The sequence below is a fragment of the Manacus candei genome, unplaced genomic scaffold (genome assembly GCF_025592945.1).
Source record: "Manacus candei isolate 608988 ecotype Guabito, Panama unplaced genomic scaffold, ASM2559294v1 h1tg000018l, whole genome shotgun sequence".
NCBI classification, from domain to species: Eukaryota; Metazoa; Chordata; class Aves; order Passeriformes; family Pipridae; genus Manacus; species Manacus candei.
This window is the reverse complement of record NW_026138066.1, coordinates 2,112,344-2,256,522: the sequence shown is the minus strand read 5'-3', so window position 1 is coordinate 2,256,522 and position 144,179 is coordinate 2,112,344. Positions and strand designations below refer to the sequence as shown.

At 36.5% G+C, this 144,179-nt stretch overlaps 3 long non-coding RNA genes across 3 annotated transcripts; all 3 read right to left on the bottom strand.

The window, feature by feature from the left end:
- Positions 1–40,240: 40,240 nt before the first annotated feature.
- LOC127469924 (uncharacterized) lies at positions 40,241–65,531 on the bottom strand. Its single transcript, XR_007904125.1, has 3 exons — positions 65,431–65,531; positions 41,955–42,096; positions 40,241–40,260 (listed from the first exon to the last, which is right to left on the bottom strand). It is a non-coding gene; the product is annotated as an uncharacterized LOC127469924 (long non-coding RNA).
- Positions 65,532–78,930: 13,399 nt separating this feature from the next.
- Positions 78,931–82,028, bottom strand: LOC127469925 (uncharacterized). The gene is made up of 3 exons (XR_007904126.1): positions 81,942–82,028; positions 79,692–80,059; positions 78,931–78,987 (listed from the first exon to the last, which is right to left on the bottom strand). It is a non-coding gene; the product is annotated as an uncharacterized LOC127469925 (long non-coding RNA).
- A 10,344-nt stretch (positions 82,029–92,372) lies between these two features.
- LOC127469923 (uncharacterized) lies at positions 92,373–143,840 on the bottom strand. Its single transcript, XR_007904124.1, has 3 exons — positions 143,782–143,840; positions 97,116–97,198; positions 92,373–92,568 (listed from the first exon to the last, which is right to left on the bottom strand). It is a non-coding gene; the product is annotated as an uncharacterized LOC127469923 (long non-coding RNA).
- Positions 143,841–144,179: the final 339 nt, after the last annotated feature.

Genomic DNA, 144,179 nt, shown 5'->3' with positions numbered 1-144,179 from the left:
AGTTCACACAAAAGAATTAGATAACTATTTTACAGACAAAGAGGAAAGGTTTGAGAGATGGATATGAGTATCATTACTAAGATTAACTCCAATATGCAAAGTTAAGTGGCAGCTACCAGTTTTACTACTTCCAAGTACTCCAACAGGTCTTCTCCTTTATGAATGGAAAAGGTTGGTGAGCTTGTTTGTTTGTTTGGGTTCTTTTGGTTTTGCTTTTTTTTTTTTGTTCTTCATTCTTTGGAATATGTCCAAATGTGGATGGTATTAAAGGTCTTTTCCAAACTAAGTGATTCTAGGATTCTCTGTCAGTTAAACATTTAGTAACCATTTTCTTGGTCTTAAAACCACTCTGTGATGTGTGTAATTTGAATTTTTTGTTATGCAGAAGAATTACAGTACTCTCAAAAAAGGTTGCAGTACACCTATTAGATGTAATGTTTATGTCTTGAATACCCACTCATTCTTAAAATAAATTAGACCTTCTTAAAGACAAAAAGAAAATAAAAGGGACTTGTGGATTTATGATGCATAATAGTCCATCTTGCCAAATTCTTTCATCTGAACACTGATTCAGTTCCCAGCTCTAATATCGTTAAACTTAACTTCCAACAAATTAGGTTCGGGAACAATACAATGCAATTAAAATACTGTATGCACTGCAGCAGAAAGAGATAACACTTTATGTATGTTTAGTGGGAAGAAAGAAAGAGAAAATCCTTCCTTGTTATTAAAGTCTTAATTAAAGGATCTCAAAAGTATACATAGGTATAGAAGAAATTTATAACCAAATTTTTTCTCTCACCATTTCAATAAGAAATTCAATGTTGGTTGATCACAGGGAGAATGCAAACCTGAACATTTGCATAATCAACAGTTGCTATCACTTGAATTCTTCTGTCTTTCTAAGATAAAAAGTGAATATATCTTTCCAGTCAGTGCTTGTTTTAAAAGAATTCTCTAAAATGCAGTCCTTAATGATTTGGGCATTACACTTTGTCTTTTAAGCCTTTTACTTATTTTTCAAGATTAAAATTTCAATCAAAAGTCAAAAAGCATCTCTAATCAGTGTATAATTGAATCCTCTCCAAGCTGTAGTCAGTATAAATAATTATTTGACAAAACTGAATCTTGATTTTTGTACATTTGTTTTTAGTTATTAGAACTGATTTTGGGACCTAGAACATATGGGAGAGTAAACTGCTTGGCTGTCCTACAAAAATATAATGAAGATGCAGCCAAGGTTCTCCACATGCTGTTCATCATCAAATGGAGTTGATATAATGCAATACAGACACCACAGGTTTCTTTTTCAAATTTTATATTCGTAAAAGATTAGTGTCTTTTTTTAGGCCTCAGACTTCACTTAGAGTGAAGTTCACTCTCTGCAGATTCTACTCCAAAAATTTAACTCTAAAATCATTTAAAACTAATAGTTCTGGTAAGAAAAAATTTTAAGGCCAGGTTTTCTTTAACATCTACGATTAGTTTAGGGGGTTGATAATTTATTTAACACAGTTTTGGAGGACTGCTTTTGGCTTTCTGTGCTGACAGAGCACTGACCCCTCTCCAGCCCCATGAAAACTAGACAGCAGTAATATGCACTTTCTTTTTGCCGAATTCCCTTTTCTGCCAAGTGAAACCAACCTTTCCATTTTATTATATATATATACACACATATATAAACATGTATACATGTATACATGTATACCTGCCCAAGAGTCTTCCATCGAGTTAAAAACTATGGTGTTTTGATTATTTTGTAGCTGTCCATGAGAGCCTTGCAACATTTCAATATTTGTTCACTTACAGTATATTTGGCTTTGACAAACAAGCACAACAGTTAAAATTATACTGTTCATATTTATGCCTCCCCTCTATGTCATGCTATTTATGTGAATGTATTCTTTTTTCTTTATTTGTATCAAAGTAGTACCTGGAGCCCCCAGCTCATTGCAGCCTGGACTACAATCCACCACATTCTTCACTTTCCTCCCTCAGAGGCCTTATAGTCAATCCAGATGAAAAAGAAGATAGAAATGAAAGAGAAACAGTGACTTGCCTAAAAACTTCCTTTTATCCCTCCTCTACACGTGCATGGACATATAGTTTCTTTAAAGAGATTAAAGACAGCTTACAGAGAAATAAACTGTAAAAGTAAAGAAATCAAAGTTCATACTATAATGAGAAAATGGGGAAAGAGTTAAGATTGTCGCTAAGATTTTGTGTACCATTTAGAGCATGCTCACATGGTTGAAGGCAGACTCAAGTTGTGCAGGTACAAATTGAAAATGACAATCAAAGCAAAAGCATTTTAAAGTTATATGATCTAACTGGAAAAAAAAAAAAAAAAGAAAAAAAAGGCTAGGTAATGATAATACCAAGATTTGATTTTACACATCTGAGAGCTCATGTGCTTGGAAGGAAATATTTGGTTCCACTGCAAATTTGTTAGTCTTCTTCCTTCCTTCCAAAAATACAATTTCTATTCTCATACCCAGAGAGAAAATTAACATAAAAATAGTCTCTGATTTAAACATGGTCTGATACTACTCTGGAGACTAATAAGCATACAGATAATTTGCATCTAAGAGAAAGCGAACTTTTTTTTAGGCTATTTGCAAAAGGACACTGGTAGTTGTTAGAATATGCTCCAAATGCCCCAACAATGGTCAACCAAAGTGGAATTGTCAAGAAAAAGAAGAAAGAGATTGTGAGAGTTTTGATAAATTTCCTGTGTGATATTTGCAGCCATTTTGATGGGCTATGTTTTTGTACATGCATAGACATGAGTATGCCAAATATAGATAGAAACACACTTGCTATACTATGCAAACCACAACATTCAGAGAGGCCTTTTCACTAGTTTAAATGTACTTAGGCATATTTTATGTGGTCATGCAATTTTCCTCCTGAGAATCTGTAGGCTTGGAAAAGCTATTATTCAAAAATCATGTCTCTTATAGTAGATATTCACCCAAATGAAATGTTCTATGTTTATGGCAACATAAAAATGCCACATACAGATTGGTTCGTAGCTACCACAAAGGCACAAAATATGTATATCATAGGTTCACACATGTGTACACTCACACAAACACACATACACAATATCTACTAGAAGAGAGAGTTGGAGCATCACTACCATCAACGGCCAGTGTAGATGGAGGAAATAAATGAGGGGCTATGGGAGGACATGTAGTAAGAATGAAGCTATGCAAGGACTAACAGAAGACAAGAACTCTCCATATAATTTGATTGACAAAGGAGCTAATACAGTAATCTAAGAAAAGAATTTATCTACATAGCTTGAGTCTTCCTTTCTGGGCATTTTTCTGCACGGATATGGACAACTACACAAAAAGCAGAGTACTTCTGATGTGACAGAGAAGATGGTACTGGCCTCCTCTATTTTTCCTTCTCTTACTATCTTATGTAGTTTTATATAGTTGAAAATAATTTTAGACTAAAAGCAGATTGTTTGTAATTTGTGTACAGAAATACAACAGGAACAATTTAGTCTGTCTTGAAGAACAGGGAAAAATTTAAGAAATTTAATTTAAAAGTAGAATTAGCAAAGACCAGTGATGAGAAAAAGAAGAAATTTTTGTTATCAGTCTTGATTTGATGAAAATTTGCAGAAAACACACAGTTATTGCTCTTGCCTTTTTGACATACCTACTGGTGGCTTGTAATATAGACATGAAGTAAATTAATGAATGAAAAACTGCAGGTTGAAGCTGCATCTGAGCAGAAGAGAGATGACAGTATCTAGCAGAGAAAAGCATATGGAAAACTTCACATACACAGTGAGTATGATTCTGTGACAGCACAGAAATAGCTGATCCAGTAGGAGTTTGCAAGTCTTTTTGAAATCCATGCTGACACAAGACAGAAAAATATTCACCATTGGTGATAGTACTTCTAGATGTCTAGAGTAGCCTACTAGATTAAAACATTTTGGGTTTGCCTTTAAAAGGTAAAAGAACTTTCTTTTTAGGTGCATAGCCTTACTCATACTCTATTAGAAAGAAACAACAACTGTAACATAATAAAGACCAGAGAAAACCTCATGGTCAGCCTAAAGATCTTTAAGTAGAAGGGACATATGATCAATAAGAAAAATCAAAATTACCCAAATCGTGTACCAAGCATAAGGAAAAAGGGACAGAGATAAAAGAGGATCAGGGTAAATGGTGATGTAAGATACAGTCACAGTACAGAAACAGAAGTCAGAGTGAAAGTAAAAATAGCAACTGGACTATAAGAGAAAATGAGCCTGGAGAAGGGGGACACACAGAGCCTGGAAGAGAGAGAGGATTTCACTTCTGGCAGGGTCCTGAAGGACCCTTCACACCAATGGATACTTTGAGCTGGAACGTGAAAGAGAATGAACATGTTACATATCTTCCATTTTTGGGAGGAATGTTAATTGCATAAAGTTATACAATTAACTTCAAAAATAGAAAACATTCAATTTTGCAATAGATTTCAACTGACTTTAAAAAAGTTCAGGTGAGTAACTGAGCTGTAAGTTCTTTTCTGTAAGTAAACTCTAAGGTGTTCCTGAAAATTTATAACAAAAAGACTAGCTCAGAACACATTAGATCTTGAAAATTTAACATTGCAAATTGGAATAGATATGGAAAACGTAAAAAATTATCTATAAAAGCAGAAGATGCTTTTTCGCTTGTACTCTATAAAAGATTTCCCAATACAGCAATAGCATTCTCCTTGTTTTGAGAAGTACATTGACAAGTCAAAGAGGTAGCCCACAGAGCCAATGCTGACACATTAATTGCTTGGAAGACCAAAAACATTGCACTGATTTTGCAAGACAAAAGAGCTGGAATCAAGTGGAAATATCAGAACAGAGGGGATGACTATATACAGTCACTGAATTTATTTTCCACAGGAATTTGTTGACCATCCACTTTTATTGACATGGATTCTCTTTGAGGCATAATAACAAAACAGGCAATTAGTCATGACACTACTCTACTTTTTCCTGCATGATTTTTTGTGTCTTTCTTATCTGAGGGTTGACTGCACACCTCATAAGTATTAATTTATGGTTAGTTGGTTAATTGGTTAATTTATGGTTAAACTGGCTAATTTTGGAATCAGAGGCAAAGCCTAAAGAAAGATATAATCTTATTAATGTTATTGTATCTCTTTACTAAGCAGCTTTGTACATATATGATAGAATGCATAGTTTTGACATAGCAGGTGACAGCTGTTCCATGTCAGAAGACACCAAACACACGTTTAGTTTGTTGGATGGAAACAAAAACCTGTTGTAATGCTAAGTTAATTTTTGCAGCTGTATCTTGTAGACTCCCTGAGTAGCAGTTGATCAATCAATTGAATTAAAGGTTACAGAGAGGTAGAAATATCATTTAGGTTCTGTATGTTCTCACAAATAATTCACCTGCTATTGCTGTCACAGATTCTGGCCTGAACTCCTATTCTGAAGGCCAAAAGCAAATACTGCAGACTCCTTTCTCACTGATTTTGCTCTCAAATGATGATTGAGTAAAGGTCAAAGTTTGGAGAGATTTTCTGCATCAGGTGCTGGCTTTCTTAAAACCTTTATGTGGAAGTTGGTACCTCATTTTCTTTGAAAAAAAGGCCTTGACAGATTATTTTGAACTATGGGTTAATCTGTCCTTTCTTTCATCTACCAGTCTAGAAGAGCTTGTTTCTGAAACATTTATTTCAGAAATTTGCTAGTCAGAAAAATCATTGGATGCAATTTTTCATTATTTTTTAAAACTCCATCTTAAAACTGGTTTGGATTTGTGTGTCTGCCTCTTGCCCTTTCTGTGCTCTGTCTGGAAGGCAATGCTTCTCTCTCTTTCAGCTACACCTCGCATAAGGAAGCCAAGCTCTATTGACGGTGGTGAAGTACTTGACATTAAATGGTCTAGTATAACATTTTATGACTCAGAGCACCTGATAAATGTGATTTATTAGGGATAAAAGCTCTTTACTAGGTCAGATGTCTGAACTGAAGAGACATTTCATTATAGAGGATCACTCATATTTAGCAATTGTAATAGGAATGAAGCGATTCTTTCATCATAGTGGTCCAAATCTGACTTGCACCACTACTGTTCTCCTCTTCAGCCTGAGCTAATTGTCAGCTGAACAATGAAGGTACCTGGGACTAATTTATTTAGGAATATGTTCCATCTGTAAAGCCTACACTAATGGAATACAAGAGAGCATGACTAAAGGATTCAGGTATAAAGTTTAGGAGCTTAGATAATTACTTGCAGAAAATATTATCAGCTCAATATGTCAACTTACACAAAAACAGAACTATTGAACCTTTTGAAAAAGGAGTATTGTGTTCACAAAACTAAAGTAACCAGGCCAAATTCTGTTCACCATAACTGTGGAATAAGAGTCAAAGGAGTTCTCTCTCCCATTGCAATGCACAGAAGAAAATAGATTCTTACCAATTTAGATCAAAAATCTGACACTTTTTATAACTATAACCATAGCTATCTACATTGAACCAGGTCCATTACAGATACCTTGAGAACATCTATGCAAAAACTGGCCAAACAAGAAAATGACATCACAATTCTAATTATTATTTTGGTTCAAATAGTTAGGCACAGTACTTACAACCCGTGCTTTTCATTTTGACAAGACATTGTGAGAAAAGCTTCTGATGGAATTACTGAGTTTCACATGGGAGCTGACCTCTGAATATTTAAGCTCTGAAGAAAAAGAATAAATGGTTTGGAGACTGGGCATATGCTGTATGGCTGCTGATCTATATTAAGAACACTTACGCTCTAGATATTCTTTTGTACTACTTTAAAACTTACTTACAGTTTTGCATCCAATTGAACTATTAGGAGGTATTAATTGCATTAATAGAATACCTAAATCTGTGCTGTTCTAAATCAAAATTAAGAAAATACATTGTGTTTGTATTTCACTCCACAGATTAATGTAATTAAAATCCTTTCCATGACAACTTGAAACATGTAGCCCAATTGTCCTCTCATATAAAAAACACTGATATATTTTTGTTATTGTTGCAAAAGGAGAAATCTCTGCTGTGGTAATAGATCTGTTACTGAGATCTACTTAACCTTTCCGTTATTTGGCTTTATTGCATTTACAGTTTAGCTTTATTAAATTTGCAAAATAGTTTATTTATCTTCATTCTGGGAAACAAGGTGCCTACAATTTGCAAATATGTCGATCCAAAATAGACCAGCTAGCTGTTCTTGGCTGATACATTGTCAGAGCACACAATGAATTCCTCCCTCCTCTCTCTCTCTCGCACACACGCACATGCACACATACACTTCTTTCTCTCTCACATACACATACTCAGAAATGTATCCAGTAGAGTAAAATATTCACATTAATACTGAAAGCGATGGAGAAGAACTGCGGTCGACATCCCATCTGTTCGCTTGAATTAAATTTAGAATTCATATGTAATATAGACATTTCTGTCTGAATATCATAAAGCCCTGACACATTCAGGCTTTCATTAAAAAGCTCTGAGATGTGACTTGAATAACAATCTGTCTTAGCTAATTAGTATTTTCAGTTTAGCATATTCACTTTCAGACATATTGCTGTTTGCACATGGTAATTTAGGTAAACAGAGCCCATCCACAGCTGCATCAATTAACACTGCTAATCAAAACTGAATTCAGGTAATTAGGCACATTTATGCAAAAAGTGTGTAATTTGTGGGGAAAGCTAGATTCTTCAGTAATATTTCAATAAGTAGGAGTCTCTTTTTGCAAATAAGGCAAGGAAATAATGGTAAATCAGCTCTAACATATATGTGATGCATACTCAGTGACAAATATCTAAATTAAATCTCACTAATTGGTCTGTATTTTCAGCAATTGGACAATAACTTTTTCATATAAATGTTTTCCTCAGTGTTTCTACATGGAAGAGTGGATTAATTTCCGATGAAAGTTTTAAAGTATTTAAAAGTTAATGTTTCCTCAAGCAGTCTTTGAACTGTGAACATGATGGTCCAACTTGTTCTCATTTTCAGTCAGACAAATTTTCATGAAAATGCCCTCAATTTACAATTTAATTTCTTCAAAGAAGACATATTTTCATTTACTTTAAAGAAAAGCTTCTAGACATTTCTACCACCATGCATTTCAAGAATGAAAAGTAGGAAATATTTAAAAAATATTCTGCCTTGACCTACAAAGTTTCATACCCTTTCCTTCTCTTTCCCTCACACAAACCAAATTTTGAAACCCTCAAAACACTGCTAAAAAAACCCCAACATTTAAGCAGCATAAGAAACTGTATATTCATAAGAGAATTTTCATTTCTATTGAAACGGAAATAAGGAATGTTCATTGTATCATTATGTTCCAAGAGTTTTCATATGCAGCTATTCAAGTTACTCAAATTCAATTCTCTGTAGTTTCTTTCAGAAAACTACACAAGTCTGATGGACAAAAAATGCAATTATCAACTTGCAGCTAATTTTTCATGATAAAAAGAAATACCTAGGCAATTATTGATTTTTAGCAGAGGTCTAAAATCAATCTACTATTTTTGTATCTTCTCCCTGATTTGAGGCTAACTTTGTGTGAGGGATATATAATAAATTTTCATTATGTGCAGATTTGCAATATGGAATATGTAGCTTTTGCTAAAAACATCATTGTAAAGGAAAAAATCCTTTACCCTATACAGCTATTGAAATTGCAGTGTGGTTTGCAATCATATATAATACAGTGCATATATCACTATTCAGAAAGTTTTCTCTATATAGAAAACTGTTTTGTTCCATTATAAAAATGCTTGACATATGCTGCAGTTAAAATGGTCTTAAACCTTCAATTTTCATTTAGTTATTGGTAGAGTAGCATATTGGAAGAATATTGACAAAACAGTTCAGAAGGAAAATAAAGCTGCTGAAGGAGTAAAATTTTGAAGTATTTCCTATTCAAATACTCACAATGACTACTGCTAATGTTAGAATGCTGAACAAGATAATTTCTAAACAATTATCAGACCAACTTAAAAATATATGCAGTTCCCTATGCCATTGTCACTAGGGGCACTGGTGAAGGGAAACAACATTATAACTTCACCTCTTTTCCATTCTTCCCTTGTAAGAGAGAAACACCTATATGTATATCACACGCTAAGCAGCTGTCCAATCTCTCATGAGATACAGTGGAAATCATTGAAACAGTCTTATGTGACCTGTCTCTGAAAGAACTTGCCCTGCTTGATAAATGCTTTTTCAAAAGAGCAAAACAGAAGGTGTAATGACTAACACTGTTTATTTTAAATGTTATAGTCTGTAGGAAGAGAGTATAGTCACAACATCCTAGCCTCCCCCCTCCTCCACCTCCCACATTGCTGGTACCTTTTTTTGCCTGAACTAGTCAGATATAGTAAGTATTCCAACAGACTTTCCAGAAATATTTTACTATGCTGCCCTGTCTGTTCTGCCTGACCACACTGGTAAATACAAGCAGACACAGTTAGGGGCATCTCTTCACTGAACCCATGTATGTATATAGCATACATCATACTTCATCATGAATTTTCCTGATGCATCACCCATTTGAAAATTTTATATCATGCTAGAGTATCATTATTTCACACAATTTGAAAGGGATTTTTGATGCTGAGGTTTAATAAACGTATGGTAGTATTAGCTGATAACAGACAAGGGCATAATGGCTATCTCAAAAAAGAAAATGCTATATACAAAAGTTGGCTGGTAAAATATATAAAAGGATGGAGACACCTTGCTACTAAAAAAAGAAAAAACATTGGATGCTATATACCTACTATTGTTAACTAAATAAGATGGATATTTATGACTACAAAGAACCTATAAATATTGTTTTCCTCAATTTAAAGAAAAGTTTCATCCTACTCCAAGCACTCAAAAGCATTCCAGAATTATAAGCAAAGCAATACATATTTAAAGTTCACATTTATTTTCTCCACAGAGCATGCAACTCATTATTCATAACAGAAAAATTGTTGAAATGTTTCATGTCCCTGGTATTCATAGGGTTAATTCAGGGACAGGCAAAAATGTTTAGTTTGAGAAAAAACAAGAGCCAAAAGCCAACAATTAGTACTCTACAACTTTACATGAGGAAAAAAAAGTCAATAATTTACAAATGTTGAAGGAGGTGCTAGTTCCATAATTAAAAATCAGGCAGAGATCCTTTTGGCAAATGGATCTCTTTGTTAAACATCCCACTAACCCAAGCCTGAAGGTATAATTCAGTACCCTGGAGTATCCCCTCTATACTTTTGCCAGCTGTTCCATCTAGGTCATTCCACCACAAGTTTAGCTTTTATCTATTCCTCACTTTCTTCACTGGGTCCCAGAAGCAGCAACCCATCTCTCTGAAGGCTGTTTAAAGTGTAAATGAAAAGACGAGACAGAAGTGAGCTGCTACCTCAGGGTCCTTAATTTCTGAACTGCAATTCCTTGGACTTCCCAACCTTGACAGATGCAATACAAAATCTTCCATGATGAAAAGTGAGGAGAAAAACTGAATACAGAATACACACAGCACGTTCATTATCATTTTAATGCCTTACAGCTGCATGAAAGGATAGGAAATTTTCCTAGGCAGGAAGTCCACTCGAGACCAAACAGTTGCAGTAGCCCTTCTGCCCTTCAGCCCAATTCCCAGTACTACTGCTGCTGGCATGCAAGGAAAAGCCTTCAAAGAGCCATTTTATCTCTTCTCAGGTGGGTAGGAAGAGGTAGACTCAGGGAGAGGAAGGAAAAAGAAAGAAAAAAAAAAAGTAAAATGAAAAAAAATCTATGGTAGATCCAGTAAAGTGTGTGCCAAGGACCATGAAGAGTTCTGGGTGCAGACCTGACCCACTTGTCTCCCTCCCCTGGACCAGCAGGTGGAGGAAGGAGACAGTAATGATTCAAGGGCTTGTTAATGCAAACTAAACCAACCTCAAGTAACTAAACTGCTTCTTCTAAACTATTTCTGTGCTTTTAGCAAACACACAAATTTCTTTTAAAAAGTAACAAAAATATATGAACTGGATCCATTTAAAATGGTTCTAGTCAGCGTAAATTTAAACCCTCAGAGAGTCGTTATAGTCCTCCGGAACCACTTTTAAACAGTATGCTGTTTTGTAGCAACACACTGAACTCTTACTCTGGGAAAATTAAGAGTAATTCATTATAAAACAAATCACTGCCCCAACATTCATTTGTCTGCTAAAAAAAAACCCAAACGAGCAAGGTAGATACTCTGGGAGGAATTTTTAAGTGTTCAACTTTAAATGAAAGATCTATAAAAAAATGCAACAAGTGTATTGCTGGGGTCTTTCCAATTTAATATTAAGTAATAAAGTTTGCACACAAACATACCAACTGTGAATCGGAATTATAAAATCTATTGGAAATTTACTTTCTAGATGTTTAAATGTTGTTCAGTAGCACAGCCACTGTGACTCTGATGACCATCTGCGTGACTTTACACATGCAAGTAATCCCACAGGCTTTAGAGAGCTGCTAAGATAGTGTCCTGATCCTACACATCCAGCACGATTTACTGGTTCCAATCTAAAAAAACCACTTGTTCATATTTGTGGGAAGGATGGGAATCACAACCCTGTACAGCACAGCAATTCGCACACTTGCACTCAGTCTGCACTTGTGGAATTGCTCTGTCAGTCAAAAAGTGCATTTTGCAAGCTCGTCCATCTGACTTTTAAGGATTAGGGAAAAGGAAAAAAAACCTCAAACAACATACATGTAGCTTTATTTCTAATTCTGCGATGGATCGCATCTAAGCAGCCCACCTCCGACAAGCTGCCTTGCGAGGCCGGGCAGGGACCCTCACCTGTGTTACGCTGCCTGCCTGTGTGTGCATCAGCTGGTTCGAGGTCTACACGAGCAGATAAAACATATCTACAGTGATTTGTACTGCTTACCTTGTTGATGTGCTTCCACGCGCTCCTGCCAACATTCCTGCATGTGAAGGTTCATTGCAGGCAGCTGCTCCGAAGTTCAGCGTCCCCGTGGCACAGCTGCTCCGGCGGGAACGAGCAGAGCAAAGGCAAGGTGCCACTGGTCAGCTCTACCACAGCCCAGTGTGCTGTCTGCAATCACATCTCACTGAGTGCAAAAGGAAAATTAAAACATTTTTTTCTCTTACACTTAGAACAGTATGCTGTGTCATTCGTGTTTGCATTTAAATTGGACAGAATAATTTACTGCTGGCTTTTAATTTCAGAAGGGTTAATCACCTCAGCAAAGGTCAATCAAACTTTAATCCCCAATAAAATTGCAGTAGCTTCAGTCACCTGCAGGACATTTATTATATTCTTATTTCCATGCAAAAGAATGCATTGCTAATCCTCTAATTCTTTACATTAGCACATTTGCCATTAATATTTTACTAAAATTATTAATTCCTATGAAACTATTACAAGAGCTCATTTCTACACATCTCAGAAGATAATCCTGTTAAAAACCAGCCACATCTACTGTGACATTGCTTTAGTTGTCTGCTCTAATCCTCACAACCGTTTGATATTCCAACCGAGTTCTAACAATGCACAAAGTCTCAATTACACAAAATATTACAGGGTTTAGTTTAGAACAACAATATACTGTTTTAGTAACTTAATCTTCCCTATTGTCTGCAATCATAATACTAATCTATTTTGCCACTGTTTACAGCATTTTCTATTCAAAACGAAATATAGATTTTTAATTTTGCTTAGCAAATCTTTGAAAAGCAGTAGATTGACAAGGATAAGTTAAAATAATCCATTACCAAGGGTAGGAATAATAATGATGATAGGAATATGTTTCTGGCCTGCAAAGAAGTATTTCCTCACAAAATAGAAGTCTCTTTTGGGGAATAACCCATTAACAAATAAAGAAATTTAAAAAAAAAAATATATATTTGATCCTTTCAGTTTTGGTCTAATAATTAAAAACAATTTATCTGCTATTAAATTGACTGAGAACTGAAAAATCTCTCTGAAAAATTCAAGTCAGAATTAGTTTTAAATTATCATTGCAATAATATCAGCTCAAAACTTGAAAATTGTTTAACTTGAAACAGAAAGTTATCAAATGGAAATGAGCACATCTCAACAAAAAGTTGGTTTTAGGTAAACATCAGCTATTTCAGCTATAAAACAATACATTCCTTCAAAATTCTACTGTAACAATTCCATCTGAATGCTCAGAACTAGTTTACCTGTAAAGATACAGAGAAAAGCAACAGAAAACTCAGGAAGAGCTCATTACAGTACTGAAATACAATGCAAACAATTCATTTCCCAAATTTTAGATACTGGTATCAAAAAGTCAAAATTACTTGGCAGAAAAATACTAATACCACCAAAATAAATGGGTCTCCCTTATCCTCCTACCATGGCCATATCAGCTTCTGTGAGGAAGAAATCTCACGTCTATTTAAAATGGATTTTTTAGCCATAATAACATTTTGACATACCGTAATGTAAATAAACTGTTCTTTCCCATCCCAATATTTCCTTCTGTGTCTCTCTGTGTCTCTCTGTCTCCGTCTCTCTCCTCTTTTTGTTTTAATATATGGCACACAGACAGACACACGCCCCCGTCACTGTCAATATGCACACTCATTAGCAATATGTCAGGCTGGCATTTTCAACACACTCCAGAGCATAACTGAACTACCACAGAGAGCACACACACACATGTAAAAATACAATTGCACAGAAAAAGAGCTCAATGGCATAATTTTTAACTTGGAAAACCAAGTAAATATAAAAAAGGAGTGAGATTCTCAGCCAATATTTTACAAAGGTGCTGTGTGTGAAGTGAATCTCCAGCTATCAGCACCGATGCTGCTCTCCTTTTACACGCACAAACACACAGACAAATACACATATACAGAAGAGAGCATTTTACCGAGACATTCTAACACTGAATTATGGACGCAGGAATATGGGATTTTCCCTGTTGTTGGGGTTTTTTTATACCTTTTAAATTACATTCTAACTTGAAGTAATGATTGAAAATAAATATTGCAAAACGTAACCCCAAACAACTACAAGTTCCTAGAACACAGACTGTCAACAGCATTTGTAGTCCTTCCAACTGAGAAAATTAGCTATGAAAACAACTCCATCCATATTTTTTGCAAAAAGCATCTGGCAAGACACTGAAGACCACTTAGAAAGGGTGAGTAGCACTGAACTACAGTTTTGACTATTCACCTTTTGACGCATTGATAAAACATATTCTAGATTGCCATTGCAACTGCTTTAAAATACAACAGAATAGCTTCACATGGCACCTTGAAATGAAAGGTATCATCAAAGGACCATGTATTTCATTTTTCAAGAGAACTAACAGTGAAGAAATGTATAGGGAAAGAAACATACCTTTAGTTATCCTAGCGAAAGACTTTTCAGCACATCTACATAGTCCTGCGGCTCCACCAGTACAAAAGTCAACACTGCAGCGCTTCTGATCTCTGCGACAATGGCATCATACTGCCGGCAATTTTTTCGATTAAACTTCTCAGACATGGTAGCAACTTTGTTAATTATGATATTAGCCAGCTGGCGGGTACAATCAATCATCCACTGTAAGAAAGCCAGACAAAGAGACATCTAATCATTGCAACCAGAGGAGATAAATTTTGTTCCTTTCTTATACGTGTCACAGATTCTATCCCTCCTGACCCTCTACACAGCCATCGACTGTCAAATTTAGATTCAGCAAGCTCCCAGCTTTTCTTTATCCCTGCCTTAGATCTGAAACTCCCGGTTATCAGGAAGACAAGCGTCACCAGCTGTCTCAGAACAGGAAGGCAATCAGGTGAATAGTACTTATTATCTCTCATTGCCTTCTGAGGAGCAACAAGATTGATTTTGGACCAACAACGCATCCAGATCTCAGGCACAGCTACTACAGTATCAAGTCTACAATGCAGTGCATACGTAAAGCTGACCTCGACCTTTGTTAATACTGCATACCAAAAGTTTCAGGGCTGCTCTTTTGTTTGTTTTGTTTTGGGTTGGGTTTGTTGGACTTTTCACTTCTGTTTTGGTTTTTTTTGCAGTTTTTTGTTTGTTTTGTTTTGGTTTTTTTCTCTAAGAAAACTCTTAAAATATTTTTTTTCTTCACAGCTGCACTGGATATTCTCTTATTCTAGGCCTCCTTCCCCCCACCTCAGAAAATCCAGGCAAGCAGACCACACTGTTTCTCAGGGGACTCTGTATCACAGTTGGATAGTCTTAATTGGGCCCACAGAAGCAGTTAGCTCCCATTAAAGGCTTCTCTGTATACATCTTCCTCTCAACTAGTCTGATCGTACATAAAACCCCACTAGTGAAGACTACACTTTGAGAAGGTTAAACACACAAATATATTATAAGCCCAAAACATAAAAGAATCCTAACAGAATTTGAGCTGATAGTGAATTTCAGCATTGCTCTAGAAAATAGGAATATATTTGGGCTTTTCATTTACACCATTGGCCAATCATGCTCTTACTCTAAGACCTTTTTACAACCCAAATATGTTGCAAAGTACAGTAGTTCATATGAAGTAGAAACAAGGGTTACAATAAAATAAAAGCTATCAAAGTAATACATTCTGGTACAAAAGCCCCCATCAACTAACTTGATGCATTTCAAAATGCCTGCTGACCCTTCCATTTAACTAAATAGGATGAGTACATTTATCAATTAATAAAAATATATAAGGACATGCAAAAATTTTTATGACCAGTTTTGGATTCATGGTATATTGGCTGCCCTGGCACTTCAACCAAAGACTGCTTTTCCAAAACAATATATTTTCAGAAAATGTGATCTTATTTTTATTTCACCTTAACTGAAAGCTAGTTTAATATTTAAGGTGGTATCCAGCAATACTATCTCAATTGTGAAGAAGGTGTTCTGGACTTAACAGCATAAAATTATCTTTGTTCTCAGTAAATCCATTGAAAACGATATTTTTTTCTTTAAAGTTTTCACATGTAATTCAGCTAAAATTCGCACATTTTCTTGAAATCCAAACAGAAAATATTGACAATTAGAAAATAGTAGCTTGAGGGAGTAACAATTACACCCTGACCTCGCTACCTTGAAATTACAGTGTGGCCTTTGCCTGCTTTGTCTTTCAGAAGTCAAATTTTCTTTTATATATCTTTCTCATTTGGAAAGTTTGTGATTTTATATAGGAATGGTTATGGCACTCATAATTCATTATTAAACACAACTAATTGCTTTCTGATATTTACCGGAAAGGATGAGGACAAGAAAATAAATCACATCCTCAAATGCAATGTCATAATTTCATTCATTCTGGATGACTGATGAAATATTCACCAAGCTTCTCAGGCAGATATTGAAGACTACACCACTCTGCAAACTATATCCAAATCATTAACAAATTGAGATCTAGCTCAAGTGCCTCCACAACACATTGTCACCAACGCATTGTCAGACGCACTGTCAAAAACCTCAGTCCTAGCCCAACTCAAATGATCAATTCACTTTATTAAAATATCTACCACCAAGAGGATTTTAGTCAGAAGTTAAGGAAGCCCTTTGGGAACTATTCGGTCTCAATTCTATTGCTGTACTCAAATCAGATCTTGCTTTGGTTAAACAGCTTTTAAATATGAAGAAGTAGTCTTGATCCTAGCACAGAGCTTTAAGGTAAGAGGAAATAACTAAGCACAGCAGACAAGTGAGGGACTTGGGAAAGACACAAAAATAGGAGGCTGCCATAGCTACTGATTCATTTTTCTGGAAGGTGAACCAAAATCATCAGATACATAAGGCTATCCACAGAGGTATCTCCAGTCAGCCACCAGCATACACCTGACTAGGTTTCTAATCTCTCAGAAGAGATCTGAGCTGGTCAAACTGGAAAACAAGAAGAATGGTCTCTGACAGGTACAGACTGACCTGACTGATTATTTAAGAGAAGCATGAAAGGAGGATTAAACTTGGCACCTCAGCAGCGCTTACTTTTGTCCATTTTCAATAATTACATCAGGTTTTTCTCTTATTTACACTTTTTTCTTCTTCATTACTTCGGAGTTCACTGTGTACAGATATAGAATTAACTTCATCTACCCTTGCCAAACAAGGCAACTGGGCTGATGACTATGTTCTCCTCTGTCATGACTAGGATGAAGGGCAGCATGACAGGAATCTGCTAAGCATGAATTATTATACCTATTTCCATACTTGGATGCTGGTGGAATGACTCGTATGCTGGATGTACTGTCTCTCCACTAGCTGATCTGAATTCAGTTTTAATCCTGCTTGGAGCAGGAGGCTGGACTAGTCGACCTCTGGAGGTCTCTTCCAAGCTGAATTATTCTATTCATCCACGAACCGTCTAAGACAAAAGCAGCATAAATAGTAACATTTATGAGATGATCCATATTACAGGAATTAGATATGTAATTTTTTCAGCAGGGCAGGGCGCCTCCTCTGAGTATTTTGGCCTCCACCTTCCTCAAACCTTTTGAAAAAGCAGCCTTTTTCAGTAGTCTTTTTTCTCCTGTCCATTGAGACAAAAATATTAGAATTACCAAATCCTCTACACAACAAGAGGTTCAGAGAAAAGAAAACATATCAAGGAGAATACACAAAGAAAGTGTACAAAGACCTCCATGGAAGCAACTAGACAACATACCTGATATAGGATGAGAAAAGGAAAGTGAGTGGTAAAGGAAGAGTAAACTTGGGGTCAGGTAAAAGAAAAATTTCCTTAGAAAGGAGAAAGATGAAACAAAGGATAGTCCCTGCTTAACTAAGAGTATAACCAGTTTAAAAAAAAACAAACCACAAGCCATGACCCTAATAATGGTGGTACAGACTCAAAGCAGAGATTTATTCTAGTAAAGACAAGATTACTTCAGGATTTCTGCATTATTTGCTACACTCCTAGAACACAAAAAATTGCAAAGAAAAGCAAAAAACAAAAATCACACACACAAAAAAAAGCAAGTATAGAAAAAGACTAGGATCCATTATCTAAGAAAAAAAAAAGAAAAAAGAAAAATATTTTTAAACATTTTGATCAATAGTCAGAATAGTATTTCACAATCCCAGATGGACATAAACACATTTAGTTTCAGTAATGTATACCTATTCATAAGCTTAACCTTAAAAATGCCCATCTAATAAATCTTCCATTTCTAGTCTCATAAATCCTGTAAATCTTCCATTCAGTACCATGTTACTAAAAATTAGGTGAAATTAAACAATAATATATGTAAATTATACATTTAAAATAATGAACAATGTAATGAAAGGAACACTTCACATTGCAATCCAGTGCGTTTTAAATTAACTTTTAATGCTCAGCAGCTGCTAATTAATAAGGAGCCTATATGGTCAACTGTACTACAACACACAAACTAGGAGAAGGAAAGATGCAACACAAGGGCAAAAAGCCAGTGCTAGATGGTGCACAGCTGCCAGTCCTTGGGGGGACTGTTAGGGGAACACATAGCAGAGCCCAGGTCCAAGGAGCGACATCTGTCTGCAGTGAATCTCTTCCTGAAATCAGGAGCTTTGAAGGTTTGGTGACACACTGACCCTCTCACTCACTAATTCCTCCCTCGCTCCAAGAAAGAGCATATGTAACTACAGACAGAGAGCTTATGGTATAGTTTCTCATTTTGGCACATCGTATGCATCTAAAATAGTCATGGATATTTTTTCTTTTTATTTTTAGCAGTGCAAATCGAGACAGTCTGCATAATAAACTGCATGTGTATTCCACTGAAAAGAATGAAATAATAAAATTTCACAGTGCAGAACAATGTCTGCAAAGGTCACACATAGCTTCTCGAGGGGGAAGCACCATGAGGCAGATGTGAAGAGGCCACATGTTGTGTCAATCCTTAGCACAGAATGAACAGAGGTGAAATATTAATGCATTGCAAGAAAAAAAATTCTTGCCTATATTCTAGGAACCAACAAAGAAAGAAGGGGAAACATGATATTTCTCCACCCAGATCATGGTAAACAGGTCCAGTTTTATCCCACTTTAATATTGTCAGTAGACATGAACTAAAGGACTGCTATGACCAGACGCAGATGAGCCTGAAAGCTGTGAATTGTTTTTCCTTGCTACTCCTTTTTTCTTGCACCAAAGCTCTGCTATTCTGCTACCTACACTAGCAGTCAGACATACCTCTTCTTAAACTGACCAGTAAGAATATATACACTGGCTCAGACACCAGTATCCTGCCTTTGACAATGGCCAGTAGCAGGTGTCCAGGAAGAATTTAAGTGCAAGCAAGGAGCAATTTCTTTCCTGATGTACACTCCCAGCTTCTGCCCACACATGGCACATAAGTTAACAAACATGACAAGAATTTCAATACAGTTATCCTGTGTAACAGAATGACAAAAATCAGTACCAAGGGTGCACAGTTAAATAACTGACAATATATCAGTAAAACAGGAAGGCTCATGTGAATAAGAAACTAAGACTGAGATGAAATCTACAAAAAATAATTCTATCTTAATTTTTTGTTTTGTTTACCTATTTTTTAAAGAGGCAAGTAATTCATTAACATTTAGACTAACAATTCTGGACTGGGGGGGGCAGGGCCCGCAGGATTTGTATCATTCCGTAAACATAAGACAATAAAAAAACTTGCATTGTCTTAATGGAAAGATTTTTGATATATAAAGCACCTTCCTAAAGAGCCTCTCACTAGGTCAAGTGAGACATCTGAGCATCATGGCTCCAGGAGCTAGCAATAGTTCTTCTCTGAAGACAAGCTTTGCACTATTTTACAGTAAACTTCTTCCCAATTTTGTGATTAAAAAGCCTTTTCTGCAGCCTGAAGGCATCTCCTATGCAAAAGTTCTCACCTGCAGTAAACTGAAACTGAGATGGCAGACACACATACACATAGAACACAAATAACAACTGAATTAAACAAATGCTTGTTCTGGAGACAACAGACACAAAATACATTGGAGAAAACATACTGCCATGTTACAGCAAAACAATCTCTTTAGATTATATGGTACTTATGTTTAATGTGTCATTTTATATTTTCCCCCAAAATAAAAATTGCACTTACACCTGAAGTAGTCTCATAAAATTATCCATTTTGTCTGAATAAAATTGAAACATGTAAAACACCAATAATGTGGCAGAAACAAACTCTGGTACGTGATCAATTAGAAAAGTTGTAACTTCAGTGATCCAATCAAAGTGACATAAGCCAAAACACCCAACTGACAGGAAAAAAAATCCAGCAACATCAAACACTAAAATTGTCTGTTTATAATTCATTTGAAAAGAAAAAAAAAAATAGTGTTAATGTAGTTACATTTTGGGTCTGGATTCTATGAAGATAGGTCTCAAATTGTGAAACTGCCCAATACAGGCATCCAGGATTTTAATAATTTTATAAATTCACTTAATGAACTTCTTTCAATACAATTAGTTAATTTCCTGGCAGATAATATTTTACACCTGATTCATTTCAGAGCAGTAAAAAGGCAATAGCTCCAAAGGCAAATTAAAAAACAAAAAAAGGATAACAAGGAGGCCAGAGAAACCAGGTCAGAAATAATTTTTTTTCAAACTCTAAATTTATTTGTTATATATTTTAAAACTGGTCCCCACATCAATGGCTGTTATCTATTATTTTCAGTATCGGAGGACATGGATCTCTTACAAAGTCTTATATCAAGCAGTACCTAAAAGAAGAAATCTAACAGTAAGTAAACCATAGCTTGGGGGTTGGGGTGTTTTTTTGTTTGTTTGTTTGGGGGGAGATATTTATTATCCCATGTAAAAATTATCAAATGATTTTTTTTTGCAGCAGTAGAAGTAACTTTATTATATCAGTTTGAGGTCCTTTTTCTTTTTCATCACAGAAATTATGAATAGGAACAGTGTTATCTACCTATGCCACAGTGAAATCAAGCCTAACATAAGTAATTTTGTGAGGCAATGGTGCTGTGTTCCTTTGAAATCAAGCCTAACAAGTTCAAAAGTAAAAATGTTGCTGTTTCCCAAAAATTAGTTGTTTATACTTTTTTTTCAGTTATAAAGATGGTATTTGCAAAAAGCTGTTAAAAGATTCCCCTGTAATGTGACTGGATGGGTCATATGTAGTTGACCAGTGAAGCACCACGGGAGGATGTGCCTCCATTTTTAAGTGGAGGTTTCCCCATTACATAACAATCAACTACCTCAGGCTTTACCACACCAAACAGGGAGGTGGAAGTTCTGCATTAGGAGCGCTATCCAGAGAAAGAATTTTTTTTTAAATGCTCTATGTCCAAATGCTGCGTACCCCCAAAGGGTTTCTAAGACAAAATATGACTGGTATGTGCAGCAAAATAGTGTATAGCTCTGAGTATGCCACACGTGTAAGGTGCCAGACTGCACTGAAATCTATCAAACCTCTTATGAGCAAAGACTCAAGACTTTAGCTGTTGCAGACCTCTTTGCTCCCTTGAAAATGGTCTTGCCACTCCAGCATTATTGATCATGAGAAAAATTAAATTGCTACTCTCACTTAAAACTGAACACTGACTTAAATCTTTCTAAGGACAAAATTTAAACTCTATTGTATAGGTACAGGAATCAATCATACCACCAGAAAATGCTGTTTTGATAGTTTCAACTAAAAAGTATAGCCAAAAGTGTTCACTTGCTGGTTTTGTTTGAAAAGGAGTAATCCCTTGCTAGTTGTCATACTAAAACCTAGGGGTGGTAAAACAAAAAAAAACCCCAAACCAAACCAACAAACAAAAAACCCAAACAAAACACAAAACAAACAAAATAAAAACACAAAACAAACAAACAAACAAAAGATAACCCAAAATGTAACAGTAACTCAGCATTTAACTGAGTTAGAACATGGAATTTTGAACATTTTTAAATCAAAACTGCCTAGAGCAGAATAAACTCACAGTTAAGGAAAAGCATTACTGCTTAAGAGTTCCTAAGGAGCTGCTTAATTTTTAACAAGAATTTAGAAGAGATGAACTTAAATATATGCTCATGTGTCAGGTTGTCAAGGTGATATACCTCAAGAAAATTCTGCATTATACCAGCTCTGCAAACTACTGCTCAATGCCACTGTAGTTCAGGTGTCAATACCCAGTAGCAGACTACTCCAAATCTATGTGCTGTCATATCCTATGATTCTTCGGCATTTCTACTATTTATCACAAATACTAAGTGCAGTAATCCATAAGTTTGCAAGAAATCACATGAATTGCTTTTATGGATTCTGATCAAGGCCCTAAAACTCAAAGTGTCAACCCAAAAAAACAACATGGCTCCCTGAGTCTTTGCCTGTGTTTACCCATATCAACTTAATTATCATAATGTTAAAGCTGTGTGATCAAGTTCATTGAAAATAAAAAGGCATGCCAAAAAGAACAAAATAAAATTGATGGACTCAAGTGGAAAACAGTAAAATAAACAAAATAAAGTGCTAGCTAGGAGTTAGGAAGATCACGCATTAAGATGAAAGATGAAACAGATGCAATACACAGCAAAGATCAAAGAGCTCCATCAATTCGTTCTGAGAGTCAAAATCCAGCTGAGCATGGGAGCCCTGTCCGCATAATAAGAAAGGTTGACTAAAACATAAGGATTAAACAGATGAGCTGTCTCCAGTGAATGTATGGCACAGGAAGCCCTGCTGAGCCACTTGTAAAGACACTTTGGAATTGTACACCTGCTACTCCACAGTGAAATCTACAGGAAGCCAGCCTGGAAGGGGAAAGAAACCCACTAATGGACTAAATAGCTATCTTTAAGAGGAAAAAAAAAGTCAATACAAGAAAACAGCAGCTAACAGATTTGCTCTTTTCCCTCTATTTCTTTTATTTACCAAATATTTCCATCACAAATGACTATAAATAAATTGTTATCACCATCCTTTCCCTTGAAATAAAAGAAGAAGCTTAGCATTTAGACTATGAACACAATCATCCACATATAGTGGTGTCAGTCTAGTATTCTCAGTGAAATTATTTGTCACACTATTACTGGTTTGGAAGCTCTTTTGGTATTCCAGCATTTACGTTAAATGGCCAAATCCCTAATAACTTCAGTGCTGTGGGAATAAGTGAAATGGTCACTAAAAGTTGTATTATTCCTAATACTGATGGCATTTAAACTAATGTTATATAAAAATCTTCATTTTTCTCATCTACTTAATAGATACTGATGGAGATATTTCAATCAAAATTTCTAGGTAATGATTAGTTTCTTTTCTCTTATCATCGGTAACAAGAAACAAAACTAGAAAAAAAAGTTGTTAATAACAGTATTATATTTAATTAATTCATTAATTCTTATATTAAAGAAAAATCCCTGTGACATGCATTTAGCCATAAACACAACCCTTTCAAAAGAAATAAAAATATAGGGCTAGCAGTCACTTCATTACTCAAAGAAGCCAAACTGCAAAGATTTTCAACACCACTGAAAGGAAGGATCAGATGGAGGAAGCCCTCACAATTAGGAAGCAAAGCCCATTGACCATATACATACCCACAAGTTTCTTAAGGCTTTGCTTTCTGCAAGATGTACACCTAATGTCAACTGCCTGCTACAGGTGGTTCTTTATTTATTTTTCAAATTAATGTTACTAACCTGCTTGTCCCACAAATGTTGTTTACAATCACATCTTTTATTCTTGTTTTACTTGACAGGACAATCTCCTCAAGGATCTGGGCAGAGCTGATCTATTTGATTTTCAGGTTATCTACTGCCTGCAGATACAAGCACTTTGATTGTTTACAATGCAGGAGTAATTGGTAACCGTTAAATAACTCCAGAGACTGATTTAAGAGTCCTTCGCTGACTGCATGAAAGTAGGTATTCATCCCACAGTCCCTAATCTGGCTAAATACTTAAAGATTTCACTACAAAAACAGGATATTAAAAAAATTAGCAAATGCAATGATAATTTAATCATCAATCACATTCAAGCGTTATATTCAGTTTTAATGATTTCAGATCAATTTATATTTCAAAGTGGAAATTAAAATAAGAAACATGCATGTTCTCTCATTACATTTCCAAAATTAGTTACAAATATGAATTTGCGTAGCAGAGTCTTAAGCAGAAATTCTACAGTGCTGCTTTCAGAATACCAAGCCAAAACGAGAACACTACAACAAAATTCAGCCAGTATTCCTATGAGGAATTTCATGAGTTGTTTCATTGGTAATACATTACTTCTGATTGCATATGTTCAAGCTGTGGATAATATTTAAAACAACTTTTCTAAGCATTTGCCTAGCGTTGTGCAGTCAAATAGAATTACTTTGCTATAAACAGATCGGGCTAATTTTCTGTTCCAGCAAAAAGTCACAGAGCGTATTTTAACTATTTTCTGATGCCATTTTACGGCTACTGAACTTTACTGCTTCACAAAATGGTGTGGAAGCACAACACTGTTATGAGCACACCGTTTATTGCCAGAACTCCTCTGAACTCAGTATTTTGTACCAGAAAACAGCAGTGAAGATATTATACAGTAATATCATCACTGAAGATATTATACAGTACCAGACAGCACCATTGTGGATGTAGTCTAAATCAGATGCTAAAGCACACTGCGAGAGGCCAGCCAGGTAGTACCACAGCGAGCTCACCATGCCCATGTCTACCACAGAGCCCACATTCACCATGCTTGAAGGAGCAAGGTTGAAGTATGCAGCAGGAAATGGGAGTATCCCTGATCATTCTCTGCTCCAAGGCTACTCTGGGGGGCTGCTACACCAAGACTTCTCCACTGCTTCCATATAAAAGTAATGTGGGTGCTTAAGGGCTGAACAGCAGCAGCTTCCCACAAATGCAGTTCCACCTGTTTAGAACCACAGGAGATGCTAGTGACAGAGCATCCACACCTGTGCAGCACTGTGGCTGCTCTAAGGAATCATAGGATCCTCATCAGCTCCACATAAGTCTAACTGCAACCCCTCAATCCCACTTGGACAGAGCTTTCTTTCCAAGAAGAAGGCCTAGGGGAAAGTGAGACTGCTCCTAAATCACTAACAATGTCAACTGCCTGAATTCTCGGGGCACAAATTTGCTTGTTAGCACACTGTAAAAAAGCCAAGAGGAAGCCTAATGTTTTACAATTTACAGCCAACAGTGAACGATACCAGGACTCCTGTAAATCTCAGGTGCATATCCTGAAAAAATAGCGTAAGATGTGTAAGCAGAGACTGAGCCAACTGCTCTTCTGAGTAACCTGGTGGACATACTATCACTGAAATTTTACCACCTGTGGGCAAACCACAGTACCTTCAGACCAAATCACAACTGTTTTCATAGAGACATTTCAAAGACTTGTCTCCTGAGAGAGAACTGCCACCTTGAAAAATTTCAACCTCTTTATCCAGATGTTTTGGTCCTACAGCTGTCATTTAAAAGGTCATAGACATTCTTTTTTATAATGAGGGCATCATTCTACTTTCTCCTGCTGGGACAGTTTTACATACACTCTTAAAATAAGTTTTACACTGAAAGTTTACAGTTGAAAATTTTAGAGAAGTATATGAACAGTTCGGAAGCTCATGATAAGTCAAATACAGAAACTGTCTCTATTGTTACTTTAACCACTAAGCTCCCATGCAAGTTTCACAGTGGGATGTAGGTACTCATTTATTTGTTTTGCTTTTTTATTTGAATACTATAACCCGAGCTCTATTGCTCTGCATTTTTTCCAACATATGTGTACACAGAATTAGCAGAAGGCAAACAATACATCGTTTCACTCTTTCAAGTAAACAAAAAAAAAAAAAACACACAAGAAAAATTCATTTTCAGCTTTATAGTTAACCTGGAATTTTAAGAAACAAAAAAACAACTGAAGTTTTTGTAAGTATGCTAAACAAGGCAAAAAGAATGCCCTCATACCTAATTCTGAAACACTTCATTGTGTCTGACCTCAAACCAGGCTTATGTTTGGCTCAACACTAAATAAGAACTGTGATTATTTATAACTTTTTTTATGGAGGAAGGTCTAAAATTTTCCAAGTCATACTGACATGTTACATGTACAGGAGCCACAGAATTAGTTTTGCATACTACTCTGGTTTATCTCTGTAAGCTAACTTTGCTGAATATCTCTTCCTAGACTAAAAATTTAGTTCTTCATATTTCTTGATGAGAAAATCATAAACTAAATGCAAAATCGAGTGTCATTTCAGGGACTATAATTATCAGTGTGATGGGTTTTTTTCTCTGTCCTACCTTCCAGTTTGCTTGAAAGTCTAACATCCATCATACTCTAACCTTAGTTTTTCAATTATACATCAATCAGGAAAATATATATTCTGAAGTAAAAAAAAAGTATTAAAATTGATATATGGTTGTTGAATGTGAGTTTTACAGTCATATCACACATAGAAAACCCTGTCTATAAGAAAGTGTCCATTAAGAGGTTTTGTTTTGTTTAATTATAAACAATATATAAAAGAAAATGAAAATTGTGTATGTTGTTTTACCCTGCATAAATTCCATTGTTATAATTTCTTTTGACACAATGTCATGAATAAACAAATTCTGTGGCAAATTCAAATATTCGAGTCTTATCTTGAAACCTCACTGTCTCTCCATCCAGCTTCATTTAAAGAGTGGATAAGGTGCAAGAGCAAGAGTAAAGGAGCTTGACCTGCAGTTTATATCTCCAGCAAGAGATAATGTGAGATGCAAATGAAAATGAACCAAAAAAGAACCTAAAGAAATAACTATACGAACCCCTACAATATTTCCTCAGTCTTCAGGTTCAGCTTCCACTGATCGAGATAGCACAGCATGATCACGCATATGTGATCATGCATACCTAAATGCATTGAAAAAATTATTGAAATCTTCTAGATTTCATAGTCAAAGCTCTTCAAATTGGATTACTAGTATTTCTGCAAGTAATTTCAGGCACCAGATGTTATAAATGCATTTAAATTTGCCTCACTGCAGCAATGATCATGCATTTACTGTAGTTTGCATCATATAAAAAATGCTTCAGCTTTATCAGCAACAGATAAAATAATTAATTTCTTTATTAATTCAATGATTTTTTTCCCCAATTTTTTATAAGCCCCAGGGTTCTCTCAGCAATATCAGCTCCTTCTCTGTTCCATAAAATTGTAATCAATCTCTATTATTGTCATGAAAATGGTATTTGTCACTTTGCTAAGAAAAAAATAATCAATACGTCTTGCAGGATAGAATAGGAATTTAATGCAGCGAATTGATGTCTGTTAGAGAAATTTAGCTTGCCAGCAGTTTGGGACAAGCTAATAGAAAACCAGAAAATTCACTGAAGGTTGACAGATGAATATACAGACATGTCACAAAAATTAATATTTGGGCACTTTGTATAGCCTGTCATTTCATATGCTGGAGAGAAAAGAGATTTAGACAAGCAAACCCCTAAGGAAATCCTTTTGGTTTTTAAAAGGTAAAAGCCAAAAGCATGTAAAAAATAAATCCTTCACTGTAATATTTTTATGTTTATATAACTTTCTGAAAAATAAGTATTTTGAAACAATCTATTTAGATATTTTGCTTCAGAGATGATACTGAATATGAAAACACTGCTGAGTGATAAAATAGTGCAAAGTCTCTGAGGCAATACTGAATTCCTGATCCTTCTGGAGACCACTGCATTGCAAAAACAAATCAGAGCATTGCTTCAAAAATTACCACATAAACTGCACAATAGTACTGCTCAGAAAACATGCTGTATTATGAATAAAAAAAAAAACAAACACCCAAGTAAGACTTTCATAATCAATGCCTAGAAAGAAATCCAGTCATACTTTTCAGGACGAATACAATACCCTCAAAAGAGCTGCTAGAATTATTTGAGTCTTATTAATAAAAAGTTACACTTTAGGAACGCAATCCTCCCTTCTGTCTACTGCCATCTGCAGAAGCTGTCAAAACACTCCACCTTCCAATTACACGCTTTCTGTCTTTTACTTGCTCTACGATAAGCCTATAATCTGTTTAATTCCCTTGTTTGGTTGGTTTAATAAACAATGCTTTTAAGTAGCAGGGCTTGATAAACCCAGCATCCAAAACAAACAAGCTGTAGTTATCCATCCCTCCAGGAGAGCATCAGCACCACTGACTGCAGAGACAACACGCTGGTCACAGCAGGAAGCAGCACAGGGCACCCAGCTTTGGACTTCTGTTGCAGCACTTTCCAAATTCCATTCTTCCCAAGAAATCCTCATAATTCTGGGTTGGACATAAATGGGACACCCTCTTCAGCAACCTGCCTGCAGTTCCCAGCAAGCTCTAAGAGCATGAATTTTAAAACCTCAGGTACCCACCAGACGAAGGAGAAGCAAACGTGCATAAATGCCTAAGAAGGCAACCAGCTGATTGCTTGTGGTGATATGTTCATGCTCTAATTTCAGAGACTGCAAGCAAGCCTGGCATATGAGCCTCGGTAAGAGGAACAGTTTTTTATCATGTACAAAATAGCATTCTTGGGCAAAAGAATGAGATGCTAAAGATGTCAGTAATTTTACATAGACAGACTCTCATTCAAACATAGGAGAACAGAAGTGCAAAATTTAACACCTTCTTGCCCATAAAACTGAAATAAGACCAGGCAATAGAGGTCTACAATAAGGAGGACATTGGGGAAAATCTGTGTCTCCTACTGTCTTCATCATTCTGTTATGGATTTAAAAGCACTCTTGTGAATTAAAAGTCTCCTGTGTGACTATTGCACTCCTTTCTGATGGCATCAGAAATTTAAGATAGGAAAGGAATAATTGTTAACACTATTGAGGTTCTCCAAAAATAGGGAACTTAATCTAATTTTGTCCTCATTTGTAAAAGAATTTGACCTTCAACCTGAAAATCAGGTCAAGTTTCCGCCACAGAAAAAATTAAGTTAAACCAGAAAAGGAAAATAAACTTCTATTGAGACATTATTACTCACAATTTTGCAAGTCTAGTGGAAGGTAAACAGCAACACTGAAAGAAGGTTTTGGATTCTTAAAAAAAAAAATAATAAAAAAGGGATATAATACTCCATAGGAATTCTGCAACACTAACATAGGATATCCCAAAAGCCAACTGTATGGGTTCCAGCTGCTATTGTACATTATAGGATCATGCAGCTGGTGGGAATGACAAGAAATCAGTGTTGCATGAAACTGTCGACATTTATACTTATGCTCTGCATGACTGCAAACATTTGTGATTCACCCTAGGAAAGGTAAAGGGTTATCACAGAAGATGACAGAGTGTTAGTAGAGCTAGTTCAAAATGGGAGATGTTCTGTTATACACCATCAAGTCTGATACGTCAGATTTGCACATGCGGTGAAAAAATAAATGCACATGTTATGCCCTGGAAGTTATATATGTATTTTTGTCAGAAGTGCAAAGCACAGTTTGATGTAAATGCAAGCCATTACAAAATTTATCAGCACTGTAAGCACTTGCAATATCATTGGCTCTACATTAATGTATACAGTGAATCTGTTTCATGATCAGTTGTGAAGATATAAGCATAAACTCAGTATTAAGCATGGATATTTTTGTAATCAGTATGGTGGACCCTGAGGGAAATAATCCCATTGATTTCTCCTTGGGCTTTCTAAGATAACTTGTACAAGACTGATGATAAATTCGAATAGGTTTGAAAGCTCAGTCCCACTGAGGAAAAGGGTAATAGGTATTTCCCAATTAAACTCTTTCAGATTAGCTTACTGACAAAGGGACATAAATTTGAACCCACAGCATACATTAAAATTAGATGAGTTTTTATTGAACATGGTAAATTTTCAGATTTTTTTCCTAATTTCACAGACATTTTTCAATCATTTCCATATGACCAGCCACAAATTCTGCTGTACTCATAGAATGGACTAACAAGTAACAGTGATGGTTAGGAAACACTTTCCATCTTTACTATTCTCCCCAGTCATCAAGAGAGAATTATGTTATGTAAACATTTCTAGCACTTGTTATTAATGCAAATACCATCTGTAGGAATTATGATCCACTTTAAAACCTTCTTCCTTATTCTCTAAACACAATCTTAATGTAATGTGTTTCCTCTGACATATGAAATATTTTCAGAGTCTATTGTCTTTTTCCAATAAGACTCAATAAAATTAAGATGCAAGGTCATGATCCTACATCCACTGAAGTTATAAAAAGAGTACACTGGCATAAACAATACAGGAAGAAAGGTTAAAAATAAAAATTAAATGCAGCCTGAACAGGGGACTTTCCATCTAGCATCTGGCCTCACTTACCACAAGTGCCAGTCATGACCATTAAATAGAAACAAATCAAATGCCTTACAAAATGCCTTCAGCTTCACTTCCTTTGCAACTCCAACGTTCATTAGCAACAGCAAATACATTTTGCTTCAGGTGGAAAAGAGTTTTTCAAAAATACCAAATAGGTATCATCTCGATTTTTCATTTTGCTATTGACCAAAAAAAGTGTTAACTACTGAATCATTACTAGTTGAGTTTGGATCTGGTTTCTAGTATGAAATAGAAGGCTTTATACCATACAACTTTTCTTCTGAATCACCTTGTTCCCCTACCTTCATATTTGCAAATGAACCAAACTGGTCAGCAAACAAGGGTTCATACAGTATTGAAGAAAAACTCATCACCAATATAAACAATCTTCTAATTTCTTCTCAAAATCTTACCTTCATTTCTAAAAATAACTATGATAGCCACTTTGCATAACATGCCCTTTAAAAACTAGATGATTTAGTTTTGAGAGAAATCTTTGGATGGATCCTCATTCAGGATTTATTTCTATTCTGGTTTTTGTGAGGGACATTACCTTAAACCTGCTTACATAATAACAGCAAAGAAAAGGTGATCACAAGTACCCACAGCTATGAGTGATTAAAGGCAGCAGTGATGACCTCTAGCAAAGAATAAGTTGTCCTAGTTCTGTTTTCCTTCCTGCTATGAAGTGTGCTAGCACTTCTCATTTGGTTAAGAGATATGAAGTCAAAAGGTCATGAAAGTTGTCTGTCTGCTGCATATTCTATGATGTACACCAGAATGTTACCCATTTTGATTTTTAAGGAAACTACCTGCACTGATTAGCTAGAAATGCAGGAAGGCATTTGTCAGCAGACAAAATGGGCTAGGCAACACTCCCATCTCCTCCCTAAGCTTCTCTTTTTGACTTCACATAAAACCTTCAAACGATCATTGCTGCCAAGTCCAGGCCTGCTTTTCACTGTGCTCTGTCCTGCTCTGCTCCCACCAGCCTCCACAGAGGTGAGCTGGAGACAACCACCACGACTGAACAAGAGGGACAAACTTCATAGGGCTCATCTGCTGCTGCCTTGTGTCCGTCCAGAGGGATCTGACAGTACGACCTCAGCTCCTCCTAGAGAACAGAGAGGTGGAGGAAGTGGCCACTGGTGGTTGGAGATAATACTTTGCACTTTGTCACCTCTCTCAGTTTCTGAAGAAAGTGATTTCAGATCTTAACTTAAACAACTCTAAACACAGGGATGCTAAATAAACCCACAACTTAGTAAACTTTGACAAAATATTATTGAGAGAATTATGAAGGTTCTTTTGGTGTTGTAAGCTGCTACAAGCCATTTAGTCAACTGAAATACGTGAAAAATACACCATATCCTTTAATTGCAGATTCACATTAATTAAAAAAGTAGTTCTGTAGAGGTACAATTAGTAATTAAAATATTTTAAAATAGCTACAAAATTTAGCACCTGTAGACTTAGTCCTTAGAGGCCATAATTAAAATTCAATTGTGCACACTTTCCAAATTTTTCAACCTAAATCTTTTGCAAAGTTAAATTTGAAAAAGCTGCAATTAAACCAGGTTATCAATGAACTTTAATCTACGTACCTTGGGATTTTTTTTTTTTATCTATATGTAACATACACATGCAAGCTACCTGAAGTCAGGTCAAAAAGGATTAAATGAAACCTCTATTGATGACTTCCATTGATTTTTATAAGTCTGTAGGATAAGGGAGAATGGATTCAAGAGTCAAAAATTAAAGTTAACTGAGTATTTAGCCTGAAGGCCAACAACTTTGGTGGCCATCTACCACAGTGGCTGGTGGTGTCTGACACACTGTGCAGCTGCAGCGGCTGGACTACCTACTGTGTACATAAAAGAAGCTGATATATGAGGAAAAACCTTAATATCTAGGGATGCTGACACAGATTTTACTAAGCAAATCCTCCAACAAGTCAGTTGCAGAACCTGTAGTAGCTCAAGGTTGGTTTATTCTACACTTGGACAACTGTACCACTCTAACAGAGGTGTTTGGGATACTATGAATGTTACCCTGGTGTAAACTGAAGTTTGAGTTAACCTAGGATGGAAAGTTATAGTTCATACAAGATTTAATTTTTAATGATAGTACTCGCCTTCAGATCATCAGGAATGCACAGTAGCAAAGAGCAATCTAATCCTAAAATGACCAAAATACTTTGCCATGGAATTAAGGCTGACTTTATATCAGAAATAAAAATATATACATAGGTTTTAATTGACTACTATTTAGTCCAGAACCATAGACCTAAGATGTTCAGAAAAAAAGCAAGACAAACAAAGATCTGTGAGCAGGTTAAATGGGGAAATATGCAATTAAGATGCCCCCAAAACTTTAACATTTTATCTATTTTAAAGAAAAAGAAAATATATGGAAAAGGAGAAATGAATTCGCTATTCATTTCTTCACATCACGAATACTGAATTTTTTTAAACAAAATCATATTACAGGGCATTTTGATTTGACAGAATCATGACAGTTTAGATGCTGTAATTGTAAACTCCTGTATTCTGCTTAGTACACTTTTTGAAAGTAGAACTTTAAACATATGAATGTTCATATGTTTAAATTCCCAACTTGAATTTCACATTAAAAAGTTGCCTGTTCTACTCTATGATGGCATCAGTTTACTAGAAAATATTAAAATGATGTCATGAAACACCATGAATAGAAATCTTCTCTATAACTTTCAAACTGAATTAAAATTCTAGTGAAGCAGATAAATATAATATTCAATCACAGCATTAACTTCCTTCATCATTCTGAACACTGGTAAAGCTATCCATTTCTGTATGGACTTATTCAATTTGAAGAGCAGAAGGATGCTCAAAGCTTATATATAGTGTGTTAGAATGGAGTTCTGTACTTACACTATACTTACCTTGTGATTCAGTTCTTAAATCTATTACCCTACTAAATGTGACATGATATGATTGCTTCTTCTTCTGAGAGGAATAAACATGAACACAGTATCAAAAACCTGCAGTCTCTTAGGTATTCTGAAAAAGCCTACCAATCTGTGCCTCAAACATCACTCCTATGTTTCTTTCCTAGCTGCAAAGTAGGCAAAATAGGTTTAATTCACAGTTTGATTCCTCGCTACTTGCAAGAAGCCCACATTAGGACTTTTGCTTTTGTTTTGCTAGTAACAGCATGAGGTAACAGATGAGGTGGTTGTCAGAAGCTCATGGGCTGTTCTCAGTGAGGCTCTGTTCTAACTGGGTAAAGGGGAGAAAAAGATAGAGAAAATAGTAGAGACCAATTAGGCAACACAGCCTGTCACAGTAACCCAGCAATGGGAATCAAGAAGCTGCCTTGTCGCACACCAAGTCACAGAAAGAGCAGGTGAAAAAAATGTATATTTGTGCAAAGTAAAGTAAAACCTAAGTGGCATTTCTCACATAAAGAAAATAGAGGTAAGGAAACTTTTTTTGTATGTTGTTAAAAAAACAAACCAACAAACAAACATATAAAAAGAGAAGTGCTAACTACGAAGTTGGGATCTGATTAAGACCCTGAAACTGTGATACTGACACTGTGGGGAATATGAAAAAGACAACTAAGAAAACAGGGTATTTGGAAAAGTATCAGTGCCGAGGACAGCACTGATGTATTTGTCTAAATTTTCTACGCAGTGATCTTATCACCTTTCTCAATCTGCCAAAATAAGCTGAAAAAGGAGTACTCTCAATGTGAAAAGTGGCAGCAAAATACTGCACATAAGGCCTTCTCACAAACAACTACAGTAGCAAAGAAAGACATTTTAAGATTGGGAAAATTATGACAGGAGGTAGTGGTTGGGAAACAATCAGAAAAAAACCCCAAAACATAACAGTTTGTGTGAGTCTACCAGAGAAACAGTTTTGAAAAGGAAGAGGGAAAAATCCAAATTCCCCTTTGAACCAATGCTCCAGGTCCAGCAACCTAGTGAATCTAGGCTGAAGACATACTCAGGTATTTAAGAACTTTTCAAGGGGAGACTTTACTTCTGTATGTAACATTCACTCAGGCAAATAATAAAATGAGGCAAATACGCTTGATTTCTTTTTTTATTTCACCGGTAGTAAATACTTTCATTTAAAGAACTAACTTCCATGAAACAGTTCTTGGAGCAGGAGTAATTAATTTCAAAGAGAAAAAACATACACTTCTTTTCCATGCCAAATCAGATCAAATGTTGCCTTTCTCTGAAAAGTTATTAGAACTTACTGGACTTAAAACATTCTACCTTGATCACTTTACAAAGCCAGTCATAATCCTGCTTTGACTGCATGAAACAACAGTTTATTGTTGTTACAGTGCATATAGCAATGGCACATGACTGAAAAGGCACAATGCTGTTCTTCTGCTATTTGTCTGGTTTTGATCTGCAAATTAACACTGTGGAAGGGCGATAAAAGCTGAACTTAAGCTCATTTCTGAAGAAGCTATAAAAATAGAATATAAATGTAGAACACACAAATATCAGTTATAAATAAAACCCTCCTTAAAATGCTCCCTCTATATATTCCCCTGCCTACATATTCCCTATTCCCCACAGTGACATTCTCCATTTCCAATTCCACTCAATAGAAATAATTTGCATAGAGACTGACTTTGAGGTCTTCCAGATTTAGCATACGATAGTAAAACAGATTCCAAGTATTTTGACTCATTCAAGCATCAATAACAGTTGCAGGTGATGGGTGAAGGAAAATTATAACAAAGATGGGGGAAAAAAAATCAACTCCAGACACTTGAAGTTGTTGTTCAAGTATGCTAAATACATAATGATACTAATTGGTTTTGTACGGTTTCAAAGGCTTTGCTTTATTTGGTACTTTGGTGATTAAAAATGAGCCTTTTAGGGCCCTAAATGGTTTGAAAAATATGCTATACTATTTCACAAAATACAGACTGCAGCAGTAAAAAGAAAAAGAGCATCTTATATCATGGTTGTCTCTAAAATGAATTTAAACATCAAATAGATGCAAAAAACCATACACATACATATTTAAACTAGTCTTTCAAAATATCAGGACATCTGTCTTGTAGGAGTTATTGCTCTTGGTGAAAATACTCACAGCAGAACAGGGACTTCTGATAATTAGTTGAGTCAAAACAGGCCTACTTATTACAAACAACAGAAACTAAGATTATTTCTTACTTCTGCCTTCTATATTCTGCTTATTTTTTTATTTTTTTTTTGTTCTCAAACAACAAGGCATTCCCATGGTGGTACCCTGAAAAGCTGAAATCTCTCCTGTGACTTTCAATCATATTATCCCAAGCACATTAATAATAATATTTCTGACTCAAAGATTTACCTTAGTTAAGTATAGAAATGCAGAAGTGGTATCTCTCATGATTATTATAAAACTAAAAGACAAAAGCAGGCTACAAGTATGCAACAGAAGTGCTACTACCCATGATTAACCTAGTAGAAATTAGTATTCTCACATGGTGCTTCATTGCGCACTTGCAAGAAATAATACCAAATAATTCAATAAAGCGGTAATTAAAAACCTGTCTCAATTCTCCTGATACTGTGGCAATCATGCTCCCACAACCTCAACAGCTGAGCACGGGAGCACTCAGCTGCCTGCACTGCACTGCAAAGAAACAATCCACCCACCACTGACTCCTGTTGTTTCATAGGGGATCCAATTACTGATATCGTTCTGACACTAGAGATTAGCTGATTGCCAGTTCAGTGTGCTTACAAAATCTTATGTGTCACAGGAGGCCCTTTACTTGTTTCTGTAAGACAAACAGTGGGTTTTTTTAAATCTATTAAAAACCCACTAGAATATATTCTCTCTCATGTGTAGCACTTCAGCCCCATCCTGTTGGACTCAAAGCAAATTCCCCCTTTAAAATTGTCGTAGAACTACAGTGTTGTGACAGTAGCAGCAAAAATACAGTTTTAATTGTTCTTTTCAAAGAAGAGACTGAAGAGAAGCAGAAGCCATATATGCCACTATTTTAGCTCTCAGTAAGATCATGGATCTTTTTGAAGTCCAAGATCACAATTAAAATTTTTCCTAATTAAAAAATGTTGATAGAACTTTGCACTGGTCTTTTTCCAAATCTAACACATTGGAACAAGTACTTGAGAAAAACAATAATTTGATTTTTGTTAGAAAGTGCTTTTCTAATCTCCAATACTGTAAATAAAATTCATTAGGACTGTATAATATCAGTCAGTTAAATTCTATTATTATTCAGTGAAAATACATCCCTGGGGCTCCAATACTATTTGTCCGTTCCTGCTGTTGAACTGAAACAAAAAGAAGAAATGGAAAGGCAAACTACAAGTCAAGCAAATTAGTATTTAACCATGAAAGGTCAGATACTAAGAAAAATAGGGAAGAAAGACAATGATGAGCAAGAAATACTTCTATTTTCTCACCACCAAGACTAGTATTCTTACAGGCAGACATTCTAATGACTCTGCTGATTATTCAAGCGCCTAGACTGTACCTACATGTGAGATACCAAGAATACCCTCTTTAATGCTTCAATGGACTTTACCATCCATTCTAGAAAACAATGTCTTCATTAGCTGCGACCAGACACATTATATTACTTTGAATATCATAGGATTTTACTGTAAATAACACCTTCCCTAGAGATCAGAAGTTTATATTGATGTGGCAAATTACGTAATGCTGCGTAGACTCAGAATAAAAGAGACTTTATTTGTTTATGCTCCTATATTCAAAAAACCCAGAAGGGCATTTTGCAAACCCCTGTTCAATTAATTTCCAAAAATCTTCCTTAAATAAAAATGGAAGTTAAGCCATAAATTTCTGGCATACGATTTTACTCAACGACAATATGCAAACTTTATTTCAAAGTATTAGAAAAATACCTCATTCACAACATATGAACAAAGAACACTGCCAAATAACACAAAACCAGAGTTTAGATAGTATTAAATAGACATGCTGCATTTTCTTTTAACACTCTCCTCAGGAAAAGAAAGTTGTGGAAACTTGTTGATCAAAAGTATATTTAAGTTTTATCTTATACTCGGACAAGAGTAAAATAAGACATACAATCATAAAACAGATTAGGGTAAAGAAGCCACTGCAGTTCAAAATTTTTAACCTTACTGCATCCCAAGCACAGTATAAAAATGGAGCTGGCCTAGGCAGGGTGGGTGGGCATGCCACAAACTGTCTTCAGCACCCCGCTGCTCCCAACAAGGATCATTAACCTGCCTCTGACAGAATTTTGCCTAACTCATTCCCAGAGTCACCAACAGGGATGCTGCAGCATCTCTAATCAATCAGCTGCTGTCCTTCACTAACCTTACATTTATAATGGTTTCCCTAATGTCTAATTTAAATCTCCCTCACTAGCATTAAAAAGCATTATTATTCTTTTCCTGTACCCCACAGACAAAGAGGACAGTTTATTACTTTCCTCTTCACATCAACCTCTCATGTATTTGAATCTCAAATCTTTTTTTCAACAGACTAATTCTTTAAAATTGTGGGTTTGAGTAAAGTTTTCTAGGATGATGGTCCTCCTGGCTGATCTTACTTCAGTCTTGCATGAAAGTCATGGATCATCTAAAGTATAATAAGGAACTACAAACACACTGTGAACTTCCACAGAGCTATCCTCTCCACTGCCAACATACACAAATGGTACTTGCTTACTGCACTTAACACTTGCTGAGTGCTGCTGTTCTTCAACTAAAAACGTCCCTCGGCACTTTTTTCTAATAAAACTACTGAATGGGCAATAAAGACAAACATCTGTCTAATTTAAAATCATTTGAACCAAAAAAAGCCCAAACCTCAAATCTCATTAATTTAAATTTTGCACTCTATTTTGCGGTATGACTTACCCTTGCACCATTACATCACCTATCCAAGGCATAATGTTCCTAAAAGGTATTATTTCATTAACTAAGTACTTAGTAGGTTGACAGACATTTCACATACACCCATTCTGAGTTGCTATGCAAAATCAGGGGCACAAAACTAAACATTATGTGTTCATAGACCCAAAAAAAAAGGTAAATCCACTAAACAAGAAATAAATGCAATATATTATGAAGATAACTAGTTCCTTTTCAAAGAGGTGACTATAAGTGAGCTATAAACAACAGGGGTGTTCTAGATTGGAGGGATTCTCTTGCTTCTCTTATCTCACACAGGTTAGGTGTCATTGTTCCCCTGGCTCTTGCTAAACATTACCAGGTAAACTTGATAGCCAGTGTTCCTAAGGCAGGGCTGCTGGAGCATTGAATCTAAATCACCAAAATAAAAGTGATTACACATTAATCATAGGTGAGTCCTTAGTGTTAATTTTGAACTACATTTTTTAATTATGTCATCCATCATTAAATGAAACACTGAGACTCTGACTGCGTACCCTTCACCTGTGTGATTAGCAACAGTGGGTTTTTTTCCTCACTGAAGCAATACTACTCTATTTTGATACTTCTCCCAAGTATTTTACCATACCATATTGCCATCACTGTGACATTAGCAGAGCACAAGTACTCTTACTAGTCAAAGGTACCCAGGAAGCCTTAGCAGATGTACCACAAAATAGAAATGTACGTATGAGACAACACATTCCAAGTAGGTTTGCCATTCTGTGGCACTAAACATTTCCAACCACTTATCAACTGTAGAGTTGCTATTTGCATTTTGTACTCTATACATGAAAGCCTTACAGCTGCCTGTGGCAACAAAGGAAATGCAAAACTTGTTGGAAGAAAATAAATAAAATAAAACCATTTCCTACGGGACAATTCAAAGTCTCACCTCATCATCCTGAGACATCAGGGATTCTGTATTGCCTCTGTTTTTTATTAATAATGCAGCAACAGTCTTTCAACCACTCTTTCAGAAGACGAGCTTTTCCTTCTGAGGCAATATGAGTCATGTGATTACCTCTCTCATCTGGAGTCAAAGGCTAAAAACTGATGGAGGTTCTCACTATCAACTATCCTATAATTTGGCACCCAGAGAAGCAGTAATAAATGAGTGTTTATCTACTCAATGGGGAATTTAATTTCACTCTCTGCCCCCAAAGTCATTACCTGCACAAGAGGAATGAGCAATGGAAATTTACAACATAATAAACTATTACAGGCTTACTGCTTAAACGGCACCTCAAAATCATTTTCTGCACCGGAAGCCATAAACAAACTATACTTCGCAACATGAGAAATTTGTTGATATGATGAAACAAAAGGCATTTACATCTCATAAGAGCAGAGAAGCATTTTATACTCCAGATAAACAATTTCTGCTGTTCTCAGTATCGTTTTCCTTGGTGGAAAAAAAAAACCCAAACATTAAATAGTCCTCATTTTTTTTTCTTAGAAACCATTTTAATGAAAGAGTATCACTAAACAAAATTTGTATGAGGTTTACTGTCTAGATGAAAGTTGAAAGACATTTTCTATCTTGTTGAACAAAGCTTATGTACTCAAAAGGGTAAGTAATATGAAAATATTGTTTAATTAACTTGGTATACCATATATTGCCAGTAAGCAAAGAAATAATACTTTTGGCATAATATCCAGTTAAAAGCATGCACAGAAAATTACTCTGAATAATAATTTATTTTTTTCTAGAATTGGTAGCTTACTAAGGAAGAAATGAAAATATTTGTAAATCAAATAGCACTGAAAATGTTATCCAGTCAAAAGTCATATTTTTATTAATCTTTTTTGTTAAGTGTATTGTGGTACCATTTTAAAACTAAGACATGAAAAGCTATCATGGTTCCAAGCAATACTTCTCCACTGCCTTAATCTTAACAACTAGTTTCTCATCAGTGTTATGCTTGCTGAAGCATGAAAAGCATAATATTTTTTTCCCCTTTTTCACATTCGGTGGAGATATTTCAGTACAGAAATCTAGCATTATCTACTCCATTACTGATATCACTGAAGTAACTGTGTAGTCATCCTGTGATCCTATGCAAGAAAACACAGCAAGAACATTAGGTAGTCATTAAGGGAGCAACAGAAGCCACTCACATAAATTACGGTACAGTAATTCAAAAGACTATAAGAACAAGAGATGTTTGAAGCTTAAGCTTCTTTATTCTTTAAGCCTTGAAAGTATTACCTGCCCAAAACTTGGGAAAAAGACCACAAGGTAACTCCTTTTTAAGCTTAAGTGAACGAGTCAGTGTTTCTGTGTTTTCTAAAAAAAATTAATTTTTTTAAGCAGCTAAAATGGTATCTACTGTTTCTTACTACTTTATAGTGACTGGACTAAGTAACTCCTTTAATGTTAAAACTGGTAAACATTATCAACATGCTTTTTTGTTCATTTGGTTTTTTTAAGGTACAGAGGAAACTTAAAGTGAGAAGTACACAATCCTTTCTCCAACCAAAGGAAAGGAATTTCTTCTGAGAAAGTTTGGTTTAATGAAAATACTGTGTTTCCTTTCCTAAAACCTACCAACATGATAGTTGACACGTTTTAATTTTTCTCCAACTATAAGAAGTTAAAGTCCACTGAAAGAAACAGGCAGCTCCAAAAAATTTACAGTGGGAATCAAGTCCTCATCCCAGAGTTAGATGCAAGAGTCCCATAGGTTCCACCAATATGGCTGCTTTCAGTTACTGTGGAAGACTCACACCCTGGACTTTTACAGTCTTGTCTTCAGTTCAGAATAGCGACAATCAAATTATTTGACATTATTGAAATTATTTCTCAGGCAATAAAATAAGTTAATTAGATGTTTCTCTCCATGTTTTCTCCACTGTGATGTTTACAGCTGGCATTCTCAGCAGAGGACTGAAAAAAATGAACAACCTTTCCGTGCAAAGCTCAGGGTGTTCCCACAATATCAGCCTTTGTTTTCTGACTGTATAATGTGGAAATCTTTTTTTTTTTTCATTTTTTGTGCACATTTGTTTGACTAAAAGACTAGCGGATTTCAGTCTCTAGCTCTAAAGTATGCACCTTTCACTGACAATAAAATTTTAAAAGCTTCAGTTTGCACCTGAGCATAATTGTAATAGCATAGAAACTATAAAAGAGCATAGTCAAGAAAAATATCAGAAGTGCTTATGAAGCCTGGCTTATATTTTATCAGAACTTGACTAATTGTTTACTAAAGTTTTATTTTTACCAATCACTGATGTTTGATTTATCAGAATATATTTATGCTTAACATCAGCATTCTCTCTCCGTGCTCTGCAGTATTGACTATCTGAAATGGGACATTTATTAAGAAGTCATCAGAAAGGCTGATCCTGGGAGATACATGAAGATGCAGTAGAAAGCAGGATAGATCAGACCTTTATCTTTGTTGCTGAGCCTGAAGATTTACTCTTGCTTTAAGACTCCAAAGAAGAGCAAAAGGAGTAGAAAAAACCCCAAAACTCTGATGTTATTTTCTTAATAATTATTTCAGGACACACTAATTAATCGTGCTCTGCCGAGAGAGAAGCAGACAACCTAAAATTCCAAAATCTTCAAATTAACTACAGGAATCAGAAGGCTGCATGCATTACAGAGGGCAAGCATTGACATTTATTTTGTATAATGGTGCATGTCTTGAGAATAATTGCCACTGGAATATTATCCCCACTCAACATGTCAAACATTAACACAAAATCAATATGGAGCCACATTCCCAACATTTTTCACGCACCTGTGTTACGCCCCCCTCAAGGGTTTTGCCACACTCAGAACTGGGCTCCCCTGAGACATGGGAAGAGGTTCACTGCAGTCCTCCTGCTCTGCACAACCTTGGTGCCCAGGGGGTCAACAATGGCTCAGCAAGACCCTGACATCTGTGGAGGGAAAGTGCAAGGTGAGACAAAGATGATTTCTGGTAACTTTGCTGCTCTGTCAGCAAGTCCTGAGAAATAGGAAGCATAAAGGTTGTTTTCCACAATATAGATGACATCCTTGTTTGAAATGATACAGTTGGAGTTGCTTTGTGACAAGCTCAGTCTTAAGACATGACAGAAATAAACCAACAAGAACAGCCATCCTGCCAAATACACTCAGACTCACAAAAGCTGGATTTGATAGATCCCAAATTTTATTTTTTCCCCCAAAACATAGTTCTCTCTTGAGCTCATTATAAATTAAGTTTCTCTTCATTTTAGAGCTAAACTAGGTCTTTAACAGGCTCTGCACTTCAGTTTATCTCATAACGAGACATCACAAAAAAACAGAGTTAATCAAAAGTATCAAAATTATGAGGGAAGAAAACCCCAGAAAACCACATCACACTACTGTTTTCTTCAAATAGGTTGTAGCAGATCTCCCTCCTTGTTTACACTCTCATGGTACACTGCTCAGGCAGCTGTTTCTCAGCTAAACATCCCAAACTTGCCAGTCTCAGAGGAGCTTCATTTCCCCAGCCAATGTGCATCCCTGTGAGTCATTGGCACCTTTCAAACCCAGATTTGAGAAGATTCCTATATACATTAAAAGGGACTTGAGTTGTAAGGGCACAGTTCTAACACAATTCTTCTGGATCAGGTATTTGCACATAAACCTGTATATAGTCAGTATATATATATATATACACATATATGTATATAGTCAGAAAACTACAACAGTTGATCATCCTCAATTGAAATTACACCAGCTAAGGCCACTGTCTACTCCTTGTTGCTAATGTAACAAATCAGTTCTCCCAAATATGGTGATTCTAGTGCTCAAAAATACACTTGAATTCCCATCCGGATCTTGTTCCTGGATATTTTGCTTTATGGAATGGAGCTCAGTTATTCCTTTCCTTTTTCTCCCCTCAAGATTCCAAAGCTCAAGGAGAGCATTTTGCTGAGGTCCATGGAAGAAAACCACTGTTCATTTCCATGACACAGATGGGAAAAAGATCATAACCACAGCTCCTCACCATCACTGTCTGGAAAAGATACTACACTCAGTTATCACTGTCAGGGTATTAGACATTATCTAGTCAAATAAGATCAGGGAGGGGACTATTCAGAAAAGCAGTTCTTGCACACCTCGTTACTGAAGATGAGGAGGCAAACACGACCCCAATATCATAGGAAACACATGTTGCAATTTCTACTGCTTCTTCAAGAAATCCACATCACTTTACTGCTAAAACTCAAAGCCAAAAAAAGTTATTATCCTGGACCAACATATTTGTCTATGTTTTATAACAAGATCTTCAGAAGAAAAGGCATCTCTGTGGAGAGATTTGGTCTCATCTGTGAGTGCATAGTGGCAGCAGATCCTCTATGGGGTTGCCAAATGAACTCACAAACTTGTGAGAGCCCATGTAGCTTGTTGCCTTCGTTTCATAATACAACAGCTTTTACAATCAAGAACCCTACAGACGAACTAAGAAAGCCTAAGGGAAGTTTTGAACCTATTGATTTTGTGTTGTTGAGTCATAATACATGATGCAAAGTCATCTAAAACATGATACCACGCACCCACTTCCTTATCACATGAGATCTTTTCTGGTTTAACCAATGCTTGTGATGTTTCTGAAACCAGATTGCAACTTTTCCAAGATTTGAGAGTATCTTACGAATCAGTGCACAGACAAGTCTTTCCACCAACCACCGACATGCATTTTTGCTCAGGATGGCTAGTAGAAGAGGGTGGGTGTAAGTTAGGGACCTATGACTAAACAGGAGTTTGGCCAAAACCCCTTGCCATTTCAAAAAGAGCCATGATGTCTTTTGTAATCAAGAGGATCCTGGATTACAGGTGCTTATGATAAGAACCTCTACAGAAAAAATCTCATCAGAGACCATGTTATAAGCTTTATAATGGTGAAAGACCAAACAATCCCATCTTGGAAACAAACCCATGGTTGAAGACTATACAAACATATCAAAAATCAATGCTTGGATGTAATTCTCCTTCAAAGGTCAACTTGTGAATGTAGCCTGCTGAAACACAGGCTTCCACACAGTGCTTTTAAAAATACATAGTCAGAAAATGGAATATCTCAAGCAAAAAGTACTCTATAATGAAAATAGGACATTTATATAGATACATGCAATGTTTAATTAAGAGAAATAATCACCACATCTTTATATCAGCCAAGGGTTTCAAAGTGATCAAAACTCCCCATATAAACCCTATTTATCCTGAGCTGAGAAGTTAGCTCTTTCTTACTCCTGAGTAAGAGGCATGGGAATTCCTCTGCAGTCTATCGAAAATATTATTTGTCTTTGTACTGGTGCCTACGTGAGTAAAAGAAAGCTATTGAAACAATTCAGCTAGTGTTAACTGGTTACAACATAAAATTTTTTTGTCACACATGAACAACAGATTATTCTTCTATCCCAATAAACAAGAAATACAAACTGTGGAAACAATTCCTCCAGTCTCATGGAATATGCATTAAAAGGTTCAACAAAAGTTATTATCTCAGATTGTACTTCTACTATTGCATTATTGATGAGCTACTTCTATTGGCATTTGTACTTCAGTTACCAGAAATTAAAGCAAATACTAAATGTCTAAATACAGTATGCCTAGAAAAAAAATACAAGGATTCCCTGCAGTCCCAAAGGGATTTTCCGAACCTCACAGGTATCTTCAGGTCCTATAATTTGCATTCTGCTTCTCAGCTCAGCTTGCAGATGTTTAAAAATACATGCAACAAGACAATTCACTCTTGGCTACACATCTGAGAGGTTCAAACATCTGAATTATTCTGTCTGAGGTCAACTACAATTTATGTGCCAAATTAGGTTGAAATCGAGCTGGGAAGAGCTATGAAATACTAAGATCTCTGGTGCTTTGGAACTTGTGGCTATTTATGACCAATGCACATCTTCTCTGATCTTCTTCCAGGAAAAGGAGATATTTTCAGGAAACAAATATGAAATTTAAGCTTACAACTTATGAATCTGTAGGTTTCAATCATTTAAATTTTGCTGTGCAAACGGATATAAAATGTGGATTAAAATAGCAAAATTTTGTAAGTGTTCAATGCTTTTTGGAATTCTAGCAGACAAACAGATGCACATGGCATCATATGCATTTGCATACCAACTAGATTTGCAATAAAGATAAAATCTATATCACTATACCCTTTAATATAATCAGAAAATATTTTCCAGGAGCTCAGGATCAAAGTATCTGAGATATATATCTAAGTGGTATAATTCCACCAAAATGTTCTTATACTACATAGATACAGCATTAATTATATATATATATCTGTCTTAATATAATCCAGTTAGTTACCGAGAGAACTAATGTTCATCCCAAAATGTATGGACTACTTTTTGCACAATTCAAAATTGTGAACTAGTAACTCAAGTGACTCTTACTATTCGTACTCTAAAACCATTTCCTACAAATTTCTGAATGATGGATGATAGTTCCTATAACTATCTCCTGCAACATTTCAACACAATTAAGGTAGAGCTAAACAGAACTCAAGTGATTCTCCTCTTCAGGGATTCATGTTTAAGTTAATTCCCAACCCCCAGTCTAAAAGCAATCTTTGCTTTCTCTTCTCTTGGAACAGATAACACCAATATTTAAACTACTCTTGGGAAAGGACAACTTAAAACAGAATTATCCACAAAAATGCTAATGACATTAGCATTTTTTTCTTTACTACATATACTAAATTTCAAAGCCCGAGTAGGGATTTTAAGAATCTAAAGTAGTTATCAGCCTTTAGCACTGGTAATCTCTCTCCCACTCACCTCAGCCCATTCCCATCAGCCTCCCAGTCTTATCTCTACTTTTTCCAGGAACAGAGAATAGAAAAATGAAAGAACAGTGGGGAATGGGCCAAGATGCACTTGTAGATATTTCTTTTAGTACTGAAGAACTCAATAGCACAATTCTCTATGTGTCAGCCACATTTTTCAGAAATAATCATACTACCACAAATCTGGAACAAAAGCCTCAAATATGCTTCAACGAACTGATTCCAAAAATTTTCAAGATTTCCATCTATCAAGAAGCTACAGGAAAAAAATAATTAGTGTAAGAAGTGATTTCTGGTATTTTTTATTCCCTATTTATCTGAGATTAAACTTTAAAAAGATTTTATTCAATCAAAGTCCTCTATTTGCACCAATATATGAAATTGAAAACAGAAAAAAAAAATCCTTTGCAGGGAGAGAAAGAGAGTCAGAATCTACCAAATCTATCTTGTCTGACACAAAATTATGTGTGTAAAAAATGTGTGTAAAAATCTAGCTTGTTTTAGCACAAAATTAAGCTGCTTATGGTAAAGTTTTAAGGAACACAATCACAATAGAAATAGAGAACACTACAGCATGCAGTTTCTAGAAATATGAATGTGAAACCTCAGTTGGATCCATTCTGTAAGCTCAGAGTGCAATGATAACTACGTAATTCAATTCCTACACAAGACTTAGAGCTGCACAAAATGTAGAATACGCTCTAAGAGATCCAACTTCCCTGATCACTACAGGTTCCTAATGACCACCTGTGCATTGCCTCCTTATGCAAATCAGAGCAAAGCCTGGATAATATAGTTTGAGAATTTATTTTCAGTGCAACCTTTAAAAAATGCAGAACTATACATTGAAATAAGCATCTCCTATTTCAGGAGGAAAACTAACCTTGCAGGCCCGTAACCTGCAAGAATAGTTATGCCAGTACCCTGAATGCTGTCCTTGACCATGGCTAAGAGCAGACAGTTAAGGAAGAGTATAACTCTTAGACATATTTAACCATTTCTGGTTAAATTGGAGATTTAAACTTAACTTGAATGAGCAGAGTACATCAGGACAGTCAGATTTTATAGTCACCGTGACATTTACCCTCCATGAATCTCCCTAATTCCATTTTTAACTTATTTATATCTTTGTCCTCCTTAATTTTCTCTGGCACTGAGTTCCACAACCCAACCCAGCTTCACACTGCCAGGAAGGGTTTTAAAACTTGTTTTTCCTGGGCAGCATAAGAAACATTATCGAGCTGTTCTCTGGTTGCCTTCTCTGCACATGTCCTGCTGTAAGGAGAGCCAACTCTGAACTAATCATACTGTAAGAGAGAGACTACTCTTCTTTTCCCCCCAAATTCTTATTTCAACCAGTTCACCCTGTTGGGAACACAGCAGTAAGGAGGCTTATGGCTGCTCTAGCAATCAATCCTGACATGTTATTTTGCTCCATGAGTGTTTCTTGAGCTGACATCTATATCTAGCTATGTCTGTATTTAAATTAGCCATAATATTTGTGAGCATTAAAATCACTATGCAGGAAAGCCCTCTGACCTGCTAGCTGATTCCCTTAACAAAGCTGCCCAAAACAGTCACTTTATATACAATCCCAAGAAAGTTGGAGGCTCAGGGACCTGCTCAGAAGTGGTAAAAAAACTCCTCTGAGGCACAGTGCATTTACCCTGAGCCCTACCAAAAAGAATAAAATGGAGGGAAAGGAAACTGATGGGGGATGATAAAGTTCAAAAATAAGACACAATTTCTTTCAATTAGAGAGAATTGATGCTAACTGAACTTCTCTGACTGAACCAATGACCAAGGGAACACATTCGTCTGTATTTCACCAGATTCAGTAAATCACTTAGTGTAATATGGAAGATATGATAGTTATAATGTGATGACATTAAGAAGGGAAAAAAATAAGACTGAATAGTAGAAAACACCATCAGTTAGTGAGATTTGTTAAGCTAAGACGTGGTCCCCTCTGTTAGTGCAATTTAAACATTTCTGAGAATATTTAAAGCTAAAAGATAGAAAGAAAAACATTTGAGGAGATAATTTCACATGGAGAGGAAAAATAAAAATTAAACATTTTCTAGCACATTGCTCTCCCCCTTTATTATCAGGAATTCTTTAATAAAAGCTGTACAAATTTGACCTCAGCCTGAAACAACCTCTACAGAGTTGCAAATGCTGATGGATGGCTATCATATACTCAACAGGCAGACAGCCCTGTGGAGAAGGGATAATTTGAGGGATGAATGGGACTAGTTGAAGTTACTTCAAAGCCCCTTTCTCTCTCTCTCTCCCTCCAAAGGCACTATCTCACATGAGTGCGACATTCCAGAAGAACAATGAAATTGGTAAAGCAACAGAAGGAAAACATATAAGGATGGATTAGAAAAACCCTAAGCCCTGAACAGAAGCGGAACCAAGGTTGTAAAATTTCTTCCTCTCTCTTCCAAAAGAAGAGAAAATGCTAATAGTTGCTCCCCACACCTTGAAAGTGCCCTGCAATAGCACTATCATAAGGTAACACTGTTCCATTTCTACAGATGTGTTAGGACCCATGGCATGAGTATCTAAGCAAATTATATCAAAACTGTTATCTTTTTTTCCTTAGTGTTACTCATGCCAGATGGACTAGTCTAAATATTATTAAACATCATTAAATATATTATATTTAAGCTTAACTTCTGCCAGCATGGCTAGTTAACAAGAAGAAAAAATAATATTTCAATAAATTATGTTCACAGGCTGTGGTGACAGGTGCTACCCTAAGAACACCAATGCTTACACACAGTCTCAATTATTTTCCACAAATGGATAGGTACACTTATCAATCCTTCTGGCAAGATTTCCACTGCTGTCAATTGGTGGAAGATTTAAAAGGCAATCTAGGAAAGTCTATGATTTGCTATAAAAATTAGGAAGTGCTTAAGTGCTTAGATCACAGTCCAAGGGGAACTTCCACACTTACAAGATTAAATTTCATTAACTGTCCCTGGAAAGTGACCTGCTTTCTGTACTGCCACCAATATAACCCTACTTTTACCCTGACATCTCTAAGAGATACTCAAAATAACAAGTCCTTGTCAGCACAGTGTCAACACACTTTTAGGAACAGAGTGATTACTTTACAGTAGTAAAAACCTATTGAAAATTGCTTTTACATATTATGGTATCTACACCATATCAACACTCAATACTTTTACGAGTATTCTAAACTTACACCTGCATATATGTACAAACAGTAAGCCATAGCAATTGATGTGTTTTGCAGGTTTTTTATTTGGTTGGTTGGTTTTTTCAGGTTTTTTTGTTGTTACTGTTGTTGGGTTTTTTTATGAACTAATGATGTTTATAGTCTTAGAGGCTTTTCAACGGTGACAAATACAGTATTTCAAAAAGTGCATGTCAAATCTAGCGTGCCTCTTGGAAGACAAATCAGCATGTGTTATATTTTCAAGTCTGCAAGCACAACTGTTAAGTATATTATGATCAACAGGAGGAATGCAGAGTATATCAAAAGGGAAAAATAAAATTCACAGTGATGAATTTTCTGGAAAAATACTAAGATGCTGATAATTGTTTATATTTAAATCACTATTAACTAAACTAAGCCTTAGCCACTTCTTATTCATCTCCCTACTCCTTTTCCTCTCTCTGCTCCGAAAATAAGACTGAGAAAAATTGAAATGTCTGTGTAATGAAAACTTACTCAACCTCCAACAATTTGCATTTAAAGGTGAATTAAAATTTCATTGGTTTATCCTGTAGTGGTGCTTCAGTTTTAGTAACTTTTTGTAAAGGTTGGATTTTTGTATGACTCTTTAGAATAAATGTTTACTAAACACAGTGTTTAGATGCCATCCTTGTGTATATGGCCTTTTCCAGCAAAATAACTTTTCTCACTCAACTTAATCAGACACTTTTATCTCTGTTCCCAGTTGTCCACACAAACAGATTTTTTTCTTTAAAATTCTGGAAGTGCCTCTCAACTGAGGTATAAAAGTGCAGGAGTTTATTCTAACTGAACTTTACCTAGATCACCCAACAGAGCTCCCAGTTTCCACAAATTGCTGATTTCTGATCTTTGCCACCACTTCATTTATCTGGAGTGTTTTCTCACCAGCATCATGCAATCACAGACATGCCCATCAGATACACAAGAGGCCTTGGGGAGCAAATCAGAGATTCTGGGTACAATGTGAAAAGTGGGAATATTCCTGCACACATGTGACAGGACTGAGAAGGCAGAGTCCCACTACGTCTGCCCTGGGCTTCCTAGGATGCCTAAGACATCATTCAGAGGGACAGGACAGGATGTTTCAGTCTGAGAAGAGGCATACAGATGCACAAGGGTATCAACTGACTGGCTTTCTCATTCTGGTTTAGTGTCTGCATGGATGGGAACTGCCATATAATACTGAGTTGTGGAGCTCCCACCTCTCTTGACTGTCCTTTTCTTTTTTTTTTTTTTTTTTTAATTTCTCAACAGACTTTTAGAAATGGATTAAGGAGTTGAGACTCAATCTGATCTAGTTCCTGTATTCTAAAGGTTCATAAAAGTATCAAAGCGTCATATTAACATAACAGCAGCAACAATCAATCCAGCATTAGACCGAAAGCACTAAATTCAGCCATAACACCAGCTTTGGCCTATTGTATCGCTTTTCGATTTTATGTAAGAAATTCATACAATCATAATTTCCCACCTCTTAAACCCTTTGAGGAGAAAAAAAATAATCTAAGCAATTTAAGTGAAACAGAAGCTTGGTAAAGAATTCCCTTTTTCACTGATACATAATAACCTTCTTCTAAGATCCTTCTTGGAAAAGACTTCGTAAAATTTTTCTTGAAATGCTGTGGGTCTACATTACAAGTTGTCAGTGTAGGGACAATTCTGGGAAGGATGAAGAGAAATAAAACAGATTAAAAGGAATAACAGACCTAGATCTCATTTGCAATATAGGTACAACACAGCAAAGAGTATTTTTCATGCAGTAAAATACACATATATTCCGCCACAGTTAATATCTAGTGCAAGTTCATGGCTTCAGAAAGTGCCTTTGTGCCATTCTTGAAGTCACTGCATTCAAAAGGATGAAAACAGGAGTGAAAGAACACCTTTAAAATGCATTTCACGTTTTCTTCTAGTCCAGAATTACAATTACTACACACTTTATAAGCCTGCAACCAGTTAGTAAACTGCTACTTACAGCTCTTGCATGACAGCCAGCAGATGAAAGTGGTGAGTGAGAGCTCTCATTCATTGCTGCTACAAAGCCACTGCCTTTCTGATTCCTTTCTTCAGAAACAAAGACAAAGTGGGGGGAAATAAGGTAAAGGGCTATTTTTAAGAATCCGTATTTTTAAATCACTATCCAGAAGCTGGCTCAGTTGAGTTCTTACTAGTTGTCTCTCATCTTCCACTTCTGTCTCCATAGAAACCTTGCAGCAGCATCACTTGGCTCACTAACCTGAAGTCTTCAGATTTGGCTGGTGCCAAACCTGGCCGGGCAAGCTGGTGGAGGATAACGGCAGCACCACTTCAGTGCTGAGGTTCCCATTGCTGGCCTCCTGTTGCATGGAGATCACATGTATAAAACAGAGAAGCCACCTCTACAATGTTGCACAGACCGAGGGAGAAGGTTCATCTATAGCCCAGCTGCTTCCCTTTACTCCATCACCCTTGGACAGATGCATACATGGATTGGGAAGAAGGACACACCTTCATAAACTAAACCCCACAAAGGCTAGAAAACAAGTGATATGGAGGGACAGTCAGCTGACTGCTAAGCAGGGGACTACTCCAACTCTTTTTCCTATTTCCCTGCTTCTAGAAAAGTACACTTTTTTAGCATCAGGAAATGGATTTTTAAAAAGAAGGTCAGTCTGAACATTCCGAGGTACATTGTAACACCACCTGTGCTGTGGAAAAACACATTTGGAAAGTCTTTTGTCCATGGTATTTGTCTACTTCAATTAGTTTATCTAGGAACAAAACTGCTTTTTTTTCTAGTGTCAATCACTTCTTTTAGAGAGAGAGGGTACTGAAAAGTAATTTGTATTTATTGATTTATTGATTTATTTGAATGGTCTGCACATGAATAATGTGCTATTATTTTTTCCACCTGCTGCAACTTTTCTACCACCATTATCCCAACTGGAATATACCAAAAAAGTTACATTTTGAGCTATGAGTCACCAGATGACCAAAACTGGGTAATCCAATGCACAAGAAGTTACTACTAACTAAAGACTGCCCAAGGGGGCTACTAAAACCCAAATATGGGGAACTGCTCTCATCAAAAGGAGAGGGCATGTTCAGGCAGACAGTCTCTCAGAATGGCTTCCCCTGCCAAGCCCAGCTAATCTCATTTCAGCTTGAGTAAATTGATCTTAAAATACATCTCCTCTTCTCTCAGGCACACACTAACAGGTAGAAGTGGGTTATGAAAACAAAAACACAATAAAGACTTCTAGAAACTTGCTAACAACAAGGGAGCCTAGAGAAACACTCAGAGCTGAGTAAGAGGTGGTAAAATGTATCCCGCGAAAATGCAGAGAAAGAAGAGGCTATCCTCACATATCTAAGAACTACTGCAATAATATATGAACACAATTCCTCCTCTTTGTAGCTATTAGGCCCTGCAGACTGTTTCTGTCCAAGAGATGTTTGCACAGTGCACCAGATCTCCTAACAATCTAGAAGCGACAGAACTGATTTTTTGTTTTATTTTTCCAATGTATTAAAGCCTTAACCTCTATATGAAATATGCGCTTGCTGAAAAAATCAAACCATGCATTACAGAACAGATTTGGAGCTTTGGTGGGTGTGGGTAGATCTAGAGGTTACACAGTTAACATGACTAAAGTGAACATACACGAATATATTAGCACAATGAGTAAGTAATAGATACTCCTTACCTGTTGTTTTTAAACAAATGCTAAAGCATACTGACAATCCAAATGTGTATCATGGTGCAAGAATGCATTTGCATAATTGGCTTTTATTATATCTAGAGTTGTGAAGAATTTCTAAATATAAAGAATGTATAATGACAAATCTTAGTTTTTAAGTCAATTTCATGGACATGAAAGGTGATGAACTAAAAGGAAAAATCTCAGTTTTGTGCAACAACAGCTTTGAACCAATGTGCTGCACACAGATAGCAGTAATCACAAGTTACTTGTCATGAAGATCATTATTTCTGCAATATCAGTACACATATACTTACAGTGGTAAAATTCTGTGTACAAACCACTTAATGGTTCCTTCTTCCAGAAAGCAATTTTCTAAAACCATGCATTGCAATCTACTAACAAATAATTTGTTTTCCAATAAAACTTTTCATGGAGGAATAATACTCATTATTATGGATTTGTTTTAATGTCTGTTGCATTTCACTGAATGTTGTGTGACTTTGGTTTCTCATCATAGAAAGAAGAGCAGTCCTATCAAATCAGTGTTCCTGGTGTGGGACAGTACAATTGCCATCTGTGTCAATGCAACAACCGTACCAAGATGTGCCAAGTGCATATTTTTATTTGACAGAGAATCTTACAGTGCCCCAATCACACACACTCTCTTTCAGTTTGCCATACTTCATCAGTGACATAAACCAAATGTTAAACAGCAAAATTAAGGCTGGTTCAGTTTCCAACAATGAGATCATTTTTCAAATCTAAAGTTTCCAGCTGACGGTCAAGTGAAAGTCTTGGAGGCCTTAGTTCTCCATTCTTAGATGCAAAGGCCCTGTCCCAATAACAGGAAGTAAGATTTTTAAGAAGGTAAGAAGATATTAAACAGTAATGAAAATAAGCTAGACAAGCTATTTCTAGAGATCATGTTGCTGCCTATATAGTATAGTTGCTGTAGCAAAATTGAAAAATTTAATGCTGAAAGCTAAGAATAACACTACAAAAATTAACTTCTTCATTCAAGTCAATGCCATCAGCCATGAGTGCACTGCCACCATTTTGTGATGCCACAGGCCCAGAGGAAGATGACAGCTGTTATTTGAAGATAAAGATGATTTTGCACAAGTGCTTGAGGAATTACTAGCAAGAAATGAAAGAGCAAACTTCTCCTACCTCTTTAAAGCAGAAGGCTGGAACCCATGTAATTAATAACAGTGGACTGAACAAAAGCAGGAGAAGCTAAAGGAAATACCTTGATGGGCTAGCGAAAAACCCACAGAGGTAACAGACTCCTCTGGAAAATGTAACCTAGTAATTTTAGTAATGCACTTGTGATTTAATCACAGGATTGCACATTTACAGCATTGTAACTAGAATTGAAACTAGAATTCAAGGGGGTCTTCATTCCCATTCAGGTTTAAGAGTATAAAATCTTTGCCTAACAGATTGACCAACAGACTAATCCAAAGGTTTTTTTTGCAAGAAATGATGCTAACAGTGTGGAGCAAGAAACACCATATCAGATCCCTTTCAAGATGCCAAGTGCAGAGAAGAAAAGCATCCTAATCACAACATTATTTGACACTCAAAATTACTAAGGCAGGTGGCTTTTGCTTCAGAAGGTGCAGGAGCAAGAGGAACAGGGTCATGTGCCAGAGCTACTTCTCCACAAACACTGCTTTAGCTCCTGCTGGAGCCCCAGGACAGACCCAAAGGGCTGACATGTCCCCTCCAGCTTCGTGCCGCATCACAGCTGCCTCTCCAGTGTGGACACCAGAGTGTGAGCAGCCATGCAGTCAGCTGGATCAGGTGACTGATCTGTCTGAAAACTAACCCTACCAGGGGAAAAAAAAAGAAAGATCATTTTTAAGTTGATCAGCAAAGCTTTATAAATCCTTTCTACAACAAAGAGGAGGCAGGACCGGTGCTTTCTCCGGAATTGCTAGCCCAGGTCAGCAAAGCTGCTGCAATCAAAGGCTCCTGCTCACTCCTTCATGGGCAGAATTACCACACTACTAAGCAGGTGACCGTTTGTCAGGTGATTCCCATCAGAGAGGTATACAGTTTAGTGGAGAACAGCTTAGCCCTCAGTTTGAGCAAACTCAAATTACTGACCAACTGGCCCAAAAGATCTCCAGAAAAAGGTAACTACTTCTTCCTTGCATTATTCAGAGAGAACAAGATGTTACCCTGTATTTGGAGCCTGAAAATATTTGATATAATTGGTCAATAGTATCGTCAAGATGATTGAGGATGATGAAATTGATAGAGAGAGACAAAGAGAACTGCTCTTGCTCACCCAGGCTCTGGTAGAATCTATTGATTTACAGCAAACAAAACAACGCAGTAAACAATATTTAGACAACCTCACAGTTTTATTCTTGTTGCTGTTTCATTTCAAAAAAATGAATGCTATTTAAAGCTCATGAACTTTAAATTGACCACACACACACTCTTTATAAATAAACACACAGAAATCAATATTAAAGGTTATGATAGCAGGTACAAAATTATCAAACAAACAATAGGAGAGGTACTTAAGGCTGGTGCTCAATTTAGAACTGAAAGTCATGATACCATGATTAATTACACAACCATCTTTTTTCTCTTTTTGATAGGACCCCTATCTCATTAAGTGTACAGGAAGACTGAGTAATGGATTATTTAATCCAAATTACTCTGTTCTCAAGCATCTTTGGTCTGCAGAGCTATACAGACAATAGCCAAGATGGGAAAGATGTCCAGTGGGGAGGAGGAATGGCACACTGATGATACCTGGGGTCAGTCATCAGATGTTAAAAGGGTTTGTGCTATTACTGCTCATCATCACATTTAAAAGTCCTCCTCTGCAATCAAAATGACATGAGCCACCCAGACACTGCTTGCATCCTCTACAAGTCTTTAGTCAATAAGATATCTCAAGAGAGAGACAAGAATGTAATGTCCTCTGGAGAGTCAGGTGTGGCAAATTACGCCAGGAAATTAAGAATAAGAATACATTAGTAGCCTTAGATCAATTAAAGTAAATACAAATGCATGTCTGATAACAAACATTAACAGTGATAGAGACAAATACATGTTTCCTTGTGTAAGAGCAAGAGGGTTTCCCCCAGTCTGTGCTCAGGTGGGTGACTCAGTTGTCCCAAGTGAAGGGAATAGAAGCCAAGGGCTTTTACACCAATAAACCACTGATACTGGGCTCATCACTTGTGGCCAGGGGCAAGAGCAGGCTGGGTAAGCCAGACCTGATCCGGAAGCTACCTCATTTGGTGTCCCCAACATGTGAACTGTGCCAAAGCTGCCAGAAAATTCAAAGGACCCCCCCCATATTTAGTTGTAATTCCTCTACACTGTTTTACTAGTATATGACCTACTATCACCCAGTATGGTGTAAAAAACACCTTAGTCAAAACTAAGTGCACCTTCAAGAAATTTATTCTTATACGGTTTTGGCTTCATCCAAAATGCAAAAAATCATGGAAATCGATTTTACATGTCACAGCTTGCTCACTCTGGGTACATGTGAGAGAATATGCAAACATCTCATGGAAAACATGAGGGAGAGAAAGAAACCCAGTAAGATTTATGCACTTATTTATACACAACATTATGATATATTCTTCTGCCTCTCTTTCAAAACAGACTATTAGTTAATGGAGTTCACAGACAATATATCCAAATTATGCACCTGTTTTTGGCACTATTACATGCAAAATCACGCACTTTAGAGAGCAAAAATACAGGTTTTTCCACTGTTGTACCTTTATTTCAAAACCTGGACTATAAATTAGCCAATAAGGTGGCTGTTGACAAGAAAGAATAATGACTTTATTCACAGATGACCACTGATTAAAATAAGCTTATAAATTTTCCTGTTTTCTTGCAACAATTTGCTGGATCTTATTTATATTTTTTCATAAATGGAAAGTCTGCTACAAAAATTAAAAATGTACTACCAGTAAAGGAAACTTGTTTCATAAGCTGAAGGAACTCCCCAAAAAAGTAATGATTTTTTTTTTCTCTCACTTTTGTACTACACCAGGGTGGTGGTGAGATTTTTGCCAGTTAATGTACACCATTGTATTATGCACTACTGAAATAAAAGATAGAATGTCTGCATTCTCCTCCTTTAAGAAGAATTTTGTAGCTCTGAAGAGAGTATTTCATATTATACTTGCATTTTAGAAGACCAAACAGTAATAAGAACAGGAATAAGGATGTACTGCGTGTCCTGATCCTACAAACCCTTACTCCAAAAGCAATTTCTGCCTATGTATGATGAAATCAGTTAACTTAAATACAAATGTGCAAAAGACAAAAGATATAAACCTTTCAACAAAGCTTAATTGCTGTGCTATCAAATGAAAAATTTTTGTAAGATTAACGAACTAGCTTTTTTTCCTTACATTTGTAGAAACAAACAGTAAACATGAAATACATCATGGTCACAAAAAATTACTTCTGATTAGTATTTTTAAATGTTTTTCTAAGATATTTCTCATTCAAAAGCATTTAAAAAAACATAGTCTTTTTGTTTGGTAGTGCTTATATTAAATCCCATAAATCTACTTCCAAGTGTGCAGGACTGATTTAGGAGATTCTTATTGTATAAAGCAGACAGTAGCTGAACAGTGGACTATTACAAAGCATGCTCACAAAAAGAAAATCCAGGTTAGTTCTGTAACTAGCATCTCAGACCATTTTTAGCAATAGCTGCTAATAACTGTTACTCTTAAAAGCCCTGAAGCAGTAGCACTATTGTGAACTAACCCCAAGGAACTGCCTCTGCAAATTCTGCTATCAATCTGATGCTGAAAAGAAGCTCAGTAGTTCCAGAAACCTTCGTAAATTCCATTTCTTTGAGAATTGATTCCAGGAGCAGCTATCACGTACTCAGTATACTAGGAAAATCTGTTACCACTGTAGATTCAAATTTTAAAAATTCACCTCAGGAAGACTAAAAATTGGCTCAATTAAAATACTAACACTTGACATAGCCTGGTATTAAAAATAATCTAAGAAAAGAAATTGGGCTTCAGAAAATGCTACTTTTACTTCTAGTACACTAGTTTAAAAATGCATACAATTGAAGAATTATTTTTTTCTCCGCATGTGCTAAGCTATACTGAACTCTATTATGTCAAGCTATTCCTTATATTTTAAAAAGCAAAAGTTTTGGGTTTTCTAAGCAATACATTTATATACTGTCAAGTACTGAGACCAACAATTGTTCTGATTTTTCACTCTATGGACTAGTGAAGGTAGAGTAGCAAATTTTGGAGGAGCTGTATTAACATCCAGCTCCACATAGTTTTATTTATTTATTATTACTCTATCTAAAAAAAACCCAAACCCCACAAATTAAAAAAAAAAAAAAAAAACAAACAAACTAGTATAATATTTTGCTTCTGTTATGTATTCTGTATCACATTTGCCCATTGTATATACAACCTGAATGACTACTAGCAATTTCAATGCAACAAAATTATTACTACTTATATATAAAACTCACTCTATATTCTCAATTACCACTTAGGACAGCTCCTACTGAAAGGATTTCTAATATGGATGAAAGATTAAGAACCACACAAGTAGTACATGTGTGGAAGTAGCATATATCTGGTATTACTTTAATACAAGGAATTTGCCTATGAAACTTGAAATTTCCTACAGCCAAGACACAGTTTATTTGAATGCAAATACTTTTAGAGTTAGCAATAAGAAAGTGGCAGGCAAACAGCATAAGAAATCGTACTCCTGACTTTTTAATATCCTTTCAGAATAAATAAATTCATAATTGATCAATTATATATTCAAGCAGGGAAACACAATGCTAGCATTTCATTGTCCATTGACACACAGTCTCATCACCAGAGAGCACAAATGAAATGCTAATGGCAGAGAAGATGAATGCCAATTTCCTTCACTTTGCTCCAAGTTTCAGTGGCTCTCTACAATAAAAGATAGCTGTTTGTGGAGACTGGCTTGTTCCATACCATTAACTCAGAACAAAACATATTTTTAGTGGGACAGCAGTGTTTACTTGTAAGAACTGATGAATTGTACACCACCATTTATCACTTGTAGACAAAGACATTCAGGCACAATTTTGGACATAAATCAAGGTACATGCTCCTAAATAAAAAAGGGATTGCTTAAGTCCCTAAAACTGCATAGATTGAGGTCAGATTGGCCATAGCAACCAAGAATGGTACTTAGGCCTTCAGTAAGACTTAGCAACCAATAAATGAGCTCAGATGTCTTTTCATCTCCACTGGTGTGAAAGCCAAAATTAAAAAGATTAGATCACGCTGCACCCATCACAATAGACTTCACAGTGAAAAAGTCATTTCTAGCCTTTGATTCACATCCAATAAATAACATTCATCCCTTCCATAATGAACAACTTTCAAAGTAAATTGAATCTCCATAGTGCTGCTTTCCCTTGCTGCACCGTATTTACATAACAATATATCACAGGAAGCTCAGAGTGGGTCTTGCAAATGGAAGACGTGTCTTTAGCGCTGATTACACTATACTCAGCTTTAAAATGCTTACCATTTAAACATAATGCATTGGAGATTATAATAAATAATAAACAACACCTTAAATCTTGTGATATGAAACTTTGTCATTATTTCAATATGGAAATTTCATCATAAATAACTCCCTCCCCCTTTCCTTTCCAGTCCTTCTATTTGAGGATATTCAGCAAATTCTACTTTCCAGGAGCACTGATGACACTATCTGTACGGCATTTCTAGGAAAAGGGATAGTACATTATTTCATTTTTACTGCCTCTTTTCACACTGTTCTTCTTCTCTTTTATATATCTTTTCAAGTACTCCAACAATTCTTTTTAATGTTCCAAACACATCAGTAACCTATTACTCCAATCTCACACAAAGCACTAAGTATTGTTCGTTTTCCTCTCCCTAGAGCAGTAGTTATTTGTAAATAGGTAAAACTGATCACAGCTTCAGGAATATAACACAGATCTAACATAAGAAATCAGAAAACACAACCAGCAAATTTTCAGTGTATGTCATGTATTTCCCACACTCAGTTTGTCATTATTAAAAATGGATTGTCCTTCCTTTCTTACTGCAGGTTGCATAAACTGATGTTTAAAGGAAAATGTTTGAAAGAAATATATCAAAACAAAAATTCTACCCTAATTAAAAACATGCAGAAATAATTTCAGCCCTCTGCAGCAACAACTCATGTAGATTATACTATGTGAACTCAGCAGGGAACCTCATTAATTTTTAAAACTCTCTGACCCCACTGCAGTTAAGGGTGTAAAAATAATTACAAATTAGGGTTGAGGGAGCACTGTTTTAATATTGCATGTGTGCTATCAGCTACACAACATTTTATCAGATATAGATATTTATGATAGCTAAGCATAATTTTAACATAGCCAAAATGAAGCTTCATGGTTAATTTTAAAAAGGCAAATATTAGAGATCTTATATTTTCAAGAACGTAACTATATTAGCCCCGACTTCCACAAAAAAAGCCTGCCTGCTTTCTGCAAACGTTCTCATAACACAAAGCACGGCAATTACAGGTTAAACGCTAGTAACACCCTGGATACGGCAGTAAACTAGAATATTTCTATAACAAGGCACATTTGCAATCTAACAAATTCTAACTTATTTAGAAGGCTATAAAATAGTTGGCGGAGGGTATAAATATTCTCTCTTACCTAAAACTTGTCAGAAGAAAGATCCTTCTCCATTGTTGTCACCTCCAGTGCCCCCTCTTGCCACCATGGAGATTGGTTCTGCTATGTTTATTGCTCTGTGCCTCAGTTACAGCCGTGACACTAATCTGCCTGCACAGACCAGCGAAGGGGTCTGTGTGAGTGTGCGAGTGTGTGTGTATGTGAGAAAAGAGAGCCTGCTGACTTCACAACTGGGATCCTAAACCTCAGGCCAAGTCAAGGCTGAATGAAAATGATCAAAGCTCTGTCCCTCATCAACAGAGTAGACAAGATTTCTCTACCCCCTCCCAATGAGAAGTAGGGCTGTCATTAGGGATTCCCACTAAAAAGCCTCTAACAGAGGCAGACCTTCTCCAGACTGCTAGTGCCTGCCCAGCAGCCCATGCAGAATACAGGTAGCTATTGTTCCTGAGACAGATATGTAGCCAGCCACTCAGACTCTGACAGATCTCAACAAACCAGTGAGCCTGCCTTCAATTTAACTCTTTATTTACTAGCGCTTCACTTTTTACAAAGATCTCCTTTTGCCCTGGAGAGGGAGGGAAAGGGAAGGGGAAAAAAAAATCAGTAAATTGTTCTGGTTTTATTAAGAAAAATGTTTCACGTACATAGGCAGTAATCCTATGCAAATTTAGGAGTATATACTTTCATTTTGAAATCTTGTCTAGTCTGGTGTTGGACAACACAGCAATAGCACACTTCAGCAGTAAAACAGGATTCTAATCCTGAAAGGGAAATAATTCCTGCTCTGCCTTCCTCTGAATTCTCATAATTCACAGGGAAATAAAACAGTTTGAATAGATAACATGTATCTTTGCTCAAATATTCTAGGTATTAAGACACAGAGAAGTTTAGTGCAAAGGCTTCAGCAGTTTTTCCACCAGACATCAGTTTTAAGCATTGACGGAAAATGAAGGCAGCATCTCCAGCAGAAAACTGTGCTAGAGCAAGTACATAGTTGGCTGGTTAGTTGGCATAAGAAGGAGAGATACTCATTTCAGTCTCATAGCAGTTTTATATTTTGATACAGAGATTTTACTTGCACAAAAAGTTGTGGGTTTTTCTTAATTTTATGTGACACAGAGCTTAAGTATTTATTTGCAAAGACAGAGCCAATGAAGCTGTTAGACAAAATATACTGACATTTACACTCTGTGCTTGACTTTTAGGAAGTCTAGTATTATTATATGAAAAGCTAATGACTCTGCATTCTGTATAACTATTATATAAGTTCAGCTCAGGTGTAGACTTCAGCTTTAAAACACTTTTTTCCCTTCTTCTTTCCCTTCTTCTGTCTAAGTCAGTCTTGACTTCATTTCAAGCAGGCTGCAGTAGGATATGTATATGCATGGGTATACTTGCCTTAAGGTGTGTGGGTTGTATTGTTTTAAGGTAATTTTAAGGTGTAAATGTTGAAGATTACCAGCAAAATTTTCACATGGCAATAAAATCAGATTTATAAAAAGCACAGTTAAAAAAAAAAAGAATTGAGACTGCTAACACAAGTGCAAATTACAGACATGATGTCAAAACCAGTATTTTAATGTGGCAGACCCTATCAACTCAGAGAAGCCTCCTCACGCATTACAAATAAACAATCACTTTATCAGCAACTTTCAACTGATACACTAAAGAAACTACATGTGATTTAATTTGAACGTTGACAACTGTCACTTTAGAGCATTTCAAAGCAATCTTTTCTGTATGTACGGGAATTTAAGTACATTCCTACAAAAGTGCCAGGCATCCAGTGCCTTTCAAAATTCTTCCAGTGCAGCGAGGAAACAAGCAGACAAACAGGAAAGCAAATCAGTGTTACTCAGTGTAACATACCCTGTGTGGCAGAATACCTCTAGACTACCAAAGGCATTTTGAAGAACCAGGACTTTACATTCAGAAACTTCATTACTGTTTAATTCCAGAGTATCTCTTTCATATCAACTGTAATATCAGTCTTTAACACTGGACTCATCAGTTTATGTAAATGCCTGGCATTAGGTAGGAAAAAAAAGCTTTCAATTATAAGTATGTTTACAAATCAATAGTGTTCTTAGATAAAAAGATTAATTTATTATGAATTCTGAAGCATTGTGCACCAGTTTCCCTTCTATTTGAGCAAACTGGTAAGAAAGTATTGCCAGTGAATGGAATTAAAGACTGATGGGAAAATATATGCCAGGAATGTCCTCTGCTGCTAGTGTACAGCACGAAAAAGCTGTGACAGCCCTTGCAGGTGAGAATGTGGTCCTGAAGCTGTAATAACAAAAGACTGTGGAGTACATGTTACTGCTTGAGAACGTCTACCCTACCAGCATGCACATACTGCTGAAAAATGGAGAGTACCAATAACTCTCCCATGGAAAGCCTGGTCTGAAGCCCCACCAAGGACCATGTGACAAGCTCATGGTCATATTTGATTTAAACCTCTGGTTAGGCCTTGCTAAGTGTAATAAACTTGGGATATTTCTCCTTGAATCAAGGATCCCACGTGTCTTCCAGCGCCATGTTATCCTGGTACATCCTCATCTGCTGCAAGCTTGGTATCTATATGAATTTGCACACCATTCAAAAATGACACAGCATTAGTAAATACCACTTTATGGGAGGACAAGAAGGAAAACTTTCTGAAAGGAGCCCATGTCAGAGCTGGGCACTTCTTGGGAAGTTTGAGAAGTTGGCGCTTGCTATGAAGGCGTGACCTGCTCCTCCTCCTCAGAAACCCTCTCTGCTTTTATTGAAGCAACCCCCAGGCTGCATCCATGAAGGAAACAACTTTTCCCAGGTTTTGAGGCAAGACTGGAGAGAAGTATTCTGCCCAATGGCTTTCACAATCTCTGGAGGTCACCTTTGAGTGGGACAATGGCCACTCTTCCCAGCCATGTCACTAGTAACAGATGTCTTGCTATAAAGTACATATTTATAGGATTTATGTAAAGGGTGATGTTTGTTTACACTGATTGGCACTAATTGGCACTATTTTTTTCTCTCTTTTTTTTTTTTTTAAACAACAAAGCCCACACAAGCACAGAGGAGAATGGAAAAGCGGGCTCCTTAAGGAGGAGGAAAAGCAAGGCATTTTTCCTTTTTTTTTTTTTTTATTGTACTGCTCATCTATTAGAAGCAGGTATTATGGGCACAACATTGGACAAGTAATCTCATGTACCATAGCATATTTGAACAGTTTAATGGATTTCCCAAAAGGAGAGTAAAAAGAAAGCCAGGTATGTCTTGTATAACAATCCTGTGTCTGAGAAATTTGCTTGAGAATAGACTGCTGGAGTCACTTCTTTCAGCTAACCCACACAGCCCCACTTTGTGAACAAAGCCGCACACCAGTATCACATATCCATTTTCCTTTGGAGATTCCATTTTAATGGTTCTGTAGTAAATACCTTTGTATTTAGAAATTATTCATACCAGATATTCAGTAACTAACTGTCTAATAGAGGTGAAATGCACATAATGTATTCAAATATGCAACCTCAATTAACCTTTTGCCTCAGTTTGTGGACAAACCTATCTATAAAAAGTGAGCTCCCCCAAGATCAAAAGTCAGTTTTACAACTTCACATTGTTTATGGTTAGTTCCCTATATAAAAGAATATAACATGAGGTGATCTTCATGAGCTGCAATTCAAATTTAACTCATTGTTATTCTTGATCTTCATTTTCTTAATATAAAAGCTACTGTAAAACATCATATGAGAAAGCACTGATTTTTTAACTTTTTTTTAACCATGATAGTTTATTTAAAATGTGGTAACTAGATTTCATTTATCTCAGAAAATACTGGAAAAATGTAAGAGAGAAAACATAAAGATATAAAAATATTTAGACTGGAGACAGTGCCTGTTTTGCTTTGGATGTGGGCAAGTACAGCACACAGTTCAGAAAAGAACTTACAATTAACATATGTTCAACTATATTTGTACACTGCAATATAAAACAACCTGGAATTACAGTTGATTAAGTATCCTTAGTCTTCCCCAAAATTTTATATGTATATTATTAAAGTGCTGTGCTCAAGAGCACAACTTTTTTTCCTCTCAACTCTTTCACAGAAACATAATTAGGGTATTGCATTCTCCCCAAGATGCTTTGTGAAAGCAAATGTCAGGGATTACGACTCAGCAAGATGATTACAAACATTCTGCATAAAAGCATGGGAAACCAACATCAGAGGTACATTTCACCAGTTCATGTTCCTCCTACAGATTACACTTTTGATATGTGTTCTGTTGGGAAAAATGAGTAGATGGCAGTATCTTTTTTTTCCTCCACGATTACTGTAGAGCTAATATCAACAGACCAAAACAAATGTTCAAACAAATGCTTTTCTTTTCATAAAGTTCCAGATTCTGAGTCCCAAATACATACTTTATAAAACCTCACTCCATTCAACATTGAGCCCAAATACTTGCCTAGCTAACTAGTAGTACATGAATTGCAGCAACAGGACATATACACACATTGTAGAGTGAATTAAACCATCTCTTTTGAAAAAGTTTACTTTTTAGATCAATATTGTACCCAGTTCCATATTAAGACCAGAGATAAACAGAATAGAACAAGATATTTTCTTTATAAAAAAAGAAACAAAAAAACCTACAAAACATATCCCAAACCCACAAAACAACACCAGCACCACCCCAAATGTGATGAGCATGAATAGAATTTTTCCCCTTGCTTCCTTAAGAACACTGATTTAAATAACCAGACTATATTAGAGATATTCCAGTTTGACAATTCACTTGTTAGCAGGAATTAATATTTATCAATTGTTTTAATCATCTTTGATGGATTTGGACCTACCGTTTTAAGCACTGATCCATGGGAATTGCTGGTTTTGAAGGTCCACTTTTTGAAGTAAAGTAGCTTGATGGAGAAAAACAATTCAGGACTGCCCCTGTAGCTTCAACCTGCTGTGGATAGTTTTCTTCCTTGGAATCTTTAGATAAAAGTCAGAACACAACCTGATTTATTAATGTAGCAAAGTCATTACAATTCAGAGCTAAAAATGTTATTGGACAAGGAAGCCTTTAAAAAGCAATTTAATTACATTCCACAAAGTCAAATTTCCCCCCCAGATAATTGGTTTTCATTGTACGCATAAAACGCTGCAATGAAGTCAATAAGTCAAAATACATCTTTTTTTAGATTTATATTTATTACTGAAAGACTGACCTGCTTTAGACAGAATTGTATTGTCTACTGTTAACCTGAAATCTTTCTGTTCATAGTATAAGCACACACTATAGTAGCATTCACCAATGTACTATGACATCAGAATATAATCAAGAATTCTTCTGGCCTCTTACATTTATAGACAAATAACTTTATACTGTCATCTGTCATAGATTAAATTTTCATATATAAACTTATTGAACAAGAGTTAAAATATTCACACTGTTTAGAGAGCTTGAAACAGTCGGAATGTACTTGCCTGGCTTCAGTCATTATCAGTATATTTTAAAACTGCTATACTAAAACAAATACTAAAACCTGTTATTGTGTATATATATATAAAATACAATAATATATATTACCAATGGGTATATTTATATTCCAAGAGCCTGGGAACAACAGTGCTCTTTAGAACATCTTGAAACATCAAACTTGTAAAGCTTGCACACTAATTACAGCACAACAACAAAAAAAAGAAATCCAAAAGCTATCAAAGTCGTAAATGCAAAAATAGGCATGAAATTTTTCCATAATTAAAAAACTTCACAAAAACCTCACAATCAATCAAGCCTTAATATTGCTTACAGCAGATACATATGACTAAAAGAAAAATCTTGCATCTAAAGAAACCAAATGGAATAAAAATACTTACCAGATATCTTATCTTGTTTTGAATTCATGTATCTTTTTTCTTTTTTCTTTTTTTTTTCTTAGTAAAATCAAGGAGATTCAAATTTAAAAGCTGTATTAGTTACTGTCCTCCTGCTCCTGCAGCTCTTCAGTTTTAGGTACAGAGGAGCTTGGCTGGTATTGTTTTGAGATAAAGAGAATGGCCTGTGTGAGCCAAGATATTCTGCACTGTCTGATGATCTCTGCAGTGCTCTTAAACTCCTCCACCGAGACAGGTATTTTTTTGCTGTCTGTTGTCCAAACAGGTTCATCAGAGCTCTTACACCCACCTTCATTTTTCAGTATTAAAGGCCCTATATGCTGAGAGGAGAGAGGTTTTTTCTCTCAGTATTTATTTGCTTTTGGATTGGAGGAAGAGGCTCAGAGATTTTCAATTTGAGATCAAAGACAAGTGCATGCAATGGGACGAAACATAGTTTTCTCAATTGTGCTCAGAATAGTAGTCCCTGAGTTCCCACATTCAGCCCTCCCAACTCTATAAGCTTCACGGGGTAAAAAAGATGGATAGTTATATATATACACAAACACAGACACACACAGACACACAGACACACACACATTTTAAATATATTAGTTTTCCCCCTCGTAGCACTGCAGTCTCTCTATTGTCAAATAATAACTGTATCTGAAAAGAAAGCACTTAATAAGGCTAAGGTCAGACTGCTTAGACTTGGCATTTGCTGCGATAACAAATCAGAGATGATAGCATCGTACAGATTTATGAATTTTTTGCCCCCGCAGTCACAAACATCAGACGTTTACTTTATAAAGAAAGCTTTTAGATTCTTCCTGCAGTTTCCATAGTGATTTCATTTTTTCCCTTTTATCACAGATTGGCTGAAGTACTGCTACCCTTTGTGCTTTAAAAGGCTTGTGCTACCAACTGTCGATATAAAAGCACTGTAGCTAAAGCACACATGCAACACAAACTGTCAAAAAGAATTGAAATAGATAAATACTGGCTAAAAAAGGTTTCAGTATTTTCTCTGCTTGTCCTGAAGAGTACAGTAGAACAGCATTTCATCTGAATAAATGTAATTAACTTGAGCCAACCATACTACTGTTCTGCTTCCCATAACTTATGATACTTCTATATTAAAGCAGTTGTCACACACAAAAAATAATCTCTTCACAAAAAGCTGTAATACAGCCTACATCACACAAAATGCCTATGTTTGTTAGATATAAATGAAAGCATTTTTATTAGTTTTTGGAATCTTCTAAAGACGTTGCTTATGCCAATTATATTCTTCCTCTTTCTAAGAAGTTTATCTATTTAGAGAGCATGATGGTTTAAGGAACAATTACACTGTTTCTGGCAAAGCAAACAATGCTTTCTCTTGCTAGAAAGATAACCACCTTTCAAAGTAAGCCTAAAGGATTAGTTTCTGTTTAACCCCTTGCTAAACAAATGAGACCATCATCTTCTCAACAAAACAGAACTCAGCTAAGTAAACACCTCTATTCAGTTATCATGCCTTTAAAAATGTAGTCTTTAGATTGGAGAATGCAAGCACAGTATTTCCCTACCCCTTTTTCAACCAGTTTAATAGGAACCGGGTGTGTGGTTTAACCCTAGCCATTTGCTTCACTCTCATGAGATTTTCTATATCGTGAGTCAGAAACAGTCTAACTTATTCAAAATACTGAATTCCTATCATGTAGAGATAAATATATTAAAAAACTCTTTGAGCTGGAGATTTTCCAGGTGACTATAAAAATCATGAGTTTCCTTACTTTCATACCAAATTGGCAAAGTTAATGCAAAACTTATAGGGACAAATATCTTAAAAACCTACAGAATACAGTAGAGTTTAGCAGATATTTTAATTTAGAGGGGAAAAAATGGGAGAAAAATCAAGCAACTTACTTTTGGATGTATTTATGGCAATTACTCATTTATTTCCCAACAGATTATGTACAGAAAACTATTTTATTTTCCTCTATTTATATGGGGAATTATACAACTGACTTTTGTTGCTGGGATATTAAAATCCACCATTAGGCATTTGCATCCACTAAACAGGCACTAACTGTGAGCATAAAGTATGTTAATACTTTCAATAAAGTTTATTGGAAGAAAGAGTTTGCAGCATGGTGGAAGTGGAGCACTAAATGTAAATTGATTACCAACAGAAATTTAAACTAAAAAGCTGACAGTTACTAAGATTATGTGGATTACTGACATACTGCACAAGTGGTCCCGGTCAAAATTGATACGGACAGATGCAGTAGTTTTTGGAAAGATGCAGAGACAGCTGTTGCTGCCCTGAGACAAGAAGATGGGCTAGCTGAGCTCCCAAAGGTCCTGTTACCCCTTGGCAAGCAGCCACCAAACTGTCACTTGTAGCAAACCCACAAGAACCTGAACCGATGCTTCATACTTATTTTCCATCAGAACCATCTCAAGGGCCATCTAATGGGTGAATTAGGCACTGTGTTCAAGTAATCAACATTATATGACTTACGATTAGAAATACTGTCTTGGTGCAGATTTTTCATGCATTGAGAAAAAAATAACACATTCTAAACATTAGTGACTTGAACCCTGACTTTCCAATAGGAGTACGACTTTTCACACTCCCTTTAAACACTGTAGTTATTTTAAAAGCCTGCATGCACACATACCTCAACACAAACCTTGAATCATCTAGAAGAATTTCTGTGTAACAAAGGGGAAATGCTGTTCCTTAAAAATAACTCATCAATAAAAAAAATATAATTTTTTTTTTCCTTTTTGGAGGAGTAAGACTGAGAAATCTATCTTTTGCAAAACAAAAATCATTGAAGTCAAGTTTCATCCTAGCTAGAACACTCAATCATGTTCTCACACTACTTTATTTTCAAACTTTATATATATAAGATGTTCAAATGGTTCCTGCAAGATTCACAAGGCAACTGACTTTACGGGGATTGTATAAAACTATTGAATTTATCCACAGTCTTTCCCTGAGCCAAGGAACCCTTATGAAATTATTTTTTTAGAAGTAAGACACAAACTAAGTATTTTTTTAAAACTGTTTGGGACTAAACAGGGCATTTGAAATTAAGAGTTGACTAACAGTTTACATAAAAAAAAGAATTTCATGGTTCTTTGCACACGGCTCTGGATATTCTCCTTTGAGAAAACTCTTAAACACAGCAGGAATGTGCTACCTAAGTAAGTAAATATTTGTTGCTGTACACTTTCAGTTAAATCTCTTTTAATATAAATGATTCTTCATCATGCAGCTCACAGGCATCCTGGACATTCACTCATTCTCTTCATCAAACAAGAAGAATAAGTCAAGCTCAGAGTGTGACGATTCTTCCTCCCATCACACACCTCAGGTAGACATCATGCAGACATTATTTGTCTTTTAGCTCAGGCAGTAGATGCCAATACTTTTAGATCTCACATTTATTTATTAAAATACACTGGGAAAAAAAATCTAAAGGGAATTCTTCCTCAACTGTTCTTCATCAATGAGATCCTTTTTCTCATCCTCCAGATCAGAGTGGCAAGGGGCTGGGGAGCAGACTAGGTGGCCAAAGAAACAGACTATGTAATTACTAGTTTCCACGTATCAGCGTGCAAACTACCCCCCAAAAGAAATAAAAATTATTTTTCCTGGACACATAGGGAGGGATCATATTATCCCATAAAAGATAAAAGAAACATCCCTTGTTTCACTTACGTATATTTTCTCAATTTTTTCTTCTGGGGAAAACAACTTGCTACTTTCTCTAATTTTCCAAGACTATCCTCCACACAAAGTGTGTTTAATTGAAGACTGAAAATCTGCAACCTACCATGATACAAGAACTATAAAATGTTTTAAAATGTACAGTCCTAGTTCAATCAATCAAAAACTGCAGTCTTAAATCATAGAATATCTCAAGTTGGAAGGGACCCATGAGGATCATTGAGTCCAACTCACTGCTCCTCAAAGGACTACCTATAACTAAATCAGATGACTAAGAGCTTCATCAAGATGTTCCTTCAACTCTGACAGGCTTGGTGCTGTGACAACTTCCCAGGGAAGCCTATTTCCATGATCAAACACCTTCTTGGTGAAGAACCTTTTCCTAATGCCCAATCTGAACTTCCCCTGATGCATCTTCATTCCATTTTCTCATGTCTAAATGGGCTCCTGATTTATTTACCCACCAGTTTTGGAATCCAGTAGGGTATTTTCTACTCACCAGCATCAAAGCCAGTAGCATTATGAATTCCCTGTTTAAGGTATCCATCATTTCTTGATAAAGAACAACCAAAGCTTTCCAATGAGATCTTAAATATATATTTGGAAAGAAAAATAAAGCATGCTTTTAGACAATCTTTAAGATCACAAAGTTGTTTCTCTTGTACATTAAGTGAAGTCTAAGAAGTCATTTGCTTCCTCCGAAGAAAATAAATTACCAAAGTACAGGAGGTGCAGCATGAAGTGTCAGACTAATCATTCAGAGCTAGTTTGAAGCTCCTAGATTTAAACACTCACTTTATTTGGGTCAGTGTCAGAGAATATGGAAGTCCTTCACCGCTTTGTTTTCAGTGACATCTCAACTTGCTAAAATACATGGATATAAAACTGTTTGCTGAAAACCCTCCTTAATGAATGTAAGCATCAGATGCATCTAGAAGAGTGCCAGCTCAGAATCAAGGACACAACTAACTGCCTATGCCAGTTCAGGAGAAAATTTGCACACAGATTTCTCCCTTCAAATAGATGGAGAGACAGAACTGTGCTACACAGAAAATCCTCAAACGTTTTATTTTTCATTTTAAAAAGACTACTTTCAGACATTGCAAAGTTTTGCTAGAAGACAACTAACCTTAATTCCATTACTGTTGTACCTAACTACACCAAGGTACAAGGGCACCTTCTTATTGTTGGAAATCAACAACTAATTACCAAGAGATAAATCCTTTTTAAACCATGTCTCTTTGAACATTACACGAGCATGTGCTTATGCATGACTACTTCTGTACTTGCATCTACAACAGCTGTGAATGCAACTATCTGAAGTTACCACAATGCATGCATTAAAAACAATGACCACTACCACCAATTTTGGCACAAGTATCCACACATCAAATTCTTGACTTAAAAACGTCTGAGCATTTTCTAAAAGGGCATGCAGAAACATGATTCTTTGGTCCTCTGCCCTTTTTCATGCCTGAGAAGAGTGTTAGAAGGATTAAGATGAAGGTTGCTGTGGTGGGTTTTATTTTATTATTTTCTATATATGGTTGTGTATTTACACAGGCAAGGTCAAAAATGCTCCTAACAATGAAAGCAGACAATAAAACAAGATTTGTGATGATTCTTAGCTCCTGGGAGAATTCCAGAACATTGACATGAACCCCAAGATTGTTCTATGTCTTACAGAGATGATTTTTAACACTACCAAAGAAGCTTATATTGTAGCAGATGACAGAATGACACTTTCAAACACATTTTCATCTTGGACCTTTAGACAACCTTTAGATTGGAAGAATTCATGGGATGAACTTTCTCAGAATCCCCGATTGAAGTAAGGTTAATTTTAATTAGATATCTAAATAGCAAGAAGTGGCCTTAAGAAAAAGTACAAGAACAGTATTTAGAGAAAAAGGAAAATCATATTCAAAACACACACACACGAACATGGCTAACTTTACAATATATGCATATAAAGTATCTGCAGAAAGATCCTCCTAAAGTCCTCTAAACTCTGCAGAACACATATTGTTCCTTGGTTTTATGCTCCATATTTTAATTTTATTGATAGAGTTTTCCAGTAATACCTCTGATTTTTAAAAAACTGTGATCGCTTTGCAGCAGGTTTGAAACAAAAAAAAACCAAAGAAATGCAATGCTTATCTGGAATGCTGAGAAATGGATTAAATATGATCTAACATGATGAGGGGCAAAGCCAGGCACCCCAAAACCCCAACATTTTACTTTTTGCACTCCCAACCTAAAAACAAATAGAATCCATTTCAACTGTGTAATTTATTCTTACTTATGAAATGTTGAAAGAATGCCACATGAGTCTAATTTTAAATGATGTTCTTTCTTTATGCTGGAGTCTGAAGAAAATAATTTAAGAAAATATCTGCAGAAAAACATTTTACATATGGTAATAAAATAACAACCATATATTCTTTGGATGAGGAAGACCTGTACAACATTTGCATTTCAAAGACTATGTCATTGAAGAAAACTCTGATAATGTGCACAGCTCTATGAGTTTTATGCAAGTACAAGTTATTTTTTTATTAAGACAAATCCGAAGTATTTTCAAGAGTTATTTTGTTAAATCCCTTATTAAATTCAGGAGAGGCTTCGTGAAAATCTAAAGTAGTCAATACTGAACCTTAGTGCATAAAGCTGTGAATTAAGATCCAAACTTCATCATTTTAGAAAACAATTGATCTCTTAAAATAATACTTAGCATTTATTACCTACAATAATCAAGCTTCAACATGACTGGGAGGGAGGCAAGTAAAACCTCATTTTACAGACAAGAACATTTAGAGCAGACAGAGGGTTATGTACATTGTCACTGATTAGAAAAAAAAGTCTCTGATCCATAGTTGGAATTCTTTGAGCAAATCGTGAGCACATATCCACACTGTCAAGTTCCTCCTTCAACAACTTACACAGTTTGTATTAAACTGGAACAAGGAAAAGTTAGACAAATACAGAAATGTGAACATATTCTCAAAACAAAAAAACACTCCAGACAAACAATATTAGAAACAGTCAACAGCATGCCTGTCTTATTTCCACTTCCTCAGAGTTAAAAGAAATACAGAGGTGGAAGGGAAATGAAGAGACATATGTAAGTATTGATAATCATAAAAATGCTGAATCCTGTCTAGATCCATTCAAGGACTTGAGGATAATTTTTATTATTAGAGTTCTGTGATTACCTGTGGGTCAGGGAGAGCAGAGAAGTGCCCATGGAGGCGATGTTGGATTCTACTGAGTAGAAAAATATCCCTCAGGGAACTAGTTTGCTCTTTTCTGAAGCAAAGCAGAAAGCACTTGGTGTTCTCTTGGACAGAAAGAACGATCTATTTGTGGTGTTTGCTCACATCTGAAAGAGTGACTTGATTACTAAGTCTTTCCAAAGTCAGCTGTATGAAGAGCTGTTCCTGTTGTTAACTTCATGGGGATGTACCCTGTCTAGCACACATGCTGCTGCAGAAGTGATGGGCAGGTGAATGTGTCATTTTCAATGACAGATGGCCTCTGAGATGAAGGATCTGAAACACACTCCATTGTCGCAATTTATATAACACACCCACAGTGGTGCTGTGCAGGAAAGAAAAGATTTAAATGTTAGTATGACAACTCTGTTTGAATTCTTTTATGTACAACCAGATCTCCCCTTGCATGCAAAGCTAAACATAGTAATATTATCTTAATTCTTCAATGTGTTTTGGAGGCATCATTGTGTAAAAGAATTGCAAGAATCAGTGTTTAAGAAAACACGGACAATCACCTATAACTCTACCTACAGTCACCCCAATCTTCCAAAGCAGCCTTATACTCAGTGGGGTAAAACAGGACTACAGAATCGGAAACAAACAAACAAAAAACCTGATAAGGTATTTCAGGTCTTACGTGTCCAAGACTGTGTATCCAAATATCCCAAACAGTGCCTTAAAAATTGATATTGCAGTACCTAAGCAGTGCAGAGACCTGAAAAAGTCTTGGGTCTTCTTAAAATGAGAGAGACTCAACCTGCAAAGAATCTGGAGACATTCTGTTGGTCTTCTCATCTGAAGTAAAGTGGTATTTCTTTCAATGTATTCACACATACTTAGGATTTAGGATCATGTAAGGAGGAGTCTGGGTTTTTTTTTAAGGAAAATTGGATCTTCTAATAATCTACAACACTTTCTTCTCCTAAAGATATGGACTCATTTATGGTCACATCCATTAAATATGTCAGGCAAAGCAAAGAGATGAAATGGCAAAGTTTTGCATGGGCTAATAATGTCCAAAGCAGAAACAGGGATTTCCTTACTGATTTTGATTAAACTAAATCACAGAAGGCAAGCCTCATGCTAAACTATACTTGTAACCTCCTCAGGCCTGCTGTCACTGCCTCTCTTGCCTCTCTCTTACACTTGTCAGGAGAGCAAAATAACCACATAAGTGAATGTATAAAGGCCACACTGAACCAGGAGAACTTGAAAGTTTACAATTCCAGCATGCTAAAATGCAAATTAACATAATTTAAGACCAAGATAATTTTACTTTTCTCATATACTTTTTTGTTTGTTTGTTTGTTTGGGTTGAGGGTTTTTTTGCTTATATGACACCTTCTCCATTTCCTCATTTGGTGGAAGGACTATCAAAAAAGGCAGCAGTGTACTGAGAACATAATCAAAGCCTTGAGGGAATTTGAAGTAACTGGCCTGCCCAGGCACCATGCATACAGCTTGTAAAATAAACACCAAGCAGTTTGCTGATTTCAGGAGATAGAGAGTTCTTTCATAGCTACAGAGAGATTGCTCCCTTAATTTGGTTAATACAGAGTAACAGCAAGCAACACTGACCACCTGAAGGAGTGAAGGAATAGCATGACACACAGTAGAGTCCCTGTCTAGGTCATACTAAGACAGGGTTCCCTTAATACAAGGAAGATTTCTTCCAGCCTAGACTTTGTCATATTTCGAGGCTGGGATTTGAAACATGGTTCAAGCATAGCCCAAATCTGATAGAAGCTGACTCTCAAACTGTTGCTCATGCCTCTAAACCAGCAACGATTCAAAATCTTCCCTCAACATTATTTGAAGAAAGTCTAATGAGATTACCACACTTCTGTGCTGATACTTGTGTATTCTGAAGAAGATTAATGTCTCAGCTTTATATTACATTTGCATTCTATGTACTCATTCCATGGAAATAATACATTAAATAGTTAGCATATAATTTGGGTGCATATCAGCAAAGCATGCATCCTACTCTTAATATCAGTTTCCCACATTAACATTATTGCTAGATACTCGAAACATTATCTACATAAGTGAAATATTCTCAGTAGCCTTAAAATGAGTAGCCTTAAAAAAAAATAACGGATCTACATCGCATCTTCAAGTTGCTTTTCAAAGTCTAGTTTCTATTATTATAATCAGTTTCCCAACTAAACTACATTTGTCATTATGAAAACAAATCTAGTCATACACACATTTTTGTCTCCTTGTGACAGACATTGCTTGAGAAAGGAACAACTAGTTTCAACCTCCAGTAAACAGCTGGTATCCTCAGATAAGAAAATCTCTGCACATGGCCAAGCTTCCAATATTGTGAAAAATGATACAGTAGAAAGAAAAAGACAACAGAAGCCCCAAGTGCTTACATGAGACAACATAATTTATAACCAATATTCATAACATAACTTAATTATCGCTTTTGTTTTTGTATTCTGTCACTAAACTGCAACCACAGCTTCCTTTGGCATCCTTGGGTTTGTTCCTGGGAAAATAAAAGGCATCACAACAGGAAATATCTGACTTTTAGTATGAGAAGATCAGAGGAGAATGACTGAAGGATAAACTTATGCAATAATTAAGCTTTGATATGTGACAGTTCACCCTTCATGACTCAGTCATAAGATCTGCATGTTCTGAAAAGTCAGAGCCAAGCTCAATCCCACTAACAATTTAGCAAGTATCTTAGGGTAGAACTATAGTGTCTGATTGTCATTTTAGCATAAATACTGTAAGAATAATTCAAATATGTTTCTCTTCTTAGAAATCTTATCACTGTATTTAATGGTTTTATTTAAAGACATGCCTTTTATAAAACAATGACTCAGGTATCAAATTGGGCAAATATCCTAAACAAAGGCAAATAAATAATATAACTTGAATAGAGGTAATTGTTGTTCAAAGTCATATTCTGGCTGATTCATAGGGATGGCATATAAAAGGCCAAACAACCAGCTTGCAGTGACCACACACACACTGCTTTCAAAATAAATTAATGAGAAAAATATCACTTAGTGATGAAAGAGTAGAAAGTTAGGAAATTCTTCATGAATAAAACCTCTTTCCCCTTTTGGTATGGGAAAGACAGACACAGGAGATGTTAAATGAACTTCTTTAAAAAAAAAGTACTTTCCCCATCTTCTGCAAATGTAAAAGAAAAACCGAAGAACGTTCTACATATACTTAACCTAGACTAGGCCTAAATAAGGGACAGAGTACTATAATCTCCTTATTGGCTCTCTCTTTACTCCAGGATGCTAGTTAAAAAGAAATCACCAAAGAAGCTGTTGTCCCTTCTATGCAGTGCACCATACTCTTGGCAGGCTAGTCAGGAACAAAAAAGCATGCATGGTCCTCCTTCAATTAAGCACTCAGGGCAGACAAAGTGGCCTTCAGCTTCCATAATTAAAGAAGAAAAAGGCAGTTGGCTCACAGGCCATAAACTCTTGCTGAAAGAGCATCTAAGATATGAAAGGAGCAGGAAGAACTAAAGATCCAGATAACAAAGCTTCTAAGTAGAAAGAAAAAGGAACAAAAAAAGGGGAACAAAGAAAAATCATGCATATAGAGAATTACCAAGAAGGGCATTTTTAAACTCTTTTTTGTTGTTGTTGTTTTTGTTTTTTAACTCCTTGATCCTTTCCATCAAATTCATTTTATTCTGATTTTTAAGTAAGCATAATCACTTCCCAGGGATTGTAAATTATTTTCTGGTTTAAAGCAAAAATTTAAGCTTCTGAATTATTCCCACCAACAATAATGAATTGCACCTCTAATATTTTAAGTCGATGACACCCAGCCATAATTCCAAACATATTTTGTTTATATTGTGTCTCATGTCATTCTGTAGGCACTTGTTTATTGTTATCTATTGAAACATGATGAAAGATGCCAATTCATACTAGTGGGTTGCAAAACACATTTTCTATACTTTTGAGGAAAATGTCATTATAGTCAGGGCTTCCTTGTGGAATAGAAACAGGGATCTGAGACTTCATGAGTCTGATTATTGATAAATTTCTTACCACTAGAACTGTCCAGGAACACCCACACATATAAGACAGTAGGAGGTGAAAGTAGGTCACTACTACTTCTAATTCCAAAGAAAAAAAAACCACCAAATCACAATCTCCTTTTTTTTGGATTACTCATGAAATAAGGTGTTGATTTCACATACTGTAAATCCTCAAAGGACCAGATGTTGTACTGACTGCATGAAAAAATGACAAGAATTCTCTAAACATATTTTAAGGGGCCATGAGGAAATGGAAAGAAGGAGAAAGATATTAAAGTCATATGAATTCATAATTGTCCTTTACCTATGCAGTAAGCAGAGATGTTTAAACAGAAGCTGCCTTTACAGACTCCCTACGATGACGCACCAGTAGACTTATTCGGTCCAATGCTTCCTCTGGAAAACACCTAAAGCTCACTGCTGCTGTCATCCTGCACAAAGATTCAAAAGATTTTATCAGACCAAAAAGCCAGCACAAAGAATTTTATCCTGATCCAACCAGAAGCATCTGCTCACACTGCCTGCCAGTCTGTTCTGCAGACTAGTAAAAATGTACAGATGAAGAGACAGACTTAATTTCAAATGCATTAAATCATAGCCAGACTGCTATTTGGCATAATGAGAAAGACCTTCCCCACTCCTTTTCTGTTTATGTATAAAAATGCATTTGTATTGCCTGTCATTATTCGGTCTGTCTGACCTTGAGTGTTGTGGGTTTTTTGTTTTGTTTTTTTTTCCTTTTTAATGTGTATGTTGAATAAAAAAAATACTGCAGTGTGACACATGCAAAGGCTTGTATAGTTCTCTAGTCTGGTAAAACAGTACATCACTGTTGTGCTGTCCATGATGGGGTGAATTGCTGTTTTAGCCTGCTCCTTTTCAATATACATAAAAAGAACTGATTCATTTCTTTCAGTTAGTGACACTTATACATCCTTCTCATAAGCATTTTAACATGTGCTCCCCATAGTATTCCATTTCTCGAAGGTATTATGTGGCTGCTGTGGCACTGCAGTTGGAACTCTGAGCAAAGCTTCTTTCAAAACATTAGCTTTCTGAGAAAGAGAAGCACATCACCTGGGAAGGCCAACTTCTGCCCGATATCTAACACCAGCCAATGCTACAGAAGTCCTTATACTGAGATGAACACAACGTATGCACAACAAAGTTGAAACCAAAATGATAATAAATGCCTACAAGGACATTTGGTTAGCATTCCTTGATGTATAATGATATTTATGAACAACCACGGTTCCAGAAACCTCTCGTGCAGGCGAAAAGTTGCACTTCGTGAATTAGAAAGGTCCCCACAGAGAAGAACGTGTGTGTATGCACACACTCACACACAAGCCATAACCAGGACTCTATACATAGATCTATATTATACAGAGATATACACACACATACAACCCTAATGTTACAGTTCCTCAGCATACTCACAGCCAACTAAAGTGCCATGTAGCATCAATTTGTGGTGACCTGCCCATGTTTTCAGAGATCTCCTCTTCTGAAACAGAAAAATACTTTAAGAATTCTAAACCAAACCACCCAAAGCAAAAGAAGCAAAGTTTTGTTTACCATGAAACCAACACAGACAGCTATGAGTAACTCAGTTTACAAGAGAGGTGAAAACAAACACCAGTTGCCAAAGACATGCAGAACTGATGTGAGGTGAAAAACAAGAATCAGTGCAAGGGAATGCTGTAAGTTTCTGTCTGGAGTACTGAGTCTTCTGAAGTACTGAGGTTCCTTCTTTCTTACTCAGAGTGTGTGTGGTGGTGGATCAGGCAAAGCTGGCTCTGAAAAGAATTTCTAAACTATATTATATTACCTGCAAAATCTATTGGGTTGAAAGTAGTCTGATTTGCGTTTATAATCCCTGGAGATATGCATCTGAATTCAAGCCAAAGGTTATTCCCCTGGTTTTAAAGTCTTCTGTTGCTATATCTAAAAGGAGAAAGTTTTGACAACTGAAATTTAGATCTTTGAGAAAAGATTCACTTAGAGACAGTGAAAAAATGTCTCTGAATACAACACCACAGGGGTCCTCCTCACAGACTGAAAGACGCCCAAATAACAGTTCTAGACCTGTTCTTTTCTAATATTTTTTTTCTGCTTTCTTGCTTTAAAAAGAGAAAATCATCACCTTTAACTCATTTTTAGGAAATAAAATGGATCACCTTATTAATATTGAGAAGAAACAAAAGTTACCAGTCCACATGATGAACTACAGCGACAAAGAGAGTCCTGAGGGCACACTTTTTCGCAACTGGATCTTCAATTAGCCAATCTTCATTGAACATCTGGAATTATGTTGGTTTAATATATCCTCTTCTATGACTGATATTAATGATGTTACATCACAGTTTACTTGCTGTTCTTTTTCCAATGGAAACAAAGGAGAAAACCACTTTTTTCTCTTTTCTTTCTTCCATTGCTTAACAAAAATCAGCAGATGCAGGTCTCCTGGTCTCCTCCTCATTGATTAGCTACTGTTGGCATTCACATCCATGAGCAAAGGAAGCAAGGTTTCTCAATTATTCACTTTTCCTCTGTTAAACAACACAGTTTCCCAACTCCTACAGAAAACAGATGACAAAAGAAAGGTGAAATATTTAGGCTGTTTATTGCAGTTCACTAAGATTAAGACAGGAAGGGAAAATTTACAATTACAGGGAGCAGCAAAAGTGTCAAATACTGGATGGTAGGTTATTTTTTGAAATCTATCCAGAATTTCCAGAGTTATAATAAGTATATTACAAGAGTTGAGAATGTTAAAGCATTCTTAAAGCTGACTTTTCTCCAGCTCAGTTTCCTTTCACCTCTGTTTTCTAGCATTCCACACAAGACATCACCTCCTCCCTTTCCCCTGACAACATTGGTCACTAAGATCAGAATTGTCATCAAATCTGCAATGTTCAGACCCATGTTTGCTCTTCTGATGATATGAAATCTCACTGTATAGGTTGCAAAAGTGACCAATAAGAGTTAAATGCTATTTGGGAGAATTTCCCACTGGTGCTGATTCCATGCATCCTGGTTCAGTTCTCTCACCATTTCTCAGCAGGGAAGGAAGAGACAGTCATTAAACTCTATTTACATCAATACACTCCTCTGCAGAGATAGGTTATGTCAGAGCCCTGAGTGAGGCAGAGAGGCATCCTGCAGCCTTTCCCCCAACTCGTCCTGGGCTTTAGCTACCTGTGCTTAAGGTTAGCTCCAGTAACACCACAGGATTGGCTTCTGGGAAAAGAGCTGCAAGAAACCTGCCTCTGCCCTCAGCTCAGGAGCTGTATTTAACCTCCAGCCCTTGGCCTGTTCCTATGCTATGCTTTAGGTATATCTGGGCCTTGCTGATCTTCACCCACTGGTCCTGGCTTGACCTCATTTCCATCAGCCCGGGTCTTGCAAAGAGGTTCCTGGCCCGAATGAGGAATGCTTCCCATGAGAAGAGGTTACAACAAGCAGAGACGCAGCAGCAGAGGGCAGCACACTCAACGCTGAGGACAAATCTTCAGTCCTCAAAGTGCAAAAAAACACTGAGAGGAACTTTAGAAAGCCCTGCTACGTGATCTCGTTGTCGAGCTTCCACTAGCCAGCACAACTCATGAGCAGAACTACACAGAATGTAGTTGAACTCTGTGACAGTTTTAATTTATAAACTTCAGTTCTATAATTTCTATTCAGTACGTAGACAAATAATAATTGTAGGTGATTACAAAAGTACTTACATGGGGGGATAATGATATGTGAGCTCTGCATGATGGAAGGGAGGAAGATAAGGCTGAGATGCAGACCTGAGTGAAGCACAGGGTATCAAATAACTTAGCTGCTTATTTCCTTGATTTTTGTTTTTGCATTGGAGGGATACACAGTCTGGCACATTTCACTCACGCTTGATGACATTTTCTGGATGTGTTGTTTTATATTTACATTTCAAAAAATATACACAGTTAAAATTAAGATTACATCAATATAATCCACAATCAAGACTCAGGAAATGAAAACCTACTTCTACTAATTGAACTTAGCCAAGCTGTACATCTGATCCTTTAATCATTGCTATTAGTACTGTTTAGCTGTTGACAGTGTACAGAAAGCAATGTATACCTTGCAAAAAGGAAATTTCTTCCATGCAGAGCGAAACAAATGGTAATATAATAAGCATTAGAAATCTACTAGAAAAAAAATCTATTTGTGTAAAGAATCTGAGCTAGTGTTACCCTGAGAACAGTCACTTTTCCATTTCCTGACTTGAGTTTCACAAAAATGTACTTTTATTAGAAAAATTAAACCAAAAGTTATGAGCTCTTCCAAGACACAGACAAGTACCATCACAGAAGAGATGGCTAATCTCCAGCTTCTGTCTCAAACAACATTCAAACCCAGATAGTTTCCCAGTTTTTCTAATTAATTAAGATGGTGGTTGCAACCAGAGAGGCAACATCTGCCTCATCATACCTTTATAAAATGAGAGTCAAAAGTGTTCTTTCCAAAAGAATTTCAAGGAGAAAAGGAGGAGACTTCTGCTCTTGCTTTAGTTTCAGCTTCTACCGTTTTACTAAAAGAAAAAATAAGTGTTTTAAAAACACACTATACTATCAATTTCTGAGCCACCAGAATTTTGCTCATTAGTGACTCACTACAGTACAGCCAATCTGGGGCTGGACAATGACTTAGTAATAGGCAGCATTGAAAGCCAGCCCATCTACCTATTTATATCACATTTATCATAATGGCATACATTTTCCTTAGAACTATAATTTACTGTGAATGATTCCCACTTCCTATACCACATGGCAAAGAAGCATTAGAGGTTACATTTAATTTTTATTGGTTTTTTTAACCCAATTTTTGAGTTAAACAGGTTAACGCAGTCAATACTATCTGCTCTTTTAGCCTGCTCTCATTAATCACTTTCTGAACTTTTAGTTTTGCAGAAATTTAACTTTGGGGTGGAGAGGCTAAACACACTGTTTCCATAGGTATTGTCAATAGAGACTTCTGGTGAAAGGGAGAGACCTCAAGCACACATCCATAAAGAGGGACAGGTTGTGGCATGAACATATGCACCAGAGAAGCCAACATGGGGAAAGAGCTCAGGCACAAAACCTGTGAAAACTTTATGTCTTTCCAAGGCTCCAAAGTAAAATTAACCACAAGATGAAATCAGTAGAAGCTCATTAGTACCAGTGGAACTGGTACCAGTGGAACTAATGGCTGTTATTACTTTACAGGGTGTATGAAGAAGAGAAATTGTCTTCTTACACAAGAAATACTGTGTTTATCATGTAGAGAAAAAAGGGAAGTAAATGGTAAAATAGTGGTATTGTAAACAAATTTGTGTTTCTTTTGTAGGTACTGGAAGAAAATAAATTCTTTCATACTGGGGACTTTTACCAGCTTGTCATTAAACATCAAGAAAGGATATTGTCAGCCTATTCTCTCTCTCTCTTTCCAACTCCTGTTTGCCAAAAAAAAAAAGGAGAACAAAAAAGCAAAGGCACCACTCATACCCTTAAAATTAATAATAGCCTCCTATGCATTCACTGAATGGGGGTTGCTGCTTGTGTTAGTATACACGACTAAGGAGAATCCATAGCTCAATGAAAATAAAATGTAAAAGAAGTTGTTGCAAAGTATAGAGCTAGAACTATTTTAAAAACATAAGAATCCCATGTTCTGCATAAGAAGATACATATTTTTATTTTTTATTATTTTAGTCCCTTCTCTTTCTTAACAATTTTGTTAATTTTTTTAAAAAGTGCTGTTGCTTCAACACTCATGTGGTAGCATGTGGACCACGCAGATATTTAAGGTTATCACAGAGGCAATGAAACAGTCAAGGTGGGATTTTTCAAGCTGAAGTTATAACTACACTTTTACTATATATCAAGAAATCTCATAGGAAACTAATCAGACTTTCAAATGAAGACCAATATTGCCTGTCAACAAAAATAGACTTGGCAAAATTTATAGATGCACAAAACTGCAGAAAACAGAGGATAGAACTAAACTAGAAAACAACCTTCAAAAAATTATTGTTAATTCCATTTGGCTAAACAGTTTTAAATGGTTCTGTGGAATACTATTTCTCTCCATTTAACAACTAGCATTATTGCTGTTTTAAGTCATTGAAGGAAATTTAGTCAACATATGATCCCAACAGAATATACCCACAGCACTGTTTTGTTCTCAGATAACAAGAGAATAAATGGAGCAGGCAGGCTACAGAGCAGACACTATGATTTCTTCGAGTTTATTAAACTTCTACAGTGAAGAACAGCCCTAAAGCACACAGCAGAGCAATCTTACCAAGCATCTCTTCTGAGGTGTGCTATTTCTTTGCAAAACTGTGACCATTCTCTTGGAAGCTCCACACCAGGCTGCTCATGTTGCTGACTGCCCATGGCCAGCTTCTGCTCAGGCAGTAGTTCCTCTGTTAAGGTCCATGTGCTGTAAGATGGGGTGTATTTACAAATGTGGTCACTTACACATGGAATGTCTGGACTGTTGCAAGTGAATCAAAATTCAAATACATGTCATAAGCCCCTGGGAGAGAAACTTTGGGAACTGCTGCTTGGATCATAAAAAAATGAAAGTAGTAGTCAGGAGGGATGAGGACGCAATGCAGGTGGTGTGCAGTTCCTTGACTACAAAAGGCAAAGACAATGAAGGGGGAAAAAAACCCATGTCTCATTTCCTCAGAAAGTTTGCTTTTTTTTCCCTTAAAATATGTGTCAAAAAATTAAAATATTTATGTTTGCAGCAATTCTGCCATAATAGCCTGTAAAACATGAGATGAAACGAAGTTTTCTCCTCTCCACTTTCCCCTTCAGGAAGACTTATTTGCCTTACCCATATGGGACTGCCATGGTGCAAACCTTGTCTTCCCTGGGAAGGAACACCAAATGCACCAACATTAATACACTTCAAAAGGTGATTTAAAGTACTGAGCAAAAGCACCTCCAAACCACAACCCCTCAAAACCCCACACCATCACTTAGGACATCCTAACACTGGGTTTTTTCATTAGAAAAGAATCCAAAACCCATCTGTCATAGAGGTCTCCATATCTGTCAACCCAGTCTCCAGGCTGCTGCCTAGAAAAAAAAAAAGGAGGCTGCAGAACCCGTCCCTTGCAGTGCTAGGCACAACCATGCTACAAACAGTCAAGGGCAGCTCTTCAGGTGCCTGGGAACAGCCATAACTTGACTTTAAAGGCTGCTGAGACGACAGTAGCAGCGAAAGAGAAGGAAAGTCCTCCCAAAACTTATCTCGCTGACTTTGGAAGTAAAATTGAAACAATCTTTAGATTGTTTCAAAACTGACTCACCCAAAACAGAACGATGCAGTAGGAGTGCAATATGCTAATAGAGCATCCCTTTTATTTGTATGCAGATGCACAGAATTACAGGCATAAAGATGTTGGGAAGTACCTGAAATAATATATTTTCTCCGTATAAAATATTTATGACTAATCTAATCGTACATTAAATGCTTCTTAATAATGGCAAACATTTGAGGCATTATGATTGGTGAATTGCTAGGAAATCTCATGAAACTAAATGCTTAAAATGTAGAAATTACCTTCAAGTCATCTCATTTGAATGACATTATAAAAAATTATGTTCTATTCATTATTTTATATATGGTTTATTATAATAATATGGTTTAGTTTATGTAACAAAAGTATCCAATTGGATCTTTCTTAAATAGATACAAGTTTATCAGTTAACATATCCTGGGTAAACTATTCCAGCTAATGCAGTTATTGCTGTTAATGCCATGTTTTAATTCTTTCCAGTTGCTAGAGAAGTTATTTATACGCACAGCATGGAAGGTTATACTCATGCTTCTTTGACTGCACATGAAGATAAAGGACATTCAAGTGAAGAGAGAGAGAGTAGAAAATTAACAATTTTAAATCTCAAATCAACCCACATTTTCAGTAAAAGAAAAGACAAATAGATGGACATACCATGATAAATAAAATATGTGCTTTGGCAGCTCCTGGATTTAGTAGACAAATTGATTTATATCTTTCAAGTAAGAGACAACAAGGAATACTTGGTTTTTGAAAACTGGCACACTACTTAGAAACCAGAATGTTTTCATTGAATTATGATAATTGTCTATTAACATTCTAATGCATGCTAAAACATTAGAAGCTCTTCCTTGCCTTTCTTCTCCCATTATGACAGAGATAAATTTGTCCAAATTCCCTTCCTTTCAACTCCTTTCTGTCAACACAGCTGAAGTTAAACAAAATCAGTGAGAAAAAGAAGAGGAGGAGAAGCATTTTGTTTTAAAGTGTCATTGCCTATGTTACAAATTCACAAGTATCAAAATAAATGAAGACAACCGACAAATTATAGATGAGATCCACCAGCAATCAATCCTCACCCAAGAAAAATCCTTAGTTCTTTTTGAAAACACTGATCTAAATGCTAAACATATGACTACATTTCCCTCTTAAAAGTACCATATTTTTTGTCTTATACTAACACTGTGGTCTGATTTCTGAGGAAACTAGGCTTAATGAGATCATGGGTTTTTTTCTAGGTACAATGACTTTTTTAACTCCTTGACCAAATTCAGCCAAATCTGGGAGTGGGATAATTATCTCATGTCTAAACAGTATTAGAAGCAATTTTTTGATTTCAATAGCTTACTATGGTAAGCACAGAAAGCACACTTTGGAATACAAACCAACATCTCAAATGCACGTGCCTGCTGAAATCTAACCGTAAGCCCCGTCAAAAGAATCCCACAGAGAAGGATTTGTCTTCAATTACTTTTATTTCCTCCTTACTCTTTCTTTTAATGAAGAACAGCTCTACTGAATCTATAACAGTAAATAAAATGGCAAAATAGTAGCTTTTCCACCAGAATTTTAAGGACAAAAAGTTACCTGGTTATTCTGGAATCTCCATTCCGGTTTTAGCACATTTTTATCATCACAGTTCATGATGTAAGTATTATTATTTATCAGTTATTCATGATATAAGTATTATTATATACATAAAACTGTGTTTTATATGAATACTTATACATGTATATATATACACACACATTTGTACATAAATACATGTAAGTTGAAACTCTTCATCTTTTCTCACGCAAAAGATCTTCTGTTTATGCTGTAATGTAAGAGTTTAGCATTACTAGAAACAATCAAATTTTTTAAATCATTGTGAAAGAAAGCTAAAATGTAACCAAAAATGTAGCACTTTTTACAAGCAGTCACATGGAAAAGACAAGGGGAAATGCGTACAACTTACTCTTGAGGAGATTCTGATTGGGCACAAGAGCAAAATTTTTCATTATGAGAACAATAAGCCATTGGAATACCCTCCTCAGGGAAGTGGTGGATTTCCCAGCATTGGACACTGTGACTGGACAGGGTGCTGGGCCATCTTGTCTAGACAGTGCTTTTGGTAAGAAAGTTTGGACCAGGTGACTCTTGAGATCCCTTCCCACCTGGTATTCTATGACTCAGTGATTAGGAGAAAGTTCTTTACTGAAGAAGTGACTAAGCACTGAAACAAGATCCCCAGTGAAGTCATGGCCCCAAGGCTGATGGTGTTCAAGAAGCATTTGGACAAAACTCTTAGATATATGGTTTAACTTTGAGGTTGCCCCATGTGGAGGCAGGAGTTGGACTCTTGAGTCCCTTCAAACTCTGATTAGTCTATGATTCTATGATTCACTATCAGGGGTTCTTGGAAAAACAGTAAACAAAAGCACATGCTGAATGGATTTTCCTCGTGAAAATAAACACCCACAGGTTTGATACACACAAAAAGCAGGAACTTGAATAATTCACAACATAAAATACACAAAAAGAAACATAATACACATAAGCCACAGACTCAAATAAGGGGAAAAAAAATAGTCCTATTCCTCATCACACCATCACACTGTGCCTTTAAATTGTCACTCACCAGTTTCAGAAACAAGCGCTTTACTACCAGTTTAAGGATCAGTTACTTTTCTGCATTGCCTTTAGATATAACACAATACCGTTCAGCTCACTCAAGCTATTCATTGGCCACAGGTAGGCAACTCCCTTCTTTGTCCTCTTGACATACTATAATCCTACTCTGTGTCCTCTATTTAATTACAGTCTATATAAAAGGTAGATTCTCACAGCTATTACATAGGAAAATCTAAGAATATTTTCCACCAATTTGAAGAAAACACAGATAAAAATATTCTACATGATCTTAAGGACAGAGATTAGGATTATTTTACACATATAAAATATAAATTTCTGTAGAATTAGGCAAACAACGTGACCAACGCTTTGGATTCAGGGTCCATTTACAAGGAAATGTGGTTTGATGTAAATAAAGAATAATAGAGAACATGCTAAAACAGAAGCATTTTCTCAGTGCTTAATCTCTTCTTCAGCTTCCTCCTCCTTATAATTGCATAGTACAACATACTTAAATAATGATATGAGGTATTATTACTTTTAGTATAAGGAGGTTATAATTTAGCAATACTACTATTCTGTTGAAATTTTATTTATGCCTAAATAAAAGATCTCTACTTATGAAAACAGCATTAAGCAAGCATACTACCTAATTATGAATCATGGGTTGCACATTTTAAACAGATTTACAAGAGTAGCAATGTTGGTTCTCTAAAAAAAATAAAGTCAGACAACTATAACATTAATTCTTTTAAAGCAAGATGAATAGACAATATAAGTACATTTACCCTTCCTTGGATAGTCCATCTCTTCATATGGACAAGTCTAAAGCACCTTGATCCCTCTGTCTCTTTTAATCACTTTTTCCTAGACAGAAAAATAGCAGAAGTAATGAACTGCAAAAAAAATTACAGATCTCAAATTAAACAACAGAGACCTAATAAAAAAATTATCCATTTATCACTACAAATACGACACTACTGTGCCAATATGAACCAAATTTCAAACCTTGTGATCAATGAAGCATATAATAGATTGTCAGAAATACTGTCTGTAATATGAATACACTGAAAAAAATGCTGAGATAATTCGAAAGTATCAAAATCAGCTGAATACACCTCTAAAAAGCCTCCACCTTCCTTTCTCAATTCATAAATGGCCTTCTCCTATGTGACAGTTCGATAGAAGCAGTAAAAATAAGCTTCTGATTTCTACATTTGAAAATGTTGTGCATTACTGTAGTAAGCTAAATCATTCTTATCTGGAAATAATTTACTCTGTAATAGAAACTAATAGCAAAATAGTAATCTCTTCCTCATACTGAAGCAATCTTCTTGGAAAATTCAGGAGGCTCACTGTTATGAAGCCCACGGTGTACTAACCATGATGTTGTATGAAGTAGAATATTACAACAGAAAACACGAATGAAGAGGCACACTGAAATTAATATTTGTGGCTGTAACTCAATCAAAACAGAAGTTAAAAAAGACTAGAAAAAAATCATACTCATTGAACTCCAGTCAAAAACAGTTATCCCTCAACACAGGTCTGAATTTTGGTCAGCATGAATTCTACTGTTCTATGTTAAAGCTCATTAATGAAAAGGATGGCTGCATCAAGTTGCAATGATTCTCTTAGCAGCTTGGTTGATTTGGCTAGATTACTTCTGTAGGTCTACTTTCCAGGGCACCTGGACACAAATATGTTAATGAAGTGCTGTGTCCCCCTCTTAGCTGACATTTTGGCCAAAATGGTTTTGACTCTTCTGATACTGTTTCCTGGATGGGCTACTCTTCTGTTCGTGACCATCCTTTTGTTATTAAGTGAGGATGCTACAGATCTAAAATAATCCAACCTTAAAATTAGAGTAATTATGTCAAGGAGGTAAAGGATAACAAATATCCCTTTATAGATTCCCTAATACCAACAATAATTAAAACCAAAGAGTATTCAGCAAGCTTTGAGTTTTTCCTTATCTTCATAGTTCAGTAAAAAATATCCCAAGCTAATCTGTTGATATACTAAATAAGGGGGAGGGAGGGGGGAAATGTACATTCTAACTATATTTTCCCCCATGAGATAAACATAATGGAATATAAAAAAAAAAAAGAATCCTGTCTGGAATTATTTATAAATAAGCCAAAATTAATAAGGATTAAAAAGCAGGTGCACTCATTGAAAAAGATCAGAATCATCTAAGAACACACAACTGTGGCCTCTTTCAAAACACTGACAGTCTCCAACACAGAGTTCCTGAATTTGTAAACAATATCTCACCTTTGTTTTGGCCAGTGGAGAAGAGTGGCTGGTGAGGGAAGCATTTGAACACATCGCAAAGAAATTGGACTCGCTGCCTTGGAATGACGGCAACAATTCAGGGTTAAACCAACCCTGCTTTTTTATGCCAGCACATGGAGGGATGTATTATTTGCAGCTGGAATTCAGGAATGTCTGACTGCTGACAGAAAAAGAGTTGATGGCTGGGTAGAAGAAAGGGGAATAAAATATCTGTGCTTTCACTGTGCAGCTACTAGAAGGCACTCCAACACTTCAGGGGATTTTTTACCTTTTTTTTTAACTCCTTCTCCCTCAGTGCATTTAGCCCTGTAATCACACAATACACAGAACACTTTGGTCCAAAACATTTGCCAGATATGTAATCAGGAAAGGAGGAGTCTGGAGTTCTGCTTCCTTACTGATTCCAACTGGCAAAGATTGGAATCTTTTTGCAATATTTACAGTAATTCAGAGGTAGGATTGTATGACTAACCTTGATTTGAAAATCTGAGAGGCAAGCTAGAAATGAGTATCCCAGCACAGCTTTCAACCCGTATTCAGAGGCAAACACATCCAATAGCTCTCAGCAGTAAGCCCCAGGACTGTAAATATAATGGCAATCTGAAATCTTCGTGAGTTTCCATTTAGTATTCCTACATCGTAAGTAGTAACACGGTATTTACCAGTGATTGATATCCAAGGAACATAATCTGTCTTACAGCAGGTTATTTATTTATACATGAAGAGTCCTGCAGCTGTGCCTGGAGACAGTGGATGCCCTGTGAAATGGAATGGATGCATATAAATGCCCTGTACTTGGTGTCAAGCTGTGACCTCTTATCTAAAATTCCTGAGGTGGTGCATCTTCACTCAATCCTATGGCAATGGCTTACTGATGTTAACAAAAGAGTGTGGCCAGGAACTCCTGTCTCCTCCTCCTAGTGCAGATTCCTTCATGGCTGGGATTCTTGTACATAAAAACAACCGGCAGTATTTTAAATGTATCTTCTCAGTTTGCCATATCTGCAAATAAATCAAACAGTGAACTCAGGAACATCACACACAAGAGCTGGCTAAAAGTCAACTCTTACTCTTTTGCTTGAGCAAAAGACAAAAGCATATTTGCAATGTAGTGCAATGCTCATTATTTGTATGAAAGGAAAGTGAGGGAAGGTAGTGCATGGGTATCTGTGCTCAACAGCATTCAGAATTATCAGCTGCTTACAGGGCAATTGGGTCCATTCTCAATATTAAAAGTTTTTTTATTTAAATTTTATGACTTTCAGATTAAGAGATGATTCCTCAGTAAATTAATAAGTAAATTGCACTAGTGGCAAGGATTCATTATCAGTTTCCCATGTCTTTGATGAAAGCACCTAACGTAGAATTCCCACACAACCCTACTCAACATATAAAAGGACAATATCCAAAGTTTAGAAATTTGCAGATCTAAAAGTCTTTTGTTTCTGCATTACAGTTATTCCTGTGAGAATCACAGTAATAATTAAAATAAATAAATAAATAGAAGGTTTTGTCTTGAAATACCTGAGACTTCAGAAACGTGTCAGTCTACCTGAACTCACATTAATATATTTGGCATCTGTGAAATTACCATCAGGCTCCTTCAAGGCATGCTGCTGTATGGAGTATCTTTATATGCACATCTTCAGGCAAGGACTTGATCTCTCTGTGATTGATAGAGGTACTTACCACAACGGAATCATAATCAAGACCCAGATCCTCTGGAGAAATAAGAACAAATAATAGTGACAGTAATGCTTTAATCTCCTACTAAGCAAGAATCATCTCTGCTTTCTTGAACTGGACATTTTCTCCCCTATCATTTACGTAAATAAAATGTTGAGGCTAACTGATATCACTATGACCACACTCTGGTCTTCTGCAGAATACCAGCCAGAACTAAACAACAGTGTGATGAAATAGCATACACATTAACAAGCCTGCTTTTTTTCATATTTCATTTTTTCAGCTAAAGAATTTATCTACAGAGCAGAGAGGGAAAGCTTGAAAAAGCAAAGGACAATTTTATCATTCCAAGAAATCAAGTACTCCAGCATTTCAGACCACAGTTGTATGTGCTTCCTGAAAAAGGATGCATCTGTAAATTCCAGGGGGACAAGGGACTATAAAAACCTGAAAAGATTTTTATGTTTGGAGGTATATGAAATATATTGTTTTGGGCCAGTAGGGAATGTCAGATAAAAAGCTAGTGCAAAAAGGCTGGGTAATGGGCTGGATTTAAAATAACAATCCTACCAAACACATGAGATTATTTGTTGCCCCACTCCTCCTCTGAGGTCCATAAAACATCCACATTCCCTGTTAACCCCTGCAAAATGTAGTTAAGACACAATGTTAGATGAAGATAAACTCCAGATCTTTCAAAATAAAAAACATAACAAATAAAATGATAAATATTATATGGCAAGGAATATACCTACGGTAAACAATTCTGTTGATGGAATGTAATTTGTAATCTTATCTGTTGATTTTGGAAAAACATGTTTATTTAGAGCCTGCAATAAACAACCAAATGTTCTTTCATCAGAAAGTGAAAATCAACCAACTTAGTTAAGAATTATTCTAAGAACACTTAATAGCATCCAGGTTCAGTGACTGATTTTCTATTTTAAGCAGGAAGAGAGGTACAGCACAAACAATCTGGAGGATAAAAGCCTGACAGCGAAATCTCCACACATACCAAAGAAAATAACGTGCGTATGACAGCTACAACAGCAGCAATTTTCAGCTTCTTACTCTACTCATGCAATGCACTTTGCAGTCATCCCTCTTGCATAAATCTGTACGTTAAAATTTTGTGTTCCAATGGATCACTGGAATGTTCCATATCTGCAAATGAGCCAGATAATACAGAGTGTGAGAAGTGATTTGTGCTATCACTGACATCAGGAGTTTTGCAGCTGTAGTTATTAACAGATATTTTTTCACCCGCAGCATTGACTAAAATCAATCACTCTGATAACCAGGCATGGCATGAGCTGTCCGCCCTGTCATTTCAGTCTGATTAATCACACATACACAGACCTTTACCTTAAAGAAGCAATTGTTCACATTTAATCACAAAGATACATTCAAGCATACTATAATAGATTACTAAATTTAAGTGCAATTTATGTCTTATAGTTTGGCAAATACGTTTATGATAATATGGCTTTGGCATATAGATGTATTGTTTCATTCATTTTACAAACATTAAAATCTAAGCTAATGTGTTGTACTTTGAATCATTTATCACATCAGATTTGTAGCTTTTGAAGCTTCCATTATACACATATCCTCATCTGCAGATTTATCCTAATAACCCAGGTAGAGATAAGTTATTACGTCTGCTTCAGACTGTGCTTGCTTGATAGTAGACATCATCTTCATCATGGATGAAATGACTTTATTTTACCTAAACATCCTACATTCTATTAACTGGCCCTTCTTTTGTTTCAGTTTTCCTTTTGACCTCAAAACAAAGCACAGTTCTTCCATTAGGAGTTGTGCAAGAGTTATTCTTTCTCTTCTGGGTTTTGGGGTGGGGTTTTTGATTTTTTTTGTTTTTCTTTTTAAAAGGAAAGACATCTAAGAGAGTTCTTACACAAGCACAATACTCTGCAACTAAAAGCAGACCACTCTGGTGAAAGCACACTGCTATGCTAAAAAAATGTTGAATTTGAGATTCAACAGTAATATATTTGACTCTGAGAGAAACATCCTACATTCCAGATACACTTCTTGATTAGGCCTAAGCACACAAAAACATTCAAGTGTCCTGGGGTCCACCACTCTTCAGCAAATCACATGGGCATATGTTTCAGGTTCAGAAGCCAACGAAATATAAGAATATGCTGAAAATTGAGTATAAGCCTGAAAGTTGTGCTGATAGAATTGCACAAAACTGCAATTTTTGGCTCCATTGCTAAAGAGAAGTTGTATGTAGGAGACAGGTTATTATTTGTTAAGCATATTAAGTAGGTGACTCCTTAAGCTTTTAGCTGCTTCCAAAGTATTAATTCACCAACATTTCACAATTGGGTATATTTTCTGAAGGGCCAGATCCATATGCTAAGAATTATTTTTTATTTACTGTTTCTATACTAGATAATATTTATGCTATAAAATACACACTTTTTCAAAGACTGTTGCATCTACATCTATATATTCATTGCTTGATTAACATTTTTATATTTTACTTCTAAAGAAATGTATTTTTAAATAATTTTAAAAATATTTTATTTAAATATGGTAAAAAATCTATTAGTTAAAAATATAACACAGTGGATATAAAGTGGACCTTTCTTTCATTTGTAGCCCAGTGTGCAGGAAGCTCCCATCAACAGGTTTCTGCTCTGACTGCTCCCATCTGTGCTCTCAGGAAATGACAGGTTGGATAGGTTGACAAGCAACTAAACTCTTAAAAGAGGGGAGAAAGCATTCTTCTGCCAAAGAATTTTGAAAAGAAAAGCCAAAGTGTTGGAGACATCCAGAGAGTTGTTTATGTTTAAATAAATGGCAGAGACACAGATTCATAATCAGAATGCAAGTAATTACTCAAAACTGCGCAGTGCATTTATTTCCTCAGTCCTGGACTGGGATACTGAAAGATATTGCTTTTTCTACCACATCATGCCCCAACAGCATGTACATTATAAAGCTTCCAGAGGTTCAATAGTCATTCTGTAATGTAATCAACAGGAACCAGTCAGAACGTAACAGGGGTGTAATCACCACTAGAAAATTTAATAAAAGTGCCCCTTAAAATAGACAATGCTGACTTTTCAAAACATTCCTACTCATAACATCCTAGAGTATTTTTCAGAGCAAGAACAACTGTTAATTGTTAGTTTAGCAGAACACTATTGCCTTTGGTCTTGATGTTGCAGTGAACCTTCATCAAATAGAAAACAGGTAACAAAGAACCACACAGCAACCCATACTTTATGGAGAGTGTTTTACAGGGATACACTACAGCAAGTGATCTTATAATCTTTCTTAGGCTCTGAAAAAATATTAAAGCAAGGATTTTTGTACATATAGTCATATACAAATTGGAAATCTAGAAAAATGCGACAGCAGATCAGAACATTAGTCCATCTCCATAGCTGGTACCATCAAGGAATGCACAAAATACCCATCATTAATCAATGAGGATAGTATCTCACAAGTCACAGGTTGTGTCCACACAATTGTCTTCAATACCTATTCATTATCCAGTTCTCTGTTGATTTTCCAGTCTCTTTTTAAATCAGTTTGTACTTCAGACCTTCCAAAAAAAGTAGAGAGATGCATTCTGCAGTTTAAATTCTGTGGTTCAGAGGGAAAAAAAAATGCTTTCTTTTTTTCCCCTGTCTAAACCTACCAGGTCATAAGTCCCCACTTATCCCCTCTGCAGCAATCATCTTTGTATCCACCTCTTCCCACATACATATCTCTTCTGTGCTTAAAAGCTCCAGTATGTTCTGTCTGCCCTTTTATATAAAGTCATCTAGGTACACTACACTGTCTTTGTTTTTTTCTGAAGACTGTTTAGTAAAGAACTGGACAAATAAATAGTTCGAAATCCAGAGTAAATTACAACTCTACTTCCCTCTTCAGAAGCTGAAGAACTGTTGACTATGTTCTACTATACCACACTTTATTAATTCAATTTCTTATACCAGAGTAGCCTTCTGGAAGAACTCTTTAAAACACCTTCCTGTTTTACTGAATAATGTTTTATTAATAAAAAAGGTTAACAATGACTATCAATATCATCTATTTGGGGATAAGAAATTTCAGTCTTTTTTGATTTTGCCTTTTAAAAATGCTTTTCATGCTCAGATTTTTCTGTATTTTCTCCAACATTTTTGTAATGTTGATATTGCACTAAGCATTTCAAAAGCAATTTCTATCACTGATTTAGAAAGGCATACTAACAGTTTTCATTTCTTTATTCCCGTTCCTTATGTCTTATGCTCCAAGACATTTCAACCTGTAATTAGAAAACTGATCTGCTCTGACTAATGACAAAAAGAAAACAACACAGAATACAGGACAGAATAGGTTTCCTACTCCTGAAGAGTAAACATCAGTGGCTAATTCTTCTCACCACACACATAAAAAGTAATTTTTGAAATGTAGTAATGCATTTTTAGCCCCTTGAAGAGAAGCATTTGCTTTTACAATACAAATTTAGTTTAAAGACTTGACTATCACAAGATATCACAAAAGTCATGAATTTCACCAGTCCTTTTCTCCCCAGATCCTCTCTTGAGTATCCTTCAAGAGAGGAACAAGGTAGTTATCCGTTAAATGGGTAGGAAGAGTTTCTCTCAACAGACATACTACTTCATTGTCATATACTCTTACAAATGTGCCCAATGTCAAATTTTTACCTTATCTGTAACTGTTATATTTATTTTTAACTCATTTCCTAAATGGAAATACATTTAGGAAAAAAGAAAAGATGAATTTATCAGAACTGAATATGATATATTAATATGGCGTAAGTAATTAATTGAGGAATATTAAATAGAATCTATTGCTACCATCCTACTCCAATCCAATGCAGCTCACAGACAGAACATGCATTTCTCAGAGTGTAAAAATGTTTTTTTCCTATTTAGCATATAACAGGAACTCAACATTGTAGCCATCTTCTAAAAAAAAAATCTTTGGGGTAGGGGGGGAGAGGCCTAATTTTTTTTTTCAAATATACTGATTTTCTCTAGAATCTGTTAAAGACTTGTCACAAGAAAAACAATAAAGAAAGATGATACTCTGAATTTTGTCATCATGCCCTCATGTGCCAAGTCCCCAGACAGAAAGACATCAGAAAGGAAGGTTCTTACTGATTTAATACAATGACTAGGTGGAGAAAAAAAATAGAACAGAAAAAGATTCTCAGAATCTGTAATCAATACTAATATTAGGGGGGAAGGGGTAAAGGACCACATCCAAACCAGTACTATAAAATAAGGTCACTAAGATACTTTTTGTGTATATTGTATCATTAACTGATGTAAATATACATCCAAAAAATCCTTCTTATAATGTAGTAAAAATTACTCTGAAAACTGCATGGTATGTTCTAACTGCTTTCAACTGTCAAGTAAGATGTTCATGATGAGATATGTGTGAAAGCACGTATAAACTTTTTATTTTTTCTTTCTTTGTAATATATTTGTAATTATGACACTGTCTAAATTCAGCTTCAATAATGTAACCAAAATCAAGGTATTGACATACAATATATTGCTATAAATCAAGAGTTGAGCAGGCCTTTCCTTTTAGTTACATAGCAGTGATATGGTCATAATTGACATTTTTGTCACGTCATTGTGTTAAGTCCCAGTTTGTGCTGCATAAATGCACAGAAATTCAGCTGCATTTCACTGCTCTCTTTACGTTACCTGCCATTTTACTTTCTGCTCTCTTCCTCCCTGTTTCTTCCTTCCAGGCTTTCATCACATGTGAGAATTCAGTGTTTATTCTTCTGCTTGTTGATAGGAGAAGAAAAACAAACTATAGTGTCTGTACACTACATGGTCCTGAACGAAAATCAGCAAAACTGCAATCAACATCCAGATAAGGTCCTCTAGTTTCATTCTGAATATGAAGTATAATTTAAATCACAACACTAATGCCAAAGTTAAAAAGAAACAACACACATCCCTCAAAAAAAACCCCAAACCCAAAAAAGCCCAGAACATTTTATGAAATGACAGAATGAGATGTGATTTATGCTGTACGCCTAATTCTAATTTTTCTAGAATAGATTTGATAGGACACATCAACCATATTAGTATTCAAATCTATCCCTTTAAGTATCACGCAGTCACTAATCAGAGCTGAAGGGGACTGAGCTTTTCTCACAGTATTCATTCTCATTTTAAAATGACTTAATTCTGAGCTATTTTGTATTCAAAACACTTTTCTTTATGTGGCATGTAACACCTACAGTTCAAGTAGTTAAACAAACAGCACCTAATTTGATATTCTACAAAATTAATTTCAATAGAGCAGCTGATGAAGAACAAAGGGTTTAGTATTTTATAGGTATTTCTAAAGCTTGTCCCTCCAGAATTAAATCTTCACAGCAGTCACTTCATAAACAAGATTCAGGGTTTTTCGAGGCATTACTTACATATGCGGTAGAATATATTTCACAAAACACTTTGTTGTGCTGTGGACATATAAGCATATCTTAAAGGAACTAAACTAAGTTATTGACAAGCAAAGATTTCATCAGAGAATTACAGAGCGACTGTGGTACACAAAACCAAATGGAGTTCCCATCCCCACAACATTCATACACTGGTTCTATTTAGTGGCAATGTTTGCTTCACAGAGTTATCACCTCTCACCCATCTAAAACTATCAGCTAAGCTTTTGCTTTCATAACAGGCCCATTGAAGCTGTATCTACTGGTTTTTCAAATTACCACCATTTACTGATTTCCTGTATTTCAGTCTGTCTTTTTTTTTTTTTTCATTTCTGATAATAAGATTCAGCTCGTCTTGTCACACTTGAATTGCCCAAGATAACCCTTGCTTTCCCAGGACATTGGTTATGAACAAGAATTATCAGAATGCAAAGGGAGATATTTTCCAAGTCCCATTCAAAAATCTGGAGTAGCAGGATTTTTGCTTTTGAATGTAGAAATTTAAAGCACCTACAAAGATAGACAGAACTTACTATAGTAACATGGAAAAAACCAATATTAATATTCTAGTTATTTCTAGCATTTGAAAAACCATTATTTAGTCTTTTTTGTATACTGGACCCAGCTTGAAAACACATCTTCCCATCAGCTTCAGACAGCTTTGTACAGAGCTCTCAGGAGTGGTGCAAGGTCCTCCCTCTTTCTCAGCCACAGCAGCACTCTGAAAATGTGGTTGCACATCTGTGGAAGAGAGCTCTTATTCGTCAGCATTTGTGTTAGTCACTCAAGTGACTCAGTAATGCCCTAATGTATTCAAAACAGCATGAGGGCACAGAATAAGAGAAGCTTGGCACTACCAAAGAACGGAGCCTCTGAGGATGGCCATGACAGCAGTTCAGGACAAATCTTTCCCCACTCCAGCAGTGTCTAAGCAAAATTCTTCTACCCATCCAGTTCAGAAAAAGGAGCATAAACTCACAAAGCTGAGCTAGGAGGAGACTGAGGGAAGTATGTTTACAGGCAATTTATGCATACAGCACTTACACTAAGGTCACTAATAGACCCTTGGAGCAGGTACCAATGCACACAGAAGCAGAAGGGCCAGCTTGTCTCTGAACTACATTTTCAGACACATTAAAATCTAATTGAATATATCAGTCCAACCACTCCATATTTACTTCTGATTCCACTTATACAAAAAGATGAGTCTTTTTGGCAGGAGTTTCTCCCTCCCTGCTTTTCCACATTGTTCATCAAATCACAACAGGCTTCACTACTGCAGAAGGAAATCGGTAGCAAGCTCCTTCCAAATCTGAACAAGACAAACAGACCCTTCTAGAACTTCCTAATTTCTCAGTATGATCTACAGGATTGGCATTTTTATATCAGTCTCTGACATCTCTCTTGAAACCCACACATTTCACCCACTTTCTCTCCCTTTTTTGCCACGTCTACTTGGCCGGAGAGCACAGCATTCCGTAAAGCTCCTTACATTGTAGGAGGGCAGCAGCAAGCACAGAACATATGGCAGAAGTTAAATGAAACTTGAATAAATCTTTTGTCTCTGAGCTTTTAGAAGAAGAAAGAATTCAGACGAGAGGAAAACAGTGGTATGAATAAAAGCACTTATTGCTTTTTGAGCATGTCTTCTACCACATTTCCACCTTAGAGTAATCCAGCCATTATACTTCTACTTTTCACTGAAGTTTCATAAGCCTCACACTCCTGTTCCCTGATCAAAGATGTGGGCCTGCATGGATACACTGGCTGTACTCACTTCGTCCTATGAATTTGGACACTGGTAACTCTCCCTTCAAAAGCCTGCTATCAGCACTATGTAAAGCCTTTCATACAGAAACGTCAATAAATTGGTTTAGGAGCTATAAACCACTTGAAGGAGAAAGAGACTTTCCTAACAGCCCATAGTGATACCCATCTTCAGTATATTCCTGTGATTCCACCCACAAAAACAGGCCAAATTTTCCATCAATGCCTTGTTTCTTCCACAGGGAAGCCCTCTCTTTTGTTGAGGAAATCCTGCTTTTGTTGAGAAACAGCTTCTTCAACCTTCAGTTCCTCATGTAAGAAGTGTCTCCCTTTGAGTTCTTTTTCCCATGTTATTTTTTTCCCTTATAGACTGTATATTAAATCGTCAGCTCAGTCACAGAGAAGCAACTTTATGTACAGATGTTAATCACTCCAATGGCAGTGTCCCTTCCATATGCATACCAGTGCTCATAAAAATTGCTGCAGCTATCTTGTATATTTTCCACAGAAACTGGGAAAAGATACACATCATCTAATACAATAATAGCAAAAAAAATCCTCCAAAAAACATCTCTTAACCTATTTTATGATTTGACTGCTCTGTTATTGATGCTGCTTTATACTTACCATCAGGGTGGTCAAACCCTGTCTGTGCCACTGGTCTGGTGCCAGATACCTCTACAAGCCACACACAGAGGCACATAACTGCAACCTCCCCTCAACTGTGTGCTGCACTGAGTAACAGGGATCAGTGCCCAAACATGGGTTAAGAGGATTGACAAGCATCTGACAGCTGTTAGATTTCACAAAGTTTAGGTGACAATGCCTCTCACCCACCTTCCTCACCTGTGTGAGACCAGAGCACAGAAGTGAGGCTGGGTGGTTAGACCACATTGACAAGATAAATGCATGCCCTTGAAAAAGCCCCAGTCCTACCGACGTCAAAAACCAATGGATTGGGTCCCCTGTCAGACACAGAAAGCAGACATCTGCTTCACTACAAATGCAAAGAGGAATTCATTAAGTCAAGCATAGTCTTATTCCAAACTAAACACTATTAACATTTGAAGTGCTTAAAATTTTTACTAATGTAAATTCCCTTCAAATTCCCTTGATTTCCTGTGTTAAATAATGATAAATGTCCAAATCATGAATTTTATTATTTCTTGTTCTTTTATTGTTAAATTTTGTTGAGGCTTCTTGATACTTTCCCTGTGCTGCTTCCCCCTCCCCGCGCTATGCATTTCTCCCCCCTGCTGTGTGCATCTGCTGTGTCTCTCTCTCACTTGCTCTCTTCCTGCTGTGTACATCAACTATTTCTCCCCACCACTCCTATATGCATGTTTGCAATCTATCTCTCTCCCCCTCCTGCTGAGTGTATTCACTGCCTCTCCCCCTCCCCCAGTACGTGCATCCATCCTGTATCTTCCTCTGCCACTGCAGTGCACACAAGCCTTTTCTCAGCAATTCCTACTGGCATTCATGCACACCTTCCTCTGCCTGTCTTCCCTCATGCCCTATCCTCTTTTTTCATCCCTCTCTTTGAGCATCCCTTATCCCTGCTCATCTTTATACTTTTCTCCCTTCCATCTCTTTGATATTCTGGTTTCTTCACCCTCCTTATCTGCATCACCCTTCTCTCGGTCTCCTCTTTGTACCATTTCTCTCCACTTCTCTCTGATCTGTTCTCACAAATTGATTCTACAGGAAAAATGTTCTGCTCTTGCTCGTGTGCAAGCTCGCATTGCAAGCCATTCAGCACTGTGTCAAATCTAATGGTAGTCAGCTTTATTTGCAAAAGAATTCTTGTTTCCTACCATCAGGCATACAGGGTAAAGTCTCCCAAAACACTTTCCTGTCCTTTTTTCCTCATATTACTGCACTACAGGGTTCACCTGCACGTAAAGATTAAGTTAAGATATGCCTGTGCATACCTGCCAGGTTCTTACTGGCAAAAGAAAAGGCTCTATTATGACACTGAGCCTAACTGCAGTTAAGGTCATGACAAACTAAACGTGCATTATTTGGTACAAAACAGCTGGACAGAAACAAATTCAAATGCATCATATGATTTTCATTTCTCTTTCCAACCGATGTATAATAACAGCGCCTTATTTAATGATCAGCTAATTGACTCAACTCTCTTCCTCTTTATAAGCAAATTTCACCAACTTTCTCTTACTTTCAGTGTCCAAGTAAGTAACTTGAGGAAAAACTTAAGACTGATCACAAAACTCATCCTTAAGGAACTCCAATAGTGACACCTACACAACTCTGCACTTTCTCACTCAGTACTGTCATTTAGCTAATCTCTTATATTACTCATACAGATCCCCAGTTTTCCAATTTTGACTATTAATATCTAGATATCCAGTACAGACAGATGATGTCAACCACACTCCCTTGGTCTAGAAATACATTAATTTTAGCAAAGATATCCTTTTCACCTGGCACAATGTACCATTAGTAAACCCCTGTAGCATTTATCCCACTTTGCATTATTTTCAAGCCTTAAACAATTATCTTTTCTGTAAAATGTCTCCTATTGGCTTGCTAAGGTTTTGTTTAGATTTTTCTTTTTGAAACATACATAATAGACTTGCTATATGCCCAAATCTACTTATTTTATTGGTCTTACAATGACATGTTCTTCAATAACACGTTCTACAATAACTAGTTCTTTTACAAAGTCCAGGATGAAAATTCTGCAGTGTTTGGGGAAAAAAGCAGGTAATTTTCACTTTGGTTCTGCTGACTTCTACTTACATGTCTAGCCTGCTGACTTCTACTTATTTAAATGGAAGCCTAGTCTAGTCACATTTCCTTTATCACTTTTGTTCATCATGGCCACCTCTGCAGTTACCTGGGGTTTTTTTGTGATTACAGTCCTAGGCAGTTTGCTAACTGCCCTAGACCTCCTCCAGAGCATCTTCTTCTTCCACTCTCTGGGAGCCAGAGGAGCTCCCAAGGCTACTGGAACTCCTGAACAGTCTGCCTGTTCAATCTCCTGTTGAAGCATTACAGAGTTATTTCACAGGCAAGGTGTTCTTGGTTATGTTACTCCCACATATCTGTAGTATGTCAAACCCAGAAGCACTACCCAAACACTACCAGTCTTTAGAGAAGGAGTATATTCATGTTACTGGCACCCACATATATTCCCCCAGCTAAGTCTTGCTTAGGTTTTCTAGATCATCAGCTACTTTAAAACAGATTGGAACTACAAAGCTCTCACTTGTCAGTTCTAACCCTGAACTTGGCTAGGTAGTTTCTGCTTCGATTTTTGTCAAAGTCTTCTATAATTGTGGTAATTTACCAGACCAATTGGAAGTACTTCCACAGCTCCTGACAAATTACATTGAACTGTATGTGAGTTGGCAAGACAGTAAAATATTCCCTGATATTAAATTCGATTTGCTTTTCTTCCATCACAGAGGGCACTGCTAATCTCCTTCTTTTCTTTTTAAATGAGGCAGAACTTCATATTCAAATGCATAAACACACCTGCTTAACATTTTGTTGTAAATAAGTAAATTTAGTTTTAAGAATGCATGATCAATGTCATTGTAGCAAGAGGAAATTTTGGCAGTTGCACAGAAAAAAAGGGATGAACAATTCAGTGCTTCATATATGACCTGGGATTGAGAAACAGGCTCAGTTGATGAATACTTCTGTGAACGCGATCAACACAGAAATGAATAACATTGCCACTGACATTTTTATCACACAGTTTGAGTGTTGACACTCCAAAGAAATAATAAGAATGGTCCAAAAGATGAAAGTTCCTGTCTCGGGCTTTCTGCACTTTCAAGGAGATTATGGTACATCAATTCATACCTGGTTCAATATTTGGAAATGTTCTTTTTCTTTCTTTATCCAAAGAACTTTAAGATTCATCTACATGACACTGCGCTAATGAATAGATTCTACAGAGAATGACAAAATAGGCAGGTCCATACCTATAAATAAAAGCTTAAAAGGAAAACTAGGATATTTCTAATGAAAAGCACCTCAGAAACATGAAAGAACAGTGAAAAATATTATGTATATTCTTTTCCACATAAAAATACCTGCAATATTTTTGTTGCCTTACTAAAGTTAAAAATTCCATTTGTATTTCAAAGAGTAAGTCACCACCATATCCCAACTAGAATAAAAGTAATTTTACATTGGTCATCTAGAAACAGGTCAAAACAGTTTGAATTTCCTGCTTCTTTTGCCAAACAAACGTTCTTCATTTGAGAATAAATTTCCATGCCCTGACAGAATAAGCAGCTCACAGGAGAGTGATCTGACAAAAATGACTGAGGTTCAGGATATGAATGTAAAACTGATTGCTTGACCTGCTCTGTAACACAGCTTGTATCATGCATATGCACCTGAGAAGCTATAATTATTTGCACATCTTCTGCCTGAATGACTGCCATCCTATCTGTAATAACTTTACCAGTTAAATCACCATCTGTTTCACAGGCTTTCTAATGTTTATATCTCCCTTCTCTGTCCTAGAAAAAGAACAAAATTGTTTTCCTGCACTGTATGAGAAGTAGTATCCCTTCACTCAGCTGGGAAGCTGAGCTAACATATCTTAACTATCTCTATCAAACGAAGACACAGATTTTAGCATTCAGATGAAACTAAATGAAACCCACCACCTACTTCCCCTATAGAAACAAGATAGAGCTAGGAACACATTACATATTTTTCTTCCTCCTTCTATCCCATCTGGTAAAGTTTCTTAAACAATTATGTAACAGGTGATAATGGATGTACAAAAAACAGAACCCTGACATGTACCAATAGAAATGATACAGCATTTACAAGGACCCCAAGTAGGTCCTAGGTCAATATAAACAGAGGAAATTTGGATGTTCCTAGATAAGTTATAAGCTTTGGAAACTACAGGATCTTCACAGAATTATTAACTTCCATACTGCTATTTAATTCTTCATTATTAAAAAAAAAATAAAAAAAAATACAGCAAACCAAACACCCCTCCCAAACCAAATCAAACACCAAACAAAACCAAAACCAGAAAATCTAAAATCCAACGAAGCCACATTGACCAAGCTTTGCCTGCAAAACTCAGTGAAACAGGAAACATGCCCTCACCATCAGGGAAGTCTGTAATCACATTCCTTACATTTTTACTACACAATTATAAATGCATACAATGCTGGCATCCGCTACAGGTAGCTCAGAGATTATATCTGTGCAAGTCAGAGACTTACAGAAGTCTGGCAGGAGGGGGATCTAAGGGAACCTTTGCAAAAGATGTATCAATATGGATTTGCAGAAGAATTCTGGAACAGTCAGCTCCCAGGACCCTGGATTAAAAAGTCAGAGTAGAGATCATAGTGACTATATACAAAGTCTTTCACACTGGACAAGATTAGGATTAATCAGTTTGTCTCTCTTTATGCCTCTCCTGGCCATAGCCAGAATCTTTTGGGTTTTGTTAATGCTGAAAATAGTGTTACTCAATTAAAATAACAAAAACTCATTAGAAATCAACCACTTACAAAAGGAGCTTCTGTTATGCTTCTGTGTGCTTCTCTGTTATTCAGTTTTACTGACACAAAGAAAAATTACTTTTGTTTGTCATAGTTGTTTGTCATAGCCTGCCTCCCTTCCCTCTCCATGACAAGCAGTTCAGAGAGTTAGCAGTATGGTGCCATCTATCAGGAAGCACAGAGGCAAAACAATTGTGAAATCATTTTCCCAATGCACATACACCCTTAGTCATCCCCTCCTTCCCTCCCTCTCACATACAGGCCTCTTTTGTTAGAGAGATTTAGTTTGTTGGGAACTGCACCCATATCCAGGGTGGATAAAATTTTCAAGTAAAGCAACAACTGAGCAATAAGCCTTTCTTATCTGCACCAGAGTTCTACCCTCTTGAAACTGATAAAGAGCCTTCAAGGCATTTAGTTGTCAACCTGCTTTAGGCTTGACATTCATTGCTGCAATACTGAACTATGCTGGCAGAAAAGTCAAAAGCCCAGGAAAGCCTTCCCTGACCCCAAGCAACACAGGGCAAAATCACAGATCGTCATGGCAATCTCAGGAAGGAGCCCTGGGAGCTCACATGGTCCTTCTCTTGCCCCAATGCATGCTTACCTACACCTGCCCTTTCACCAGCCAAAAGCTACCTAGCATTTTATTAAAGGTTCTCCAATAGCAACATCTTCACGCACATCTAGCAATAGTAAGCTCAAGTTTGAGTCAACTTTACCAAAAATATTTCCAAGCAGCCAAGCTAGATTTAAAGTTTTCAAAAGAAGTTGCAAAAGTTACCCGCACTAAAGGGAGGGAACAATATAGAAAGTAGTTCAGAAGAGATTTTGACCAAAATGATTGAGAAAAGAAAATCTACTCAATAAATTAATAGAAAAATCTAACTGAAAATGAAGCGGGAAATTACTACAGTTCTGAAGTTTCTTGACCTATTGCCATAGGATAACGGGAGTTGTTATGCTACTTTAAAAAAATCACAGAGCATTCTTAGTGGAGAGTCCCCTGGGACTCTGAAACCAAAGCAAGAGGATCAAAAGCAGGGCTCTGCAACCTTTAAGATGTTAACCTCTCTTTTTATTTTCAACTTCTTTTTTAATTGCAAGATCAGCAGCAGGGATAGTATCTTGGGCATACAGACTTTTATCATCTCCAAAGAATAGAATTTCCAAACATTCAAGAGGAAGCTGGAAGCTGGCAATGCTTCTCATCTGCAAAAGGAAAGAATTTACGTACAAAGTCGGCATCTTCTTGCTGTTAAAGCAAGCAACAGCTGAAAAACTTGGCTGCATGAAGCAACTCTGCTCATCTTCCTTGTAGTCACCTTCAAAAGTCACCTAAGATTTTGAAGAACAGGGCACTGAAACAAATGTTCAGTGTCTTTTAAAGTGTCCAGGAATGAATGAGCTGCCAGACTCATCAATTTTTAGAAACCAAGGTGACAGAACTATCAAAGACCCAGAGAAGTAACCACTGTGTTTCCTTGCCTGACCCTCTGTGATGATGTGCAGAGGAATGAAGGAGCCAAAGGCCTTATTACAGGGAAAGCACACTTTGTTCTTGTAGCTTCCAAAACAAAGTAGAATGATCTTTTCCAATGCCGCAGAAGCAATTCTACCACCAGTGTCATTTTTTCTGATGTCTGAGTTGCCTCCTTCAGAAACATTTCTCTGCCTAAACACAAGTAGCTGGTAAAAAGACAGAATATGGGTAGCTGGGCTTTGATCCACAAACCCAACAGCAATTCTTGTTAAAGGAAAGATGCACAATGAAAATAATAGTGATGGTCTGCATATGCTCATGTTTATTTGCTGTTGGATGCAAGTCCAGTTAGGGAGGCAGCTAAGCACACCATCCATCTTGCAATGATAAGAAGCTCACCGCTTGGAAGGATGTGATGAACAGACACTTTGAAAACCTGACTCCCTGAAATCTGGATACCACTTTTTTTGGCACTTAAGTGCCCTGAATGATTATTCCAGCTCGTTTTCACAGTCTCATAGGACAAAGTCTGTCTGAAACCTGCTCTGCCATTCCCACTGCCCTTCCACCCACTCCCTCACGGCAGTCTTGGCCTTCTTTCTCCTCTTTTGTTTCGAGGGTTTTCTCCCCTCCTTCTTTTGTTTCTCAGACATAAAAAGAGAGAAAGAAATATGATGGTTGACCTGAGGAAAGGATCAATCTAGTCACTGAGAGAAAAGAGGTCTGAAGTGGTCATCAGTAGATGACACAAACAGGATGATCTATAGTGTTAACTGCCCTGACTACCTGTACTGCAACAAAAGAACTGTTTAAAATAATTATTCCGAAAGAGTGAAATTTAAATATGACATCCAAGCACAAATATGTAGGGAATAATACAAGTACAAGTTATCTGATAGCAAATTCACCAGCTTTACCTATTTAAAAACAATTTGAGCTCCTTAATAAACCTTCCACTTTATATGAAAATTTTAGAAAATGTGGATCAATTCTTATACCAGTCACGTCCAGCTACAATACCAAAATAATATAATGATGAATCTATTATCAGAATGCTGGTAAACTTTTGCTTTAAATGTGTGCTATAGAAAGCCTAATTTAAGCTAGTTTAAATTTGAAACAAGAAACAGGTGGTTGTGGAATTAGTGTTGACACGTTTTGCTTCCTGAGATAGTAAACTAAACATAACAACCAGAAGGAAATAATAAAAAAAAATTTTTAATAAGAAAAGAATTTGTAAAATAGACATGTAATATAAAGAAGAATAGTTATAGTTACAAGTGCAACATAAAAATCCGATACAGCAAAAAAAAAAGAAAGATAAGATTTCAGCTGTCATTTTAATTAAAGTATTTTACCTCTTAACAGACATATCAGTGGCATAAAAGAACTCAATTCTGTTCTCAATTGCCTGTCATAACCTGTCAGTTCACAGTGAGATAAAATGAAATGGTATGCATAAATGCTGAAACAATAGACCATTTATTAATCAGTCTGCTTTTTGAACAGTTTTCTATTGATGTATTAGGAAATCTAATTTTGTTTTACATACAGAAGCATGTATAAAGTCAATAGCAAACATTATAAGAGCAAAAGCATTTAGTGCTTTTATATACGGTATAAACTGCTGCTGCAATTAAGGTAGCAGATCTACAGAGAAACAACAGTAAAACAGTGCCAGGTATTAAAAATACTAGGAAAAAAAACTATTACAGATGGCATAAGATCCAAAACATTGAACTCTAATTTTCTCTCTTGTATATCCTTCACCATCTTAACCCTATAATGTAAATCACAACTTCCTAAATAATATTACACATATACTACGCCTACTCCTCTTCACCTACACCTAGATTTGTACAGGTACAGCTCTGTCTATATTGACAATTATAGGTCATGTTCATTTGCTACTGTTTTTGTATACTTATGTTACTTTGGTTTTATTCATTAGGAGGTTCATTTTACTTTTTTGACGAAGTGGCAGAACTTTGAAGAAAGCATTGGAAGCACGAGAGCTGTTATGCAGAGTAAGATGGCATTTCACTGTGCATGTGCCCAGTTGCATCTGTCCCCTACCCCTGTACTGACAGGACAACCACCTACTTCTCCCTTGGGTTTATTTGACTTGCTATAGAAGTTCCCTTCCAGCTACTTGTTGAGACAATCCTGTTTCTGCGGAGGTCACGTGGTAAAATGGGAGGCAATGAACTGGTTTATGTGCTTACTTGCTTAGTTTCTTAAAGATCAGTCACCTTTAGAGGATGCTGGGCTATTTTTGGCCTTCAAAACTAGAAGTAAGGCATGACCATAGGCAACACTGAAGCCAAGAATCTCACCGAATTCTGAGTTAGCCAGTAGCCCTCTATAAACCTCTTTCCCAAAATATCATGACTCCCAGATCCTGGGTCTGAACTGACCCTGCTGTCAAAACACCCCAGAACACTCCCTTTAACAGCAGTGCTGCAGGGAGTTTCTCCCAGCCTGACACACAGCGTTTGTGAGGTATCCAGGCAGCAACTTCAATTAAACATCATTTCAGCAGGAAAGACCTCTCAAGTGTAACAAAGAAGATATTACAATACCTAAACTTAATCCTTTTTACCAGATTGCCCTACCTTGCTTCGGGTCCATGACTTAGAGTAAGAAGTGACTGCATGCAATTTTCTGAGGATGAAAATGACTGATGACAGCATATAATACCTTAAGTAAAAGTGAAGGAGATAGTCCACTATCACTTTGTTAAGACAAATAGCAATAATCTTTCCTTAAGAGGAAAGAAACCCCTTTGGTAAGCAATCCTCTCACTTCAGATGCTCCCAACCCAGTGAGGATCTTTATATCCCTCCCTTCCTTTTGGGACTGAATTTTCCCTCATGAGCAAACACCTCCTGCCACCACCTTCCTGTCAGATGCTTTTTTGGCTGAGACATGCAGACGGCACCCTCAGAGCTGAGATGCCCCAGGATGCTCTCCTTGTGATTGCCATGGCTCCTTAAAGCAGGCAACAGCAATGCCAGTGCTCAAGGACTGCCTGCATTCCTGACTTTTTTTTCTTCAGCAGAAGCAAAGACATTTCAAGGGAATAGCCATTAATAGCAGATTCCTTGATTCACCCTGACTGGCTGTTAGGGGCCCTGAAGAATTGATACCACAGCCATGGAGACAGATCCAGAGACCATCACATCCCCAGTCACTGACAGTCAGTGGCCTTTCCAGAAATGTCAGTGCTCACAACATCTGAGAATCAGGAAAGAAAATGTAGAAAATCCTAACATATAAATAAAGGGAAGAAGCTTTCCTTCCCTGCTTTTACACCAGATAAATACTTAAGTGCATAAAATTGAGGTCATGTAGAATACGACACTATTATATCAGACATTTTAAACATTAGTTGATGCATCTTTTAAACAAACAAATGAAAAACAACCCCAAAATTCATTTGCAAATCTTATTTTAAATACAGCTCAGTTTCTGTAGTGTATATACATATGTAACTCAACATAATAAGCATGAAAACAGCAGTATGTTTAAAACCGTATTCACCACATGCCCCTGACTTCATTATTTATTATTAACGTGCTAGTTTATATTGATTCATACTAGTTCTGTCATGGCAAGCTTCAAAGTTTCAAACATCTGTCTCTAGGGGGGAAAAAGCCCCCCAAAGTAAAAACAAAACCTAAAACATTCAGAAAGAATTTTTCCTTTTATCCTCAAATACTGAAATTACCCTTCAAATTGTACTGCCTTTAGACTTGGATGGTCAATATTGATTCAAAATTTTATACTCTTTCACTGCATCACAGACAAACAAGGGATCTTTTATTCCTTCCCCTGATTTTCCTGCTATTAGATCTAACAGACCACAAAATCCCAGACCTCAAACTCTTCAACATTGCATGCCTGTAGTTTTGCACTGCCTCTTAAGCAAGCCCTTGGTTATACAGCTCTTTTCCTAGTTCCTAACTTCATCAAACAACAGTAAACCCAAATAATTCTATTGACTTCAGAAGTCAATTTGGGGATTCAATGCAATTCTGGATGAGGGTCAGAGAGGGGAGAAGGGCTACAAGGGGACCTGGGAACCACAGTGCTCAATACGGCATACTGCACTAGAAAGCATTCCATGATTAGGAATTATAAAGCTCTGGGGAGCTTTTTTGCACACGTACAAGGTACGTGCTTTAAATAAAAGAAAAGCTGAATGCCAAAATGCCTAGAGAGTCAGACAGGCTCTTTGTGAACTACCAGACAGAACCAAGACACTGGAAGAACAGTCAAGTGCCACTGTGAATGTTGCTGTCAGTTATTAAGCAAAGAAATAACACAACCTGCGCAGCAGAAAAGGCCTTGCTTCAAAATGGATATAGCAGCTCTGAGTATTTACGGGTATCCCTAGACAAACCACCTCTCAGCTTGTTAACGGAGGGTTATATGTCTTGGCAGGTCTCTGGAGACTGTGTTGCACAGACTGAAAACATCTTCATAGCAGTTTCAGCTAATAGGCCTTTCTGGTTCCTAATGGCCCCAAATAGATCTTTTCTGATACAAGCATTTTGCTTTCAGCTATCTGAAGCTTGGCGAGTGACCTATCTCCAAAACATCAGCACAGATTATTTACATGTGCCTAGTTTGGATAAACCGGTCAATACAGGGTTTCTTAAATCAAAATAGGTCTGGCAAGAAATCACATCAAACTACAGAACTTCAATACAAAACTACAGAACAGATAAATGGATCCAGTTATCATCTGAATGGCCCAATTCTCAGTGGCAATTACCAAGGTTGTTTGAGCAGGCTTGGCATCCTTCATACCTCGTTCACAAATGACAAAAGAAGCCAGCATTATTCTAAGAAACATTATTTCACAGTCTCTCTGTAACCAAAAGGATAACCACCACAGTTTAAAAAAAATAATTAATCATAATTTAGAAAAAAATAAAGAAAACCCAAAACTGCACCCCAAACCAGCTTATTTATACATAGGTCTCTATGGGAAATGATTGAGGAAAAAAAATCTGCACTTTAAATAACTTATTCTGTAATAAATAATGGGAGCATAAGTACATCTCTGTTCACAATTAAAAAGCCCCAAGAAATACTTCTCTGCTGGCATTTTGGGTAAAATTTTAGCAGAGTCTCCAGTCTGTCTAATTGCTATGATAGCATACACAGCCTGCCTCAAAGCATGGAACATATGGCATCCTCAAAGGATTTGATATCATTTTTTCTTTAGAACGTGCAAGTCAGTTGGTCATTGTTATCCCTCTGTGGAATTACTCAAACAGCTGCTACCTTCCAACTAAGAGGTAAGAAAATCTTTGTCTTTTTTGTTGCTGCTAATTTCACTGACACACTTCTGTCATATAATGAGAGTGGGTAATATGCTTATAATGCATTTTAATGTTGCATATTTGATCCATGGTGTAAACAACACTTTCCTGAAGACTGGCACCCACAAAAGGATGCATTTCATGTTGCTTGCAAAGCAATCTGAATCATAAGACCCAAGTTTAAAATTGCAAGAAACTAGTTTAATATGTAAACCTATATGAATAATGATACACTGTTATATTCCCTCCTACAGAATCAAAAATGTGACACTTGAATCCACTTATAAACATAAAATGTGTTGTCTTTAGAAATATTTTAAACTCTTTATCACCAAATAGATTATTTCTTTTAAGATGGTTCTTTACTTACCAAATAATGATTCGCTTAAATGTATTTTCAGGTTATGATTGGAAAGTAGACATGTCTAACAATACCTTATTTATTCTACATACAGCAGGGTTACGAATTTCATAGTTTTCTGAGTTCTTATCTTCCACGGTTCACAGATCCCATCTCTCCTTGATCATCAGGGTATCTCCCCAAATTGAACTTTTTTTTTTCTTTCTATTCTTTCAAACTGACAAATTTTTCATTCTCTTTCAGAAGACTAATGAAATAATAAGTAAAGTGAGAAACAGAACACACCACCAGAAGATACAATGATAAATGACTAAAAACCCAAATCTCACAAAGTAGAGAAAAAAATGGTAATGAGAAAAGGAGATAATAAAATCATGATCGTGCATCACATGTGAACCATATATGAACATCACAACCTCACGCATGTGATGGGAGGGAGGAGGGAAAAAAAACAGGCAAAATCAAAAGAGCTGCCCAAATTTAAAAATTAAGTCATAGGAATGTTCTTAAAGTAATCATCCTCAATCTAGCAAGACAATTGCCCAAGCTTTGTTTTCCCTACTTTTTCCTTCTTTTGAGTCTTAATTGTAGCTCACTTTCTTCATTACACTATGACCTCTTCCAGTCATATGGAGGAACATTAATGAAAAAGTGTGAAAGAACATTAATGAAAAACAGTTAACAGTTTAAAGTTTCCAGACTGCATGACAACTGTTATTTTTATAGGCTAAAGACTGCAGCCTTATTACAGTTTACTAATAAATAATTTATACTATTATAGAAGAAGTGCATAAAGTTCCTCCTGATACCTCAAAGGCTCACATTAAATCATATTTTCAAAAACGTTATGAATTCCAACACCCCTATATCAAAGAACAACCTGTTCTGAAAAAAAGAAAATAATTTTACTAGATGTTAAATGCCAACAGTACATTCTTGGCCCTGCAACAGATGCAGCAAGCAGGCAATACATCACTGGAAAACACTAACTACAGTAAATTGTACAAAATGACTCAATAAGGAAAGAATTCACAAAGCATCCGATCCACAATATACAGCCAGTGAGAATCTTTCCATTAACTTCGAAGACTTTTAGATAACTGCTAACAGACACAGATCAGTAACAGTGTTGGTTTAATATGATTACCTACCACCTCCTGCCCCCTTCCACTCTCCCATCCCCCCGCCCTGTTTCAGATGTAATGGGAAAGGCAGAGAACACACAAGTTAAACGTATGTTAACCTCAGCAAGTATAACTTTCAACTATTTCAGAAGTACCAATAATTCAAAGAATTTATTAGAATTCATAATACTCTGGGATACACCCTTTCATGGTTAGATCCTGTGCAAAATTCACAAATATAAAACCCTTTAAAAAAAATAATGAGTGTGATGTGATGCACCATTCTTCCTAGACTTTTATAGTTTCTCCCATTCCTATAATCTTATAGAAAGACATTCATCACAATTTTTATGAAAAATATCTTTTTTTTATCAGGGTTCCTTCCCACAAAAAAACCCCAGAAACTATTAATTTTTTCTTTTCCACTTACAAATGTAAAGCATTCTTAAGAACATCAAAATCTTTTCACTGGGATCTAAGTTACCTTGAGAACAGACACGCATTATTGACCAAGACATGAAATAGACATTTTTCAATTATTTCAAATTTCAGAAGTTATAAGAGATAACCATGTACATACACATGCACATTTACCTTACACCCATTGTATGGTAAGGATATATTCTTGTCTATAAGCCCATCATCAGCTTGAAAATAAAATTACTAGTGAGGTGACACTATCATTCTCTTATGGCAGAGCCAAAAAGTTCCAGATAATTATCATCATTTTACAATTTTCACTGATGGAAGTCGAGAGTTTCCATGGTACAGAGGGAGAGATTTTCTTGTCAAATCATTTGTAAGATCTATTTGAAAGAAGCTTTACTACATACTTTTCCAAGCATTATTTGCACTTAAGCCTAGTAGTGTAGGGAAACCAAAGACATTTAAACAATAATACTTCAGGCAGTTTGCCTGCTTATTAGGTCGTGCAAGTTTAGTTAACTTTGAAAAATAAGTAACCACAATGCACCTATGCACCTTCTGAAATTAAGAGCTTTATAACAAAGTTTATCAATCATTTACTCTAATGCCTTAGTAGGCTATGTGAGCTCTAAACAAAAAACATTTTACACGTAACACATGGTTACACCTCGAAGCCTGCATAAAAAAAACAAAACAATGAGCAGACATGCACAGAGACGACAGCCCCGTCCCCTAAGTGTCCTCCTTCTGCCCTATAAGGACACGTTAGGTTTTGGTCTCCCCTGCCAGAAGCCACGCTTTTCATTTTTCACCTGCTTCTAAGCAGGCGAAGGAATCCCTACTCAGAAGTGTGCCTTCTAAGAAATAAAACGAAATCGAACAAGCGTTTTGACAATTCATGAAACAAAAAGTCAAAGCTAAAAAGCCGCAGGCTCCTCCAGAAGTGTCAGCAGGCTGGGATGGGGTGAGAAGAATTTCAAGACTTCAAAAGACAGTTCAAAAGCCAAATCTCTCTCTCCCCAGGTGAGTGAGTGATGGTCTTTCATTGCTGATGACACTGTAATGGCCCGTTCACACCTTTGTGAACTTTCTTCATTAAGTGCCAGCAACCTGCTAAGCAAATGGATGATCTACTTCAGTGAATCTCAGAGCAGGGGACAAATATTTCTTTCAGCAATGTATGTTTCAGCAGCTTCATCCCCTTCACCATCCTTCTTCAGCTCCCACCTCCAAAACTCATTCCTTCTTCTGTGTTGCCATCTCCAAAGCTACCCTTGAATGTATGAATGATTTTAAACCACAACATTCAGCAAGCAAGAAGACAGTAGGATAGGACCGTTAACTACCCATCTATAGGGCTGTGAGATTGCAGCACAACTTCAGCCTGCTCTGATCACATACGGATTGCAGTCGGTACTTCTCTCATGTATGCAAGACATCACCCGTAACTTCCCAGGTTACGCACAGAGAGAAGGAAAAAGCTAACACCTCCCTTTCTTACATATGGCTCTAGCATATGCTAAACAGACAGCAGAATTGTAGAGCGGCAGACGAGGAAGTAAAAACCTCTGTTTCAATCTATGAGTGAACAGGATCTATTCCAGCAGTTTAATACCAGCCGTTTGTCAAAATATGGTAGACTGAGCTCCTGTGGTAAAACGAGGTAAAGATTTAAGGGATGATCATCTGGTTGACAGCCTGCAAGTCACACTGTTAGTGCAGTTACTGGCAGGATTACATAGAGTCATCAGATAGAAGGAACGCTGTTCTCAGTTAAAATAAAAACATAAAATTCTTAAACCTATACTATTACTCCGCAATATTAGAAAACAAGGAAGTGTTTCTGATCTGTGTTTCTGAGAAACAAAATGACAAAGTTGAGAGAGAGAGAGATCTAGGCTAGATCATGGCAATGGTACCTAATATTAAAAGGCAAAATACTTCCAATTTTAAATTTTTTTGGCTTAATAATTTCAACTGTTGGTTTCTTTTTTCCTGAGTTGGAAGAAGTAATCCACTGTTCCCATAGTGAAATGGCAAATGACATTTTACTGATGTTTACTCATGTTACTGAACTCTGGATTTTTACTATGGGGGGTTAAAACCAGTTAAAAACATGTCTAATGAAGTTTAGACTTCTGACAGTTTTTGTTTGCCACAAAGAGAGGGAATGTTTGCAACTAAAGAATTTATTCTCACTTTACAGGCATAACACAGAGTTGTGGGCTCAATCCCCTGTGTGAAGAGATACTGATTTTGTGTTACGAGAAATAAATAACCTGGTTTTATTATAAGCAAATTGAATGTAGTGGAAAAATAGAGGGTGGTGGGATATTTTAGGCGCCTCGTGGAGACTGTAAGGTGAAAGGCCCCATCTGGGCACAATGCCAGGAAAACATCGCGATCGGGACAGGGAAGAAAATATATGAAAATGGAAAATACACCCTGGCCACGTGGCTGGCCTTTGTGTGCGGACAGACCCCCCTGTTCATGTACAGAGGAGTACGTCATCAATCAATCAGGAGGGAGGGTGACACCCCCTCCCGAATTCGAAAAACTACCTTTTAAGGTAAAATACCTATTACCTGTTGAATATTTAACATCTTAAGTGGTCAAGAGGGTACAAAAGGGGCATGTTTTTCAAACCGCATGTGCTTTTCAATGCCATGTGACTTGGGATTGCACTCAGTGCAGCAATAAAGGATTTCTTGCTGCAATTTTCCTTGTCCTGCAAGTATTTTTTGCCGTTTCACAAATTGAAAGCAAGGATTTTTCTTACAGTGTGCTCAAATCACAGTTCGATGTCTGGTTACCTGCAATCAGAGAAAATCAGGCAGGTAGCAAAGTACTACAAGCACTGTGCCAAACCTAGAGTACCTGATAGACATAGCATCATCCCAGCCCATACTGACATATCAGCCATCTTAAGAATCTGTTGAGGAAGAGTAAGGTTTTTCTACAATGCTGATCAAATAGTCACTGACAGGGATGGTTCATCCTTCGTTGGAGCTCCTCTGATCCCAGAAATGCAGTCAGGATCTTTTCTTGGCCCAATTCTCTCAAATAAACTGATCCAGACTGTTAAAATGAGAGAAAGAAATCTATTTTTCCCCCCCTTTTTTCCATAGGTTAATTTTCTAACAGTGTAGTGAACTGTAGCGATTCATCAAGCATCAGATTCGAAAACCAGTGCCTGGAAGGACAAAATTCCCAGTAAGAAACCCAGGAGGCATGAAAGCCATCCCCAGCAGCAGCAAGCCATTAGAACACTCTGGTCCTTTTGTATAATCTCAGCCTATGTCCAAAAGGTCAGCAATTATGTTGTTAGCAGTAAGCAGAGAAGAGAGGAAATGGCAAGGAAGACAACTACTAGAAGGTTTTTATACAGCCTTTCACAACAACCAGCAAAGTATTAACTCTGCCCATATTTTGCATAGGCAGGCATAAAAGTGATTTTTATAGCTACAGATTAACAATTAAATTTAAAAGCACTACAGAGACACTTTAGTACAGAGCACTAATTTGACAACTTTAGAAGCAGCAAGTGGGTTCAGATGAGGTGTAAGATTTGAGGTTTTATTACTAACTTGGGTGGGAAGCTAAAAAAAATTGAAAGCAGTCTGACAGATGCCAGAGAAGCAATTGAACTAAGGTAAACTTGGAAGTCCATAAGAGTTGTATGGAAAGCTAAAACAATTTTATCCCAATCCACTGCTAGCCTGTTCACTCAGAGGGAAGCAGAAAGTTTTCAAGCCCTGAGTCAGGGAAACCAGATGTCCATCCACAGAGCAACTTAAAAACCAAAAGACTTAAACAAAATAACTGTACACCTTGCTTCAAAAACCATAAACTCCATATTCCAGGCCTCAAAAATATTATGGTCCTTACATTAGAAGCAGTGCAACTTATGGAAATCACTAGGCTACCTAGCTCAAAGCTTCAAGTAAAAATAAAAAAATAAATGCCTTAGTTTTTAAAAACAAAGAGAACAATTGCAATGTCAGATCTCACAGAGTTAAGAAACCTGTCTAAGATCAGCTTTCAGGGCTTAAACAACAATTCAGAGAATACACACCACTACAGATCTCTACAGGATACACAGCTTTGTTAGTGGTACCATGTCTTGAAGTATTTCCCATATGAATTCTAAAAAATAGCATCAGGGTGGGATTCTGTGTTTACTGCTTCCTAGGGGTCCATAATTTATAAATGAAAATATAGTATTTGTTAAAAATGAAGAACCAGATCCTTCAACTTGTCTCAGGATCTTAGGCAGAATGACAGTTCCTTCCTTGCATCATTAATTAAAAGGAAACACATCTCCTAAGATGATACTCTGGCTCAGCTATCTAGTAATCTCATCATATTCCAACTGCATTCTCCGTTTCATCAGCACAAAGAGCCTCCAAAGAGTTTGCACAGGGATAACTTGCAGCTATGTATATAATGTCAATAAATGCTATACCAAAAATGGACTAAATCCAGCTTGCTTGTTTTCAGTTACCTCTCATTCTTCTTAGTTTTTGACAGCAAACAGTAGGACAAACTTTGATTTTTGTCTTTGTAGGGCCTTTTTGTTTTCTTTGTTTTTTTTAATAAACTAAAGCATCCAGATACAGACATGATATCACAAAATGAACACATTTAAGGGGAATAAAGTATTTTGTAGAATCACCTATCAGCCTAGAATTGCAATTTTAAAATCAAAGTTACGTGATAACAATTCTCTGTAAATATATAAAACTACCTGGAAACCATACTTAATTGAGCAGAAATGTAAAGCAGCTCACTTTACTGTACTCTAGTGATATCAGATAACAAAGATTAAAAAACATAAAGAAGTGCATAAAGGGAACAGTCTGGCAGAAAAGGTGGAGATAATTGATGGAGAGAGAGAGAAAAGGAAAATATACTAACTTAATTTTCCCCTTTGACCCAAAATCTATACTAGTAGTTATAAAGACAGACAAAATTGAGTGTATTTAGACACCTTAAATAATAATATACTAAATAACAAAATAGTAAATAAAACTTACTTGTGATGTCAATATCAGAAACTGAACTGGAACTGTAATAAACTGGAACAGTGATAGATTCAGCCCACACAAAAGTGTGCATATACCTCTTCTTACTGTTTCCATCACTAAACAAATTCATGCCCAGTTATATGTAGTCACTAGTCCCAGTTGCTGTTAAAAATCCACACATCATCAATCAAGCTCAACTGCTCACACAGAATGTATTATTGGAAGGTCAGTATAACACTGGACAGCCAAGGTAATGTTGATGAGAGAAAGATTATAAAATAAGTTTGACATTTTTATGCTAAATCAATACTGAGTGATGTGTGGATAAAAAAATTAATTTATCCCAAAGTGATAAACTACCACTGCTTCAATCATTGCACAAAACAGCCCGGGCAGTTATCCTCACATTTTCCACAACAAATCTGTGTCCCTCCATAGGCTACACATAACCTATTCTGTGCAGAAAAGAACTTCCCATACACTGCAGTTTGCAAGTGGAATAAATCAATCTCAAGTTTAAGCTGATAACTGCTACATAAATTAAGAATGGATTACCATAGCATTCAGACAGTCATTACTAGCTTTCCTTAAAAAAAAAAAGGCAGTAATCCTACTGCAAGACTTTTCAAATACAAAACCACTAAAATCCATAAAAGAAATGTATTAGCTCTTTACTAGACAATTATCAAACAACATAAAAATCTCTCTGTAGGACTACTCGAATACATACTTTACCTAAGCCTTCTCCATGGAAAACTTCAATTGCATCAGTCTTATGTTCACACTTGACTCGCTTTTTGTACCATGGGTCTATACTACCTTTCAGCTGGAAGGTCAATAAATAGTTGAGAAATTATCAAGAGCAGCTTTTTTAATCATCTTCCAGCACAAAGAGTCTAGCATTTTCAGTCTGATTCAGAATTTTGACAGACTTCCTAAGAGCCCAACAGTGGTTAGGGCTGGTTTCACCTTGTCCTCATACAGACCACAGAAACTTCACAATCAGGTGCTACACCTCAGCTGAGATGCCATAGCTGAGAAATAAGCACTGGACATTATAACTACATGACACACAAAGTATGTTCAGCCAGGAGATCAGGTCCTTGGTCCATTACGTTCATGTTATTGCTCTGCTCCATATAAGCATAAAGTGGATGACCTCCAGGTCAATACAAGGCATGCCAGAGTCCAAGATATCCATAAAGGCACAGCCAAAGACTGTTCACACTCCTTCTTTCATATGCAGTGTACTAAATCAGTCTGTAGATGCACTAGATTAGAGAGAAGAAAAAATATTATGTTGAAGAAAATTTTTTTTCATATTGCATACAGATTTTCAAATTGTGATCTGTCAAATGTGGTTGTAGTTATCCATGTACAATATGAAATAATTTAAAAAAAACCCTACAATGTAGGTAGAGGAATATCACAGAAACTTATAAATTACCTTCTGAGAGAAAAAAACCAAACATTTATGTTGAACATACATTGTACAGAGAGTAAGATATGTCAATATCAACTAAAGGAAAGGAAGAACTCTGATGATGACCTGAAAGGACTATAATTCACAGGTTGAAGAAAGTGGGTTACTCAAATATAGTCTTACAGAACATGTCTTAAGACATTCTCCAGGTAAGGCTGCTAAAAGCAAACAAATAAAACAACACAAACAAACAAAAAGCATACTTAAACCAGAGAGTTGCCTCAAGTAAAAGCATAAAATCAGGATGATCAAAACATAAGAGTTTCCAAATCTTTTCAAAAATATATCTTCTCTAGCCAGCTGAATATAAGAAACATCTGATTGAAGGAAAAAAACACTGACTGCCAGAAAACCACACTACCTTGATTCCCATGAATATAACTTGTTCTCCATGATGAGAAAGGGGAATGGCACAGAATTTCTGAAAACCTTCTGATAAAATTGGGATTCACAGGCTTCTAAGGCTGCTTGCTGCATCACAGGGAGATGCAACTTTGGGAGACTGTAATTAAGACCAAGGGCTGATGATCTTTAAGGTCCCTTCCAACCCAGACTATTCTATGATTCTGTGACTTTCAGGCACTGAGCAAAGTCAAGGAAGATCATGGTCTTCATGTAGCTCACCATATACTGAGCAAAGCACATGCTCCAGCAAAAGCCTGTGCAAAATTGAAATATTTGTACTCTGACCTAGCATCTTCCAATAAAAAATTGTTTCCTTCAGTCAGTAGAGTTTTAAAACAATTACAAACAGGAAAATGATAAATGCAAAGTCACTCAACTATTAAGTGGAAGAGTTAGAAATAATGCTCTGCAGTCTCTGCCATCTGTAGTTGTGGTCTGTTACCACAAAATCCTTCTACTAAAATTTCCACCTGCTGCTTTTTCCCGATTCTCATATTTCTTAGCTTCCATGAGGACACACAAGATTGGGGAGCTGATCTTGTTGGGTATAAAAAATGGTAAAAAATGGAGAACACTTTGTTTCATTTTACTGGGTTGTTTTTCAGATGGATCAGTCCCTTAATTTGGTCACTGCACTGACCACACCACACTTCTGTCAATAAAGATGAATGGTTGACAGTGGGAAGGGGCATCAGGGAGCAGCAACATCAATCTGATCCTGCCAGAACATTTTACAACAGCAAATCACAGACTTTTCATTAAATTAATTAACCTTGATTTAATTAACAAGTGAATTAAGTCAGTTCTCTTTCAGAAATGAAAACCCACGTTGTCAATAAGATCCTAGACTCATGCCAAGCTCACATCCTAAGGTGCTACATCTGCTTTTGAGCAGACACTTTAGGCAAAGGTTAGTAATATTTAACAAGGTCAGAATCTCTCAGTGTCACGAAGGCTTATAAAATCATACATCTCTGCATCTGAAGCCCTCTGAATTCCTGATGTGAAGAAAAAAAACTCATGTGCTACATCCTCCTGCTGTACATCCTCCTGTACTGCCTTTTAGGCATAGAACTAAGTGATTACTGCTAGCTCAGGAGAGATCTGCACGTTCTCTTGTGGAGGGCAAATGCGCAGGGCGAACATGCAGTGATAGGACAAGGAGTAATAGTTTTGAACTGAAAGAGAGCAGGTTTAGATTAGATATTAGAATGAAATTTTTTACTACAAAAGGAGTTAGGCACTGACACATGTTGTCCAGAAAACTTGTGAATGCCCCATCCCTGGAAGTACTCAAGGCCAGGTTAGATGGGGCTTGGAGCAACCTGATCTGGTGGAAGGTGTCCCTGCCCACAGCATGGGGGTTGGAACTAGATGGGCTTTAAGGTCCCTTCCAATCCTAACCATTCTATCATTCTATAACATGTCACTGCAGTCCCCAACAGCCTCACATCTGCTTTCCATAGTTATTCAAGAGGTGGAAATATGGTTTTGAAATTAAAGCTGATTATTAATATAATCTTTTCTGAGAACAGAAATAATATGATTACTCAATGTTACACTTAGTAGGTTGCCTCAGATGAGAGGAAGTGTATATCCATATATCAAGTCTGTGGATTCTCTTCACCGTCTTTTACGTTTATCTTTTACATTATGAATCCCTTTTACTTCATAATTCCCTTTTACTTCTTAGCAATGCTTTGCTTGGGGAACGTTATAATACATCATCAAGTATCTTTTATGCTTGTGCAAGTGCTCATATCCTTAGTCTTAATTCTTCATTAAGACAACTATCATCTGTTGTTCTGCAGGATGGAGTTTTTAAACCAGAAATAAAAATGCATCAAAATGACCTCATATTTTAAAACTACAAGAATGGTGTAACTAAGGTAATCGCTTCTCTAGGATTCTGCATTCAATCCTACACAAAATCAATAGCGAGAAATATCACTAGACAAAATGATACAATGCTGATAGATTATGTGTTGATTTACATGAACGTCAACATATTGGGAAACATTACAAACCATTTAATCTACCACCAGAGTAGAGAACATTTAGGAATGAAAAAAATACCAACAGTGCTTCATACATACAATTTGGCTTTAGGGACCAGATGTATTATAGCTTCCATATGTCTCAGCCTACTAAATGCATTTTTAATGGCAAGTTCTTGCAGAGCAAAATCTGCACAGTTGCTTGGGTAGTCTGTCAAAAGGTGAAATTTGCCCTGAACTTTATTTCAATGATGCTTCTCTATGTTCTGGGAGCCCCACGGAGGTCAAAAAAGGGACAGAAGCATCTGAGTGTTATTTCCTAACACAAACTGTAATAAGGCTTTTTGGATATTCCACAAATGTCAAGGGCATTAAATATAGATTATTGTTCTTATGACTCAGTATTTCAGGCCATACTGATTAAGTATGTTGAAACTTCCCCCAGATAGCGGTAGATCATTAGTACTGGAGCACTACCACACCAATTACACATTTGTTTATCAGAACAAAACCGTTGCAAGAAATTGTCCCTCAATCAACAACACTCTGGGTGCTGCAGTTCCTCAGGCCTTTCAAATTCAGAACATTTTTTCTTGTTGTGTACTGGCTCTAAAGGGCCCAAAGACCTCCAGTGAAATGAAACCTAGCAGAGTCCTAAGTTTCACTGTAAAAGCAGAAGTTCAGAACAAACAAGGCACAGAATATTCATACATGAAAATTATTTTTTTCCAAGAGGAATAAAGGGCAAAGTAAGTGTTATTTGAGGCAACCCAACATGCCATTTGGCACACACTGCTACTGAGATCTCTTCTTTAAGTTCCCTGACATGTATTGTTCATCAAGTCAACAAAAAAAAACATGTTTTGTAAAATAATTAGCATTCCTTCAAGGCCAATGATGCTTCAATGATGTAAAGGTCAAACTTCTATTTTTATAAAAATTATCTGGATGTAAAGGATCTAAACTCTAACTGAAATCTGATAGGATTTAGAGTGGCTCAGCTCTTTGGTGATAACCTATTCAGGTGTTCTCCTTGGCAATGTTTCTTAACTCTAAGTTTTTACAGGCACTTCACTGAATGACAGAATAATTAGGGCTGAAAAGGACCTCTGGAGATCATCTAGTCCAACCCTCCTGCCAAGGCAGGGTCATGTAGGGCAGGTTACACAGGAATGCGTCCAGATGGCTTTTGCATGTCTCCAGAGAGAGAGACTCCACAACCTCTCGGGGCAGCCCATTCCAGTGCTCTGCCACCCTCAATGTAAAGAAGTTCTTCTTCATGTTGAGGTGGAATTTCTTATGCTTTAGTTTATGGCCATTATTCCTTATCTAGTCTCTGGGCACCACTGAAAAGAGTCTGGCACCATCCTTTGAGATATTTATATGTTTTGATGAGATCCCCTCTCAGTCTTCTCTTCTCTAGATTAAACAGGCTCAGCTCCCTCAGTCTCTCCTCATAAGAGAGATATGCCAGACCCCTAATCACTTTTGTGGCCTCCACTGGACCCTCTCCAGTAGCTCCTTGTCTTTCTTTAACTATGGAGACCAGAACTGAACACAGTATTCCAGATGTGGCCTCACTAGGGCCAAGTAGAGGGGGAGGATCACCTCTCTCGACCTGCTGGCCATGCTCTCCCTGATGCACTCCGGGATAACACTGGCCCTCCTGGCTGCAAGGGCACACTGCTGGCTCATGGTCAACTTATCAACCATCATCCAGGTCCTTCTCTGCAGAGCTGCTCTCTAGTAGGCCAGACCCCAACCTGTACTGGTACTTGGGGTTATTCCTCCCTAGGTGCAGGATCCTACACTTGCCCTTGTTGAACCTCATTAGGTTTCTCTCTGCCCAATTCTCCAGCCTATCAAGATCCCACTAAATGGCAGCACAACCATCAGGTGTATCAGCCACTCCCCCCAGGTTAGTATCATCAGCAAACTTGCTGAGAGTGCATTCGATCTCTTCGTCCAGATCATTGACAAACAAGTTGAATAAGACCAGACCCAGTATTGACCCCTGGGGAACACCACTGAGGCCTCCGAGTTCTACTCCACTGATCACTACCCTCTTAAGCTCTGTCATTCAGCCAGTTCTTGGTCCACCTCATTGTCCATTCATCTAACCCACATTTCCAGAGCTTATTTATGAGGATGTTATGGGAGACAGTGTCAAAAGCCTTTCTGAAGCAAGGTAGATACCATCCACTGCTCTCCCCATGTGATCATAGAAGGCTATCAGATTGGTCAAGCATAATTTCCCCTTTGTGAATCCATGCTGACTACTCCTGAGGAGTAGTCTATACTTAGCCAAGTTTCTAGTGCAAAGGTAATGTGGTCAAACAAATTACCTCAGATCTGTTGCATGTTATTAGTGCATGCACAGGCTGTTCACTGTGGTGACTTTAAGCAACTGTAACTTGATTGCATACTTGATACCACAGAGTAATATTTCTACTTGTATAAAAACATGGATTCAAGATATAAGAGCAATTTTAAAAGTGGAAAAATGTTGAGACAGAAGTTTCAGTGAACTACTTTTCCTACTAGGAAAAAAGATTAAATTAGGATACATGAAGGGGTAATTCTGTTGTAACTTCTCAAAACTAACAGATCCTTAAACTCATTGCACGTAGTTGCTAATACAGTTAAGTGCATGGACAAGTTTCCAAACTTCCAAGGCAAGCTGGAGATTCCTAAAGCGACAGTCTGTAAAGGCAGTTTCAGGTAGGAAACAGATTTTCACTGTAATGCATTGTCATGGCTTATCAAATAGATCAAATACCACTGCAAGTGAAAGAAAACCGTTCTTATTTTTTGAGTGCCAAAGATGGCTTTTCCCTACCTACCACCTGCAACAAAACTCCATCTGAAGTACCTTAGAGAATATTCAGCTTCTAATTGTTATTTTCCAGCTTTTAGAATCCTGAAGTGAGAAATCATATTACTGTCAATGATGGTAAGATTTCAAACAACTATCCTCTAAAAAAACCCTGCATGCATATTTCACACTCAGAAAAATAAAGCTCCTTCAAACTCATGAGGAAAACAAAATAGTTCCAGACACAATGTTTAAATTATTCACTAGATTTATAAGATGCCTCACACAGACTTACAAGTTTTACTGCAAGTGATTTAACATTATTATGATGCCTCGCTATTCTGCAATTTGCTCTATGCTGGAGAAATGTCAACATTTTGGACCTGCAAAGTTCTGTGTTCATACAAGGATGTGCTTGCATAGATCAGTCTGAGTGATGGGGATGTCAGTTAGCCAACAATGAGTAAAAAAAAAAAATAATTTTATGTATAGATATATAAGTATATATATCTATACATACATACATACATATACACACACACTTTACCATAGTTGCCAATTAGTTACCCTGAAATTACAATTCAATACCCAGACACTCAATCTAAACAGCATAAGGGACATACACGGAAAGAGAGATCATTTTGAGGGGTTTGGCTTTTGGGGTTTCTTTTCTTGTTCACTGCAACGGAGATATGATCCTCTTTTTATACTGGCTTTAAAAAAAACGTTGTTATATACATTTTATTCTGGAGCAAAAGAATAGGAAAAACTCCCATCACATCTGCTTTGCTAGTCAGCAAGGACCATTTCTAACTGAATATTGCAAGTGAAAAGTTTCATGTTAAAGTCTCATTACTCTTTAAGTTCTTCTCATATTAACCAAAAACTCCTGTTTCCTCTGATGAGTATGCTTATCAGAAATTAGAAAAAGTACAAATATTATGAACGACAGACTTTGTACCTGGCACACTCTTCTAAAGCATCACATCTGTCTTATTACAGTGTTATTACTTATTACAGTGTTAAACCGCATATCTTATCACAGTAACTAGTTATTGTCTTCCTCCCCTCTGTCAATCCTTGCAGACTAATTAATTTATTAAAACCTTCACACGTACCAGATCTTAAACCTTTAAATATCTCAAAGACCACTCTTCAGCATGTGTTTTGTTTCTTAAGGAAACTAAGAACAGTGAGATAATTTTGTAGTAGCTTGGGCTTGCGTCAAGCACTGAAAGAGATCAGAGTTGCACTAGCATAATTACAAATCAAACACTCTGTAACAGTATCTTTAAAATTGGATCTAAGATATTTTCACTTAATACTCTTGAAGTAGTATGATAGGCACAGTACCTCCACTGATAAAGGCCAAGGCCCTATGCTAATACATGGCATATGTATTATACTTAATTTTTCTGTCTCTGAAACTAAGTATACAGGTCTGCACCATCTACAGAAAAAAAACGCTTATGAAATGAGATATGGCTTCTAGATAAGTAATTAATATTTGCAATCAGCAAAATTTCTTTAGAGTCAAGGAAGAAGAATTAAAACAATTAAGAATTAAAACATGACTGCTCAGTAAACAGGCCATATTTCTAGTGATGTGTATCATCTAAACCATAAGAATATGTCAGGTTTTGTTTTGGAGCAGGTTTTTCTGTTTTACCAAAGAACATGCAAACAACCTCACTCAGAAGTAAGACTCAAACAGGTCAGACTGAATTGAAATATGTCCTCTCATTCAAGAAGTTCTGTGAATTTAAGAGACTGCCAGTACTTAGTTTGAACATTTTGAAAACCTTCTGTGCATTCCCTTCCATCTACTTCAGTCTGGATAGGAGACATGAGACTTAGTGACAAGACTTCTCAGCCCTGTCTTTGATTTAAGATGATATATGTGGTGTTATTTTCAGAACTCTAGATTCCTACACACTTCTATATTAAAAACAGGTTATTGTGTTTTAAGTTATAGTGATTAGATTTGCTTGTTTATTCAGAAGGTATGCTCCCTGTGAGCAAATTAACTGGAGTGAAAGAAAATTGTTTTCTTGTTCACTTACCTAGACAACTCTTCAAAATTTTATTGAACGTATAACATTTTATATTTATATAAATACCACCATTAAATTACTTTACTTTTATAGAAAAGTTTGTAGCATTTTGCTTATACAAACTGCAGGTGAACTAGTCTTGCCCTCAGCGTTTACCCTTCAAACTGTTCCGGCCAACTGGAAAAGGAAGCGTGGTGCAGAGAGAAAATGCAATACAGAAGATATCCTTTTCATGCACATAAATTCTGCTTTTTTCTCCCACTTGAAAACAATGTCTCTAAAGATAAATTGTTCAGAGTACACATGCAAAACAGGGAAACTTATCTGAACTTCCTCAATAAACTGATAAAAGGTCTGTTATTAAAGCAGTCAAATAGATTTACACAGTGTAGGAAAATGCTTAAGCAAGAAGGATTAATTACTACTAAAGTGACTCCCAAACCATTAAATTTTATCAAATGCACTTTCTTTGATCAGATAGTTCTTGACAGCTGTCAAAATGTTAAGCTTTAAAAATATCACCAAGCTTAGAACTACCTCCAGAGGATTTTGATTTTTGTATTAACATCCCTGTAAGGTTGGCACTATCAGCCTCGCACTGATAATTTTCTTATTTTCAACAAATTATTAGTGAATAAAGGTATAAGATATAATGCAATAATGAAAGAAAACTTGAATTAGAGTTTCAGTGTTAATAAAATGATCTGGTAAACATTAAAATGCAATTCATCAGATTATCACAAGTCTCATACAGTTCCCACAGCTTCTTCCTGCTGAGTAATGACGACTGTCTGAAAGGTAACAGGAGTACAACAGTGTGATAATATTACAGCATGATCACTGTGACAATGCTCATGCGATTGCATTTTGCTCAGCTATTCAGTCATTCAGGTGGGGTGCTTAAGTAGACTGCTGACATGTGAAAACAATGCTGCTTTGAACATTTTAGTGAAGCACTTATCCTGCAAATGTCATTGTTGTTTTGATCATGGTGTTCATAAAACGGTTAAGGGCTAATGGAAGCTCCAAGTGAACTCTATGCAATCCAAAACAAACAAAAATAGTCTCTGAAATATTATCAGCTTTCTACTGCTCTATATTATAGTGTTGCAGAACAGCACAATATCCTGTGCCTTACCCAAGGCATCATGCTAAAATAACAAGTTACTCTGACTTTCCTCCAGTTTTATTCAGCACACATTATACTTCTACTAAAATACAGAGCATTACCTCTTTACAGAATTTTTAAGCAAGAGTCTGTCCCCATTCACGGAAGAAAAAATTTTAAATCACCTTCTCAAGAGAGAAATCTAGGAAGAAAATGTTCTATTAAAAAATGTTTCTATACAAGCTGTTGCATCTAACATGTTCAAGCTTTATTCTGTATAACAGTATTTCTCCTTGATGCACGTACACATTGATAAATCAAGTTTCTCCTAGATTAAACCCTGCGAGAAACAGATTCATTTGTATTCCCTCATCTTCACAAAATCCATTTGGCCCAAGATGCAGGACCAGTAGCAGCCAGATTTAATAGACCAAAGACCACTCTACAATACAAAGGAAAACTACATACCACTGGAAAAGACAAATATCTGTCAACGTAAAGGTAGGAATTAAGGCCCATTGTTGAACTTGCTGAGTGAAACATAAAGACTATTTGAAAATTATATTCTCTAACTATAAACAAAACATAGGATTTTTGAGTTTACTTACAATGAGAAAGAAGTATGAATGCTTGCCTAGGACCTAACACTAAAATCAGTAGATCAAGCTGAAAGAGAGGTAATTTTTAGAAAGTCATTGTAAAATGGCTTGGGAAAAAATTCAGAATTGTTCTGCTGAAGACTACCTTACTGTCACAGTCATTTACAAGACTTGTGATAGAGTTGCCTTGTGATTCCATGCTGTAGGATCCTAAGTAGGACTCAGTGTTCCCAGCCGAGGTACCACGCAGCCTTCTCATTCCTCCACACCCCACCAGCCCCTCAGGTACAGGCTGGTCAGAGTCCCAGTCCCAGAAGAGTGGGAAGTCTCCAAGTGCTGCCATCCCTGAGCACTCCTTCCACAACCAGAAGCTCAGTTCTCATCTTGCTTGTTATGAAGACTGCAGAACAGCCCACAGGAAGCATTGAAAACAACCAAATAACAACCAGCATTGCTCACATTTAATCCAGCAAGCTGTCAGTGATGGGAATTTCACTGATTAAAAAAACACACTTGTAACTTTAATTTGGTGAAGTGACCCAAGTAAGTGTTAGAGACCTTTTTGTCTGCTTTTCCTGAAAGTTTTCCACTGAAACCCTGGATGAGGATATTTTTCAGGCAGCTGTAGTGCCTGGGTATACACCTCTACTGTCCTGCAGCTGCTGCCTTGAGAGATGGTGGCAGATTTTGCTGTAAGAGTCCATTGGCTTACTGAAGTTGCATTAGGAGGATAAAATTTGTGCACAACAAAATCTGGCTCAGTTTCCAATTTCTTTTGAAAGTGCAAAAGAAAGCATTCATCTTAATGAATGTTTGGAATCTGGCTTCCTTTAAGGTACTACACTGACTTTGCAAGATCAACAACCAAACGAATAAGGCAAATGATTACCACATCTCTGATTTAGATAAACTAGAAGCAGTGACTGGATGCTTTCCACAAGAAGACCTCCATGACATACTAGCTTTCCTCTGAAAAAGTAAGACTTTTCAGTCCTACATTAATAAAGTATTTGTTTCGGGGTTTTTTGAGTTACAATAGACTGCTAACACAAAATTGGTGTTTTGTCAGTAAAGAAATCCATTGCAGTACTGAATAAAAAAAAACCAAAACAAAACAGTACACTTCAGATAGAAATTTAAAAAGAATGAAACTACCAGTTATGAATTCTTCTTGTAAAATAGAAGAGTGTTTACATCAGTAAAAGAGGGGTGGTGGAGATTAGAATTCAGATTAAGACATGACCAGATGCATGGAAGTAAGCAGGTGAGAAGTAAAAGTAGACCACATAGCAAGAAATAACACAGAAACAAATCATTAAAAGCCAGTTAGCATCCCAAAGAGGAAAGACAGGCAATGCAGGAACAGATTGATAATTATAAACTGTGAAAAGAACATTATGATTACAAGATGATAATGCTGCATAGATGAAAACTGTTAAAAAACAGCAAGCCAACAAAATACAGAGAAAACCAAGATAAGTTAAAAAGAAAACATCTTCAGTATGCGAAAAATCTTCTGTCTGCAGAAGATTTAGCATTTACTTTCTTCATTTCTAGCTTTACACTTTCTCTGGCTCACAGTATCACATACATAGAATCCTCTTCTCCAGTGAAGAAGACAACGATCACACTTTGTATAACAACCTTTACAGTAGAATTTGATGTTGATCTCATACTTAACAACTCTCTTCAGTGACAAAAAGGCAGCTATGCAAGCAGCTTCACCATTCAGCCAGGTAAGTCTGACTGTCATAGCTAACTGTGCACTATTCATGGCATGGCAAATTAAGTAGTTTAAAAAAACCCAAACAAACAAACAAAACCAAAATAATATCTGCACTTCCATCCCTCAAAAGTTTAGCTCCCCCAAACAGCAAATTATATCAGACAAGCAAAAATACTCATCTAGAATATGAGGCCAGACAACAGGATAGGAACAGGACTAACACTCTGCCTCAGTGGCAGGTAAGTAAATTGTATTAATTTAGCTGAGTCATGAAAGCACATTTGAAAATCCTAAGCATTTTCCATGCCAGCTGAAGATCTATCAATGAAACAGTCATAGATAGGAATATAATTAGAAGTTGAGTAGCTTTCTGTAAGAGCTTTGTCAAAATACCCCTCTCTGGCATTATCCATTTCTGTGTAATACAATGCCTTTCCCAAATCTTCATTCGCGAAGCCCTGCCATGACAGTAATACAATGCCACTGGACTAAGCTCTACGTGCATTTTTGATGAGTTTGTCACAAATTAAGTTAAACTGGGCTGTCTACATCTCATCTCTGGTCTCATTTTTACCACTACTAGCCTTCTCCAGCCTTCCCCATCACCTGCTACATCCTGCAGCAAGCCCAAGGTCACTAACACTCACCTGGAGCCCTTGGCAGCTGGCATCTCTGGAAACACTGGACCCTTAAAGGAGCTGAATCAGTACTTCCGGATTTTAACAGTCTTCAAAAACTTAGTATCCAGTAGGTCACACTTGAAATTTGGCCAACTCCACAGCCTCCACAGGAAGAGGATGAAGTAATTACATTTAAAGTGGCGAATAGACTTTCCCTTAGCTGCTTTCTCCCCTGGCCAGGAGCTGTTAACAACAAAATCTCTTCCAAGTTTCGAAAGCAAGTTTATCCTCAGGCTGCTGAGGATTTCAGCATAAAGAGTCACATAAAGAGTCATTGAGGGACTGGGTACTCGACAGACCCTTGTAACAACAAGCAGGTGTCGTTTTCTTCTTTTATAGCTTCCTGTACAGCTTTGGGCTGTAAGTATTTCCTGAGAACTCGGATAATGCCAGGCACACTGTCTGCAGTGGGTTACAGGTATCCACCTGGGTGACAAACAGGATGTGACAAAAATTTGTGTTCTCTTGCATAGTAGCCCATCTAATACCAAAATCTCACACAATTCCTATCTGCACAGGCTAGGCAAGCAATGAAAATGAAAGAATCCAGGGTCCTAAAGAGGCTTTTGAGAGACAGTGTATTTCTGGCAAATGAACATCTGAAGAACAGTACAAACATTTTGATACTACTCCAAAATAGCTCAAAGTCTGTCTTGAGAAGTATCAATAACAAAGAGCAAAAGCCTCCAGAACATAAAAGCTGTTGACAAAACTGTCAGTGCTGTACAGCATTTGACAAGAAATACAAGAGCGAATCTGGAGCTTAGAGGAAAGAAAACAAAATCCACCACCCAACCTGCAGCCACCCAGCGCTCATCCCTTAACCCAGAACCAAGCCTGACCCTCACCACTGCCTTGCCCATGCACAGACAGTAAAAACCAGTAGACACATTACACAGACAAAACTGTCCTCATGACTAGACTTGGATACAAAACCTTAATAAAAAACCTTAATAAAAGATTTTGCATTCACTTTATACTAACATTACTAGATGGGAAAACAAAAGCCTAGTATCCTTTAAAAACAAAGCACATTTTCTTCTTGAATTCGAGGCTGAAAGACACATAGAAAGGAACACTATAGAAGAAATAACACACTTCTTTGAAAATCATTTCTGGTTTGAATACACTTTCATTTCAGAAACATAAAGGAAAAGTTCATTTCATCTTTCTGGTCAATGAGAAAAGAGAGAACTGACTAATTGAAACCTTACTTGCGTTACAACTGTTAACAAAAAATTCTTTTTCCCCCTATTGTTAATAAGCAAGGAGTCCCAATTATTTCTTTGTAGGTCATTCTTTTCTTTTCTCTCTTTTTATTAGAAAAGTGAAAAGAAATTGGAGTGGAAAACAGAAATAGGGTAAACAAAAAAGAAAAGGTAGTTTTCTGCTATTATCATAAAATGGTAAAGATTAGTTTGAAGAGAAACTTTGTTGTTAAAGACCATAAGGAAATGAAAAATTGCAACCAATTGTATTATGATATCCACTGATCTCCTAAGATTCATAAATTAATTCAATACATTCATCCTCTCAGTATGAACCTATTCTGTTGTTGCTTCTTAATAACTACTAGAATAAACATAATAAATTTACTTAAAATTTCAGTTACAAATCACGCTCTACTATTTCTTCATTTTACATTTTCACCCTTCTAGAACATTCAAACTATTTCTTAACATTTCTATATACGGCTTTTACAAGGACTTAAAAGTCCTGAATGAAACAGGTATTAAGGGGGGAGGAAACCTTTCACATTCTTCTTTCATAAATTAAAGTTCTCAGTCATTTATGTTTTTTTTTTTAATCGCCTCCCTTTTTTCTTTCCCCAGGGAGGCCTAGAAGAGATAAAGCTTCTATTGCTCTGTATGGAAATGGAATATATTGAAAAGCAGATTGAAAATTTTTTCTATGCTATAGGATGTGGTTTATTTTTAGATGGTAATAGAGCTTAGCCCTAGCATTTCATTAACATAGGGTTTTGTCTGCTTTCATTTCTAAAGTTAGATCTTATTTTGGTTTGTCATTAAAATGAAGCACAGTCCTTGCCTCTCTAGCCTAAATAACATACAGATGAGTCACAAAATGAGCTTCTGTTTGACTTGCTAGTTATAAGAAGCTTTGGGAATCTAACATTAGCCTTTTTTGGAAGTGGCGAGAAAGGAGAAGAGAAGAGGTTGCTTTTGTTTGTCATTCATATGATAGACTACACTCTCAAATAATTTCAATTTTTTGTGTGCCTCCAATATAAAGTTGCAGTATTATAGTTTACAATTTTATCGTGTTCATGGCTCTGTATGGAAATTTAACATAAATAGAGCCTTTCAAAAAACAAAACCTGTGATTTATCAGTGTTCAGCAATGCTGAAGTACAAAGTGACATGAAGATTTTACCCGAACAATAACATTGACTCTATCAAAAAAATAAGAATAATCTTGAACACGAACTAAAATTTCCGCCAAGTTTCTTGTCACAATTCCGAGCAATTGAGAAGAGAGCACCACAGGAAAAACTTGCCACAAACCTTGAAACATGTATTAACATCCCTAATTTACAGATAAGGAAATTATGCACAGATGTTATACCCAGAGAGGAACATGTACCTAACTGAGAATTAACATCCAGAATTAGCATGCTCACATCTGAATAGATATATTGCAGAGCAGCACTCAACCCACACCTGGATAATTGCATCAAGCAGTAATCTTAGGTAACAGGGTTGTTGCTAGGATTCCTAGGGATCTCTCAATCTGCTCCTCACTAATTCAAGCCAATGATTTGACTTCAGATGCTTTCAGAGAGAACTTGCTTGCCCTATTTGAGTGGAGAGGTTTTTAGCTCACAGACATGTTTTGAGGGGGCTTTTTTGCCTACATAGATTCCTTCTGTCTATTTGTTTCTGCTGAACCCATATTACAACTCTAGTGCATAAATGTTTGTGTTATTGCAGCTCATGGAAAGATGATGATGGAGGGCAATAGAGATGTTTTACAGCATTTAATCCAGGTAGACTGTAATTTTCTGGCACTGGCAGTAGTGACATTACAAACACTGACAAGGCAAAGTGAAACACCTACCACATAATTCAGCTTTTCAAGGCTCTTGGTTCTACCAAAACTTGCAAACCTGGTGCAAGAAGACAGCTAGTGTGCTGGAAGCACACCATTGTTCACAAACAGTAACAGGATCATGTAAGAAAAATTCCTGTTGGAACTATGTGAAGAACTTGCCATGACCCATGTTAACAGAGACATATAACACATGTCCAAGGCTAGCCTGCTAACTCTTAGTAAATCAAGTGAGGAGATCTTTGGTTTATTCTAAAGACATGCCAAAGATACTGCTAGTGTGAATGCAATTATATTGACTGCTAAGTGGCCTTCTGCACCTCTCTGAAGCCATCAGTTCCACAGGAATGTCTGCTGTTCACTGAAGACAAAAAGTAGTAACACTCCAATATGATACACAAACATGGTGAGAAAGGAAGGGATGCAAACATCAAAATGTGCCACTCAAAGTCGGCAATACCAGTTTACAGAGGAAACCTAGTATTTATCTGCTTTGATATTTTTAGGCAGGGACTCTATCTTGACAAATAAGCATTCACTCCCAACATCCAACCACAACTGCTGTTCTCCCTGTCTTTTCTGTATTAACAATACAGCATCTTCCATTCTGTGGAATGTTGGAGGTCTGTGAAAGGTCCTATGTACACTAAATCCCTGTTTATTACTCTGCTGTCCTATATGCAATTTTCTTTCTACATTAGTAATATCCAGAGACCTCCAAGTTCCATCTTTACAATAATTTATCACGTTTCTAACAATACAGTGAACTTTTCCAGAAGTATCCTGTCAAACATACTGAGGAAACTTCTTAGAAGTCCATATGCATGTGCAAAGGACTTAAAAATTATAATACTCCAATTTATTATTATTTGATTCCAGATTAGTCTTAATCTTTCTTTATGTGGAAGATTTAAAAATGCAGGAAACAAATTTATTAGTCTAGGTTTCCACATTGCTCTGGATTAACAAGAGACTTTCTCAACTCTGCCATTTTTTTTCTTTTCTGCTGTAATTTCCTTTATATACTATATTACAGTTCTTTCTTTTTCAGACTGGATCTTTATAAATTTTTTATTTTAGTGTGCTTTTTATCTGCCATAAGAATGGCTGCAACATTTCTAATCATGCTTTTCTCCTTCTGATCTCTCTGATTTCCTGACTTGACATCCTAACAGTGTTTTGCAAGTGATGTCCTTTTTCCTCCATTAGCTAAGTATGGATAAATTCTATTATTAATTTCTTAATGGTGTACATATTAAGTACATAACAGTTGTTTTATCTGTTTAAAATCCAAACTCTATCTGAAAACTACATCAGAAGATGAGAGTAAGGCCAGTAAATAATAACTTTTCCCCCTCAGCAGCATATCCTTTCTGCTACCTAGAAACTAATTAGCACAACACAATCACATATTTTCTGTATAATAAACAAGCAAGTTTTATAGGCAAAATAAATTACATCATGAAACATCAGCTACTGCATAATCATATTTTTTATGTAATGAAGTGCTTTAGAATGACCTCTCATCTGCTACTCCTTCTCTGAAGCAGTAAAATCACACTATAAAAACACCTGAGGCAGTTCAAATTACTAACCTAGGCTGTTGAAGCTTTGGGCTGTTTTTTGTATACACTTTTAAAGTATAACTTTGGTAAATGATCATCTAAAAGAATTTTTTTCTCAGAAAGATATACAAAAGAATAAAACACAGTTATAAAAATAAACTCATTGGTATTGTCTAGCTACTATGTTAAAAAATTCAATGCACAACATGAACTTAATATTTAAGTATTAAATACATATAAAACATTTGTAAAAGGTGCTTTACTTCAGGCAAGTCAACACACTTGGTTTTTTACGCTGACATTTTGCATATGTGTTTTTGAAAACATTATATTTACCAGCAACATGAATTCAGATAGTCCATGAAACATGGTATCCTGACTCCAAAACTAGTTTTAAACAAGAGCTAATTAAGTGGTTATCACTGAATGTTGAGACTCTGTGCCAAAATGCACTGCAAAAGTTGACAGCAAAGCTCACAGCATAGTAGCCTGGGAATAAAACCTGATATTCCTCTTCACAGTTCCCTGCTAATAAAGGCATTAACTTAAGAGCACATATAAAGGGAAGTGAGGACCTCCTGCTGCCTCTCTGATAAGGTGTTGGTGGCAAATGGGCAATTTCCATACATGTGGCAATTTACTAGTGTTACAACCCATACCCAAATGCCTGGAGGCACTGAAGTGCCAGTCAGGAGAACAGGACCAGCATTAACATATAATTACAAAAGAAGCAGAAAAAAAGAAAACTGCAAAAAAAATAAAAAACCTCTGAATTAATGCTTCAGTGAAAGTTTCTTTGTAGATGTGTTTTTAGAGGCACAATCTGAACTTCCATTTTCTCAGAGGCACAATACTATTCACTTTTCTGAAATTCTAAGCCAAGGCAGTAACCCTTCTTTTCCCTATGACCATTCCTCTGAATTTGCAAATAGCCAGATTAATCCAGAATTAAGCAAGTTGTGGCAAAAGTAAATAATCGTGTTATGAAAGGAGATGCACATTGTAATAGAAACCAAAAAAGTTTGCAAGACAGTTGGACTCAAATCAATACCACCTAGGGCTTCATGAATAATTAAAAATATCCTATGCTTGCCTTACTGAGGAAAATACCACAGGAAAGAGAGATCAGTTGTCCCCTCTGTTCATTATTTATCACACCATAATGTCTGGGAACTGTTTACCTTTCTCTTTTTAATGAACATCTCCAGCTGATATTAATAACACAGCAAATTATCTATCTCACTGAAATACAGACTCGAATTTCAAGAAACACTGTCAAGGTTAAGTTCCTTTTGTTTAGAAGGCTACATATATATATATATATGGAGCCAAGTAGCTGTGTTAAAAGCAGCATCTAATATTACTGTAGGTAAGAGGAGGTACACTGTTAAAACTTTCAGAAGATTTTCTAGACTTTTCAGTTTGTTCACTTCATATAATTGGTAACAACTATAAATAAGTGGATTTTTTCCATGAAAAACACTTAATCAAGTTCCAAACTGTCCCCCAAACCAGAAAGTAATTGGGGAGAAAAAAAAAAACAAACCAAAACTCAACAACCAGAAAAATTAAATATAGATTTCAAGTTCATGAAACATTTCTTCTGCTCGGGAGCCAAGCAAACTACAAGCTTTCGACAAAATATTTTTGTCCCTTAAATTTCATACATTAATTTTCTTCTTTGGCAAGAAGAAAAAAAAGGTACATACATCCCATTGTGCATGATTAGAGTTATATGGTTTACTGATCTCTAATGAACAAATACATTCTCTTCTAAATTCATTAATTCTAGGCCACATATCTCTTAAACCTACTTTTTCTTTATAGAACATGTTATCTGCAGTTGTGCTGTACAATAGCCCAAAGCACAGTCCTTGTCACCTCCTGAACAGCTAACACATTTTACTGGTTAACAACCATCACATTTTCCTAGAACAGATACAACTATATACCCAATGGCTGATGAATGATTCAAAAAGTAAATGTCTTTGCTCTGCACTTTGTAAAGCAAATGTCAGGTGGCTTTCACTGCAGTATGATGCCTACATCATCAGTACACAAATCCAACTGCATGTCACTTCCTACCCCTTCCTAAATACTGAGCCTGTTGGATGAAGCTGTGCTAAACAGAACTGTAACAAGCATGGTCACAGGTACACCCCAAACAGCCACCTGTTCACTCAAGTCTTGGTGCACTTTCAAGGGAGACTGATTTTATGTTCAACATACAGAGTACACAGCCCTGTAATGTTCTCTAAAATTTCGCATATATTTTTCATATGCAAGAGGAGTATCTAGTATGTATAGGCTTGCTTCCACCCCCTCTACTTCCTACAGTGCAATTTTTAAGGAATGAGTTCTTATCCATTAAGTATTAGGACACAGAAAAAGCAAAAATTTGTGCTCTAAGGAATTTGGCAAATGAGCAGTAAATATTTACCAGCTGCTAAGATCAGCTGGCTGTTTTGAATTTAATCTAAGTATAATTAAACAAACAAACAATCAAGATATTGGGATTGGCTTTAACAGTGTGGAATAATACCATCAAACATTCTTCTATTTTAAAGTTATACCAGCATTAATGGCAATCAATGCAAATTCTTTTTTTTACTGCTAGACAAGTAGTAGTTTTTGGTTAACTCACAACACCATAAGAGCTTCATAAGTCATTGCGAGATATTTGTAAGTATTGCTATGTGAGAAGCATTTCATTTTTAAAAAGTTCACTGTCATATCATTAAAATGTTTTGCCAAGCAAGATTGTCTCCAAAGAAATCACAGTTTTGTCCAAATGAGTATCAATTCTTCATCTAGCAAACATTTCCTAAATGAGAACTGTTGACTTTTGGCTTGTTTGCTTAACATGGACTTTTGCCTAAGGCACTTTCTTTATTTATTTAGGAAAAACTATTAAAGTTTTTCTTATTCCTTTTTTTTTTAATTATTTTTTTCACAAGCATTTGAAATTTCAAGGTCAAATCTCAATATGAAGCTTTTCAAACTGCAAGTCATACATTACTGGAAGGTACAGATGAGGGGTTTGAGCTTTTAACAAAGCACAAGTTCTTTTCAAATTTATATAGGAGTTAAATAGATGCTAGTAAAACCAAAGCAGTATAAGGTGTCTTAATCCTTCCAACCATTAAATTCTAGTAGAATGCCAGGCTTCCTCTAGATATGAACAGTTTGTAAAACAAACAAAAAAACCTCCAATTCTCACCCACTCTAGGTTAGCCTTATAAGAGATATAATCATTATTTTTATGAAAATCTGAGACTATTGAAATAATAAAGATTAAAATATCTTTTCACAGCTGTGGAAGACCTGAACTTTTCTAGCACATTTGTTAAGTAAAACTGGTATATATGTATGCCTAGGATTACAACTATAAAATATTACAGTACAGAACAATAAATGGCACTTAAATTCCACAGCAGCTAAATTCCCAGTGCAATAATCCACAACCCCTACAATCCCACAGCACAGAACTACTGAGGTTTGTCCTCCACAAAGTTCAGGAAAACAGCTTTTTAACATGGAAAATTCTGAACCAGCATGATTTTCTAGCATTTAGCTTGCACATTGTTTCTTATTTGTTTCCTTAGGACTTTTTTTGGTGACTCATTGCCTTTACTTACAGATTTCCTGATTAAAAGTAAAAAGACAAAAAAACTCACTAAGTATTTTTAAAACCTTCCTCCCAAAAATATATGCAAATTCATTCTCTCCTTCTAAATCCTGTTATTATTTTTAAGTCAATTAATTTCATATGTAAGATTGGATGAAGGCTAGAAAGGAAAAGAGAAACATGCTCAAGTCAGTGCCTGTAACCATACTCAGTGGTTTTGTTTTAGTATTTAATTTTTGTCAGTTACTGGGTATTCACTTTGTTAAGTCTTCAAGAAAAAGATAATTCAATGATGAAAGTAAATTAAAAAGCAAGTTTGACAGTGACATAAAGACCCATCTATTCAGTTAAAAAGGTAAATCTAAGATGCCTTCAACCACTCAAATACAGTATATGGGTTAAGAGACTGATGTGTCAAATGTAAGAGGGGCAGTAAGCAGAAATAAAACAGCATGAAGAACAGACTGCACATGGTCAGAAAAAACATGATACAGATCAAACAGGATCCGTCTTAACAGACAATTAACCAAATATTTCTTTTCAGTTTTTAAAGAGCAAAACTGAAAACACTAGAAACATGCAGCTGACTGTGGGGTAACATAGTGTCCTAAGAATTAAGAAGTTGTTAATTCAATGCTCAAGATTAGTCATACTATAAAGTTCACATTTGATGTTTTTCTTGAACACATGAGCTTCTGAGCTCAGCCAAGAAGAACACAGATGCACAGATAACTCATCACTGCACATATAACCTCACATTAGTGGTCCCTGACAGAGGATGGGAGATGGAAAAGATTCAGATATTACCTGCTTGAATCCCAACACTAAGATAGAGAAGAAACAACACAAAAAAAAATTTGGCTGAGAAAGAGAAGATACAGTGTTGTCTACTGCATACCTTGCTGCTGAGCATTTCCAGCTGTGGTTAGGGACTGGGGACTATTGCCCCATACTGAATACAGAAAACTACATAGATGCAGCTCTTACAAGCAGTCTGATAGCTAAAAGTGAGCTAATTAGCTCCTGGGTGCAAACGATTTGGGATCCAATACAGCTTTTAATTGCATTGTATCTCCACCCTTGGAGACACTCAAAAACCATCTGTATGTATTCCTGGGCAGCCTGCTCTAGGCAGCCCTGCTTGAGCAGGAGGATTGGACCACATGACCTCCAGAGGTCCTTTCCAACCTCAGCCCATCCGTGATTCTGTGATGAAGTCACACTAATGAGAAGGGCCCTGAACACACCTTTCTTCAGAGCTTTAAGCAAAGTCCAGCTGAGTGGCTGAGTCCAAACTCATCTATGCTGCTGAGAAGCATCATTGTGAAGTAGAAGGGAGGTTCTAGCCCACCTTTTCCTTGGGAGCTGCTTTTTGGCTGTGGCTGTACCACTGGCTCCCCTCACTGTTTCACTATAGGCTATGACTGTGTCTGCTCTTCCACCACCCTGATCATCACCCTGGCCCAGATTTGCTGGCTCAAACGTGCCCCAATTTACTGCGGGCTTTCTAGGAAATCACTGGTCAGACTCTGCCCCTGACTGCTGTCTCCAGACCTAATCCCAGCCCTGACTCACCACTCAGGACCCTGTCTCCTTGTTGGCATGATCACCCACCTTGTTACAATGCAGGGTTCCCAACCAACCCCTGCTGGTGGAGAAGTCAGATCTTTCTGCCCCCCAACAGCATAAAGACAAATTCATTCAATCAATAAAAAAAAAAAAAAAGAAGAAAATTCAGTGGTATATTGGCACTAAATGTCAAAAGTCCAGGTATCAAGAGGATAAACAAGCTGGTATTTTTATTTTTTACCCTAAACCAATCTGAGATAGGTACAACCATATCTGCAAATACAGCAGGAATTCCCAGTGCATGGTAATATGTAATAAGCATAATACAAGTTACAATATAATACAATCTAAACACACAGAGGATAAAAGAACACTAGATTTATCTGGTAATACTACAAGGAATGCAAGATAATAGCAAATGCTATATTTAAATAAATACTATATTTGGAGTCTGAAGGAGTCTAAAATACTCCAAAGACTATAAACACATTATAGCAAGAGTATAAAATTGGCATTTCTTAGCTAGGGATATCAGTAGATATAGTCAGCCAACATCATAGTAAGTAGCAGGGGAGTAGAAAAAATATCTAGTTAACACATCAGGACAACCTCCTATTTTAACAAAAGACTCCCTTTGATCCTTAGTGCCTCTGAACAAAAAAAAAAAAAAAAAAAAAAAGCAAGCATTTCTTTCATTAGAGAAAGAAAAAAAGGGAAGACTTGTTCTGAAGTTCTTCCAGAGTAAACTCCAGTTCTCAGCAAATTTAATTCCTTGGGAAAACATATCAAGTTCACTCTGATGGAACTGGTAGACAGAAAGGGAAAAAGAGATATTTCTACAAGCTTAAAAAAGAAAGTGTTTCTTTTTACCTCCACTGTCCTGAGATGTGCTCAAAAGAAGCAACCATGAGGAAAATTATAGTACTATTGAGCTTCAGACCAGCCTTTTTTTTTTTTTTAATGCAATGTAAATTAAACTGAAAAGCCAATTAGGAAAAATGGTGAGCTCTTACTTTTATTAGAGATTGCTTTTGTTTCATTTTCTAAGAGCCTGGAAAATTTGTCCATTGGCAAATTTCTAAGGGATAACATGGTTTGTGAGTTTTCTGCCCTCATAACTTGCTGTAGGCATGCATTCTTTATGCCTTCCAGAATCAACACCTAGGAAAGGATTATTCTGGTCCTGTCCCAAACATTATTTACAACTTTCACATGAACTTGATTTACATGTTGTATTTTAAAGGCAGGTGTTTAAAATTGGGTATTTAAACACATGGTTGAGCTTCTGAGCAACAAGATAGGCAAGTTTTAGAGCTGCTTTTAAATGCTCATACAAAGCCAATCTGGAAAGGGAAGGGGAGGGCTGTTTAGAAGGAGATCTGACATTTCAGCTGACCAGAAGATGACGCACGAAAAGTGACTCTTTCTTGGCCCACACCTGTAACCATGAATTTGCCTGATGACTAGGGCTCTGGGCTGACTCCACTGCCATCCCCTGCTGGCCCATAAGTAGCTGTCTTCAAATTCTTCTCATATCAAGAGCGTATTTCGGTAAAGGGGGAACCATTATTTTTTGTGGCTTTACATGCCATTTCTGGGTTTTGGCAGAATTTCTCTGAACTCATCTAAACTCCAAACCAAATTTTTCTGAGTCAAGAAAAACAGTGAGAATGAGAACAAAACTACTTCTTCCCCTGCAGCTGTTCCAGGCATTTTTCAGTAGACCTTTAGTAAAAGATCTCTGTGACACATTTTCAGTGGCGCTTCACCTCCTCACATTTGACTAGACACAGTGTGAAATTCTTTACTGGTGAAGGAAGGACGAATGCATGATGAGGAATGCAGGAACAATTATGATGCCAAGGTACAGAAAACAGATGCATTTAAAAAAAAGACATATAAATATCTTCCAACCTCAAAGATATGTTTGTAATTCACTTTTGAAAACCTAAAGTGTCCTAGAGTTTGTATGCAGTAGACATCTGCAATGCATATGGAAGAGATTCAACACCTTTATTTTTGCTAAATAATCAGACTAGTTCTTCCCTTTGTGGGGAAGCCTCCTTTCTAATTCAATTCAAACAGGACTGCATTGGGGAAAACAACTCAAGCAGAGCTTCATATGGTCCCACTCACAAGCTAAATACAACCTGCTTAGATGACAAAGTAAGAAGCTACTTACAAGACTTGATGTTCCAGTGCTTGGGCCATCTCAAGGGGTATCTCAATGAAGCAAAACACTAAAAACAAACAAACAAACATATAAACATCATCATTAGCGACAGCTAATATCCACCTCACAGTCTCAGTACTAGTGGGGCTTATGCTAGAAGTAAGAAAGTCTGGAAAAGGAAACTCCTGTCACACATGCAGTTTCTCTCACCTCACTTGTAAACAGCCTTGTAGAAAAAGAAACAGCAAACACCCCAGAGAGACCAAACAGGAATGCGTAGATGGCCATTTTGAAGTCAAAACAGCTTGATTAGTTTTTGGTTTTGTTGTGTGGAGTTTTGGAGTCTTTTTTGTTTGGTTGAGGTTTTTTTTTTTGGGGGGGGGGGTGTTTTGATGTTTGGGGTTTTT